The sequence below is a fragment of the Prosopis cineraria genome, unplaced genomic scaffold (assembly GCF_029017545.1).
Source record: "Prosopis cineraria cultivar Desert tree isolate PC_DT_omini unplaced genomic scaffold, ASM2901754v1 PC12, whole genome shotgun sequence".
NCBI lineage: Eukaryota > Viridiplantae > Streptophyta > Magnoliopsida > Fabales > Fabaceae > Prosopis > Prosopis cineraria.
In genome coordinates, this window is record NW_026555343.1 from 1 (window position 1) to 117421 (window position 117421).

The window sequence follows — 117421 nt, forward strand, 5'->3', positions numbered from 1 at the left end:
CCTCAACCCTAATCCGAGTAAACCCTAAACCCTCAACCCTAAACCCTCAACCCTCAGCCCGAACCCTAAACCCTAAACCCTAAACCCTAAACCCTCAACCCTAAACCCTAAACCCTAAACCCTAAACCCTAAACCCTAAAACCCTAAACCCTAAACCCTAAACCCTAAACCCTAAACCTAAACCCTAAAACCCTAAACCCTAAAAACCCTAAACCCTAAACCTAAACCCTAAACCCTAGACCCTAGACCCTAGACCCTAAACCCTAGACCCTAGACCCTAGACCCTAGACCCTAGACCCTAGACCCTAAACCCTAGACCCTAAACCCTAAACCTAAACCCTAAACCCTAAACCCTAAACCCTAAACCCCTAAACCCTAAACCCTAAAACCCTAAACCCTAAAACCCAAAACCCAAAACCCTAAACCCTAAACCCTAAACCCTAAACCCTAAACCCTAAACCCTAAACCTAAACCCTAAACCTAAACCCTAAAACCCTAAACCCTAAACCCTAAACCCCTAAACCCTAGACCCTAGACCCTAGACCCTAAACCCTAGACCCTAAAACCCTAGACCCTAGACCCTAGACCCTAGACCCTAACCCTCAACCCTCAACCCTCAACCCTCAACCCTAAACCCTAAACCCTCAACCCTAAACCCTGAACCCTCAACCCTGAACCCTGAACCCTGAACCCTGAACCCTGAACCCTCAACCCTCAACCCTAAACCCTAGACCCTAACCCTCAACCCTCAACCCTCAACCCTCAACCCTAAACCCTAAACCCTAAAACCCTCAACCCTCAACCCTAAACCCTCAACCCTCAACCCTCAACCCTCAACCCTCAACCCTCAACCCTAAACCCTCAACCCTCAACCCTCCATCAACCCTAAACCTCAACCCTAAACCCTCAACCCTAAACCCTCAACCCTAAACCCTAATCCGAGTAAACCCTAAACCCTAAACCCTAAACCCTCAACCCTAAACCCTCAACCCTCAGCCCCGAACCCTCAACCCTAAACCCCAAACCCTAAACCCTAAACCCTAAACCCCAAAAATCCTAAACCCTAAACCCTCAGCCCCGAACCCCAAACCCTAAACCCCAAACCCTAAACCCTCAACCATCAACCCTAAACCCTAAATCATAAGCCCTAAATCCTAAAACACTAAACTCTAAACCCTAAACCCTAAGTGTTTGGTGTTTTGGGTGTAAGGTTTTGAGATTGGGTTTAGGCATTAGGGTTTTAGCATTAGGATTTTAGGTTTGGGTTTTGGGCTTAGGATTTAGGGTTGGGGTTTTGGCATTAATATTTTGAGATTGAGGTTTTAGCATTAGGGTTTTAAAATTAGAGCTTTTAGTTTGGGGTTTTAGGCTTAGGGTTTAGAGCTTAGAGATTGGGGTTTTGGGATTAGGGTTTTGCAATTAGGTTTTTTGGGTTTAGGGTTTTGAGATTGGGATATTAGCATTGAGATTTTGAGACTGTAGTTTTGGGTTTGCAATTTTAGGCTTAGGGTTTGGGGTTTTGAGATTGAAGGTTTAGGATTGAAGTTTTGCAATTGGATTTTTAGGTTTAGGCTTTTGAGATTGAGGTTTTGGGTTTAGGTTTTGAGTCTCTCAATAAATAATAAGATAGTCTCTTGACAAATAATAGAACAAAGGCTAACCTTCAATTATTGAAAGGTAGCCATATCGCATACATTTACTTACTCCCCTCCTTAGGTGAATTTCTGTCAATATGATTCTACAATAATTCATGCTTACACATATAGCATGTTATAAATCACATTAAGGTGCTTAATAGGCACTAGCATGCAATAAGCTAAAATCACAAGCATCATCTCACATTTCACAATCATCATCTCATCAGATTTAAACATTTGCCATCACATTAAGCTTATTTTCAACTACATATATCTCAATTATCTCATATAAGCACACAAGCATACGCATTGCTTCCCCTTGCATTCACGTTACATTTATACATTTCACATTAGTCTAGCATTACATGGAATTGATAATTCTTGCTAAACTACAACATATATAAATATTTCACCATCACAATCATAATCAAGCCAAATCATCATTTTTCTAAAAATTTATGTTATCACAACCCTTATACAATTTAATTTCACATGTTCAAAACACATACATTTAATTCACAATTAATTAACAAATAAATGCATAAACTTATATTTCTCCCAATTATCTCAAACCTTTAAAAAGTTAAAGGTTTGTGCCTCAAACAAAATTGCTTCCAAGGCTAGTTCTCAAGCTGAATTGTGCATGGAATGATTTATTTACAATTAATCATACCCATAACCATTAATATCACTATTGACACAAATTTAACTCACTAACCCAACACTTTAAATACCTGAAGCCTCTATCTCTTGTATTCAAGCTTATCAATTCGGTTTATTGGCCCTCTTTAGTTCACTTTAACTCTATTAAACACTTTGCTCACCATTTAATGAAAATACAACCCTTTAGTCAACATTTCATCAACCCAAATTCCTATCCTTTTGCATTTCAACCATAACCATTGAGTTTGTTAACCCCTAATGGCTACATCTAAAATTAACCCATAATGAAGTCAACTCCCTCATTAATGACACTTTTAGGGCATAAATTCATTCATTTCAGAGAGCCTACTCTCATAGATGCTCAAAATCATCAAAATGTGTAACACACCAAATTTTTTTTTTTAATAATTTAACTCAACCATAATTGGGTTACAGCCACCCAACACATTTTTATATCAATAATTTCAATATAAAATATTTTATAATTGGCTTCAACTCACACACTATAACATTTCAGATAAATTTTTACCTCCCACATGCCATTAGGCTAAATCACATTTGTCCATCCTTATACTCCCAACAAGTAAAATAAGCAATTTATTAAATTTTCAACACAAGCCAGTTATTTGGCCTTATAATCATGCCATTTTAACTAATCCAAAGTAAATCAAATATTAAAATTACAGTCATCCAAATTATACCAAAAATAGAAATAGTTTGAAAGGCATGATTACATTTATATATTCATATAATTGACAATAAACAAAAAGCCCTAATATTGACAATATAACACATTATAAATCATAAATTAAATACCCAAAAGAGACAGTGGATCTATACCACTAAGCCTCTGGGACTCCTCCACGTGTCACTCGTGGCTCTTCTCCTAAAAATTGTTAACCACATAATGAGACTCAAAAGTTCCAGTAACCAAAGCCAATTTATGATAGTGTATGCAAACAGTTAAGTGTGTGCTTACTAAGTGAGAGTTAAAAATAATATAATTCCAACAAATATAAGAAATATTACAATATACACAAACAACCATCCTTATATCCCTCTATTAACCTCGAGCCGTAGCCCTCACTCGGTGCTAAATTACCCGGCCAAAGGTAAATTAGCCCGAGCCCTTACAAGCCACCTATTGAGCTCCAATAGGGGTGTACCACGTGGCACATAAATACAACAACAATGGCAAGTCTCCCAACACCTCCCACAATAATCAAACAAATTCATAATAATATTGCACAATATACAATATAAAAAAATTCATAATTTTCTCAATAATCACCCAATTAACATGAAGTAACACTAATCATAAATTAAAAGCATGGTTACCTCGTGGCTTTTTCAATAAATTATTCCTTAAAATTTCTCTCTCACCACAATCTTCACCAGTAATACAATCTACAAATAACATATTATTTATAAATAGTGGTTTCAATTTTTTTGAAACTAATAAAATAATTTTAATAATAGAATTAAAAATATAACATAATTTTTAATCTTGATCTTAATACAAATCTAGAGTCAATACTATTAAGTAAAATTTTTAACTCCTCTTTTAATTATCAATAAACATTAATAATCTAAAAATCAACTTCTAAACTAATTTTTATTATCAAAATTTTCTTTTTATTTCATAAATTCGTACCTAAAATACTCAAAAATTAAAAATTAAGTCTCTAGCGTAGAATCATAATCCTATAGCCATAATAATTCATTTCTCATCCCAAATAATCATCTAAACCTCAATAAATCAACATATATTTTCAGATCTAATCTAGAATTTGATCCATAAGCCACAAATTCAAAGATTACTAATAAATTTATACTCTAGAATATTTATTTATTATACTACTAACAACCTCAAAAACCATATTTATTCAACATAAATTCATCCATCTTCCAGATCTTAAATTTTCTACCACTATAAAATCAGAAACCAAAGAAGAAGGATGACTAAGAAAAAATTTTAGAACACTTACTTAGTCTTAAAAAGCTTAAAATCACACCCTAAATATCCTATTAAAAACTCTTACCTTAAAAACTCAGATCTCCCGCACCGGTGAAACTAGACGCTCTTTCAGTCTCAGCTCACGCACACGAAGAATGAAGAAAGGAAAGGAAACGGGTGAGTTTTTATAAAAATTCAGTGGGTCCCACACATTTTTTTTATTCTTTTCTCTCTCTTGTTTCTTTCTTTCTTTTTTTTTTTATTATTATTATATGTAATGATGGAACGCGTAAACGCCGAAAGCAAAACTCGTTTTCTTCTTCTTCTTCCTTTTTTTTAAATACCCTTTCTTTTTTTTATTATAATAATAATTTAATAATATTTTTTTATTATTTTTTTTAATTAATTTTAATTTTTTTTAAATTAAATTTTTTTTAAATTTTAATTTAGAATTATATCCTAAATTAGATTTAATAATCATCTCCTACTAATTTGCTTACCTCTAAATATTTTTTTTAAATTTCTATTTATCAAAAATTAACTATTAAAAATTTAAATTGGGATGTTACAAACTTAAATTTAGTTAACTCAAACTACTCTCATAAACTCTATTTAAGTTAATAGATTCCAACTCATAGCCCTATAAATTTGAAAATCCATCTCCCACTACAAAACTCTAATTTAAAAACTCTTAAAAGAGAAGGAGAAAGGAAGAGAGGAGCTTAGATAGCTTATCTTTAGTGTTTACAAATTCCAAAAAATACTCCCAACACCTTGAATCCTGAAGTCCTCACAGAGCACAAAATGTGCTCTTCATTTTCTTCCTCTTCTATTTTTTAAACTATCTTGCGCTCTTTCTTATTTAAAATACAAACCATACGTCGTGGCACACACACATGTACTACGGCGGATGGCATAGAAGGGAAATTCTCTTCTTTCAAGTGATGCATAACAGTGCGAGCAACACATGGTGCGTAGCACAACAATTGATATTCAAAGTTTTCTTTCTCTTTTAAGGCCTAACTTTGCTCTGGAGCCAATCTTAAAGTTGCAACTACAATCCAATATGCTCATTAGCTCTTTCTATCCATCATCTAACCCAATTTTACCAAATCACTCTCAATTAATTTATTTAAATTGGGGAGTTAAACTTCAAGATATTACATACGGTGACTATGTATGGTGATAAATTTGACCGGTAATCCTTCATTGGGATGCTCAGTAAAGTGTTGAAGTGATCTACCCCCAAAGTATAATTTTGTTTTGGCTTGAATCTTCTCAAAAAATTTGTAGCATGTATTGTTATGCTCGATAGGCAGACCGTAAGTTGACGAGATCACGAGAGGTGAAAGGAATATTAATAATAAAAATGTGCCATGTATTAAATATTTTATAAAGATGTAAGTAAACAAAAGTTTTTTAATAATAAAACAAACCAAAAACTAAAAACTTGTGAGGGGGAAAAACGGCATCCAGAAGTAATTAATTATTAAAGTTAACCCAAAGCGAAAGCAAGGCTCGGCGAAGCAGGGAGAGAACCAGAGAGGAAGATGAAGAGCGCTTCTGGGGCGGGTACTGGTGGTCTGGGTGGAGTTCCTTCATATGCCTTCCCTTCGAAAAGACGATGGAAAGGACTGGTAATTGGGGTACTGGGTCTGGTTATCCTTTCCATGCTTGTTCCTCTCGTGTTTTTGCTTGGCCTGCACAACGGCTTTCAGTCTGCTGGTACTCTGCCGATGAACTCTCTTTAGTTGCTTTTGCTAGCTTTTGAAATCTTCTAGATCTGTTTTCTCGTTATTGTTCATTAATGTCTCTGGGTTTCTTCCTGTAGTTCTACCTAACCAGAGAATGCTTTCTTTTGATTTGCAATGCTCTTCTATATTGCGGGTAATCTTTTCCCGACGTTTCAATTGATATGAAATCATAATTAAGAAATCGTGGATATGATCTCTGATCTGCATCGGACTTAACTTCCTGCCAAACTTTAGTCGGAAAAACAAAAGGAAAAATACGTCGAAGCAATGTGCGTTTGTTTCCTTCTATGTACCAATATCATACGTTGTTAGGAAGGCAGTATAACTCAGATCGACTTGTATATTTCTGTTCCTGTTGCCTAAATAAAGTTTCATTGCTCTGAAATTCCATCCCATGCCTCCCAAAGAAAAAAAAAAAAAAAGATGCGATGTTAGGGTCAATGAGGCCGCCTTATTTTTGTTAAATTTTCCCCACTCTCAAGATTTAATTTCCACTGTGCAGGATATATATATGAACGACAAAGTTCTCCTTCAGTAAGCATTCAAACATATCTCTGAATCTGTTTAAACTTTCCGTTCCGCGTGCCTATCTGTTAATACCGCTGATGTCCCCCCGGGTCTTCTTTTCTACATTTGTTTATTTTCTTATTTATTTATTTATCAGAATCGTGATGGACTTGGAGGATATGATAGATCCAGTATCAAGAACATGCCGAATCAGTCTGAGGTATTCTTTTTCTTTTTTTAATACACACACACACACACAGAGGTTCTTTATTTTTTCCAGAAAACTTCTGCTGCATGTACCACTATATATTATAGCGGGTCTTAGATAATCCAATGCTTAAACTTTAAGGTTGTTAAAAAATTTTAGCAAATAGTTTAATTAGTATGCACTATTATATTTCTCAAAGTGAAGAATAATGGGGCTTAAAATTCAATCTTTTGATTGTACTTCCTGTGAAGTATAAAATTAATGCATTGCTGGTGCATGAGCCTGAAGAATAATGGTGTTCAAAGATCAATCTTTTTATCACACTTGCTGTGAAGTATAAAATTAATGCAGTGCAGGTGCATGAGCCTGACGGGATGCAAATTAATACTCCTAAGCCAGTATGTTATCTCCCAATAGCCTCAAATCAAGGTTTTTTTTCCCCCTTTTGCAGGGAGAACGGTCAACCCATGTTGAAGAGCTGATGAAAAAGTTTGAATCAACAATTCCAAAGGTTCTCTGCATAATTCTCTGATGTTTAGTTCTTTTATTTCTATTTGATGAATTAAATATATAGGTAATACTTGTACAGTGTTATTGATGAGCAGTCAACCCATCTCTGCTTGAGTAAAGTAATACATTGATATTAACCACTTGTCCTACCTCCAGTGGATCCTTGTAAGCGTCTTCTGTTTAGATTTCCTTTATTAATTAATGAAATATTCGAAGAAAGACATTGATAATATTAAAAAGGGCTCTTTGATCCCTATATAGGTTGATTTAAAAAGCAATTTTCTCTCAGCGACAGCAAGGACAAGATTTTATATAAGAAATTGGCCTTTGCTCTTGCCATAACCTCAGAACTTGATAAAAAAAGACATTGATTCAGGTGCTAAGGAAACACTAAAGATTTCCGATGCACACAAAATATTTTATAGTGTGGATGTAACGACTTATCAGGTGATGTTATAATAAATGAGATTTTATTCCAAGTTAGATTCAGCACATGACACAATTACCAAGAGACTAAGCATTGTCTTTTGGCCAACAGAGACAAAGAATTGTCAATCCTGCAAACTTGTAACGTATCAGTACCATTGTTCAAATAGAGGACCTGGCATAAGAGGAAACTTTTGGCTTTTTGAGGAACTCTTCAAGAAGGACATTTTGTTGCTAGGACAATTGGAAAGAAAATATAGAAGGAATTATCTTAGAATACTTAATGAATCATAGCTTTGCAACTTATGTATATTAGAACAAAATAAATAAAATTCAATCCAAAGCAAGAAGATTGTTGGCATCTGTTATAATTAATGGGTGATTATTTGTTTATTGATGGAAAATATAATGGTATTATTCTTCCCAAATATCTAGTGTGAATTGAGATGTAGCATCATAAGTGTTCATCAACCTACATGTTTCTTCCTCACTTTCTATTTCTCTCTTCCATTTATGTAATTAGCTGCTAGCAAGGAACAAAACCTTGCTCTTTGCCCGCATTGAAGGGTATTGTGATTTAATTTCCGGTGATGCAATCACAGCACTTGTCAATCTTTATAGTACCAAACAATTATGGGAAGGCAATTGAGCTAGCTTAGTCAAAGTGTGATTACATGTTTCTTCCTCACTTTCTGTTTCTCTCTTCCATTTACCTATAGACATGGTAGGCTTCTCTAAAATTTTGGTTGTTGCTATAGTGATGAATGAGGTTGTGAATGCATGGACAGACAAGAAGGCCATAGTATAGTTTTTAAACTGGACTTTGAAAAAGCATGTGTCAGTGTGAGTTGTAGCTTTCTAGATAAGGTTCTTGCTAGAATAGATTTTAGCGATAGATAGTGAAGATGGATTTCAGGTTGTCTTTTTGAGTCCCTTTCCTTGTGATTATGGATGTTAAATGTGAATGTTGGTTTTGAGGTCAGAGAGGGCTTAGGAAAATAGATCTGTGTTCCACCTTTTCATTTATTTTTATGAAGGTTTTGAATCAAATGCTTGGGCTAGGGCTATAGATTGGGTTTTGATCAAAGATCTTGTAGCTTCTTCAGCAGAAATCATGGTTTCCGTTGTAATTTGATGATAGAGATCCTATAAGAATATGAAACAAAGAACAAAGATTCTATATTTTTAAAATCTTTTACATTATTTTAAGCCTATAGATTATCCAAGAGTAATGTGGCAGAGGTAATGTAGATAGCCAAAATCTTTCTTATTATATTATTTTTAGAGGTGCTGCTTATTATAGGAAAGATAGGATTTTAAGAATGGAGGATAAGACATACTCCTAATCTTCTATTTCAAGCATATGTGGTAACTTTAGCCAACAACTTGTCCCCATTTTTTCTTCCCCTCGTTATCCCATTCTATTTGGTCAACTTCTAGATCTCTCACACTATCTTTTTTTGTTTTTGCGTTGTATTTTAGCGCTTGGCCTATGATTGCATGGTTGAGAATATTGTGCTCGTCTATTTGGGATAGCTGATGTTGGTAATCCAAGTTAGACACCACCTAACCTTGTATTTTTCCAAGCTAAAGCAATTGTGAGTGGGTTATCTATCAGATTATTGCTGAAGACAGCAAGTGTAAGCATGACCTATGTAATTACAAGCTAGAGATTTGCTTAAAGGGCTAACAGTCACACGTCACCTTAAACACAAGTAGCAAAAGTGTTGCAAGACTGTAGAGGTTGGTTGGGCTGCAACTATGAGTGAATGGATTGTGATCAAACGAAGTGCAACGTTGAGTTTGTGACAACAATTCTTAGTCTGTTGCTAGGAACAGAGGCAAAAATGGTTGTCTTAGACATCACAAATACCAAGAGGTGCAAAACAAGTTGAGCGGATAGATTCTTTAGCATTGACAACAAGCATAGCCACATAGGGTCCTAGTTTGGCACACAAGGCATAAAAAAATTTTGCAATGCTATAGGCCATTCAAGATCATTTGATTGAGGATTTGAGGTTGAGGTAGATGATTGGTGTGATGTACCTTTTCCTTCCACATTTTGTTGCTGATTGGCTACTATTGCAAGTTCGGAATTTGTATGCTGCATTGCTGGGTTGATTTGATTAGATCTAGTTTGTTCCCCTAGTTGTCCCATATCACTTGTACCACAATCATGATGGTTATGTGGAGGGTCAAGCTGAGTTTGGGATTGGTCTAGTGGATCATCAAGTTCAGCCAAGGCCTGGAAATATGAAGGTTGGATTTAGGTGAGTTGAACATTAATGGGTTAATGGCCATTCATTATGCATATCCTCTCTCTCCCCTTGAATGGGCATTTTGGAGTAAAAAGGTTGGGGTTCATCAAAAGTGACATCTTTGGAGTAGAAATACTTGTGAGTAGGAGGATGGTAACACTTATACCTTTTTTGAAAGGAAGAGTAGCCTAGGAACACACATTTAAGGGCATGAGCAACAAGCTTAGAGGAATGTGAGTGGTTAACATAGGCAACCCATCCAAATGCCTTTAAAGGAAGAGGATTGAAGAGGTTGCTAGAAGGAAAGTGGTCAAGTAAAGTCTGAATGGGAGTTTTGAAGTTGAGAATTTTTTAAGGAGAACGATTTATAAGGTAAACCCCGTAGTAGAATAAGGCTTGTTATTGTTGTTGTAATGATTTATAACGTAAACTGAAGTGAGGATAGCATCACCCCAAAAAGTCTTTGGTGTAGTAGAACCTATTAATAGGGCACGGGTGACATCAATAATATCATGATTCTTTCATTCAAAGACACCGTTTTGTTGGGTTGTATAAGGGCATGAGCTTTGGTGATGGATACCATGTAAGGAGAGATATTTAATGAATGAGAGGTTGAAATATTCTTTTGCATTGTTTGTGTGCAAAGTTTTAATTTTGATATTGAAATGTGTTTCAATCAAGGTTATGTCATATGATCAGTGGCTCCCGAGTCCACAATCCACATATCAGAAGAATGTCGAATAGTGGAACAAGCAACAAAAATTTTACCTAATTTTGTGGCCGCTAATCCAGTAGCAGTACTCATTTTTTGGTGGTTTGTTAGGGTCAAACTGACTTAAAAGACTATGGAGTTGATCTACTTGATCCTTCAATTGAGAATAGTCAAGAGAAGAAGGTTCCTCACCTTGTGCTACATAACCTCTACTTTCTTGACCATCCTTATGACCCTTGTTTTTGTCATTTTGAAGGTGCCCATGAATTTTTCAGCACTTATCGTGAATATGACTAGGTTTATTAAAATGATCACAAAATGGCCTATCACCTTTCTTTAAATGATTATCACCCATAGCCACTGTAGCAAATGATTCACCAATAATAAGAGCAAAATAACCATCAAAGACTCACTTACGACTCTCCTCCCACTTAATGGCGAAAAGAACTTCTCGGATAGTAGGGAGTTGAGAAAGACTTAGGCTAAGAAGAAACTTATATACTCGCTCAGTCACAACTAAATGGAGATAATATTGAGCATCTATAGAGCAAGACCATATGTGGACTTCATACAAATCAACCTGTTACAAGAGTTGAGTAAGGTTATTGTAGCAGGCTATAATAGTCATAGTTAAAGGCAAAGGAGTAGAGTTCTTGAGCAGCCTCCCAAATCTCAAGAGTTGTTTTGTAAAGCATAAAATTCTTTCCAGTTTCCAGAGTCATGGAGTTAATTAACCATGACATAACCTGATTATTTTCAGCCCTCCATGTTCGGCATTTTGCATCAGTCGTTGTAGGTTGAGTACCTCAGCCATCGATGTAGTCCTCTCACGACCATGAATGAACATTCAAAAGGATTAGGACCATTAAGTTTGTGGCTTGTGATGAGATTGGAAAGATCCCTTGAGTGGTGTGACGAACCTGAACCTTGAGGATGAGTAGAGGAGTTTGATGGATCAGCTTAATGTGTAACACGGAGTCATGTGTCTTTATCTCTACAGTGATGGCTTGGTATCTTGCAAATCATAGGAGAGAGTCAACCATGGTGAGTCAAAATGTGGAGGGAGAGTGCTATTAGAGGTCGTCCACTCACATGCACAAGAGGAAGTGCACAGCGTCCAAGAAACAAAGCTACAGCTTTGATACCATATTATGGCAGAGGAAAATAATGCTTTACTTCAATTTTATTTCATTAGGTGAAGGATACATACATAGGCAGCGGCAAGGTTATAAGGAATCACGATAAAACCTAATCATATCAATATAAATCCTAAACAATTGAAACTAATGATGACAAAATTATTTTGATTAAATGAAATAAACTAGAGTACGGGCTAGGCCCAAGCCAGCCTAATCACATTAACTTCCATTAATGATAAAGCACAATGGGTTATGCAATCCATATAGCCGACCTTATCCATTGTTGTTGTTATTGTTGTACTCTATTTTAGACTTAGGCATCCCATATTACCTATATCCATGTCAATTGGCCTCCATTAAAGAGTTGATGTCTTGAGGGTTGCAATTTTTGACAATTCACTTGGTGATAATTTACTCAACTTCCTTGTTGGTCAAAACTTTTTGGTCAGTTAGAACCCTTCTAGACCCTTTTTGAAACTGTTGAGCATATGTACTAATACCAACTGAAAGGTACTCAAGTGGGAAGGGAAACCTTTTCCCATATGTTAACTATTGAAGTAAAAGAACCAACCCATTTAAATACCTCATAAACCATCCCATTATACTTAATGTGAGACTTAGGCATTTCATACAACCTAGGTCCCCATAGAACCTTTGCCTTGGAGTTTAAACTATTATATGAAAGGAAAAGAAATTTAACCCATCTGTTATCACATGCTACCAAAAGAATAAAACAAAAACCCAAGATCTATCTGCTAGCTTTTGGATGAGGATAGTCTACTGCCTTTACCATCAGTTGCAGTGTGCAATTTGCTGCATGCTCTTTAGTTGCCATTTTTTTTTTTCTTGGTGACAATCCTTCCAAGGCAGTAAGTTTAAGGATTTTTATGGGATTATATAAGCCACCTCTCTAAACTGCCATATCTCAAGGCTGGATGCATGGATGTTACTATGACTGCCTTCCTCTATTTTCAGATGTCTTCTAATGAAATATAGACTTCAGAGATTTAGTTATGAACTACACTTGGGTATAGTTTATTTGGGAAATCATACACTCTGTCATGTTATTATTGGAATAGTGTATTCTTGTCATTTTTTTATTGGAAAACCTGATAGCAAAGACATAACGAGCTGCATGTAAGTTATTTCTTTTTGTTATTTATTCTTGATCAATATGTTGCCATTAGGTGATAGATGTTGTCATAAAAATATGATATTGTTTGCATATAATACTCTTATTATGTTCTATGATATGATAAAAGTGTAATAAGTGTATACTTTTTAATAACAACATGATAATTGTATAGTTTATTTGTGAAATCATATGCTTTGTCTTGTTATTATTAGAATAGCATATAATTACCACATTTTGGTTGGAGAATCTGATATGTAAGGAGCTGCATATAAGTTGTTTCTTGTTATTTTCCTTGACCAGTATTGTCTTCAGGTGATAGAGAATGTCATAAAAATATAATTTTGCATGCATATAATTATCATAGATGCAAATTAGAAAATTTGTCTCTTTCTTCTCTAATTATATTTTGTTGGAATGCGACATCTTGGGCCTATTAGGTTAAGCCCAAACATGTTAGGGTTTAAGAATAATTAGGGTTGAAGAAGCACAAGTCTGCTGTCTTGTAAATATCTCTTTGATTTTACCTTGATTTTAGGGATTAATCGAAAGAGCTATGTGGTTAAACCTAGCAAAATACCCTAGTTGTAAATAGAATAATTATCTTTTGCCCAAATTCTTCATGGTATCAGAGCATTTGGCTCTTGACTTCCTGGGCAAATGCAATTCGATAGTGTGAGAGTTCACACTGTGGATGAATCTTCATCTTCCAAGATATTGCACACAGAAGGTGCATCAGTTTCAAAACAGCAAGCCATGACAAGTAGTGATGGCTTCCCACATGTTATGGTCACTCACAAATTGACCGAAAACAACTACCTACTATGGTCCCGCAATATTCTGATGTTCATCCGAGGGAAAGGAAAGGAAAGGAAAGGAAAAGTACCTGACTGGAGAAGCAAAAGAACCAGAATCAGGCAATCCTACCTACTGCACGTGGATATCAAAAAAATAATATGGTAAAGTGTTAGCTTGTGAACTCCATGAATATGGAAGTTAGCAGCAACTACATGCTTGCCTCAACAGCACAGGAGATATGGGACTCATTGAAACGCACGTATGCTGTCAAGGAGAACCCAGCAGCAGTGTTTCAACTGAAACAGGCCCTGAAAGACCTAAGGCAAGGAGATAAATCATCACTCAATTTTATAGCGCCCTTATACGAATCTGGCAGCAAATAGATCTCTATGAAGTCTATCAATGGACCAGTCATGCTGATGCAACACTCTACCGTCAGATTGTAGAACAGGAACACACATATGAATTTCTCTTGGGGTTGAATGACAAATATGAAGATGTAAGGGGGAGGATCATGGGGTAGAAACCTTTACCTTCCCTTGAAGATACTGTCAACAACATAAAATTTGAGGAAAGTCGAAAAAAATTAGTGCAAGGTATAAACCTTAATTATTCCTCTACTCCTAGTACTAATATGATAGCCAAGGGTAAACGCTCTTTACTTTGGTGTGATCACTGCAACAAGAGTGGTCACACTAAGGATAAATGCTAGAAACTTCATGGGAAACCGCCCAACCTCCATAAGCAGAAAGGCAGAGGTGAAGCTCAAGGACTATATGCTAGTCCTACATCTGAAAAACAGCCATTAATTCAAGAGGAAATCACAATACTCAAGAGACTTTTAGAAAAGCATGAAGTTCCTCCTTAATCCAATAAGAATTCTAACCCATCCGTTACTCTGGCACAAGCAGGTATGTCTCTCATAGCTGCACTTAGCACCCATACAACATCCAAGAACATTTGGATAGTCGACTCTGGTGCCACTCATCACATTACTGGTTTTAAGGAATTATTCAATGAGTTTAAAACTGAATCTGCATATCCTCATATCAAAGTTGCTAATGGGATGTATGCTAAGGTTGAAGGGGCTGGAACTGTGATAATTTCACAGGATATTAAACTAGAAAATGTATTATATGTGCCTGAAATTGAATGCAATTTGGTTTCAGTGAAACAAATTTCTAAGGAACTCGGTTGTAGTGCTACATTCTTTGACACTCATTGTATTTTTCATGATTTGACTTCAGAAAGGATGATTGGCAATGCTAAAGAATGGGATGGTCTCTACTACTTGAGAGGAAGGGGAGAGAGAAATAAAGTAACAAATGTTGTTGCCTGCTCTACTTCATCAGATAATGAGTTGATGTTGTGGCATTATAGGTTAGGCCACCCAAGTCTCAATTATATGAAATTGTTATTTCTAGATTTTTTTAATAAAATAAATCCCTCCTCTTTCCACTGTGATTTTTGCTACTTTGCCAAACAAGTCCGAAACTAGTATTTACCTCATCCTTATAAACCATCCTAACCTTTTGCTTTGATACATAGTGACATTTGGGGACCTTCTAGAATTTCAACTGCAAATAATGCTAGATGGTTTATCACTTTAATTGATGATCACACTCACCTAACTTGGGTATTTTTGATGAAAAACAAATCTGAAGCACTTGATATTTTTCAACGCTTTCATGTTTTTGTACAAAATCAATTTAAATCTTCAATTCAAATATTGAGAAGTGATAATGGCCGTGAGTACACTAGTACAGCCTTTCTAAAATACTTGTTTGAAAAAGGGATTCATCATCAAAGCTCTTGTGTTAACACTCCACAATAAAATGGCATAGCTGAAAGGAAAAACAAACACCTTTTAGAAGTTTCAAGGGCTTTAATGCTTACCAATAATGTTCCAAAAATGTTTTGGGGTGAAGCTGTTTTAACTGCAACATATTTAATAACTAGAATGCCCTCAAGAATTTTAAAATTTCAAACCCCTGTACAAAGTTTTCAAGAAGTTTTTCAAAACACTCACCTATTGCTAAACATATCTCAGAATTTTTGGCTGCACCATTTTTGTGTATGATGAGCATGAAGGAAAATTGGACCCAAGAGCTATCAAATGCGTTTTTTTGGGGTATGCAGCCTCTCAACAAGGTTATAAGTGTTATTCACCTTCCACTTGTAAATTTTATATCACTATGAATGCTCGGTTTTGTGAAGATCAACCATTTTTTTCAAAAATTACCCATTCAGGGGGAGAGTGAGACCAATAATGAATAGTTAATTTGTTTTCAAAATAGAAATTCTGATAAACCTGCCTCTGGCAGTCCCAGTACTGAATCTAGCAGGTCCGAAATGCCAGCTAAACCCCCTCTTGAGTCTGCACCTCCTCTTCCTACAATATCAAATGACCCTTAATCACCTCAAATTGTACCCTCTGAACCTAATATCACCTCATCTGAACCTAGTATAGAGGAAGATATTCTGGAAAATTTTGGCAATACAGAAAAAGAAAATCTAGACAATTCTGGTACTAACAAGAGAAGGGTGGAACAATCTAGTATGCAGGAGAAAGAACCTTACATCAGGTGAAATAAGGGCACTATATTGGAGGACCAATCACAATCTAGGCGAAACAAGGGCACTAAACATAATGTGAGTGAAAGTAGTGACCAAACTATTCCTATGCAAGTCCAAGAATCTAAACCGGAGGCAAGTTTTGAGGACTTATGTTGGCCAATTGCCTTAAGGAAAGGCAAACGAACATGCACCCAACATCCTATTTGTAAGTACGTTTCTTATAAGAAACTCTTTCGTCCTACAAAATCCTTTGTGGTTAACGTGACCAATGAGAAAATGCTAGAAACCTTTGAGGAAGCAAAAGAAGATCCTAAATAGACAGCAGCAATACAAGAGGAGTTGCAGGCATTAAAAAGAATCAAACCTGGAGTGTCACCAATCTACCTAAAGGGAAAACTAGTTCACCATCAAATACAACCCTAATAGGACTATCAACAAGTACAAAGCAAGACTTGTGGCTAAAGGATACACCCAAACTCGAGGCATAGATTACCAAGAGACATTTGCTCCAGCTGCCATGTTCAACACCATTAAGGTTCTTTTATCACTAGCTGCAAACCTTGATTGGCCGTTACTACAACTAGATGTGAAAAATGAATTCTTAAATGGTGACTTAGAGGTGAAAGTTTACATGAAATTACCACCTAGGCTAAAGTGAAGTGGAAGACCTAGACAGGGTTGTAAATTGCAAAAATCTTTGTATGGCTTAAAACAATCCCCTCAAGCTTGGTTTGGACGTTTTACACGAGCAGTCAAACAGTATGATTATACCCAGTGTCAATTGGATCATACTTTGTTTGTGAAACATAACTGTGATAAAGTTGCTATCCTAATTGTGTACGTAGATGATACTGTATTGACAAGAAACGACTTAGAAGAGATTGAAAAATTCAAGGCAAATATAGCCAAGGAATTTGAAGTTAAAGACCTTAGAAACCTAAGATACTTCTTGGGTCTTAAAGTAGCAAGATCAGAAAAGGGGATCAGCATCTCACAAAGGAAATATACACTTGATTTATTGATGGAAATAGGGTTGTTAGGGTCAAAACCTATGGGTATACAAAAAGAACTTGAGAAGAAAGAAAGGAAAAGAAGGATCATCTGTAGACAAAGGGAGGCACCAAAGACTAGTGGGAAAACTCATCTATTTATCCCACACGAGGCCAGACATCAGTTTTGCAGTTGGTGTGGTCAGTCAATTCTCAAATGACCCACGTAAAGAGCACATGGAAGCAGCTTTCAGGATTCTAAGATACTTAAAGAAGACTCCTGGAAAAGCACTGTTCTTTAACAAAGGAAACAAGAAGAATGGAGAAGTCTGCACTGATGCAGATTGGGGTGGCTCTGTAGTTAATAGACGCTCTACTACTGGATGTTGTACCTTGGTTTGGGGCAATCTTGTGACTTGGAGGAGCAAGAAGCAACTAATGGTCTCAAGAAGCTCAGCAAAATCAGAGTACACATCTCTAGCTCTGGGCATATGTTAAGGAATGTGGATCATAAGACTCCTAATGGAGCTACACATTGAAATAAAGGGACCTTACAAGGTATGGTGTGATAACATGTCAGCAATAAACATTGCACATAATCCAATACATCACAATAGAACCAAACATGTGGAGATCGACCGCCATTTTATAACTAAGAAAGTTGAAACAAAAGTGATTGACTTGACCTCTATACCTTCAAAAGATCAGATTGCCGACATCATGACCAAGCCACTTGCGAGAGAACATTTTGAAGAACTAAGTGACAAGTTAGGAATGATTAATATGTATTCGCCAACTTAAAGGGGAGTGTTGGAATGTGGCATCTTGGGCCTATTAGGTTAAGCCCAAACATGTTAGGGTTTTTAAGAATAATTAGGCTTGAAGAAGCACAAGTGTACCATCTTAGACTCTTATTTCTTTCCTTTTATATCTTATTAATTAGATAAGATTCTAATTGATCTTGTAAATATCTCTTTGATTTTACCTTGATTCTAGGGATTAACCAAAAGAGCTGTGTGGTTAAACCTAGATAAATACCCTAGTTGTAAATAGAATAATTATCTTTTGCCCAAATTCTTCATATTTCTTCTTTTAATTAAAAATAAAAATAATTGAAGATCATTGACCATTATGGTTTATTTATGTGGTGTTTTCGACCATATGACTTAATCAAGGTTTTTATGTTACTTCATTGAGTGTCTCTTCTATAATGAGGATCTCCTAGGATTTGTTTGTTATTTCTTGTTCTAGTGTATATTAAGCTTATAAGATTTATGTACATAAGGAGGTTTTTGTTTAGAAGTTTCTATAGAGTGAACTGATTAATGAATTTCATATATCCATCCTCATATATTCTCTTTTTTGTTGTCTTGTTTGTGAAAGCTCCTTTGGATCTTAGATCAGCAAGTCCCTTTTCTTCTTTTCTGGGAGAGGGTTACATGCCAGTTGTGTTATGCAACGTATGAGGAAAGATACAAATGACGAGGAGGATAAAAATCTTTTCATATGGGTGGTTTAGGGGAGTCTCTGTTTCTGACATACAGATACTGAAGGGATTGGATTAGCTTTGTGACATTTTTTTGGTTTGCTTGGTCTTCACTTTTTCTCTCATTTTGGACGATATCGTATATTCTTTTCTAGTGGTAAATCTTCTCTGCTCTAATAATTTTTCTTCTTTTATGGAAGAGTCCATTACACAATGCTTTAGAAGTTATCTGCAAGCTTCTTATTCCAGGCTTCCTGAAGTTATTCGCAATATTTTTATTATTTTAATTGCATGCCAGAATGCTTTAGAGGATTATGCTGGAATATCTAAGAATGAAACGGTCAAAAGTGGTGCCAGCAATGATCAAGAAAAAGGTGATCCTATTGATTCAACTTGGTGGTTTTAACCCTTTAATGTCACACGATGTCTTCTTGCTTCTCATTTCCTTTTTCTGCTTCTAAACAATTCAGGTTTCAAGTGGCCACTTAATGGTTCTCTGCAATTGGTTCCTACATCAAATGTACTAATTTATTTACTGTCATTTGCTACGTACTTTACATGCTATTTTATTTATTATTTCATCTTGTTGCATGAGTTGATATAAATTCTGCAGCAGAAATCTAGAGTTGGTCACCTAGATGCAGTCATCCGCCAAAGAAGCTCTACTGATGAAAATGGAAAGTCATGTGAGCTCACATTTGGGAGTTACTGCTTATGGCGCCAAGAACATAGAGAAGATATGAATGATGTTATCATTAAAAAATTGAAAGACCAATTATTTGTGGCTAGAGCTTACTATCCTAGCATTGCAAAGCTTCCAACACAAGATAAATTGTCTCATGAATTGAAACAGAACATTCAAGAGCTGGAGCGGGTCCTTAGTGAATCTACTACTGATGCTGATCTCCCCCCACAGTAAGCTATGATAACCTTACATGAGCTTTCTTCTTTCCTTTAGGTAAACTAGCAAGGTAGCATCCTGCTAGATCAATGTTTTCAGAATCACTTATAACATATGTCTGATCTCCCCCTAGATAATGCTCAATCATGCCTCAAATAAGATTGCCTCTAATAAGAGAATATTGTGAGTAATAAAAAAAGGGAGAATCACATCCAAGGACCACTCAAGCAAACTATTTCCATACAAGAACTAACAATAAGTCTTATTCGAGAAAAAAATAGTCACGTTCCCATTCTAACAATAATCTATTTCGCATTGGTCTTTATCTATGAATAATTTTCTTAAGTAGTCCTTGGATGTGATTCTCTCAAAATATATAAATATATATATCCATATATGTATATGTATATCACATGACTAACAACACTCCCTCAAGTTAGAGAGTCTATGTTTATCATTCCAAGCTTGCTACTCAAATCTTCAAACTTCGCTATAGGTAATGCTTAAGTGAGAATGTTTGCCACATGATGTTGAGTTGAAATATGAGGAAGACATATAATACTAGCATCTTCGTTTTTCCTTGATCTAGTTTGATGAATAGGATTTTTCACAACGTTAATACTGACAATATTCTTGAAAGAGGCCTTATATATTGTAACATGCAACTATAAGCTCCTTGAGTAGTCATTTGAACCATGGTATTTCGCATATGTTGTGAGATAGTGCTCAATATTTTGTCTTTGCAGTTCCAGCTACTACAAACTGTTTCTTATTCCATGTGATTAGATAGCCCCAAACACAGGTATCCTATGGTAGATCTTCTGTCTAAAATAGATCTAGCGAAATCTGTATTTCTGTAAATTTCTGCTCCTTTGTCACTTCCTTTCTTCAAATAGATGCCTTTATTGGTGTCATCTTTAAGTATCTCAAGATTTTATAGACAATTTCCATGTGTTTTTTTAGTTGGCTTGTTCATATATTGAAAAACCATGCTGAAAGGAAAACCGATGCTGTGTCATGTATATGAGAGATAGATCAACTTCTCAACCAATTTTCAGTGCCTTTCTATGTCAACAGGATTGCTTGCTTCCTTGAATCTCACTTTGTAGGCAGTCTCCATAGGCGTTTCAGCTAGCTGGCACCCTAGAATGCTCATTTCCTTCAAATGATTTATAGCGATTGACCCAAGTCCTATTGTGGTGATTTTGCTATCCTCTGCTTGCCTCAAACACCTATCTTAAAGCAACTGAAGTGACTACAAGTCACTTTGTTTTTTCTAATCATCATAGTTCCTTGGATAATTGTTGGCTAATCAGTTACTTGTAAAAACATAGTCTTGTATATTCATTTCCCCAAAGTTTTTTCTATCTCTAGGCTAATTGTGTCATTTCCATTGTTCTTACCTTAAACATGAAACCAATTTTGTCATCATTGCCTTTCAAGATTGGTCATTCCTGCCTTTATTTCCTTCCTTTATCTTGTTTGTTTTTTCTTGTTTGAAATGCTATAATGTTGTAAGAAATTTCACGTGGCAATCACAAATATATTTCCAGGATTGAGAAGAAGTTACAGAAGATAGAAGTCACAATAGCCAGAGCCAAATCATTCCCTGTAGATTGCAATAATGTTGACAAGAAATTGAGACAGATATTTGATTTAACTGAGGATGAAGCTGATTTCCATATGAAACAGAGTGCATTCCTTTATAAACTTACTGTTCAGACCATGCCAAAGAGTCTCCACTGCCTGTCGCTGAAACTAACCGTAGAATATTTCAAAACTACTCATGATAAGGAGGCTGATGCAGAAAAGTTTGTGGATACTTTGTTGCACCACTATGTTATTTTTTCTAAGAATGTTCTTGCAGCTTCGGTAGTAATCAACTCCACTGTTACACATGCAAAAGTATGTTATGACTATTCTTATGGGCCAGGGAGTTGTAGAGGTTAAATTTATGCAGTTGTAATAATTTCGTTTTGTTGTTGCCATGCAATATTTCAGGAAAGTTGGAATCAGGTTTTTCATGTGTTGACAGACGGACAAAATTACTATGCTATGAAGCTGTGGTTCTTGAGGAACAAATATAAGGAAGCTGCTGTACAAGTTTTAAATGTTGAGAATCTTAACCTAGACAACCCCAGAAAGGAAACTTCAGAGCATCTATCCTTGCCTGAGGAGTTCCGTGTTTCAATTCAGACTGATATTTCATCTACAAGTCAAACTAGAACAGAATACATTTCCATTTTTTCTCGTTCACACTATTTGCTTCCTGACATATTTAGCAAGTTGAAGAAAATAGTGGTTCTGGATGATGATGTTGTTGTCCAGAAAGACTTGTCAGCCCTGTGGACCCTAAGCATGGGGGGAAAAGTTAATGGTGCAGTGCAATTTTGTTCAGTAAAGCTGGGTCAGCTGAAAAGTTATCTTGGTGAAAAAGGTTTTAATCAAAATTCCTGTGCCTGGATGTCTGGGTTGAATGTAATTGACCTGGGCAGGTGGAGAGAGCTTGGTCTTACTCAAACCTACAAAAGGGTGATGAAAGAGGTGAGTGCTGTGTAGCTCAGTCCATCAGAAGCCATGCAACACTTTCTTAAAATATTATGGTCCCTCTCCTCCCCATGGATTTATTTCTCCCTCTTTTTCCTTTTATCTGATGAAATTGTTTGAAAGGGACAGAAGCTTGTTGCAGTGAGATGATCATTTTATGCTTGTTCAACAATAATATTGCCAAAAAAATTCTGTTAAATTAATTAGTAATTGGTATGGTGTTTCCTTTATTTATAAGCCAATGCATCTCGGCAGCCATTATTTTAACTCACCAGCCACGTTTATGTGTCGAATATTTTGAGCCATTTCTATTTTCTGACTCTTTACATTACGATGTAGTTGAGCTTGCAAGAAGGATCCTTAGAAGCTATTGTATGGCGTGCAAGCTTGCTCACCTTTGAGGCTAAAATATATCCACTTGATGATTCATGGGTTCTGTCAGGACTGGGTCATGACTACATGTTTGATACTCAGGCCATCAAGAGAGCTGCGGTGCTGCACTACAATGGTAATATGAAACCTTGGCTTGATATGGGAATTCCAAAGTATAGGAGTTACTGGAAGAAGTTTCTTAACATTGAAGATCAGTTCTTGAGTGAATGCAACGTATATTCTTAGTAATATGCTCCTTGTATGAGGTTGGAAATTCTGGAATTTTAGGGACGAGCTCTGAACAAGCAACAAGGGGATGCCTGTGTTCTGGGTGCTCAGAATTTTATGAGCTTAATGCACCGGTACTAAAATTTATCAGTCAATAAGGAACCTGGAAACTTAATTGCGTTTCTGGCAAAACACAAAGAAGTCTGAGTACCCTTGCAGTCTTAAGATAGCCTGAAAGGCGTTAGTCCAATCCAATCCACTATGCAAGTGGACACCATGAAGCAAGGCAGTGATCTGGGAAAATAAGTCGGAATATAAAGGTGGTGCAATTGGTTGTCTGTTCCAAGGAATTTTATTGTTTTACAGGATGTAAATGTTTCCCGTCTGAAAGATGTACATTTTTCCAATCTGAGAAGAGTAGAATTATGCATCCTAGTGCCTAGAGTAATAATCTATATGTCACAGTAGTAATTTTCATTAAAACTGTTCTTATTTGACAATAGAATGCTTCAATGTAGGACAAGTTTAATAGAAGCTCAAGTTTTCTGCAGTTTGTTTCCTTGTGTGAGCAAATTGCTTTCAAATCAAGGGCGGAAGTAGCCACGGCCAGCGGAAACTTTGTCATTTGCTTCTGGTCCTAGACACTGTCAGTGCCATTGAGCGTTATATCGTTGAACACTTGAAAGTTGAAACAAATCCCTGACACGTGTAATTTTTCTTTTAAAGAAAAACATAAAGGAAAACCAAGTTCCTGATTAATGTGGATCATGGCTCGGCTACTGCGCATGAGGAGGGTTTTTTTTTTTTTTTCTTTAGGAGGAAAAGTGTTTTGGATTAAAAAAAAAAAAAAGGAAGTGACATAATTAAAATACTGCCAGTTAAGATTACAGTAAGATGAGTTATAGTCTAATTGACCCGTGCGCAAATGATATAGTGCATTAGAAGTTGAGTCCTTCTATAACATTTACAAGTCAAAATCATTTATACCAAACAAAAAAAGTCAAATTTATAAATTTATAACCTATATGTTGTGTTTCGACCCAAGTTCTCCTTATGACCTTTTAGTAATAAGTTCAATAGACTTATTAGTAATTAATTTGCTTGCTTAGATGCATACATATTTTTCCCGGTTTTATTTTTATACACTTATGAAAAGAAACGTTATAGTTAAATATAACTATAGTTTTATGGTAAAAAAATATAAGTGTAACTTGTTTCTTATAAATAGAAACATTATAGTTAAACTATATTGTAGACTCATACGATGCACATTGTTTAAAAGAAATAAACAAGAGAAAAATGAAAGTTAAATTTTATTAATTATTTTAAAAAAGGACAACTAAAAATAACTCTATTTTTAATTTCTTTAGGAACTTCTTTTAATTATATTTTTTTCATTCCTAGTACAATATAAGAAGTTTTTTTTAGTTATTAGAATATAAAAATATCAACAATAATTTATTTTATTTTCACACAACTTATTTAAAAAATGTAAGGTATTTTTAATTAAATCTTGTCTTCCAATAAAATAGTCAATCCAAACTAATACTATATTTTTATATTTACCTTTATTACTCTAATCTTATTTATAATGTACTTCCAACATATTTTAATAATTTATTAACTTTATTCCTATTCAATATACATAATCTAACAATATATTTTCTATCTACAATATTCAAAAAAAGTTAAATTTTGAAATTTACGATGAAAAATTTAACAAGGTGATATATAAATATGATAAAAATTTTCTCTCTCTCTCCCCCCTATAAGTAGCACTAAAAAAAGTATATAATAGGGTGCTTTATTTTAAAATAAATATAAAGTACTTTATTTATTATGAATACTTTTTTAAAAAAAGGCACATTAATTATACTTTAAAGCACTAAAATTTTTTACATTTTTTAACATCTAATTCTTTAAAAAATATCCTATATTTTTAAAAAGAGGGGTACAATTTCAATTTTAAAATATAATTTTGAGTTTAATTTATGTCATTAAAAATAATTTTATAAAACAATTTAATTTATAAAAAATTGAAAAAATTTTGCATCGGACTACAGTGCCAATCCGACGCAAATTATGAAGGAAGTTTGCGATCAGAAACATTAGTTAAATATAACTACAATTTCATGGTAACAAATATAATTATAACTGATTTTCTTTATAAGTTGGTACCCTAGGTCTCTTCAATGACTCATTTCCTTAAAGATAGAGAAAATATAGAGAGGGAGAATTTTAATGAATGACTCTTTATGATACATAAATACTAAAATGCATATCAAATATGATACGTATTCGGTACATTGATATTTTTATTTTTAAAAATATAAAATACAATTCATTTTCAATACGTGCATATATTTATAAAAAGTCATAGAAAACATTAAAGATATAATTTTTACTTTATAAGATATCCAAACTAGCATTATCAAACAAAAAATAATTATTAATTATATTTTTATTTGTTTTATATCAAATTATCTATCACTTCATCTTACTAATAGGGCTAGTATTAATATCTTCTCCTCTTCAACTATTACATGACAAAAGGACAGCTTATACTTGCAACTTGTTTAAGGTTTATAACATCATATATTATAAGATTACGTTTCGATATTTTTATAATTAAAGAAAATGTTATCTTTATTCTTTTATTACATCCCAAACTTATTTTTTAAGGAAGATCTAATATTTAACTTTTAAAGTATTTCAAAAAAGATATAAATAATTAAAAATTTTAATATTGCAATATTTAATAAAATTTAATTTCTTAAAAAAAATTGAAGTAACAACTTATAATCTAGAAATTATCACACACACACATATATATATATATCAAAAATTAAAATTTTTTAAATTGAAAAATAATATTTGGATACTTAAGAAGTATTGGTGCATATTCATATCGTATACGATATCAGTATAAATATGAAAAGCAATTTAAAATTTTGATACTTCATATTGACTCTTGTAGAGATTTAATTTGCAAGATTAAAGATCTGAATTGAAATATATTTTGATAGGAAATGATTAAAATACCTTTTATTTTTTTGACAAATTAAATTAAGATTTTGACAAGTACGTTTCTTTTTTTAATAAGTCTGATAAGATTAAATATATGAAATATATTGTTAACAAGCTCTCCAAATAAATTCATATGCATTCACTATTGAAATGCAAGTTTTGCTAGAATATTAATGAATACATTGTATATTATAACAAGTCAACAAAATTAAATATTGTAAAAAAATATTATTAACAAGTTTTGTTAATGAATTAATAAATATATATTTGTGAAATGATAAGTTAAGGTTTTAATAACTTCACTTCATATTTTTAAAAATAATAGCATTTTAATCATTTACTATCAAATCATTTTTTCAGTCCAGTCAGTTAATCCTACAGTATATTTTTAGATTCTATTATTCTTCATTTGAAATTAAAACCCTACAAGATCCGTTATTGAAATGTTCCCCGTATGAACCGGTTTGGGCTTCCTAGAACAACAGACATGGCAGCATGTCCACATGCACGCAATGGAGGCCTAGCCAATATGTAAGTTGTAGCTGGACTGGACTAAAAGCTGAAACGGCCATCGCGGCCGAACTACCTGGGAGGCTGGGACATAGCGACAGCGAAAAACTAGTCTCAATTTCCCGCAGGTTTCCGCGCATTCCGACTGGTGATTACTGACTAGTTCTTTCTCGGCCATAAAAAATTTTCTAGTCTACTTGATTCTTCCAACCATTCGGCTTGTTAGTGCTTCCTTCTATTGAGGTTGACATCAAATTCTTAGAGAATGATATCTTTTGTGGTTCTTTTTTCTTTTTCACCTCACGTTTTCTTAATTGCTCGAATCAGTTAAGTTTTCAGGCAAAATCAGTTTGCTTTGACTGATGATTTATTTAGGGTCATAGGCAGATGATATTATTTATGTGGTTTCAGTAATTTCCAAGTCGGGTTTTTGAAACATTTATGTTTCCAATGCTGGTGATTGCCGTGTTATTTGTAGATTTGCCATGCAAGCGGAGGTTTTCGATACATAATGGGCTCTAGTATACTTCATGTGAAGCTATAGTAAGGCTCGACCAAGTAATGGGATAATCTTCATCAACAAGATCGCATGTGGTCCTTTCTTCTCTTTTTCATCCCGTTATACTGTTTCCTTATCTCAAGCAAATTCGCCTGGTCTTGTTGCTTAAAATTCCATGACTAACGTTCTTAGAGTCTAGCCTTGTCAGAGGGGGGAAGGGAGATGCTAGCGTTGTATGACCGGGGGTAGAAGTGGGGGAGAGAGGGTGATATACTCGCTGAGGGAAGTTGATGACAGGCATGATGGGCTTATTGGCGACGACATGGAAGAATTCTCTGAGAAGGAAGCTTCAACTAAAACCGATGGTTCTTCATACTGTAAAAGAAGGACAAAGGAGCCACATTTTAATGTCTCCACCTCTTGTGTCTCTGGACCTACCTGACATCTGGACTCCAAATTCATCACGTTTTAGTGTTTCATCAGTACACAAAAGCTGTAAGTAACTCTTCCCTTTTATCAAGGGTTTCCTCATTTTGACAATGCTTTTATTGTTTCAGTGAGATTCCTTTGATTGTTCGATTCTATAATATTTTATGATAAGATTTTATCTCTTACAATAAGGTTAATTGTTCCTTTTCATCTTTTACTTGATTGAGCAAAGGCTGGTATTTTGCAGTTGTTTGTAGGCTATATCAGCCAATATCATCTATCAACTGTGGAAGATAATATATGAGGTGGCCACCAACTCTGATGCTAATTGATAGGCATCCAAATGAGGTGGGGAAATCTTTCCCAAAAGTTAGATATTGATGAGGGTGAGATAAACTACTGAAGTGCACCATAGAGCAACCCATGCTATTCAATGTGGGATTTGGAATACCATACTGTTTTAGCTTCCACCAGAGATATTAATCAGATTTAGAGTTGTGGCATTGTAATTTGTTACAAATTACAAAACCACATAATACTCACAAGCAGGGAGAAAGTTGTCTTTGGAGATTGAATTTTACTCTGTTCATACTTTGTTAGATGGGTCCTTAGGAGTATTGGTGGGTTTACAAACAATTATACCAATATCCTTAGGCAAGTTAAGAGCATATCTTCTTTGGGACCTAGAAATTCGTTTGCCAGGCTAGACTACTTCAATCTCGAGGAAATATTTTAGAGTACAGAAGTCTTTAATCTCAAATTCCTTGCTCAAGACTTTATTAAGATTGATGATCTCTTCATCAGTATTTCCTATCACTATCATATCATCCATCCATATGTTTAGAACTGTAGTCTTACCACTAGTAGCTATAATAAAAAAGATGTGTAATTTGTTTGGTCTTGTGTGAGCCTAGGCTTTTTAATTGCCTTGTGAATCTTTCAAATCAAGCTTTGTCTTCTAACCCAGTTCAATAACAGCAATAAAAATGAAGCCCTAAAAGAATTCTTCTCGCTGTGCACAATTATCATTAAGATGCTTTGAAAAGTGTAGAAACTTAACAGCTTAATTGTTAGAATACAACACAAATTCTTAAGAAAGGAGGATGCTCAAAGGACCTCACAATAGTATAAAACTTCCTATCACAAGTGGAACAATGCTGTTTAGCTTCCTTGAGCTACTCATCAAAGAAAGCTATAGAGTTACCCTTGTAACTCAAGACCTCCAGTTTTGCTCTGTTATGATGCGAATTGTTTTAAAGTGGGATGAAAGGGGGTGGTGGAAGAATGTTTAGACTTCAATGTTGCTCAGATTTGATTAAAAAGCAATCTTCAAAAAAGTTCAGTCCTGGAATTGAAGTGAACACTGAGGTAATAGTTTATCAATTTAGAGTTTATACTTGAGAGTTTGAAACTGAAAAAGGAAACCAGCATGGATACCTCGGAAAGTTATGCCTTTCTGTTAAACTTCACAGACAAGTCTGATAAATGGTACTCAATATTTTAGCAGGGTGTGCTGAAGCCCCACACCCCCCCCCCACCAAAAAAAAAAAAAAAGGAAAGGAAAGAAAAACCTTATCCAACTCGTCTCTCTAGATTGTGGATATGCTATGACAGTAGAACATTGTCTTCCTGGTTTTCATTTCTCATAACATGCATTCCAAATGTGCTTTTTCCATGTCTTTGTTTCTTAAATCACTACACTGACAAGGATGTTGGTCGCAGTTAATGAGCAGACAGCTAGATTGTTGGATGGAAAAATGGTTTCTATGGAAATCAGATCGAGCATAGCTGGTGAGGTAAGGCGGATGAAGAAGTGCACTGGGAATGTTCCCGGGTTAGCTGTGATTATGGTGGGCCAGAGATGGGATTCTCAGATTTATGTTCGCAACAAGATAAAAGCATGTGAAGAAGTTGGAATCAAGTCCTCTGTAACTGAACTACCGACTGACTGTACAGAAGCTGAAGTTCAGAATGCTTTGTTGAGATTTAACAAGGATCAATCAGTTCATGGTATTCTTGTGCAACTTCCTCTACCCCAAGTAATTTTCTGAATCTGTGACATAATTGGATAATACATAGACATTACTATGTGCTTATTAAAGGGGGGGGGGGGGCGCTACAATGAATTGATGAGTGATAAATATGAATATGACGGTATAATTAGGGATATGCATAATGTCTAGAGCTGATGCATACGACTGGCAGCAGAGGATATATTATGGAAATTAGACAATATTAAGTTACATAAACTACTTTTGAATTATCTTAATGTTAGTTTGGGATATTTTTTTCATTGTGATTTTATAAGAATAAATTTTATGAAATGAGTTCCAACTCGATAAAAATTTGCTCATTTTAAAATTTGTTCAGGTGGGCAGGTTTGGATTCAAGTATATTAGTGAAGGGGATGAGGCTTGACTTGTTAGGTTTTAGGTCCGGGAATGAGGGAAGTATTTTTTTTTTCAAAGTTTTGGGTTTGAGTACTATAATTCCCTACTCATAAAAGTCATACCCCACCCATGATGATCCCTTCAAGCAATAGTTGAAACTTGAAAGAAAGGGAATGCTTACATTTGTGTAACCATTACAAATGGATTAAATGCACAATTGATGTTTTTTTTGGTTTAATTACTTTGTTTGGTGTGGATTTTATTCCTTTTCTTTTCTTTTTAGCCTCAATAGTTCCCATTTCAAGGGTAGTCCTTACACTTGAAAAGTTGATAAGGACCTTACTGCAATGATTCACCACAAATCTGTTAAACAGATTAAATGACTTGGTATGATTAACCTTCAAGTTGATGACTGATAGGGCTTTTGTGACTCTCAAGCCAAGATTCTTCATAGATTTACATGTGCATTGACTCTCTAGGGTCTGGTCAACACCTATTTGTTGTTGTTGCCATAGACTCATGGCCTATTTGGATAATCCTCAAAAGCACATTCAAACTACATCTGTAATGTGCTTTTGCCAAATCTAACAAATAATTGGATCCCCCCAAATGTGCTTATGCCAAATGTAAACTGAAAACCAAACACACACCTAGCTACTTTGTTGACAAGCCTATAATAGATGGTCACATCAGTGATTCAACTAGCACTTTTGGAAACTGTAAGTACTCAATAATGGAATCTTAATGTCCCATTTGGGATCATTGAACTTGGATTTAGGAAATAGAAGTGGAAGCAGAAGCCAGCATTGGTTCTGTAGGGAAGTGAGTTCCATCAAAAAGCACAGGAGTTGATTCCTTTTTAGCTACAATGGAACTGGTCTGACTTCCATGGAAGTCACTTCATATGACTATTTTACCCTCAACCATTCAGTGTCCAGCGATCACCCTCAGCATCTCTTGTAGCAACGATGATGATGGTTTGCATAGTGCTCAACCTCTAGCATAGGTAGCAATGCTCCCCAAGCAATGGCGTATGATTTGTTCTTATGATTTTTGGTAGTCTCTTACTTACTGGGTCTGAAAACTGTTTCTCCATTTCAAACAGGGATGATGGAACCCATTTGCTTTTCAGTTCTGCTTTTCAGTTTTGGATTTGATGGTTCCAACTAGACATTGCTTTCTGTGTTCACACGATTGAATCTCTGTTTCATTTTGTTCTTTGATTTTGCAATTTCTGGTCTGTGATCTTTGTTTTCGGTAGGTGTTGGAATAAACTCCCTGTTTTACTTGCTGCATCTCGCTGCTTTGTTGTTTTGTAAGGGGACGACTTGTATCACGTTCTTGTATTTGCTGCGTATTTCTATAAGTGGGCGGTGTAACAGATTCAGTTATGCTAAATGAGATATACAGATTCCCCTTTCTCTATTTTTCTTTATCTTCTCCGCCTTCCATTCTTTCTCTATTCTCTGTATTCTGGTATTCTGAGCTTCTGATCCTATCCGTTTTTGTGAGTTTTGATTCTTCACATGATTTCTAGGGTTTGTGGTGGTCTCCTCTGGTTTTTGAACAATGATTCTTTGATTTATAAATGATTTTTGACCCAAAAAAAAAAATCTAAATGGTTCAATTGTCCTGGTTTCTGTGAATGCCAAGCACTTGTTCGGGGTTTGACGAGATTACTGGGGCAAAGAGTCAATGAGGATGAACAGATGGCATCCCTCTATTTTTTCAACAGATTGGGCTTCCACACACGATTTTTTTTAATAAAAACAATAATTGTTTCAGGGTTTTATTTTATTGAGATTGATTGTTTTTGGGTTTGATCATGTTGTGCTTGATTGCGTTTTCCTATTTGATTGCTTTTTTTTGTGACAGTTGCCATGACTTCTGGTGTTGGTGGACGTTGGTTTTGATGTCTGGGTTAGGGCTGTTATTTTTTCTTGGATAAGGGTATATTAGTCTTTGCATATTATAAATGCAAATAATAAAAGTAATACTAAGTCTTCATATGCATAATGAACATATTTTTAAGCCATAGCAATGAGCTAAGTAAACCTCTTTCCTTGATTTAAAAAAAAAAAAAAGAAAAAACATAGGCCCCATTTGGCATGTTGGAAGAGTGTTTTGATTGAATTGGAATGGAATTAGGTTTTAAAAGTATGTTCGGTATAAAAATAAAATCTTATATAATTTTAGTAAGTATATAAATTTAAAATAGGAAAAGACCAGAGTGCCCTCTTTCCAAAATAAAAAAAAGACCTCCTCTGTCCCTTTTATCATCCCTCTCCTTTCCAATCACTGACATCTTCGTCTGTTGCACAAAACCAGTGATAGCCATTACCCATCCTTCCACTGTCGCCCAAAACTAGCAGCAACCATTAAAATTCAACTTCCCTCTAATGTTTCACAAAGCGACTTCAAAGATTGATGCTTTAAACTTCATATTTAAACAATATTTGAAAATTTAAACTTCATATGTTAACAAATATTTTATTCAAAAATCGAGTGGAGGAGATCAATGCTTAATACTAAAGAAGTGTTGGCTGGAGAAGACTGAAGGTGGACATTGGAGAAGCTCGTCGTCGTTGTTTATCACTAGTGAGTAAATCATCGTCTAGCTCTTGATTCCATGGCAACCTATGACAAATAGAATAGAAGAGGAAGAAGACAAAGGAAAGGAGCTGCAGAGAAATCAAAACGTCTCGCACCAACGAAATGGCCTGTCCATCGCACAAAAGAGGTGGAGTTGATGGTGGGCAACGAAGGTGGAGGCAGTGATTTCAGATCATGACTGTGGTTGCGGAGTTTGACGACAATGGATAATGACAGTGCTTCCATCCTTTACTGTTGCCAACGACAAAGTGATGAAGTTGGGGATCAAGTGAAGTTCGACTACAGTGGATTGAAGAGTTAAAGGGTAAAAGAGAGACAAGGTTGAACTCTAGGTAGTCTAGCCCAATTCCATAGGGGGAAGGGCGGAACCCAATTCTAGCGTTTTTCCTAGAATCAGGATTCTTGGGATCCTAATTAATGTGTGCCAAACATCACTCTATCTAGATTCCTCCACCAATTCCTTTTACATTATCAAGATTCTACACTACCAAACAGGGCCTTAGAGTATGGTTTGTTTTGATTCAATGAGAAGTGTACTAGTCATAACTACTTGAAAAAAAAAATCCCATTAATCTAGTATTTAACCAATGGAATGTTGGCGATCATTAATTCTCAATATTTACTGTAGTTGATGTTTTGTGATTGACTTGTAAAAATTTGGAGCAGCATCTAGATGAAAGCAAAGTTTTGGATGTTCTATGCCTAGAAAAGGACGTGGATGGCTTTCATCCTCTTAATATGGGGAATCTCGCCATAATAGGAAGGGAACCACTATTTATTCCATGTACTCCAAAGGGCTGCGTTGAGTTATTGATTAGATCTGGAGTGGAGATCATTGGAAAGAAAGCTGTTGTGATTGGAAGAAGTAACATTGTCGGTCTACCTACATCCTTGTTACTGCAGGTAAATGTGAAACAGAGAGATGTAGATGAAGTAATGGTTTTTCCAATTATGTTGTTTTTCTGTGCATTTAGGAGGTATGATACTATTTTTATTGTGGCAGAGACACCATGCAACGGTCACTGTTATACATGCATTTACAGAAAAACCTGAACAGGTCACGTCAGAAGCTGATATTGTAGTTTCGGCTGCTGGAGTACCCAATATGGTCCGTGGCAACTGGATAAAGCCTGGTGCAATAGTCATTGACGTTGGTACAAGTCCAGTTGAGGTGACCACTTTAGCTTCTGTAAATCATAATAAAATTTGCTTTTCATCTCCAGCTTTGAATTTTTTTTTCTTTTGGGTAATAAGCTTTGAAATGCTTTTTACTCTCGGTATTTCTTCACATTTCATCGGTACTAATTTCTTTATTCCTTCAATATTTCTTCATATGTTTTAATAGGGTTTAGATATTATAATGATGGTCATAATATTTGAAACATTTACAAGTTATCATATTTTTTGTGCATGACCCAAAAAAAAAAAGAAAAAAAGAAAAAGATCTAATTTGTGTGTATATATTTAAAACATTGGCAGGACTCGAGCTGCGAGGATGGTTACCGTCTTATAGGAGATGTATGCTACGAAGAAGCCGTAAATGTGGCATCTGTCATTACTCCTGTTCCGGGTGGAGTTGGGCCTATGACCGTTGCCATGCTACTGTCTAACACTCTAGATTCTGCAAAACGCATGCTTGATTTTAATTGAAATATGAAATCGCTGTGCTGTAATGGTCATAGGTATATTGATTACTGATTTTTATCCCGTGTTAATCAATAAGCCAATTAAAGTAGTCATTTTTCAATATATAATGATTACTGATTTTGAGTACTTGTACTTAATTGATAAATAAATGGGATAATCACTCTAAAGTTTCATGAAAGTATTCCTTAAAGTTTTATGAAATTATCAAATAGCTGTCAGGTCTTTAGGGATTTGGTGGTGATTAAGTTTAAAAATATGATTATTGATTTGCCCTTTATTTGAAATATATGAAAATTATTATGTTTTTCACTAAACTTGTGAAAGCTCAAACCCACAATGGATGAATCTCTGTTCCTCTCTCTTGTTACTCTTGAAGTTTGTTGCCAACCACCTTTTTTTAAAATGGCATTGCCTTCGTCTTGTATGTCTTGGTTCGTTAGTCAATAGCTTGATAGTGATAGTGACTCATTTTGCTTTCTCATTTCAACCACTATGTTTCCATGCGTGGCACAATCTATTGTGCTTGAGAATTCCATTTGGCTTTTAAGTTTGAGGATTCAACCAGTTTCAACCACTAAAGGTAATTTTTTATTACCTAAACCATATCTTTGATCAACCCATTCCTTGGTTTTTGAATGGAGTAACACAATTCGTCAATCTTAAATCATGGTTTTTGATCAACTTTAGATTTGAGTATTGTCAATATTTGCTTAAATATCAATTTTTTCAAGCTTAAATCATGGTTTTTCTCATCAAGATATTCGTGCATTGACTACATGTTATCGCTTTTGCCTAAAAATCTATAATTTATACAAATTGGTTACTTAAGTTGATTAGTCTCTTGATTCTGTAATTTTAAATTTTTACTAATTTTTTCATTGATGACAACGGTTTACTCCATTGACAATGATCATATACTTCATTGATTAGTGAATCATCATGAGTTATAAGTACCATATATTTACTATAACTGTATACTCCATTGACTAGTGAAACAAAGTGAAATTACATTGACAAGTGTAGGTTATTACAGTAACAACAACTGTATAGGATAGTGACTACTAAATACTATATACTCCAATGACTAGTGAATTAGTGTAATTTACAAGTACCATATACTTTGTTGACTAGTGAACCAGTGTGATTTACAAGCATTGTTCCCTTATATGGATCATTTAAATGACATCCATCTATATAAAATACGGCTCAACAATCTCTTAGAAAATTGGATATAGAGCATCCATAAGTCATGAATAACCTCTTAAATCTATTATTTGTGGCATTCCATTTTGATATTGTCATCAGATTAGTTTTCATTAATCGATCACAAATCTAAGAGGTTATGCTATAAGAATCTTATGCACAACCATGAATTCCCTACAATGCTTTTTCTCTTCCCTTATAAGCTTGATTGTAGCTCAATCGCACACCACACTCTTTATACAAGTCTCTTGTGTAATGTCTATGTTGACATTATCACAATTCACCACTAACAATCACCATATTAATAATTAAAAAGAATTAAGCATTCATAAGCCTTAAATCAATTAAAAGGGTTTAAAGAAAATAAGATAAAATATGTGTAAAATCATTGAGATCCCGTAAATTTTTAAAAGGTATTTGAGCTCAAACATAATCTTTCAAAAATCATAATGGAAGCGTAAGAATTAAATAAGGCACCAAACACAGGATAAAAGAGCTGAAAACAAGTATATGTTATTACAGTAAGAACAACCATATAGGATAGTGACTATTAAGTACCATATACTCCATTGACAATAATTAGATGCCAAAATAGTCCCAAGCATACATGTTTTTTTTTCACCTTCTCACTCTTTCATGTAATCCATATTATTATTGTACCTTATTTTGTGGTGCAAGATTACCTGTATAGAAAGAAGGTAGAATACTTTAGGTGGCTACTAAATTATCATAATAACATGAAGGAGCAAGAAGCCATGTCCTTGTTACCAGGGTCTTAAGAAAGCAAGAAGAAGAACTAGAAGGGTTAGTTGAGTCATAGACTGACTGTAGGATAGTACTTGATTGATGATTATGTACTTCTTTATAGTTGGTCCATTTTGTATAGTTAACTTAGTAAATACTATTATGAATGTTGATTCCAAGTTTGTAAATATGACTAATAGTTTGTCATTAATATGGTTAAGTATATGGAGTAATATGGTGATATTGCAATAGTTCCCTTTAAAAATGAACAGGTTACTTTGGTCAAAAAAAATGAACAGGTTACAAGAATTTATTGACAACTTGCGAATGGCCATTGAATATAGAGCAACAACAACTGACAAGTGAGGCATTGGCAACTGACAAGTGTGAATATATTAGATGCAATAGTTCCTTTAAAAAATGAACAGGTTATAAGAATCTATTAATAACTTGCCAATGGCCATTGACTACAAAGTAACAGCTATAAAGTCTGACTGCAAGTTGTAATAGCTCCCTTATCTAATCAGAAATCACTAACAAATTCAAGATAATTAAGAGATTAACCCTAAGGAAGATTGTCAAGTTTGTAATTTAAAAAAATTAGGATCCCAAGTTTGCATAGTTTGAAATAAGTCAAAGTCATTCATTTAACTTTTAATCAAAGTCAAATAATATTTTATGGTGCCTATGCCATATTGCACTTTTTTACAGCAAACTTTGCTGTCATTTAATAGCAGATTCCAAGCAACTTCCAGCATAACTCATTTTTTCATTTGACTTTCAAATGAGATGATCTAGTTGTCTACAAAAAGCTCTTTTTATAAACTAGTTAATGGCACAGGTTTTACTTTCAAATTAAGTGACACCAGAAAGTTGGATACCTAAACATATTTTCACAACTTTTCACAATTTTCATAACCAAAGGGTGCCCAAAAACCCATACATGTGCCAATTGTCATTCCTAACATCAAGATCATACTTATTGGACCTAAGATTACCTGTTCAATACACCACACACATATAAATCACTATGTCAAAGTTTTACCCCTTAACCCCTTAATACCAAAAAATAGAAGGGGGGATTTTTTAGCATTGTATTTAAAATCAACATTCACAATCATTTTCAAATGAATATCCTTCTACTTGCATTAGTATTTTGACCCTATTAATACTTCAACAATTTACATACAACACTCTGGGCCCAAAAAACATCCCAATGTCATTAATAACCATATAGTGCAAGTTTATGCAAAACATATTCTAATTGACAATATTTAATCTATTACAGAAACTAAATGAATTAAGGAGGCATTATAATAGGAATGCTTGGATTCTTAAGCCTTTGGAGCCTTTTTCCTTTCTGTACTAAAGCTAGAGCCTATAAAATATTGAAAAAGATGGATGAATCTAGCTAATCAAGTAACCAAGGTATACCTAGCCTATATAGTTATATATCAATTGAATAAACACACAAAGTGAGTTAATTACTCCAAAACATATAATGGCATGCGATACAAGTTATAATTTTACAATTCATTTCACTTCCACATGTATCTCCTTAGGTCACAGAGTGCATTGCCACATGACATACAAACATGTGACAATGACCTAACTTATTATTAGGACTTGTCACAAACTTATGGATTTTAGCTAAACTTGATAAACTATGGGATGAGGCTATACCTTCGTGCATCGAAAGGTAGTCATAAATACCATATGGATTTTATCTACTTCTTTTCCTAAGCGAACTCGCACTAACTAATCATGCAATGTACAATGCTCGCTCATTTCACAATTTCATTTATTCAATATTAACGCATTGGGCTTATGATAATATGCTACCCAAGTAAGCATCCATATTATTTTCACAAATTTTCTTCACTTTACTAAATCATCCATTTCTTCATCAACACATAGCATCATATAACATAACATCACACTTCTCATCCCAAAATATGTTTATATTCATAGTTTTGAAAACCATTTTGACTTCAATTCCAAATTTCAAGTCAAAAATAAAACATTATGCACATACGCAATTCAACCAATCATCAAGGTTCATGACATGCTCTCATGTTCACAATTAAATTATACCTGATAATATACACATTGTCACAATTAACATTCAATTAACAAACAACTATTTAAAATAGAGTTCCCTCAGTTACCTTAAACTTCTGAGAGATTAAAGGTTTAGCCCTCAACAACTTGCTTCTAAACTTACTTTTCAAGCCCAAAGTAGTGCTCGAACAATTGATCCACAATTAATCAAGTCTAAACTCAATTACTAATACCAAAAACACATTTTCACTTTGGGCTTAACCATTGGATATATTAACTCTCATTAGCTCCTAATAGCTTTATTAAACTCTCACATTGTCTTTTATGGCTCGCTAACCAACTCTATCTACCATAATAAATGACATTGACGGCCATTAATGCACCCATAACTACTAAAATGTGTAAACTCATTGATAATAGGTTTAAATACCTCAAACAACTCTTATTAACTCCATTTAAATTAATGAGTTCATACTCATATTCTATATAGATTGAAAATCATCTTCCATTATCAAACCCTAAGCAAAAACTTCAAGAAAATGGAAGAAAAAGAGAGATTAGGACTTAGGAAACTTACCTTAAGTGTTTACTAGCTTTAAAATGCCCTAAATACCTTCCAAACGTGAATCCTAGCAGTTCTTCTTGCTTGCTCTTCATTTTCTCCCTTTTCTCTTTTCTAATTTTCAGTTTGTTCATGAGTTACTTATCAAAAAATTTGTTCACGAATTACTTATCAAAAAAATTTATTTGAGAGGTCCTCTTGTCCCTTTATCATATGTGCAATGTGATGGACGTGTTACATGTCATGTCATATGGCACAGAGACAATTTCTTCATGTTTTCTCCTTGATTTGATGCTTGGATGGCCCAACTTCATTTCGGACTTATAATTAGGGCTAAAATCACAATCAAATACACTTATTAGACCTCCCTAGCTATACATCACATTAAATTACTCAATTATCATAATTAAACTTGATTACTTCTTTAGTAATCCAAGGATTAAAATTTTGGGATGCTACTATGACTATTGACAAGTAAGGCATTGGCCATTAACAAATGCAAATATACTAGATGCAATAGTGTCCTTTAAAAATGAACATGTTACAAGATTCTATTGACAATTTGTTGAAGGCCATTGACTATAGGGAAATGAATATTGACAAGTAGGGCACTAGCCATTAACAACTACAAATATATTATGTATAATAATTCCCTTTAAAAATGAATAAGCTACAATAATTTATTGACAACTTGTCATAGGCCATTGACGATAAGAAAATGGATATTGACAAGTAAGGCATTGGCCATTAACAAGTAACAAAAGTTATTAGTATGCGAATTTCTTTCTAAAGTGCACAAGTTAATTGATGTTGATATTGACAATAAATTAGCTCGCATTTACAACATGTGAATTGGTAATGATAATGTTTCATAGAAAAAAAATGAGTGAATGGACATTTACAAAAAAAAATCCAGATGCATTTACAAATAAATTCTAGATGCATAAAAAAATACACTTGTCTCCAACATTCATTAGCATAGATTATAGGATTTTTACAAGTCTTGGAGATATGACAAGCCTTATGAAATCTTTTGCAATGATAAGCCTTTTTGTTTTGAAATTGAGATTCCCTTCTTTAACTCTTTTGCCTCCCTAAAGGCCTTTTAGTCATTGGTGTCTCTTAGAAAGTTTTGGTTAACAAATTTGTCACTGTCAGTGCTCTTGGATGTGGATAGTCATGTGTGGCTATTGAATATGCTATAATTTTCCATGGACATCCCTCAACTTTGTAGTGCAAAATGGTCTTGTCTTTATTGTTCTTCATAAACTTGTATGAAAACTTGTGAGAAATGTTGTACTTGTATAATGCTTGTTTAAAGTCCCCACCACTAGCAAAAGTTTCTTACAATTGAATCCTTCAATTTCATAAAATTCATTTCAAGTATTGGTGTGGACACTATTTCAAGTTTTCCTTACAAACAAATCCTTTCTATAATTGATGATATCATTCTTGTTAACAATTCATATGTTGTACCTTCCTTTATTGTTCTTGTTCTTACACTCCCTCCCACATATTGTATACTTCCTTGGTCATTATCTAGAAAATGTCTCTTTATATGAAAAAATCATAATATATGTTTTTCATAAGAAATTTCCATTTTATAGGTTAACTTGCACCACACACAAGCATAATGACAACATAGGCATAAACTATTGACAACACGTAGTGTTATTTTATAATAGAGATAAATATTGCACTAGATTTTTAGGCATCATCTAAAAAATGTCCCCTTATATGAAAAAAAATGTAATATATGTTTCCTAAAAGACTACTGTTCATCTTATAAGTCAACTTGTACCACACATAGTGTATTGGCAACTACCTATACTATAATAACAATACAGGCATAAATTATTTACAAAACAATGTTATTCAACACAGATATTTTTCAACTCATACATCTTGTGCTAGAATCTTCCATACATATTAGCTATACAAAATAGACATGTACAGTTATGCAAAAATTGACCAAAATCATATAGGTTGGATTGCCTTAAACCAATGAACACCCAAGACATGTATACCCACAAAGAGAGAAATAGACAAGCAAAACCCTATTATTTTACCCTCAAATAATAATAATCCAATTGAAATTATTAATAGAGAACACATCCAGCATAAGAAGTTAGTTACCTCGTTTACCAGTCATTGATCAAAATGGTGGTGCTCTTTTTTTTCTCCTCGATGAAATCTTACATACAGTCATAGACACCCAGCTCACTTAGATGATTGAAACAATGGCAATCATGAGGTAATGAGAATTACCCTACCTTGATCACCAATCATGAATATGTAGCAATCATGAAATTGATAAACAATCATAGATCATTTTGTTAAAAATAAAAATGTCAGATAAGTTTTTAGAAATTAAATAATTATTATTATATTTTATAGTATTTAACTGTCATTTGAATATTTTGAAGATATTTTGTTATTACTCTTTCGTCCTTTTACTTTAATAATAATTGATCTTTACAAAAAAGAAAAACAACCATAATATGCAAATGTAGGAAACTACAGCCATAGAACTTAATTAAATTAAGTATTAGGAGTTATTTTTGTCCCCAAACTTTTCACGAAGGGTTTGTGGGTGTCTTGATGTAATGTTTTATAAATTTAAACTAAGGGTTTAGAATAACCTAGGAATTAATTAGGGTTTATTATGGGGTTAAGATTTAAGGTTTAAAAATTGAAATTTAGAGTAGAAATTATGTTTCTAGTCAAGTTTTCTTGCAGATGAAATACAACATGGTGTTTTTGCTTGAACATGGAATTGTGACTATGGTATTATGTGCTTTAGTTGTGAATCTGATTGCCAAAGTTTCCCATTTTCCTTAACTTTGATTAATTGATTTTCATGTGTGTGATTTAGACTACCTTGATAATTGAGTGGTTATTCTAATCCTTCATTTAACATTTTACAGGTACTAGTTTTGAGCAAGAAAAAGGGAAAGGACTTGAGATTTAGAAATTTTGTTTCTTACTGTATGCCTCTTATATTTTGATTAAGGGTTAACAGTCATTTTTATTCCTAAACTGTACACAAAAGATCATGAATACCCCTAAACTCAACTATAGGTCAATTATGTCCCTTAACTTTGAAGATTCCCTTCATCATCACCCTAACATTAAAAATACTTAACACCTGTTAGTCATTAGTGGGTCCAATTAATTTTTTAATATTTTTTATCAAGTTAAGGGTCATTTTTGTCCCTCAATTCAAATATTTTATAATAAAAATATTAAAAAAATATAATATGAGGCTCACTAATGGTCAACTAACAGTGAGAAAATAGTAGGGTGATAAGGCAAGGAATCTTTAAAGTTAAGGGACAGAATTAACATATAATTGAGTTTAAGGGTATTTGTTATCTTTTATATACAATTCAGGAAAAAGAATAACCTTTAGCCCTTTTGTTAAATATGTGTATTACATTTGATATTGCCATTTAGGGTCATATTCTGAATATACTTGCACCACTTGCATGTTTATCCTGGTTGGTTGTATTTTGGGCCCTAGGTAATGTGTTCAATGGAATAGTTTATATATAGAGCTAAAATACTAGTGCAAGTATGTAAATGATTATTTTGGGATATAATATTGAAAAACGTCCCTATGCTATTTTTATGAAATCATGGGTTGAGGGATGCAATTGAGATATATGTTGTATTTGATTGTTATGGTGTGTTTCCACCACAACCAAAGATATATATATAGGCACAGTTTACTTTTGTCAATAGCCATAATTTGCAATCGTGGAGGAGTCCCTTTTCAACAATTGTCAAAAAATGTGGCTATATCATTTGTGGCTAGAAACGTGGGTGCAGCCATGATTTGGACAAAAAATTCTAGCCATAGTTTTTTTTTTTAAAGATTCCCCATGATTTAAGAAAAATTGTGGCAAATTACCGTCGCTATTGTAGTTTTTTTTGCACAAGTTGTTGTAAATCTCTTGAATGTGGTTTAGGTGTTAAGTTGAGCTTTTAACACTTGGATTGAGTTTTGGATACCTTTGTTGTGAAAATGTGACTAGTTTGGATTTCAGTGTCTAACTTCTTACTATGAAAAAGTTTGGAAATGAAATTAATATAATTAGCTAGTTCTCTAAATAAACTTTCTGTGGACACCTAAATCAATTAATTGGACATTGGATGGAGGTTTGAGACATGCTAAAAGCTTGACCCCTCAATTGTATTTGACAACAAATTGCTGTCAGCAATTCTATGCAAGCGCACTGTGGCATATAGTACATAAAATAGTTAGATGTGACACATCATTCCTTAGCCGTAACTAACTGTTCATTTGGTGGGTGTTTGATATTTTTGACTCAAATGCTTTCAAGTTTAATTAGTATCTCATGCTTTCATATGATTTATACCTCTGATATAAACTTTTTTTTTGCTTAAACATAGTGTAATCAATTTACAAAACTCTGGATTCCATCTTTATTACTATTATGTATTAAATTGGGTTGTAATTGATTGAGTTTAATTCACTTAGTTTTAAATTGTTCTACTATGGTAGAATTTATTCCACCATAGTAGTTTGTATTAAAAATCATAAATTGTTTGGTTTCTAATAATTTAATTCCATAGTAGACTTTTGTAATAAGTCTTTTTCTTTCTACTTGTATGCCACATCAGTAAAAAGCATAGGACTCATTGAGCATAAAACAGAAATTGGAAGGCACATTAATTGTGGGATAATGAAGTAGGTGATCTTAAACATTCAGGAACAAAGATAACTCAAAATCGAGCTCAAAACATCCACAGACTTTCTAGAAAAAGTTTGAGGACAAAAATAATCCTTAAGGCTTAATTTAAATTAAATTGATTATTGTATGGGAAGAAAGATAGGATGAAGAATCTGAAATGAGAAAATGTAGATGACAAGTAAAGATGTCATAAGAAAAGTAATGCCAAATCAATTTTTACTAAAGATTTATATACTTCAACATAGATAAAAGAACACTGAATTTGAAAACCTTAGCTGTGAAGATATCATGATGATATTAATATTTTTATAAGATACTTGTTTATCAATATCTATGGAAGGCGGATAGTTTAAGCACATGCGGGGATGTACCAAGGTCTAAGAAATATTATGCATGTGAAGTGAAGTCGTCCTCATAGTTCATGCCCAAGAAAAATAAAAGCAACCCATATTTTCTTGAGCTTTCTTTCTGTTTGAAATCTCCACATCACTTTATGGACAATGAGTTATATATATATATATATACATACTTATTCTTCTTTTTTTTGAAAAAAACTTGGGCCCATGCCCCACACCTAGTATACAACAGAAATAGAAGCGAATCCACCTCATACTAAAATATAACAGTCCATCAAAAATCGAGACTTTTCAGCTTGTACCCACCAAACCAAGAGTTGGCCTATTTTTTCATCTCTATTTTAGTGGCAAGGTTAACTTATATCTAAATCTACATATATATATATATATATATATAGATTCCTAATCTTTTTTTTTCAAAAAAAAACCATTTTTTTTAATAATCTATAGAACAAGTTTGATATAGGTGGATTTAATTACAAATGAAATGAATGTGCTTTTTAGTAATGGAGTTCTGCAAGTTTTATATCCAGCGTAATGGACGCGAATCCTTTCCTCATTTGTTCTCTCTTTATCTTCTCTTCACCTCATCCATACCCTGAATTTAAAATTTAACTCACTGTTTTCAGCAGTTTTTCTTGGCAAATTTCAACATTCACATTTGTCTTTGTGTAATTTATATAGTGCGGTTGTGAAAAGTTTAAAATTCGTCATCTTTAACTTCATTTTAATTTCGACCAAAAAAAAAACTTCATTTTAATTAATCAACGCCCTTACAGGGTCTGCCATTTTCCCTTGTCTCTAGGAGAAAGGAGTCGTCACTCAAGCCGCCCGGACGACCCCAGCCAGGATAAGATGCAATCTAATGGTCGGCATCACTTGAACATTATAAAATAATGGACCAATTAATAATAAAATAATATTAAGATTGTTATTATTATGATGACTTATTAAATGAAAATATTCGACTGCCATAATGGTGATAAAAACATGTAAACAGAATGTAAGTTGAAATGATGGAAAGAAATATCTTGAGAGGAATGTGGGAGGGCCGTCCTCCCCCTGCACCGCAAAACGTTCCAGAGCCACACAAATGTTTTTTTAAAAATTAATCAGTTCATCATGCATGATGATGCTAATTAATTAAAAATCATGTTGAAAGATGACTTTGAAGTTTCAAGTGCCATAGGGTACGGTTAATTGGCTAATGTGCGTATGTTAGTTGCCAAGTGCTAAGTATAAGTAATTTAATTAATTAATTAAATACATTATCATAAACATACATGCTAGGCGTAGAAAACCAGTCAGCATAAGTTGTCCGGATGTGAATTTAGCGCAATTTAATCGGGTCAACGGGTCGGATGACGCATCATGCAATGGGGGCGCACTCGTGGTCCAATCAAGAGCTGATGTTTGGTGGAGCTGAGCTTTCAGTTAATAGTGGTCAACTTAACCCGTTAACCCAAACAATAGAGGTCCTCGTTTAGTTAGTAGTTATAAATAGAATGAAAATAATTAAAAAAATTAAAATAAAAATAAACTAAGTCACTCTTTTTTTATAGAAAGCATGATAAATTTTTTAATATATATTATAGATATAAAAATTATCATTCCCTTAAAAAATTTTATAAATTATTATTTTCAACTTTATAAACTAATTACCCTTTTCATTTATAAACAATGCATTCATCTATCTCTTTTAATTATTTGATTTTTACTTTTATTTTTTAATTTATTCTATTCTAATTCTTTTTAATAACCAAATGGGGCTTGTGATTTTTTTTAAAAAAATATTTATTTATTTTTCATGTACTTGTAACTGGCTCATGTTTACATTGTCATCCGTAGCCAACTTGAAGCATTATATTAGAAGAGTTGAGTAGGGGGATTTTCTAACGCCTTCGAAAAGTTGATAGAATAGATCGGGAAATTATTTTGGTAATTAATTATCTCTCTCTCTCTCTCTCTCTCTCTCTAGATCTACAATAGAAAGGCTGGAAATCCTGAGTTTGGCAATGACAAAGGTCCACCCAAACGCGGCTGCCGCCGCTTCCACCTCTTCCAATCATGAAAAGACATCCTCCATAGATGACGAGGTTCCGGTGGCGCTCACAGTTTGGAAGAAGTCTCTTCTACTCAACTGCAACGGATTCACGGTGTTCGACTGCCAAGGCAATCTCGTTTTTAGGGTCGATAACTACTCCGCCCAAAGTAAGGACGAGATCCTCCTCATGGATGCTGCAGGAACTCCGCTCCTCACCATCCGCCGCAAGGTATCATATTATATTCCTATACCTCTGTCAGTCTCTCTGCCTTCATTTATTCTTTATCATCAGTTATCACCACTTTAGCGACATCGATTACGAATGGAGGAGCGCGTCGTTGACCACCATCCTTTTCTCTTTTGAAGTTGATTTTCATGCCTATTATAAACTACTCGTACATGCAGAGGCTGGGTTTGGCAGACAAATGGCTAGTGTTCGAAGGAGAGAGCGGAGTGAAACCTCGATACTCGGCAAAGAAGCAGGTGAATCTGCTGAACGCAAAGTTCCTGGCCCGGGTGATGAGCTTGTCGTCGTCGAGCAAGTACGACATAGAGGGATCATACACGCAACGTTGCTGCGGGGTGTACGACGAGAAACGGAGGAGGGTGGTGGAGATAAAGAAGAAGGAAGCTGCGGTGGGAGGAGTGGCTTTTGGGGCTGACGTCTTCCGTCTCATCGTTCACCCCAATACGGACTCCACCCTCGCCATGGCTTTCGTCATCCTTCTTGATCAAATGTTCGGCTCTTCCTCTTCTTAACACGCACTTGATGGATAATAACTATATATGTTCCAACACCACCAGCTTCCCATCAATATTAAAATTTTCCCGCTTTGTTTACTTTCCCTTTTTTTTATATATATTTATATATTAAAGATCCACTCCCCACGCAGCACGAAGGCCAATATCCATCCGTCCTTCACCGGTTCGCCCTACTTCTTCGTTTTATATAAGGAGTGGCCGTCGTTGTCTTCCCATTATATATTTTTCCCTTCAAATATTTCATCTCCTCCAGTGCCAAGTATATGCATAAATGTCCGAGCTTGGTCCTTTTTTCCTTTCATTTAAAATTCCAAGCTCCGGCAAACACCCTATATGCACATACATTGCGTGTGGGTGCTGTGTGTATTCTTCTCAAGAAGAACAACACCAGAATCAATAAAGAAAACATGAATACTGCTTTTCTCCTGTCATTTTTAAAATTTCAATTGTGTTACAACTTCTGACTTTTTTGTCGTCCGTTGGAATATATTTCAATTTAGACACAGACATTTTCTTTCTGAAATCCATCCAAGTGTATATACTTTTTCTTTGGACTATCTAATATCTGATATGGATCTCTGTCCCTAATTTTGTTTCTAATATGATACATCTAATAAGAATTTTAAGGGAAATGAGAAACAAGTTATACCAAAAAAAATATCATTTCTTATTCATCTCAGACCGATTTATTTAAAATTAGAGAGAGATTTTTTATCTTCAATTTTATCTCATTTTTTATAATAAAAAATAATATAGATATATAGGAATAAAATATTGTCGCCTCAATTCAAAAGCGATGCTTGTTTGTAAATTGATGTGAAGGAGGATGCAACACTCCAAATGATCGGATTAATCCTCTAAATTTGATATTAGTGAATTTACGTGAAGTTTTCTTTTTTAAGAAAGAGGAAAAAGGTTTTATATTTTATAAAATAAAATAAAAATACTAAATGAAGAAAACTTCACCCAAATTCATCAATTTCAACTTCAGGGGAATTTGAATACCCAAAGACCCAAAGCAAATTTTCTTAGTTGAGATGCATGAATAATTCATGTGAAGTTTTTCCTCTTTTTATATTTTCTCTCATTTTATTATTTTTTAAATATAAAATCTTCTTTCTTTTAAAATTAATAATTTTCATAAATTTTGTTGATTTCCAATTCAAAAGATCAATCCTTTCAGACCTACGTGAATATATATATATATATATATATATACACACACGAATCTCACATTTTGTTAACATAATGAAACGTACACTTCGAAATATTTATTGTTTTTACCAATTCAAATTACAAGCAAGAAGATTTAGATGTTATTTGGTTTTGTTCTATTTTTTCTTTTTGAAAATTATTTTGTAAATTAATTTTAAAAAAATTTCAAAACGAAATAAAATTTTTTGGTTAAATTAATTTGAAAACAATTTTAGATTTTAAAAAAGGGCCAATAGTGGTTGGTTGCCAATGATTAATTGTAATGATTTATAATAATGGTTGGTCATATATGAAGCTAATTTACAATGTGTCTGCGGTGGTTTTGCACAGGCATACCAGTGCAGCATGTACTCTAATGGTGCAAAAAATACCTGACTTGTTAAATTAAACAATGAGTTCTCAAGGTATTTTATTATAATTTATTTAAAAGTAAAGAAGTAAAAGAAATAGAGATGGAGAGAAATGGAAGACTTGCATAGCAAGAGTAGTCATGATTTTGACAATGATAAAGGAAAAATTATTAAAAAAAATATAAAATGAAAGGCTAAAGAAAAGCACCAAATCACTGTTACTACTGCGAGCCAACTCTTTTTAACCAAAATTTCAAGTAGTGGTTTTGCTTGAGAAGTTGACTCATTTTTAATGAAGGGTTTAGGGTTTAATCCCAAAAGCATGGAGTTCACATCTAGCTCATTAGCATTAGAGAGTTGGGTGCTCTTAGGGAGATAACCCATAGGCTCTTCCTTCATAAATGGCTCCAAAAACTTATTGGCCTCTAGTTCTTTGTTTTTAACTTGTTCTAAAGGCCCAAAGTTGGACTCTAGTTCATTGCCTTTGTAAAGATAATCCTTAAAGCTATCAGAAGAGTACTCCTCGAGATCTTCAGATAAGACTAATTCCAAAGGCCTAAAGTTAGCCTCTAGCTCCTCATCCTCAAAGCTCATCCTCAAAGCTATAAAAGGAGTGTCCCTAAGCTCTTTGAACATGCTTGGTTCAAAAGGCCAAGAGTCGACCTCTGGCTCATCATCCTCATAGAGCTCATCCACAAAGCTGTTAAAAGAATGCTCGTAAGCTCTTTAGATAGGCTTGGTTCTAAACGTCATGAGTTGGCCTCAAGCTCATCGTCCTCATCCTTAGAACTATTAGAAGAGTACCCCCCCCAAGCTCTTCAGATAGGACTGGCTCTAACATTTAAAAGTTGGGTTTTGGCTCATTATCCTTGTAGAGTTTTTCCTCAAAGCTATTGGAAGAGTGCCCCCTAAACTCTTTAAATACGCTCTTAATGAACTTAAGGTATTTATCTAAAAACGTGATCTATCACCTTAATAAAAGGATCTTGGACCTTTAATTGAAACTCTATGTTACTTCATGTAATGTCTATCTTGACATTATTAAAACACACCACACAACACTACCATGGCAACTAGGATTAAGTAAATTCTTATATCAAATCATCACAATAGAAAAGGGTTAAATTTCAAAAGGTAATAAAACTTGGGATCTTGAGAAAACCCTTTTTCAAAAGTGTTTGAGCTCAAATAAGAGTTTCAAATATTAAAAAAAATTACAAAAGCATGATAAAGTTCATACGTCAAAAGAGGAAAAATTGGACAAGGTCCAACATACTTCATCCACTATGGCACATATGTCATCCACCATGATAGATGGCACAAAGGAGAAATTCCCCTCACTATGACTTGCACTAAAGCACCCTTACTATTATGACAACACTCTAGGACCAACTTCCAAAATGCGCCATTTTGTCATTCAATATCCCATTCAAGTGATTCAAGTGTCCTATGTAGCTCATTAAGACACCCAACTATTAGCATTTGTTTCACAACAAATTACTTTACCATTTAAAAATTTGATGCCCAAGTGTTAAAAGTTTACTTTTTCATTTCAAAACATGCCAAATGTAATGTCTGCTTTGACATTACCAGAACAACACTTACACACTGTTGTAATAATTAGGATTAAATAATATCTTATAAAGAAGTTACTACAACTCAAGGGTTTAAAAGATAATTAGTTTTAAAGCAATGGGGTCCTAAGAAAATCCTTTTTAAAATAGTGTTTAAGCTCTAACCAAGGTTAAAAATCAAATTAAAACTAATACGAAAGCATGGAATCGAATCACTTCAAAACAGGTTGAAATAAGCCTTTTGCAGCAGTTTAAGCCACGCCCGCCGTGGTGGATGGCACAAAGGGATGAGTCCCTTGAAGCCCATTTGTGCCGCGACGTACATCTACTGTCAAGACAGCAGATTACTATTATGACAGCCCTCTGAACTTTCGGCCCATACTATTTCACCATCCGATGTCTGATTTGAACGGTTCAAGTGTCTACACAAAACTCTTTAAACCCTCTAGCCAATGACACTAGTTTTACACTCAAATAACTATCTTTTTAAAAGATAGATACCTGAATCTAAAATGGTTCGTTTTCACCTCAAAACATACACAAAGGTGTCCAACTCACAATACCAAATGCCATTAGCCCCAGAGATACTTTGACCACCTTAAATAGACCACACACAACATGAAAATTCATTCCTATTACACAAACAAGCAATTACACTCAAAATGACCACCAAACCCCTATTTGATAATAACACAAAGGGGTGGATTGTATTTAGCACACACATCAAGTTGGTCAATTTAGACACATAATTCATTTCAAATTCATCACTTGTAATTGTAATTTGGCCCAACACACACAAATAATCTATCACATTAACCTTGAACTAAGATCTACACACTTATAACAAATCCATACGAGTGATATCCAAAATAATGTCATGTTCTTAAGTTGGCATTATATATTGATAATATTCATTATAATATTCAAAAAGAAGAAAAGGAAAGAGCTATACAACTATGCTCTTCACTCTTCAAACGCTCCTTCTTTTCCCTTGCCCCTATTGAAGCCTTCACTTATAAAATATAACCACGGGATGAGATAAACATCTCAGTAATTAATATAATTCATTAAATACTTATTACCACAAATAACCATGATAAAGTATCAAAACTATAGTAATATTAAATATATCATATTTACAGATAAGTGCATCTTTTCACAACAATTCTACACAATTTCACACTAGCATGATCATCTAACCATCGAACCTTCAATGCTCCCCGATATGAAATCATAAGCTCTCCTGGATCAACTACTTGTTATCTTGAGCATACCTTCAGTGGTAGAAACACCTGGCCAAAGGTAATCTAACCCACCTGCAAACTATGATTTTTCCCTCTTCACACACTTGTGATAGAGGCGTCGTTGACTCCTAATCGCACCTTAACAGGTACTAGAGAGTTGCCAGACTACCCGGATGTCCTATGATAACAATTTCATATAATATTGCATTAGATGTCCCATGGTGCCAACTCTACCATATGAATTTTTCACTCACATATCTCCACACACACATATCCCCACATATCTCAAGTGAACTCTTACCCCCTATAATTATGTTTTTTCATACTTATCACTGCTTGTCCATATTTCCACTACATTTACTTTTATATCATATATATACATATCCATTGAAATCAATAACTTCTCAAAATTCATTTCACAAACCAGTGTTCATGTTAAAATCATTTTTCAATATCAAATCATACATAAAATCTTTAAACAACAAATTCATCAATTTACATTTACTTCTACATAGTTATAATAGTTAATAAACACAATAAACTATATGGTTATCTCAACCCCTTTGTCACACAAAAAGAGTTACAATGGCTCCATGTTAGCTCCACACATTCTATATGCATAATATGGCTCAAGCAATGCTCAATCAATACAGTCAAGTGATAATCATCAATTATCACTATGGTTAACCCTGAATTTACTAGGTTCTAAGTGCTTATAACACCTAAATTCCTTACCCAACAACACCAACCATTCTCAAACATTCTAACTATCTTCTTAAACATCCCAACACACCAAAATCACTAACCAATATCGCACATTAACTCAAAATCTTTAAATAATATCTAAGGTTCATTCAAACCCTTACCAAAAATTTTCAATCACCATAAAACTCATAAACTTAGGATTGGAGATTTAATTTAACTCTCCAAGACCTTAAATAAATCAATGAGTTTAGTCTAAACCTAAGGAAATCAAAATCAAGGCCTCCATTATCCTAAATGTCCAGATTTTGGCATAATGAGGGAGAAGAAAGAATGTGCAACTTACTCAATAGTGATTCAAGCTCCAAATGCTTCCAAAATAGCCTAAGAACCATGCCCTAGTAGACTAGGAGCTCCTCTCCATCGCTCTTTCATTTTTCCTTCTTTCTCTCTTCTGTTTCTGATCTATTTTCATGAATTGATAAGTGCTAATTTTATGCATGCACCGTGGCACATTGACACGCCCGTCGCAGCGCATGCATAGAAAGTCCCACAAAATTTTAAACTCCCTTCCGTGTCATGGCTGCTCAAACATTGACCTAGCCCCCTACTAAGGCTATACAAGAATTCAAAAACTATATTAATCTCCCACAAATCCTCACTTAATCAATAGTTTATCTAAATTGATTAATTTATCCTTAGAAATGCTAAATTTTACAAATTGGGAAACTTAGAATGTTACACCAAAGGGTGTCCAAAAACCCAAATCAATTACCAATAGACAAGGAACCACTTAAACTAACTCCTACATACCACAAAGTATCTAATAAAGCAGTTATATTCAAATACACATATATTAAATGCCGTTTGACTATTAAAACCCTAAATTAACATTCATCTAAGGGGTAAATGCATAATTCACCATAATAAATTATAGCCAACCACAACCATACAATTAACGTGATAATGATACTTACATTGATATTTCAGCCTTTTACAATAATTTTCGATCACAATTACAATATCTTAGGCCAAAATACATAAAAACATCATAATTTCATGCAAGTTATCACAAAAACAATGCATGTCCTAAGTTAGCATAATATATATATATATATATATATATAGTTAGTTACATAAATACCAAAAGAATAGAGCTATACAATCACTAGCTCCCTTAATTTCTAGTAGTATCCTTCTTTCCTTTACCCTTGTCAAAGTCTTCACTTATAACATATAACCATGGGGGTAAGAATAATGTCTCAGTAACCAACTAATCTAATCTATCTACAAATATGCTAAAATAATGCATGAGCATGTGAAGTGGCTAAACAAAGCAAGTTATTCAGTTACCATTATCAAATGATACATATATACATCCAAAGTAAATGCATCATTAATGCACATCCTTATATCCTCTTTATTTCTTGCAATTGAATTTGTGAGCTAATAACTCAATAAGACCAAGTCTATGTGACTATACTGACTCAAGCTCACCAATCATATGACTATAGATTCTCCATCTCTTGAATATTAGGGGTGTTATATGTCCAACTTGTAACATCTAAAAAAAATTTCACATGATTTATTAATCTAATGAAGGGTAATTATGAAAATTTAAATATAATTAGATTTGAGAATAGTTAGAGATGGCTACTGGGTTTGGCATTATTTTTTGGATTGGGTTTGGAAGTAAATTGGGTCACCCTTGCTCAAATTGTAGAGAGAAATTAGATTTTTAGCCATTATGCATTATGCTGTCGCATAATTTTAATGCCGCGGCATAATTTCCTAAACTAATTTTTTTAAAATGCAAAATTAGTTTGAAAAATAGAGAGTGAGCCTGAAACAGAGAGGGAGCAACCAAGAGAGTATTTTCTCTATCAAGGCATCAACTCTTAGCCATTTCGGAGGTGTTTGAAGCTTGGTTTCACCCAGGTATGCCTATTTTATCTCTTCTTCTTCCCTCTACACATTTTAGAAGTAAGGTTTAAGGTTGGGAGATAATAATTTTCAAATTTAAGGCTATGGGTTCGAACCTATTAGTCTACATAGAACTAATGGGAGTTGTTTAAGTATTTTACATATAGTTTAAAAGTTTTTACAAGGTTGTGAGCTTGGGTCATTCATTTTGGATAAACCTTAGACCTTCAAAGTGTGATTTTGGATTGTTGGGTGTGATATTAGTGATTGTTTAAGTTAATGAAAGCTGGATGGAGTTAATAGGAGCTAATAAACCTAATGGTTATGCTTGAGTACAAGATATTAGAATTTTGGATAATTAAAGCGTTGATTAATGGAGGTTGGAAAAGTTTTAATGATGATTTTAATGATGATTGATATAATTAATTGTAAATCAATCATCTTATGTACCATTCAAGCTTTAGTATAGCTTGTGAAGAATTTTTATTGAGGGGTATACCTTTAACCTCTCAAAAGTTTAAGATAATTGGAAGAAACCTAGTTTATACAGTTAAATATTAATTAATTATGTGTTGAAATGGTTGATTTAAAACATGTTTAATATTTTTAAACTTATGATACAAATTTGGCATGATTGGTAATGTATTATTATTATAAATTATATGTATGTTTATATACATACTAATAATGATGATGTTATAGTTTTATAAAATGTTAATATTAGTTAGTTAAAACGGTTTAGTTAGCGGTGCTGTGAAATTAGCCGTTAGGTAAGTGAGTGAGCCTATCTATATTAAGGCATTTGTATTGTAGTTTCTTTTCTCAGCAGTGACTAAATAAGATTTCCTTTGTTCCTCAATTTCTCTCGACCTCTCCTTAATCTCTCATTTCTCTTTGACTCTACCTATCTTTCTATTCTTCTCTCATCTTTTCCCTCATTTCTTCCTAATGCCTACAAGCTCAAATTATTCCTACACAATAGTGGTATCAGAGCTGACGCTCCTCGGCCTCTTTCTCCCCCCCTTCTCTCTCCCCGATTTGCATGATATATGGTCAAGACTCGAAGACACATCAAACAAGATGAGCATCAGATAGAAGATTGCTTGGTCAAGATTGAAGAAAATAATGGCAAGATTGAGGCTTTGACTGACCTGGTTGATAGGCTCTCCCAGCAACTCCAATTACTGGTTAGGGATCGAGAAGCTGAATGAGAGGGTAATCCTTAAAACGGACAGAACCTTGACCGGCACCATGACCCTGATGATCGTAGATGCTGAGAAGGGAATGACAGAAGAGAATATAGGAGACCCACTCAGTTTACGAAGATGAAGTTTCCCAGGTTTACGAGAGAGGATGCGCTCGGCTGGCTCTTAAAGTGTGAAAGGTATTTTGAGCTAGATGAAACGCCAGAAGAATCCAAGATCAAGATTGTAAGTATGCATCTTAACCCACGAGCCTTCCAGTGGCATCAAGTGTACGAGAAGACGTGAGAAGGAATGCGGCCTACCTGGGAAGAATATACTGAGGAAATAAAGGACCATTTCAGATCGGTTCATGAGACCCCGATGAGCGACCTCGCTCCCCTAAAGCAATGTGGAACGCTGGCCGATTACAATGACGAGTTCGATATGATAGCGTGCAAACTTCGATTACCCAAAGAATATCTGGTAGACATCTATCTATCGGGTCTTTGGGAGGACTATGAAGGACCAGTTCACCTATTTAAGCCGCACACTCTAAGGAAAGCTCGAAAATTAGCCAGAATTTAAGAAGTGATGATGGCGAGGCAGACTAAAAAGAAGACGCAAGGCAGGAATGGAGGATACGTGGCTCAGTCACCTTCAGCCACACCATCCTCAAGCCAGAACACGTGACTGTTAATAAAAATGTGTTAACAAGGAATGGGACCCAACTGAAGGAAAAGATGCCCTCTTTATCAGTTAAAAATGTTTCTTTTAGTCAAAAAGGCAGCAGACCCACTACGAAGATCCTCTCGGCTGAAGAGGAAGCTGAAATAGAATCAAAAACTTGTGCTTTTATTGCCATGAAAAATTCTCCCATGACCACAAATGCCCTCAGAGATAAAAATTGCAGTTATATTTTATTGAAGTGCAAGACAAGTCTAAGGAAGATGCTCAACAGGAAGAGGCCAGTGAGATAGAAGAAGATGAGGACCAGTCTTTTATTTCTCTTCATGCCATTGATGGAGTGGATACTGTGTCCCCCATGAGGCTCACAGGCTATTGTGGGAAGAGACAGCTCCAGATTTTAATTGATAGTGGCAGCACTCATGATTTTTTAGATCTTAATATAGCCTAGAAGCTGGGTTGGCAACCTGATAGAGCTCATGAGACATGGGTGGAAATGGTAAGGGGAAGAAGGCTTAGAGTACATGGCATTTAGGAAGGATTTAAATGGAAAATACAGGGCTTAAAATTTTCTTTTGATTTTAGAGTTCTTGATTTGCATACTTATGATTTGATACTTGGGCTTAAATGGCTCAAAAGTATTAAGAATGCTTTCTGGGATTATAAGTCTCTAACTATGTTCCTTTTGCTTGAAGGGAAACTGTGTAAGCTTCAAGCTATCCCTCCCAATACCTTACGTGTGGTGCAACCAAAGAGGCTAGAAAGTGAAGATTTCAATACTGGTCAGGTATTTTTGTTACAATTAATACCAAAAGGGCAGGAAAGGGTGGAAATTTTCTCTATCCAGTGCTGTTCAGAAATTCCAGAAGTAATCTCTTCCACCTTACAAGAGTTTTCTGATCTCTTTGAAGTGCCTAAAGGGTTACCACCTTTTAGGAAGGGGCATGATCATTCTATTATTCTTCAAGAGGGTACTAATCCTATAAACTTAAAACCTTACAGATATCCCGCAGCTCAAAAAGATGTTATTGAGGGTTTAGTGGGAGAGTTATTACAAGGGGGTAATACAAGAAAGCTTAAGTCTATTTTCTGCTCCTATAGTTTTAGTTAAGAAAAAAGATAGAACTTGAAGAATGTGTATAGTCTATAGAGAATTAAATAAGAAAATAGTAAAAAATCAATATCCTATTCCTTTGGTAGAGGTCCTTTTTGATGAATTGAATACTGTAAAATATTTCACTAAGCTAGATCTTAGAGCTGGTTATCACCAAATTAGAATGGTGCCTCAAGATGTCAGGAAAACTGCTTTCAAAATGCATAGTGGGCACTATGAGTGGCTGGTTATGCCATTTGGCCTAACTAATGCCCCAGCCACATTTCAAGGAGCCATGAATAGCATATTTCATCCTTATTTGAGAAGGTTTGTGCTAGTATTTTTTGATGATATATTAATTTATAGTGCTAACTTGGATGACCATATGCAACATCTCAAGGAAGTATTTTCCATTTTGAGGAAACATCGATATTATGTCAAGATGAGCAAGTGTTCTTTTGCAGCCAATGAGGTAGAATATTTGGGTCATCTAATTAGTAAAGGGACAGTTAAAATAGATCCAAAGAAGATTCAAGCAGTTGCTGAATGGCCTGAACCTAAGACCATGAAACAACTAAGGGCATTTCTAGGATTGGCAGGTTACTACAGAAGGTTTATCAAGGGTTATGGAGCTTTAGCCAAGCCACTAACTTGCCTTCTTAAGAAGGATGGGTTCAGATGGTCAGAAGTGGCCTCCAAAGCATTTAATAATCTCCAAGAGGTATTAACATCAGCACCTGTCCTTTCTCTTCCTGATTTTACTAAAGAATTTGTGGTGGAGATAGATGCATGTAGTTTTAGTGTGGGGGCAGTACTAATGCAGTAGGGGCAGCCAATTGCCTACTTTAGCAAAGGTTTAACTGAAAAACACCAGCACCTTTCTATATATGAAAAGGAATTAATGGCGGTGGTCCTTGCTATCCTTCATTGGCATCAATACCTTGAGAGGAAATGGTTTGTGATCAGGTATGACCAACAAAGTCTGAAATATCTACTAAGACAGAAGCTAAAGACCTCATTTCAGATGTTTTAGGTTGCAAAACTCGTTGGGTTTGACTACAAAATACAATATAAGAAGGGGAATAATAATTCAGCAGCTGATGCTCTCTCAAGAATACCCAAACAGCAATTGATGCAGATGGTTTTAGATACGTTGTCTCCTGAATTGCTGGACAAAATCAAGGGAAGTTGGGGAAGTGATGCTGTGGTTTCAGAGATACAAAAGAAAGCTCAAGAAAATAGTAGTACATGGGGACATTTTTCTTAGGATGGAGAATTGTCGAGAAGGAAAGGAAAGCTAGTAATTGGGAATGAGCCTAATCTGAAACAACAAATTTTGGAGTGGTTACATTCTAGTTCCCAAGGAGGGCATTCAGGAATTCAAGCCACTTATCATAGGATTAAAGCATTATTTTGGTAGAAAAAATTGATTAATGATGTGACAGATTTTATCAAGCATTGTGATACATGTGGTCATTGTAAATATGAAGCCATTGCTCCACCAGGGCTGTTGCAACCTCTTTCGATTCCAAGTCGAGTTTGGGAGAGTATTACAATGGATTTTATAGAAGGACTTCCTAAATCTCATGGTATGGATACAATTTAGGTATTAATTGATAGAATGAGTAAGTATGCCCATTTTATACCTCTTACTCATCCTTATGCCGCTTCTTCTTTAGCACAACTCTTTATGGATAATGTGTATAAATTGCATGGTACACCCGTTAAAATTATTAGTGATCGTGACCCTATATTTGTGAGTGGATTTTGGAAGGAATTTCTGCAGGTTTTGGGAATTAAGCAGTAACTTTCAACTGCATATCACCCTCAAACAGATGGGCAATCTGAAGTCCTAAATAGGTGCTTAGAAACCTATCTTAGATGTATGTGTTGGGAACAACCAAGGGATTCGAGCAAGTGGTTGTCACAAGCTGAATGGTGGTATAATACCACATTCCATACAGCCACAAAAGCAACTCCTCATGAGCTTTTATATGGTCAAAAAGCCCCTATTCATTGTCCTTATTTACCTAATGGTTCTGTTTTGGATGTTTTAGACAGGACTTTTTCAGCTAGAGAAGCTATGTTAGCTGTTTTGAAGCATCATCTTCATCAAGCAGCCAATCTAATGAAACAAAAGGCTGATTCTCATAGGACTGATTGAGAGTTTGCAGTTGGTCAATGGGTTTTCCTTAAGTTACAGCCCTATAGACAAATTTCTGCTGCTCCAAGGAGTAATCAAAAGCTAGCTCCTAGATATTTTGGTCCCTACAAGGTCATTGCCAGAATAGGTGCTGTTGCCTACAAATTAGAGCTACCAGCTGAATCAAGAATACATCTAACTTTCCATATTTCTCTATTCAAGCTTTGTCCTGACCCTAAAGTAAAGCAAAGGCATCCCCCTCTTGATTAGCCAGAGCTACCTCCAGCCTTAAAACCTGAAAATATTCTACAAAAACGAGTTGGAAGAAAGAAGGGATAAATTATTACTGAAGTTCTGATTAAATGGAAGCAATTACCTAATGAGGAAGCATCTTGGATGCCTCTACATCAATTGCAACAAAAATTTCCTCAGTTTGTTATTAATGATCCTTGAGGGCAAGGATCTTTTGAGGGGGGTATTGTTATAGTTTTATAAAATGTTAATATTAGTTAGTTAAAACGGTTTAGTTAGCGATGCTGTGAAATTAGCCATTAGGTAAGTGAGTGAGCCTATATATATTAAGGCATTTGTATTGTAGTTTCTTTTCTCAGCAGTGACTAAATAAGATTTCCTTTATTCCTCAATTTCTCTCGACCTCTCCTTAATCTCTCATTTCTCTCTGACTCTACCTATCTTTCTGTTCTTCTCTCATCTTTTCCCTCATTTCTTCCTAGTTCCTACAAGCTCAAATTATTCCTACACAACAGATGATAAATAAGAAAATGTGATTATGTACTAGTTAATGTGTGAAGTGTAAGTATGGATATGTGGATTCATGATATGCATGGTTGATTAAAATGCATATACATATGTGATATATGTGCATAACATGATCATTGGTGAGAGTTTGCTTAGGGAGATGAGTAATTAATTAAACTCACATGGTATTGGCAGTAACAGTTGGAATCAAGAGCTTGCCCTTGACACTGACTGTTGTAATTGAGAGGCAACTCTTGTCTCTTGGTTGATTTGAGACTGTCCTACTTATTCTATAAGGAACTCGAACTTAACTAATCTCCACCGGTTTATAAGGAGGTTAGATTAAGGGTACAACACCCTATGATTTTTTGTATTGAGAGAAACTGAATTATACAAGTAAATGAGTTGACCCTGGTCTGGTAGCCCCTCACAAATGGAAGACTAGGTTAGTCTATGAAGGATGTAGTCACCGAATAGCCACCGGTTTCATGTCTGAGGTAATAGGAGGGTATAAGGTTGGCATATGATTATACATTTAGTCTTGACTATATGGTAGTTAGTATTATGATTCGGTGTGGTTTAGAGATGTATAGTTGGTATTATTATAACCCCAAATTGTGGGTTAATGATATATATATATATATATATGATTATGTGTTTGAAGTCTAATCACATAGTTGTTATAAATGTGGCCGAGGCTATACATTGTCATACATGCTTTATGTGTGTTTTTATTGCTAATTGCATCCATTTTTTATTGATATGCAACTCTATAGATTGGATGAAACTTGGTTACTGAGTGGTTGTACTCATCCCTTAATTCTTAGTATTTTCAGGGCCTAGCTCATCAGATTAAGATTGGAGAAAGCGTGCCAAGGCATATGATTTTAGAATAATCTTTTGTATGCCTCTTTATGTTATTTTATGTGTATTAAGATTGTTAACTTGCCGATTAAGATTCACGTGAATATTTTTGTACTACTTGCATTGTTAGTGTATCACACTTGTGTATTTTATGTCTTAAGTTAGTAAGTTTTAGTTGTAAACCCTCATATAGGTCAAAATACTTGTATAAGTAAGAATATCTGTATTTTAACTCATTTGAAATGAAAATGATTGTCTTGTGCATGAAATTCCTCCCCCTTATGTTTTATGTGTTATGAGGTTGAGTAGGGAATTTATGATATATGTGTTTTTAGTTGAGTAAGATGTATTGCATGAGTCCTATATAGTTTATTGAGTGTAGTCTAGAGGTGACTGTGAGCTTATGGCACTTGGTTGTGATTTTGGACGTCCTAGTTATGTTTTGAAAGCATAAATGGATAAGTTTGCATTTTGATATCTAATTTTTTATTCAAAAATTATTTGAATGTGAAACCAGTGCTAATAACTAAAGCTTAGAGAAAGCTTTTTATAGACACCAAAATTAACTCAATCGAACATCGGACGAAGAATTGAAACGCGTTGGAAGTTTGGTCAAAAATCTGCCATGACAGTTCTTTTCTTTTTTTTTTGCTGTCATAGGCTTTTGCATTTTATGCCACAGAATAAAATTTTATGTTACAGCATAATTGTGCTAGAATTATTTTTTTGCTCTTTCAACCCTAATTTGATATTATCTTACGTTATATGATGTCCATGCTTTCGTAGAAATGTTTTGCTCTAATTTTAGTTTATGAAGTGATTTTTAGCATGTTAAATTTTAAAAACTTGAGATTCCATTATGTAAATTTGACAAACTTAGTAATTCCTTTAGGTTATTTTCGTGATTACCTTAAATTTTAGAGTTAATTGTGAATTAATAAAGAAAACCCTACACAATCTATCTCACAGATAGCACTAAGACTTCCAAACAAACAAAATTGAGCACTATAGCCTCTAAGGTGTCAATGTATACTATATGAATTTCCAAACAATACCACCACTCTAAGGTGAACTCCCACCTTCTCATAACAATCACGCACATGCCATTCAATCTAACATAGCCACATTTACATATTGTTTAATTCCATATCATATATTAACATAACAATTCATAACAACTTCTTAAGTATATTTACACACATGACTTTAGAATAAAAACAATCTTTCATACATACATACATACATACATATATATTCACATTCCACTTCACATAAATTTCAAATCACAATAAAAATTTAAATTAATATAATGTTAATTTTAAAATGTGAGAGAGAGAGAGTGTGTGTGTGCGCGCGCGCGCGCGCACATGCGTGCTTGCATGATAGCAATCCTATAATCATCCAAACACACAAGTAAATTATTAGATTATTTAGTTACTTTAACACTTTAATCACAAAAAAGGATTATTGTGGCAAAAGCAACTCTTTTAGACACCACTGACTCAACAAGGCCTGATCAATAATTAATCTATAAAATTAAATACAAATCATCAATTTACAACTCTAATAATCGCTCCTTTTAACCTAATTTGGGTACCTATAGTACCTAAATTTTTTATTTGGCATAAATAAAACTCTCAATACATTCCATTAATCCTATTTAACACTCATAAATTTAGATAACGTTAAATTTCTACCCACATTGCTCCCAATATTCAAATTAAAGCTTAGGGTTCATCTAAACCTTAATTCAAAATTCCAAATCACTTTAAAATCATCAAACTTAGGTTCCATGGACCTAAAGAACACAATGGGTTCAATTCTAACCTAAGAGAGGATGAAATCAACACCCAACAATACTTAAATTGCTTGAAATTTTGGTTAGCGAGGAAGAAGAGTGGATAGGAAGCTTACCCAAGTGTTAAACTAGTGTAAATTGCCTCTGAAGTGGCCAAAAGATAAAGCCTTAGCAAATCAATGCTCTATCTCTATCGCCCTCCTCATTTTTTTTTCTTCTCCCTTTGTTTCTGACACTCAAACACGTTAAATAAAACCAAACTTTTGCACATTCTCTGTGGCACATGACTTGTCTACCACGACAAATGGCATAATGAAGCCTAAATTAATTTTGAGCTTCACTTCATGCCTAATCCACTTGAACACCAATCTAACCTATTTTCAAAGTTGTCTAAAGTTCCAATTAACTCATTAGTAGTCCAGAAACACTATTAGTCAAATAAATGTTCAATTTTATCAATTTACCCTTATTTATACTTTAAATTCTAAGTTTAAAATTTGAGGATGTTACACTTTGTGAAGTTCATGATGCCTATTTAAGGTTCCAATATGTGCTAGGAAGTTGGCTTGACCTTAAAGCACTGCTCATCATACTTATTCCTAGATCATAATGTAGTTGACTTGTGTACTATATCTCCAACATCACATTTCAAACCTTGTGATCTAATATAATTTTTATCATTATTTTTTGATTTAAGGGTGTGATTCCATGCTGGTTCCACAAGCATGCGATTTCATTTTGGTTGGATCCATAACTTTTCTAGAGCATGAATCTCTAGCTCTTTGTAGTTTGGGAAATCACATTTTAGCCCAAACACCATGATTAATTGTAATGTACATTAAAAATAAATAAAATAAAAACAACTTTAAGATGTTTTAATTTTTATTTTTTTAAAAAAAAATAAGAACAGTTTTGAAAAACTTAAATCCAAAACATTTATTCGAACAAATTAATTTTTTTATTTTAAAAACATATTTTGGAAACATAAATCAAACAAGCCTTTAATTCCTTAATTCCTTTTGTTTCAGGGTTAATTAGAATAAATTTATGAAAATACCATATTTGTAGGGATGAGAATAAGAATGGAGTTTTTTTTTTAGGAAAATAATAATAAAATTTTTTTAAATTATATAAATGATTAAAGTTTAATTTTATCATTGTCCTTAGTTTTTTAGGAGTGTTAGGTACCCTATATTAATAATTGAGACAATTTTCTCCCTTAAACTATTATTTAGGAGTTCCTCCTCTGTTAATCCGACATTTATTCTCCCGTTTTGTGCTAATGTGTCATGATGTGGGACCATTATTGTCTGACTTGGCATTCAATCCTTAAACTTTAACCCTCTTTGACCTTGTGACATGGCAAAATTGAAGGAATCGTGCTCTGCTTTGTTCTTCTTCTCGCCTATGCTCTTCTTCCCAAAAAGCAAAATCACGATTGCTAGAAAGAAGTTGCACTGTGAATCGGCATCAGAAAACTAGTCGCTCCAAGAACCATGACCACTTTGTTTATTGTTCGATTGCATTCTCTTCCTTTTTCTCTTATCCACAAAGCCTTCAAATCCTCTTTAGATCCAGAGCTCTAAAATTTAGTGGACATGGAGGAATTTCCATTGGATAAGTCCTCGAGACTATAATTTTTTTCCAGAATTTACTCAACTACCAAAACTAGCTTTGAAAAAAGATGCGGGAATAGGACCCAGAAAACACTAATGACACGCAGCAAATTCAATTTTCCAAAAAAAAAAAATCATGGAAGCAAAACTATGAGGATTTAGGGTTCTAAATAATATTTTTTGCCAGAAAATAATAGAGTGAAGCAGAAAATAATAGAGACAATTGGGTCAAATTTCAGTCATCTCGATTCCTGCCTTGTCTATTTTTGGTGGCCTCTGATGTTGCTTTCCACATGGCCTGCGCCTTCTTCTTTCTTTTGAGGTGAAGAGAATAGTTGGCCAAACCCAAAAATGGAACCCGATTTCAAAGAACCGATCTGCTAACAAACTGAAATGTTTACAAGGGCAATGGAATGGTCGAATGGATATAAATCATTTATCAAGAGTCGAACGGTTGCTATAGTGCTTCTCCGTGTTTAAACTCTCAACCTCTCCGATACTAATCTCGCCCAAATCCGATAGTGCTGCTGGAACTAGAAGGAGAAGGAGAATGAAGAAGACGAGGGAAAAATAAATAAGGGATGCCAAATTAGAGACAAAGAGAGTCAGAGCTTAGTGCTTACAGATTAGATGCCAAGTCAGAAAATAATAGGCCCCACATCATGACACATTAGCACAAACAACAAGAATAAACGGAGGATTAATGGAAGGAAAATTTTATTCCTTTAAAAAATAATTCAAGTAGAAAATCATCCCACTCACTAGTACATGATGTTCAGCAGTTTTAAAAATTAAATATAAGTAAAATTAGACCTTAATCCTTATAAATGATAATTTAATTTCTTAAAATATGTCATAATTTTACTGAAGTTCTTAGAGAGTTTTCTATTATTAATAAATTTATATAAATAACCTAATTACCCTTGTAGCAATATTAAAAATTTAACATGTAAAATTGTAATTTATAATTGTATTATTACAAATATAAAAAGTAAAATAATTATTTAAACAAAATGTGCGATCATTACTTATTATTTTCAACACTTATAGCAATATTAGAAATTTGACATACGCAATTATAATTTGCTGTTACATTATTACAAATATAAAGAAAAAAATTATAATTATTTAAATAAAACTTATGATCATTACTTATTATTTCCAATACTTATAGCAATATCATAAATTTGACATGCAAAATTATAATTTATTATTACATTATTATGAATATAAAATAAAAAATTATGATTATTTAAATAAAACTTGTAATCATTTTATTTTTAACAAGAGCAATTTAATAAAATTATGACATTTCAAAAAATGAAATTATCATTTATATAATTTAAAAATATTTCATTGTCATTGTTTTAAGTAAAAGTCAATATATTAACATATAAAATACGAGTACGAAATAAGCTAAAGTGTACTTATAATTTTATAAATGTTAAAAAGTTTTAAGATATTAGTTACAAATAGATGGATTGCCAATTGTGAAAACTGCGTCAATTTTAAAATCTGGGGTGTAAATCTCAGCTGTAAAAATTGAAAAATCAATTGGCTAACTTCGAAAGCATGGAACTGAATTGTTAGTCATTTTCATGGAAAAGTTCTACCATTTACAATTATGGTTTCCCTTTTTTAGAAGTAAATGTTTAGGATTTACAAATTATCTGCACCCGGTAGTTTTCTGCCGTTTTGTCAATTGACCAGTAACATTTTCTTTGTTGTTGTAGATCTCAAGTAGTACTGCAAAGGGATAAAAAGCACCATCTGAAAAAAAAAAAAAAAAAAAAAAAAAACCACCATCCAAGCACCTGGTGGAAAAACATAGAAGAGCTTATCAATTACAGTAAAAAAAAATAATAATAAAAAATCAATGACTAGGATTTAGGCTATATATTGATTATTTAAAATACTCAATGACTATTTCACCAAAAAATAAAATACTCAATGATAAGGCACCTATCTATCCATCCCAATACTCTTCGTATAAGGGGGAACTATAGATAAATCATTTCACCCAGCAAAGGTATAAGCAAGATTCCATAACCAAAAGGCCTAAGAAGTCCAGATAAATCATTTCAATAGAGAAGTTGCTTGATAATGGACGAGCACTTATCGTTAACACAAGCAAATTTAGACTTGCCCTCAAAAACTTCTGTAAATTTGTTATGCTATTAAGGTATTGCCCATAATCTGTTATTGAAAATCCTCCTTAGGTTGAACTATGAGTACGGCATCTTAGGTTCGTAGTCAATTACATTGATGAGTTCAGCAAGAGGTCCCATAGCTGCGGGGCCCCCTCTCTGCAAGAGATGAAAGGCGATTTCATATTCACGCCATCTGGTTAATCCGTGTGCCAAACTCCTCAATGTGTCGGCATTCACTCCCTCAATCCATGCTGGAGCAACTGTCACCATTAACCCCATTAAACAGGAGACATATGTTCTCCACGTCGCTGGATTGCAACTAACTGAGATCTTGCCCTCCATTACTTGAGCCAAGAACTCCAAATGGACTCCAACATTACGTGTCCTTCTAGACAATGCTCCTGATTGTGACTTCGCCCCAACACCCCATATGATTGACCCAGACAGTATCAGCAGATATGCCATGGCATAACCCTCTAGTATATGGGACACGCCTTTTTTCTCATTATCATACTTCACATCACTCCTCGTCAGAAGCCATGTAGGAATAGTTTCCCTATACAGTTCTTGCACCAGTTGTATGCCTCCTACCACGCATAAGAGACTCGCACCCAGAGTTGCCACCTCTTTTGCTCTCTGAGTGGCTAGGGATAGTGATGCTTCACTTGACTTCAATCGGTCAGGACTTGCCAATTCATGAGAATACTCGGCCACAAGACCCACGATTACATTTTTCAGATATTGCACATCAAGTATATTTCGACAAGATCGAAGATAAAGGAATCCGGGGGCTATAGAAGGGCAGATACCAGTAGGTGTGTTAATGTTGCCCAGCAGGCCATTCACACTAGATTCTGCAGTCAACTTGGAAGCTGCAACACATTTTGTTCCGAGGAATGAGGAGAAGCAACTTCTTAGCAGCTGGGTTACACAGTCTTTATTGTGTCTGAACACAGAACGGGAACATGACACAACAATGAAGTTGTGCCAGCGGCGAACCTTTTGGGCCCACAAAGAACCAATTATAGGCATGCTAGGCCAAGGGCAATTTGATGCACAATTTTCCAAAGCAGCCCCAGCAACAGCATGGATGTACTCTTGGCTTTTTTCAAGTTTAAAAGTAATAGTTAAACTGACAAGAGCTGCCATAGGTAGCGGAAGCATTACTGGTGAAATTCCTAGGAAGCAACAAAAACAAAAATAATGCATATCTAATATTATATATCAGTGGGTGATTCAATTTTGTTAGTCACCAGAGCACACTAAGAAACTAAATAAAATGCCAAAAAATGACACAATAATGACAGTGAATTAATCCCCTCGTTCACATTAGCGTGCGCACAATAAATATGCATTTGATCTCGCAAACACTATATCCAGAATGTAGAGGATATAAACCAGACACTGCAAATTCAATCAATATGTATAAATGATGTTCCCGTTTGAACAGAATTTCATTTTAAGTCCCAATGAGTTAAAGTATAAACAGTTGGCATTTAATTAAAACGTAATCAAGAAGGGGAAAATTAGATGGACGAAATGTTTTTTCCAGGTCTCAAATTAGAATATTGATGAAACACAAAATTGTATTTACATAACGAACGAATAGATAAAGAAAACAAGGACACTAAATTATTGTCCTCGCATTTATGAGGCAACATAAAGGTTTATTGTGGATATACATATCTCTATGGGAGATCACCTTGCTGGCTCTCCTAAACTCCTAATGCATAGAGGATTGGAATAAGCATTATCCAAACAAATTTTATCCTCATCCAAAGTCCTAACCATATCTAGTTCATTTTATACATCAAAACTTGTCATCACACTTCAAGACATTTCTCCTTTTGACATCGGTGAGAGTTTCCAATGAACAGACCCTCTGTGCGGTGGTTTTGGCATCAAAATTATCCAGTTATGGGATTATTAAAGTGTAAACAGGATATTGGATAATTGAGATCAAGTGGTGCAAGCATAAGATTGAACATAAGCATAATCAGAGTCTCGGCCGCTCGGGTAGTAATGATTATAAGGAAGGAGTTTTACAATGTTTTCTTTTCAAATTTCCTAACAAGTAATAACAGCCATTGTTATTGGCCTAAGAAGGAGAAAGAAAGGAGTATGAGGCATCACATTAGCAATCTAGGTGGGTAGCAACACCTCATCAGGGATTTTTAGAAAGAGGTTGGTTCTTTCTTTGTTTCTCTTCTTTTTTTTTTTTTTTCGGGTGCTTCTCTTTAATTTTGACATACAGTTTCACTTATTCTGACTTCTAACTTATTTATGTTTGGGACAAAGAAAAAATGAAGGCCTGGTGAAGAATATATTTTTTTGAAGTCCCAAACTAGAAAGAAAGATATCAAAATGTCCAACAATAAAATTCGAATTTCAAATGATGCAGATATGTTTAGGGCTTTAAATAAGGCAAGATTTGTTAGAATCATACTTATTCTAGTCCTACATGGATTAGGAGTTTAAGAGAAATGATGAGTTCCCTATACATAGACCCCTTATTTAATGTTTTGGGATCAAGTGATTTGGACGTCACAACCAATCATAAGATTAGACATGGACGTAATTAGAGTCTTAATTAGTTTAGGTAGCTGCAATTAGAGTATTTGATTTAGACTTGGATTGAGTGTTCATCTCAAAGACAAGCACATGATGTTTTTTTTTTTTCCCCAACTTAAAACTTCATTAAAAAAAATTGCCAGTCAAAAGATTATCTTTATTCTATAATATACTTTTTTTTTTGATAAATTTCTATAATATACTTCTATTATAATAAAAAAATTATTAAATTTTAATAAAATCTGGGCAATCCATTTTTTCATGAACGGTCCAGATTTTAAGAAGACCATCCCAAGCACACCTTTATTCAATTTGCAAGGATAGAATTCTATAATTTTCCATTCAAAGTTGCCTGGAGGAAGCGTTTTACAACTTTTATTTTAACTTCAGAAAACCCTGAAAAAGAAAGGTGTTCATGTTGCATATATCAAAACTATACAAGATACGTATAAAGGGGTAACAACTAATGTAAAAACATCTAACAGTGATATATGACCTTCCTATACGGATCAGTCTACATCAAGAATTATCTTTGAGCCATTATTTGTTTGACCAAGTTTTAGATGTTTTGACCAAGAATATATAAGAGGATATTCCCAAATACATATTTTTTGCTGATGATATAGTCCCTATTACAAAATCAAAAGAAGAGTTTAACTCTAAATTTGAGTCATAGAGAACACTAGAGTCACAGGGTTTCTATATGAACAGGAGTAAAATAGAATATATGCACTACAAATTTGATAAGAGACCAGCTAATAGTGATTTAGGGGTTAAAATGGAAAATCAAATCATACCACAAGTGGCATAGTTTAAATTTTTGGAAGCAATTATACAAAATGATGGTGAAATTAATAGGAATATTACACATAGAATACATGGATGGTTCAAATGGAGAAAAAGGTATATGAATTATTTGTGACTAAAAAATACCTAATAAGTTGGAAAGTTTCATTTAACTGCTATAAGACAAATTATATTATATGGCAGTGAATGTTGAGCATTGAAATGACAATAAGAATAGAAAGTCACAGCAAAGATGAGAATATTGCGATGAATGAGTGGGCATACAAGATAAGATAGAAGTCATAATGATCATATACCAGGAAGAGTTAGCACGACATCTATTAGGGAGAAAATATTAGGAAATCATTGAAAATAATTTGAACACGTATAAAAAAGACCATTGGAAGCACCGACCAAGATGGTGGAACAAATAGTCTTGAATCTCGTGTAGAGGGGTAGAGAAAGACCAAAGAGAACATCCAATTAAGTTATTGAACAAAACCTTGTGGTTAACAATATATCCAAAGATTTAGTTGTTAAATAAAGCACAATAATATTGTGTAAGTAGTTAATGAGCCAAGAAACTCTTGTGTATTCATCATAGATATGTACGAGGATATATACAATTGAGAGTGATCAGATCTCCGAGAATGATGGAGATCGAATCAGAGGAGGAGAAAAAAGGGAATAAATCTCGTAAAATACTCCTTATCTTAACTACGCGGTATCCCTCTTAATAATAACAAATATTTTCATTAAATATAATAAATACTAGGTTTAACCACACTCCCCCTCAAGTTGGATCATAGAAGTTAATCATGTCCAACTTGCTTATACAACTATCAAATGTTGTTCTTTGTAATCCTTTGGTGAGCACATTAGCAGCTTGGAGTCTTGTTGGCAGATAAAGGAGACAAACAACTCCTTCTTCAACTTTTTCCCTTATGAAATGTCTGTCAATCTCTGCATGTTTGGATCTCTCATGCTAAACTAGATTCAGAGCCATACTTATTGCAGCTTTATTATCACAATAAAGCTTCAATGAAGGATCAATTTTGACATGTATCTCATCAATTTTGACATGTATCTCATCCATAACTCGCGTTACCCATAGTATCTCTGAGATGCCTTGAGCTAGAGCCCTCAATTCTGATTCTACACTACTTCTTGAGACCCTCTTTGCTTCTAACTCTTCCAGGAGACTAAAATTCCCCATACAAAGGAACAATAACCTGATATCAACCTCTCATCCTTATACGTTTCTCCCCAATCTGCATCTGTATATTTCTATAGATCTTAGGTTTTGTTTCTTAAACAACAACCCTTTACCAGGTGTGCCCTTCAAGGGCCTCAAGATTCTATATGCGGCTTCCATATGCCTCTCTCTGGGGTCACACATATACTGGCTTGCAATGCTCACTGCAAAAGCTATTTCTAGTCGAGTGTGAGAGAGATAAATTAGTTTACCAACTAATCTTTGGTATCTTTCTTTGTCTACTGGCTCATTCTTTTCTTCTTCTTCTTCCTCACAACCATCTTCCTTTGATTCGACTCCATTTGCCCTATTTTCTGGATCTTCCTTCAGTTTCTTTCCCTTTTTCTTAACAACAATGGGTGTGTCTACAGGCCTACACCCCAATATACCAGTCTCTGCAAGTAAATCAATAATATATTTTCCTTGGGACACATAAATCCCTTGTTGTGATCTTGCAATCTCTATACCTAGAAAATACTTCAAGTTGCCCAAGTCCTTCACTTCAAATTCCTTTCCTAGAGCCCTCTTTATTCTATCCACTTCCTTCTTATGATCACTTGTGACAATTATATCATCAACATACACAATGAGGATACATCTTTTTCCACTTTCCCTCTTCACAAACATAGTGTGATCAGCCAACCCCTGCTTATACCCTTCAGCTCTCAACTATTGACAATCTGTCAAACCAAGGTCAAGGTGATTGCTTTAACCCATACAAGGATTTTTTCAGTTTGCACACTTGATTGGTTCTCCCTGCCTCAAAACCTGGAGGTAAAGTCATGAAAACTTCTTCCTTTAGGTCACCATTTAAGAAGGTGTTCTTTATGTCTAGTTGATGTAGGGGCCAGTCCAAGTTTGCAGCTACAGAAATCAAAATTCTGATAGTATTAAGCTTGGCCACAATGCAAAGGCTCCTTTGTAATCCAAGCCATATGTTTGAGTAAACCCCCTTGCCACCAATCTTGCTTTTAATCTGTCTAATTTCCCATCAGCATCATACTTAGGGGTAAATACCCACTTATAGCTCACAATTTTCTTTCCTTTTGGCAAATCTACTATCTCCCATGTGTCATTCTTTTCCAAGGCATTTACTTCCTCTATTACAGCCTTCTTCCATTAAAGTATACTTAGTGCTTCATGCACATCATTAGGAATCTTTACCTTGTCAAGGTCAGTTACAAATGCACGAAATTGTGAGGATAATGTATGGTAACTCACAAACCTCTGAATAGGATGCTTTGTGCAGGTCCTGGGTTGCTTTATGAGGGCTATAGGTAGGTCTAACTCATCCACTTCCTTCATTTCGATCACCCCTCCTGCCTTAGGTTCTTGAGGAAAAACAGCACTTTCTACATTCTCCACTTCAAGAACCTCTTATTTCAAATTCTAGTTGTGTGTCAATTATAATAGTCTCCCTTTTTTTCCATTTCTTCCTCGAGTAGGTTATTGGTGTCTTTTCCAGTGTACTACCAGCATCTTTATTATATTGCGAAAGTCTTTTCACTTCAGTTTCTAGCCTAGGAGACCAAGAATTCTCCGGTATAGGTAACAAAGGATCTAAGCTCAAGAACAAAGGACACAAAGGATCTTGGATTAAGTATTTCTCACTTCTCTCACTTTCCAAAGGCTGAAAGTCACTCCCTCTCTCCCCCTAAATTGAAGCATTTGGATAAAAAGGTTCATTTTCAGCTAAGGTAACATCCCGGTTGATGTAAAGTTGTTTGGCATGAGGGTCAAAACATTTATACCCTTTTTGTGTGGAAGAATAACCAAGGAAGAGACATTTTACAGCTTTGGGTTCCAATTTGTGGCCTTGTGGGAGTGATGAGAATGAACATAGGCGGTGCAACCAAAGATTGAGGGAAAGATTAGTGGTAAGGTGAGCGACAAGGTGAGATTCTTGTAATTTTTCAAGTGGTGAAATATAAGAGAGAACACGACTTGGCATGCGGTTGATTAAGTATGTAGCTGTGAGAATTGCATCACCCCAAAAGTATTTAGGAACATTGTAGGTAAAGAGTAAAGCACATGCAACTTCTAATAGGTTTTTGTTTTTTCTTTCCGCAATGCCATTTTGTCGAGGAGTATTAAGACAAGTGCTTTTATGAATAATTCCATGTTCTATTAGAAACATGTGCATGGTTTTATTAAAGTATTCAGTTCCATTATCGGTATGAAGCACTTGAATTGTGGTCTCAAACTGGTTTTTTATCATTGTATAAAACTCAGAGAACACAAAGGGGACAAAGGTTTTATCTTGTAATAAGTAAACCTAACACATTCTAGTGTGACCATCAATAAATGTGATGAACCACTTTGTATAAGTTTGGTTAGTGACACGAGTAGGACCCCACAAATCACTATGAATAACAGAAAAAGGACGAGTAGATTTGTACTCAATAGGTTTGAAAACAGATCTGTGATGTTTAGCAAGCTCACAATCAGTACAATGAAATGGAGAGTTTTTATTGACTTAAGTTCAGGAAACAATCGACATAAATATTGAAAATTTGGGTGACCTAGTCCCCTATGCCATAACATAAGATCCTTAACGTCTTTATTTTCAGAAGTAGATGCGACATTGCATTGAATTCGAGACCAAAGACTACTCACGGTTAATTCATCAAGGTAGTAAAGACCATTATGCACCTTAGCACTCCCAATCATCTTCCTCGATTAGAGGTCCTAAAAAATACAATGATTGGAACAAAATGAGCCTAACAATTTTCCTATTTAGTTAATTTACTAATAGACAACAAATTACAGGCCAAATGTGGTACATGTAAAACATGTTCTAATTTCATAGCTTCAGAAATAACAACACTTCATGTTCCTACTATTGACGAAGATGACCCATTTGCTGTACTCACTATTTCATTTCCAGCACTAGGGACATAGGTACTACATAGCTTAGAATCTAAAGTCATATGATCAATTGTCCCCATATCAACAATCCATTTAAAGTTACTAGTAGAGGTAAGTAAGGCACAATTACCTTTATGAGCCACAGACGCAGTATGATTTGGTTTCTAATTTTCCTCATTCTTCTAAAGCATATTGAGCATCTCGAGTAACTTACCGAGTTGTTCCTTATCAATCTCAGGTGCTGATGAGGTTGAATCCATTTTATCTAGTGGCACATCATGAGAAACTTGGTATCCTCATGATTTTCCTTTTCTTGGCTTCCAATCAGCTGGTTTGCCATGGATATCCCAACAAGTGTCATGGGTATGCCCACTCTTCTTGCAATGTTCACAAGTAACTTTCCCTTTCTGATTCTTCTGATTTGCATCACTGCTCTTGCTTATAAGGGCAGCAGAATCTAGAGTAAGGACTAGAGTAGGAGTAATGCCAGGAACCATTACCTTGCATCTCGAAGCCTCAGAACGTACCTCAAAGAAAACTTCCCTTGTTGAGGGGAGTAGTGCACGACTCAAGACTCGTCCCCGTACATCATCTGGGGACTGATTTAATCCAACCAGAAACTGAAATACATGTTCACTTTCAACTTTCTCCTTTTACTGAATTGCATCACTGCTGCTAGACCACTCCATATCTGTCATTAAGTCTAGTTCCTGCCATATAGCATTCAGTTCTAACTAGAAGGCAGTAACATCACGATCTCCCTATTACAGCGTCCATGCCTTCATTTTGAGCTCATATATTTGAGCTAAATCCTTTTCATCAGAGTATGAATCTTGTATAGCCTTCCAAATTTCATGGGCTAAGGGGAGAAACATAAGACTTTGTTGAATTTCTGAAATCATGGCATTTATTAACCATGATGATACCAATGAGTTTTCGGTGTGCCATTGCTGGAACTCTTGCGCCTTGCAGTCTTCTAGGATCTTCAATGAACCATCAAGATAGCCCATTTTTCCTCGGCTTGCGATCGCGAGTTTCATAACTTGTGCCCACATACGATAATTTGCACCGTTTAGTTTCACTGATATAACGTGTATCGATGATCCTTCATGGCTGGTAGTTGACCCGAAGGGACCACCCACCCTGCTCAGATCAATCTTTGAGGACCTATCACTGTTCGACATGGGAGAACTGTGGACTGGGTTCAACTCGTGCTCGGTACTCTATTTTAGAGTTCTCGACATTAGAAAGCACTAGGAAGTCGTGGTGCTCTGATACCATGTAGTGAATGAGCTGAGAAACTCTTGCGTATTCATCATAGGTATGTACAAGGATATATGCAGGAGAGAAAGTGATCAAATCTCCGAGAATGATGGAGATCGAATCAGAGGAGGAGAAAAAAGGGAATAAATCTCGTAAAATACTCCTTATCTTAACTACCCGGTATCCCTCTTAATAATAACAAATATTTACATTAAATATAATAAATACTAGGTTTAACCACAGTAAGGTTTCTTCTTGTCGATTGTATGTGGGAAGAACTTCATGATTTTTCTGTTAATCTTTCTGCTAAAAATTGCAAATGTTATGAAGATGAGAAAGAAACATGGATGTGGGTTTATTGTATGGATTGATCCATGTTAAATAGTGCATATTTGTCTCCCTTCTTCTCACGTGGGCTTGCACGTTTAAGATCCTAACACATCTACATGCATCCGTGCATATGCATTTGTTGTTATTTTGTGTAGGCAAGTCAATATATGCTCAGTTTCGATCAGCATCAAAAGTCAAAACTAAAAAGGACAAAGAGGAAAAGCACAGCAGAATGGTGAACCAGCAAACTACCAGATGAACAGTTTGGAACATCAACACCAACAGCAGCCAATATAGCTTTTATCTCTGACTCAACTGATTGAAGAGTTGCCGCTGGACTAGGCCAATCTATTCCATTCATTGGAACTAGTTTCCACACACCACGAGTGACTTCTGAAGAAAAGTAACCAATTATGGCGGCAAGAGAAGCTGGCAGAAAGTCAACAAGGTCTCTCAGACCTGCAAATGAAATTGTTCATAAGGGCTTCATTGATGAAAAGGTAATAACAGAAACATATGCACTTTTCATCCATACTGCTGTCTAGCTCCAGCAATCAAACCTTCAGGTTATTAATGCATTATATACATGATTGGAAAAAAAATTATGTTCCCAAATTACCCAAATTCAATGTCACCGATGGAAATTTACCTCATTTTTCGAGTACAATTGAAACAGATAATTTAAGGGAGTTCACAAAATTTCCGCACATCAACTATGACTAACCATGCAAATTTATGTTTCCTTTGATATGCAAAATATTAGGTACAGAAAAGAAAAGACAATGAAGATGTCAGTAAAATAAAGACTGTGACTTTATAAGAAAAAGCAATACAAAGCTCCAGGCACTATTGAGTGATCATAACAAAAGGATAATAAACATTGAATATTTTTTTCCTGTGCGTACTTGAAAAGGAAATCCCCTTTTGATACCAAATACTCCCTTGATGTCCAGAGTTGATTATAAAAATTATCAGAACAGAGATCATCAAAGGCAATTGACACGAGAAGTACAGGATCAAATTGATGGAATCAGAAAATCTTGATTCACATGTAAGTATAGATAGCACTTCATTGACCTGTTGTCAAATCCCGTGATGACAGTTGCCCATGAACACAAGCAGTCAAAATTGCTTCTAGGACAAAGGGAAGAGCTTCCAGCACTTCCCATGCAGAAAGCATTGGTCTTTGATAACCATCTTCACCAGCACTTGTGAAGGGACTACATGCATTACTGCTTGTTGATGAAGAGTTACTAGACAAGGCTCCACCTTTAGTCATTTTCCAGTAAATCATACTTAGGATCTTATCAGCAACTTGATGAACAGAATTTCCGGTAGAAAGACCAGATATCGCTGAAGCAACACAAGATTTGTATTGGCAATACCAAGCCTGTAATTTTGGACATGAATCAATGTAAACTGGTGTAAGGAAAGCAGATTCAGAGCTATCTTTACGGCCTTCCAGTTCATCTTGGAAAGACATGACACGGTTGTTGTGCAACGACAGAAGATACTCCAGAGTAAGCTCACCACCAAGTGCTCCTCCTCCTGTGATGCAGTGGTCAAGAGGGGGTCTATAGAATTTCCACAGACGAATAAGGAAAAGGAATGCTAAAGAAAAAGCCATATATATTGAGGGCTCATCTGCTGTGCTATTCAATGTTGGTTTGAGTGACCCAAATGCCTCACAAAGTGGCATTAAAGAAGCAGCAACTGTGGGAACCTGTACAAAGAATTTTTGTATCCTTAAAACATTTGGCCTTCAAATGTAACTAGAAAAAGAAAATATATTAAGCTTATAAAAATATAGTAAATCAACAACAGGGAAACTATCAAAGGTGGCTTTAAGAGCCCATATGCATTCACAATAGTCATTAAAACAAAATCATATCAAATTTGCTCCCAAGTAAACCCAAAAATTTCTGTCCTGATTAATTCATGACAGCACGAATTCAAAAGGTTAATAAGCCACATAGACCAACTAAAGGGGGAAAAAGTGATTCACTTACTAGACCATGGAAAGAAATTATATGAACTGTATCAACAGAGGAAACTCCAAGGAGAATAGCAGTAAGGACAGAAATATTATCAACCAAATGGCCCCAAGATCCAGAATGACTAGGAGGTACAAGAAAAAGAAGAAGCTTGACCACATAGTGCACCACATGTTCCTGCCAAGGAAACACTTGTGTCTTTAAAAACAATAAAGGGTTACAAGATGGATTAAATTCAATAATGCAATATCAATACTCAAATATTCTTTCATTAATCCAGAAGCAAAGTATACAGCCAAAGTATCCAGAACATTTCCAAATCGCAAAAGAGCTAGTGGAAGTTTAAACAGATAATGTTTGGCCAGTAATGTCAGATGAAGCCCTGAAATTGTTCATTTAAAAAAACTGTATGCGTCTCTTTTGTTCATATAATGTACAAAAGCAGTGCCTGCTTGTTCATTTTCTTCATCCAAAACTAAATATATGCCTTTAATTACCACAGCTGAAAAGGAGGAGATAAATGGCATTTTAACTTGGTGATCCTAATAGAACTTGGCTAATAAAACAGTGAAATATGATAAAGATTCATTGTAAACCTCTATTACTGTGGGAAAATAAGGAGGAATACATTCATCAATCACTCAAATCTGTCTCACACACTCACAGAACAAGAACTCACTCAAGAAATAACATAAACACGCTCCTTTCCTTTTGGAACTCCTTCTAGGTTCTCACCAGAGCCCACATGTCAAGCCATGGGAACCAAGTAGATGCCTTGCCCTCTAAACTAACCACAGCTGCATCTAACTTCTCTTGCTCTGTTATACCATAAACGGTAAAGTACCCCTCGAACTTGAAAATCCACCCAAGTGGGTCCTTACCATCGAACAAGGGCAGCCCCGGTCTCCTATATTGGTGTCATTTTATCCAATGCCTTCACCTCCTACTACCCCAGTGTTTCTGGCTTCATGGTCCCCTATTTCCACCCATGGAATCTCTAGTTCTCGTCTATTCTGCATTCATATCCTACCTCCTCCCTGTTCTTATTAGAGGCCTCAAGAGCTGCCCTAATCTGGCCTAGTTCATCAAGGATGCATTCCACAGATGTTTCCACCTCGGTGATCTCACCTTGTTTCCTCTGCACCTCCTCCATCATGAGCTCCAACTGATCAAACCTATTTTCCATTCAAGTGTTAATCATTCCCCCCAAAACAGTCTGCTTTGATACCAAGTGATAGAACTTGGCTAATAACACAGTGAAATATGACAGATTCATTGTAAACCTCTATTACTGTGGGAAAATGTGGAGGAATGCGATCACCTATCACACTCAAATTTGTCTCACACACTCACAGAATAAGAACTCACTCAAGAAATGACATAAACGCACTCTTTTCCTGGCATGCAAGAGACCAGGACCTCTCACCAAAATGAAATTCTGCCTGCCTTCATAGCCCCCCTCCCCAAAAAAAAAAGAAAGAAAAAAAACTCTCCTACCCACCACCACTACCTAACAAGTCAGAAAACCTATTACCTTGTATTGCTTCCCCATTTCGCCCTTCGCTTGCTTGGGCTACGGTGTGATTGAAGTCCATTATTGGTATATAAAAGACGGAAGAAGGATTTAAGTCAAAATACAGCAATGAAGTTAGTTAATACAGGAGTTATTCATGCTGAATAACTACTTCTTACGTGCTATCAGTATTTTAATATTGCAATTTATGTTTCTTATCTTAAGAATGCTGAGTTGTCAAGTTTAAGGATGTCAGTTTGTGTGTGCTATCAAGTTACGGTTGTAACTACCGCTTAATAGTGCTATTTAATTGTAAGTTAATTGAGGAATGGATATGAATGATTTCTGACTCTTTATTTGGAGATTCTCCCTCTTGGCTTTATCCAATTTGAACGAGATCCTTGTCCAGATTTAGATAAAGATTAACTTCCCTGTTTTGTTATTAAAACTTAACATTTTGGTATCCGAGCTTGGTTTTGCCCAAGAGGGTGAGTACTAGAAACAATTCTATTGATCCTACTGCCCCTCCAGCAACCTCTAATATATTAGAATCTATAGTCCAGTAACTAAATCAACTTTCTTCTTGTTTGAATGTGGTGGATGAGATTTCTACGGAAATAGTAGTAGTAAAATTACAATAGCAACATATCTTAGATGATACTGAGCAATCTTCTCAAAACATAGGCAAACAACCCGAGAACTCATACTCTGCAATAGATGAAGAAGACGAGAGAAACATACCTTGGTGTCTTCGAAACCCTACAAGGAGACCACATACCAAAGTTGATTTTCCAAAGTTTGATGGAGGCGAACCTAGAGGCTGGATACTTAAAGCAGAAAAGTATTTCAGATACTACCAAACTCCCGAGGATGTGAAGGTTGGTGTTACCGCCATGTACTTAGAAGGCGATGCATTAGATCTTTTCGCATGGGCAACTTCTAAACGCTCAATAATTTATTGGGAAGATCTCGTGCGCACTCTTCAGGAGAATTTCGGTCCTGCAGAATTTCAGAACCCTGATGAATTCTTGTGTGGAATTAAGCAATCTAGAACATTACAAGAGTATCGGTTGGAATTTGCAAAGAAATCTATTAGAGTAAAAAATTGACCAGAACATTGTTTGTTAGGGGTTTTTCTTAATAGGCTTAAAGAAGAATTACAGGCTGATGTCAAAATTCAATAGCCCAAATCTGTTTTCAAGGCCTTGAGTTTAGCCTTAGAATATGAGTCCAAATTACAATATGCAAAAATTCCCAAGACTTATAGAACTTCCCAAGGCAGTCACACGCACGCAACAACCACTTGGCCTTCAAAAGACACTCCCATGACAGGTACAATAGCCGCGCAATCTTCAGCCAAGTCCTCCACTTTTTCACAGTGCGCAAACACGAACTTGGATGCAAAAAAGCAGTTGAGACGAGATAAGGGACTCTGTTTCCGTTGCGGTGATAAATTTATTCCAGGCCATCGCTGCAAAAATGCTAATTTGACTCTTATGGAGACCACTGAAGAACCTGATGTAGAAACAAAGAGGTTTGAAAAACTGAACTTAGATGGTGAACAAGAAGTGCGTGCAGAGATATCGCTTCATGCTACTTTAGGACACCCTACGAGTACTACCATGAAGATGGAAGACATAAATCATCATAAAATGCTTATTTTGATTGATAGTGGTTCCACCCACAACTTTATCTCTTCTACATTGGTGCAAAATCTGCAGATTTCTACTAAACCGGTTCCTTCTTTTGGAGTTCAAATTGGCAACGGGCATATAATTTATTGCAATAATATATGTCCTCAAGTCACCTTACGAGTTCAATCATTGGAATTATTGAAGAATTTTCTCCCTTCTCTTTAGGGGGTGTTGATCTAGTATTGGGAATCAAGTGGTTATCCTCTTTGAATATGATTCAAGCAAATTGGCAACGGATGTTCATGTTTTTCTGGGTCAATGGCAAAAGGTACAAGCTCTAACGAGTCCGCACTAGCAACCAAGCAGAAGCAAGTTTGCGTTCGATGTCTCAACAACCTATTATAGACCCAGATACCTTCCAACAATCATTACACAACCTTCTTGATGAGTATGTTTCTATTTTGATACTCCTTTGACTCTTCCTCTTTTCTGGCACAAGTTCCATTCTATTAATTTGCAACCTCAAGCTACACCGCCAAATATTCATCCATATAGATGCCCACATCACCAAAAGGATGAAATTGAACACTAGGTGACAAATTTATTAGCCAAGGGTTTTATACAACCCAGTAAAAGCCAGTTTACAAGCCCTGTGTTATTAGTCAAGAAGAAAGATGATTCTTGGAGATTCTGCATTGACTACCGAGAATTAAATAAACTAACTATTCCTGACAAATACCCCATTCCCAATATTGATGAACTCATTGATGAGTTACATGGGGCTACTTTCTTCTCAAAGATTGATTTGCATTCCGAACAACATCAAATCAGAGTTAAACCTGAAGACATTCACCAAACCACTTTCCAGACTCATTCGGGACATTATGAATTTGCAGTCATGCCTTTGGTCTCACTAATGCTCCAATTACCTTTCAATCTGCTATGAATGATCTTTTTTGACCGTATCTAAGGCATTTTATTCTTGTCTTCTTTGATGATATGCTAGTCTATAGTCCTACAATGGCTGACCATTTGGTACACCTTCATACAGTCCTCTCAAGACTACAACAGGATGCTTATTTTGCTCATGGGAAGAAATGATCTTTTTGGTCTGCCTCAAATAGATTTTTTAGGGCATGTCATCACATCTGGAGAGGTTGCTATGGATCCTTCCAAGATACAAGCTGTGTTGGAATGGCCTAATCCGACTAATGTTACTAAATTGCGGGGATTTCTTGGTCTTATAGGATATTATAGAAGATGTGTGCATCATTATAGCCAACTTGCTCGTTCGTTACATGCCCTCACCAAATAGGGTGCTTTTCATTTGTCTTCTTTGGCAAAGCAATCTTTTCAAAAACTCAAACATGCATTAATTAATGCACCTATTCTCCATTTACCAAACTTCAACATGCCCTCCATCGTAGAATGTGATGCTTCAACTTAAGGCATTGGTGCCATTCTTATCCAGGATACTCATCCCATTGCCTACTTCAGTAAAGGGTTTACATTTTCTAATCATGTCAAATCCGCTTATGACAGAGAATTATTAGCTCTAGTATTAGCTCTGCAAAAGTGGCGTCATTATCTCCTTAGTCGCCATTTTGACATTTATACTGACCATTACAGTCTTCAATATCTAATGGATCAACGACTTTCAACTCCAAATCAACAGCAGCTTATAATGAAGTTGTTACCCTTTGATCTTACCATCAAACATAAGAGTGGCTGTAATAATAGTGGTGCTGATGCTCTCACGCCGACCTCAACATGCTGATTACATGGCTCTTGCTATTCCACATAGTACAAATTTTGATGACATAGAAGCATGGATTGATCAAGATCCTTCCACTCAACACATTAAGAATTCCATTCTTCAAGATCCTACTGCTGTTAAACATTATGCTTTGGTTAATGGGAAGTTGTTTTATGATGGGTGTTTAGTCATTCCTGATCATCCTACTCTTAAATCCAAGTTGATGGCAGATGCTCATTCATCTCTTATAAGGGGGCATGGAGGATACCTTTATACTCTCAAACAATTACAAACTCATTTCTTTTGGCCTCATATGAAGCAAGATGTCAAGTTGCATGTTCAAGATTGCCATGAGTGCTGACTTTCAAAATATTAGACTTTGTATCTAGCAGGATTACTTCAGCCTATTCCTCCTCCACATCATATTTGGGAAGATATTTCCATGAACTTTATTGCCGAATTACCTAAGTCATGTGGAATAGATACCATATTTGTTGTGGTTGACCATTTTAGCAAATACATTCATCTTATTAGCCTCTCTCATCCTTTAGTCATGAAGTAGTCCAACTTCATGGTGTTCCCACTTCCATCATTTCAGATCGAGATCCAGTCTTCCTAAGTACTTTTTGGCAAGAACTCTTCCGTCTTAGTCATACTCAACTCCGAATGAGTACAGCTTATCACCCACAAAGTGATGGACAAACAGAGGTGGTCAATCGTTGTGTCAAAAATTATTTACATTGTTTTTCACATGAACAGCCGAAATTATGGAGTAAATATCTTCCTTAGGCCGAGTACTCTTTCAATACCAACTTTCATACTGCTACAGGCTTCACTCCATTCGAGATTGTCTATGGTCGTTCCCCTCCACTTGTTCTCCCTTAGGTGTCTGGCAAAACCAAAGTCACTAATTTAGAAACTCAACTTTTGGAACAAGACGCCATGTTGCAAATTATTCGAGATAACCTCCTCAAAGCTTAATCCAGAATGAAAGCTCAAGTTGATGCTCACAAACGTGATATTTGCTTCAAGGAAGGGGATTTGGTTTGTCTAAGAATCCAGCCTTATCACCAATTCAGTTCAGCAAAAAGAAAGTATGAGAAGCTGTCTCCTTACTTCTTTGGCCCATACCAAATTGTTCGTAAGGTGGGACCTGTTGCTTATGAGTTGCTCCTACCTCCTGATGCCAAAATTCATCCAATTTTTCATGTCTCAATGCTGCACCCTGCTCATGGCACTCCTTCTCCTTCCACACCACCTCCTCTACCACTTTCAGACACTTGGGAGCTTCAGTTACAACCTCATAGTGTCCTTTCTCATCACTGGATTTCATCAGGCAGCTCCAACATCCTTGAAATACTTGTTTCTTGGCTTGGCCGTCCTCAAGATGAATCAACTTGGGAGGAATATGACCTGATTCAGGACCAATTTCTTGATTTCAGCCTTGAGGACAAGGCTGTTTTTAAAGGGGGGGATACTGATAGAAGTCCATTATTGGTATATAAAAGACGGAAGAAGGATTTAAGTCAAAATACAGCAATGAAGTTAGTTAATACAGGAGTTATTCATGCTGAATAATTTCTTCTTATGTGCTGTCAGTATTTTAATATTGCAGTTTATGTTTCTTATCTTAAGAATGCTGAGTTGTCAAGTTTTAGGATGTCAGTTTGTGTGTGCTGTCAAGTTACAGTTGTAACTGCCACTTGATAGTGCTATTTAATTGTAAGTTAATTGAGGAATGGATATGAATGATTTCTGACTCTTTATTTGGAGATTCTCCCTTTTGGCTTTATCTAATTTGAACAAGATCCTTATCCAGATTTAGATAAAGATTAACTTCCCTGTTTTGTTATTAAGACTTAACACAGCGTCTTGGGTCATCTTCATTAGGCCTCCTTACTCCATTTTCCTTCATAAACCTTTCCCCACTTTTTATTAGCATGCTCATCAGATCCAAATCCACTTCGTACATGACGTTCCAACTTTTGAGCATGTTAAATAATCTCCTAGATTATTATTGCAGAATATGCTACTAATTGTAAATATTTAAACTCATCAGAATCAGATCTTAGAGGAATTGTAGGAGGATTTAGAGGAATTCACCGTTAATGTAGTGTATGCTATGTCTCCCTGAAAAGCATATAAAATGTCATAAGTTATTCATGGAATTATTATGATGTCAGTGATAATGTACTTATTTTAATGGAGCCTCCTCATGTGTTTGATAAGGATAAAAAGGTACAGAATTATCTACTGTTTTAAGTATAACATCTTTCTATTTATAAGACTTTTAGAGATTATAGAAAAGGCATATGAAGGACTCATTCAAAGGTAAGTATAAAATTAACATTTGAAAATGATGCAAGCAAAATCAAGTTTGGCAGACCCTAATCAACATGATACTAGAGATGAGAAAATTTGCACAACCAAGCAAATGAATTGAACATGTTATAATCATAGGAGTACATTATAGAAGAATTATAACTAGGTCCCACACAAGAAAATTAATTATTGCAAGGTTCATTAACAACTAAACTAAACTGCATTGATAGTTGTTAATGCAGTTTAGTTCAGTTGTTAATGAACCTTGCAGTAATTAATTTTCTTGTGTGGGACTTCAATGTAATTCTCCCTACATTATACTACAACATCTCCACACAGACATATCACCTGAATACACCATCCACAACTAAGGGACGCACTGCAAAGGATCTTTGCAGCTGCAGGCCTTTCCATCTCTGATCCATTTAATGCAATATAGAACAACTTCTCTATCTCTGCCAGACTAGGAAAGAAGAAAAAATGAGAATCAATCATCAGTCAATTTTGTGATACCAGAACTTAAATAAATGTCACATAGCGAACCTTGAGGCAGGGGTCACCATAAGGGAGTTTATTAGGGGATCATTTAATGGTGTTCCTTCTAAAAATGCTAACCATGGAGATTTTTCAACAGGTGCTGCGCCAGGCAATGACACAGAAGAAGTAGACACATAACCAGGCCAAAAGTACACTGATGTGTCCAATAATTTTCTTGCAATGCAAGCTTCAACAATGAGGTGCCTCAAGTTGCCACCTGAAAGATGCTAATTAGTCCAAAACTGTTTCAGATTTTGGACCAAAAAGACAAGAAGCAACTACATCCACTCCCATGAATGTGGAGACATTAATTATAATTTGTCATAACTAGTACAGATAGAAGTAAATATATCATGTTTCCAAAGTAACCTGCTTTTGAATAATTACAAGAACGGATGTCAGTGCCAGAACCATCTTCTCCATTCATAGAATTGTATATGAAGCAAGCCGCTTTCACAGCTGCATGATTAGCTGCACCAACAACTAATTCAGGAGGACATAGAAGGCTAGAAAAGTGGCCGAGGATCTGAACAGATAAAATCAGCCCATGTTTCCTAGAGTCAACACTCTTCCTCTCCATTTCGGGTCTGAATTCAGATTCCCTTGATACTTGAACAGAAGATGAATTATGTTCAGCTTCATCATTTAAAACATTTGCGATTGCCAAGGGAACAATAGACAAAAGTACAGAAATACGTGCCTCAAGATGTGGAATAGGGCCTTCAGGAGGATCACGTTCCTGCAATAACCATGAAGAGGAAAATATTCATTTTATACATTTTATACATTTTTACAACTAAACTTAATACTAAGAAGAATCAATCTCAACTCTCTGCACAAGCCGAAGGGCTGAAAGCCAGAGTGCTAGAAAAGTTTCCTGCCAGCTAGCCTGGTTAAATGTATGAAGTGTCTTGATTCCTTCTGCAAATAGGATATGAATATTAAAAGGACGGAATTCTTAGAATAGGAAGAAAAAATATTTAAAAGAAAAGGCATCATCTTCCCAAAAATATATAGTAAAAATAAACTATAACAGGAAGTGTACAAAAATAAATTAACAGAAAACAGTCTGCAGGGATTTACCTGTGAGTACATCAATAGCTGATTTTGTGGGAAGTTGTTTAGAATCCATAGCATTCTCCATATATATATCAAAAGGAACCCAACAAGAAGACTGACAAGATGAGTAGCTGCATCTTAACAATGAATTAAATGATCCAACATCAACAAGAATCCCAACCAGTTGATGCTTATTAAGGTGGAATTCAGAATCAGAAACTCTACGAATGTTGGCAAATACTTTTGTCAGGACTGGATTTGCTAATTTTAATTCTGAGCATGGCAATTCAGGGGATTCAAGATATTGGATCCTTTGGAGGAGGCAATTGAAATGTCCGGGCCTGTCATAAATGAAGAATTGTGAAAGAAAAAAGATTGGTTAATTTCCTAGCTATATTTCATTACAAAGGCAAATAAACGGCTACAAGATATTTGCCAACATGAATGGTTAGACAACAAAAATCATCATAACTAGGAACTATTGAATATGCACAGGCAAGATCTTCATAACAAATACCATTAGACCAAATATCTCAAAGATGAAATAATTTATGCACCACAAAGTCCATTAAAAATTGTTTAAAAATTTAATTAAACCCAACCTCAAGCATTTATTTAGCAATTCAAGACAACATTAGCTCACTCCTCCTTTTGTTCTTTGTTGGTGATCAAGGTCAACAAGTCTCCAGACACATGCCTACGTTTGACAACCTAATGAACAAAACAACCCAACAAATAACTTACATTGCTGAGAAATAGTTACCATAGTTACCAACTCATCATTCAATTACAACTACAAAATAACATAAAAATCAGTGGAACACAGTATATCTCTGAATCTAAAGATATCACATCAAATAACACTAAGGCTATAAGCTCCAACCTCCATCACTTCTTCATTTTGTTTTCTTTTCATTCAATGGAAGCAAACAAGAAATTTAAATTTGCAAGTGCAATCCTTAGCCTCAAGAATAAGCTTCGATTCCATTAAGTAATACTTCTATTATCTCTTCTACCCAGGTTGTGATTCAACATTCAATGGTATTATTTACATATGAATATAAGAATAACAACAACAACAAACATTATCCTATTAGGTACAGTCAGCTACATAGATTGCACGATGTCATTATACTCTATCATCAACTAAGCTTTTAGAAATAATTTTTAACAAAGAGGTCTCATTCAACAACTTCCATAAGTATTCTCTTTAGTCTTCCTCTACCCCTCTTTACAGAGCTCAAGATTATCAATGAAATTTTCAACGAAACTCGAATCATTTTTGTATCACCTACTTCTCATGCAGGTACAAAATATAACTTATCACTAGAAATGTCATACTTAGAATCTTGCATATTTATCTTATCCTCTACCTCCCTCCGAAAGTTTATTCCTCTTGCACCTCAATGGATCAAGCTAAAAGCTGATTTTGGCTTCAAGGCTTCTCAGAGAGTAGATATGTACGAAGCAAGATGATGGAGGATGAAAATAAAATAGGAAAAATATAGTGTATCGTCTATAAGTCAAGGATTATAGATAAACACAAATATAAGACTTAAAATTAGATTAATGTTATTATAATAGCTTATTAGGCTTTTAAGCAATTAGTAGTTAGTTAGGATTTTCTTATTATCCCACAATTTCATTTTCAATTTCAATTTTTTATCATTATCTTGTATTTAAATGAACCATTGGGGCAGTATAAGTGTATAAAGCCCATAGCAATAGGGGCTAGCTCACTTTACTCATTCATTTCCTTTGCTTTGGTCCTACATCAAATGGCTTTCAGGGAGATAAATAGTTTATAAAAACATTAAACTGAACTATCAAGACAAAAACTTAAAGAACCAAATATAAAGATTAGAAAGGAGATACATGTTCAAGAGGACAGACTGTAGAAGAATTGTTGCTTTTCTGTTTTCTGTTAGTCTTTCCAAGACCTCTAGTGCCATCAAGGAATTTATTTTCCATATCTGTTCATGATATTCATTTCTTTGGACACTGTGAGTCACTTTGGGATCAATGTCCACATACAGATTGCTTTTGGTATACAAGCATGGTTTGTCACAGGGCTTCATTTGTATTCCCCAGTCGCCCAATGTGCTATCAATCAAAGCAATGATGATGCTGTAAAAAAACAGCACAAATACATGTCCAAGCTCCAGAGGATGAATATTGTATGTTTGAGAAAGTTGAAAGGCAGTGTCAACAGAATTTATTATCCTGCAAACCAGAAATGCTCTTTTTAGAATATTATGTCATTGATTAAATATGTGTTTAGACTTTAGACAGTATCATCCCACAAAACTAAGCGTGCCCATTTGCCATGTGGTGAACAAAATATAATATTTAAGTCTTAAACCTGTACAAACTGCTTTAACTAAATGTCTGACAAATCATGAGCCAAGTGTGCATAATTATTGAAAGTTTTTTTTTTTTTTTTGACTAAAATATTTGAGTCTTAAGACCTATACAAACTGCTTTATTTATCTATATATAATCCTTATTCATATATGTGGATTCTATCAAACAGAAAAGTACAAGTGAAAGCAACTAAACCACTATGTTAAATATGTAAAGACTGAGTTTTTACAAATTTTATATTCACTAAGCAAGAAATTTCAAGGCAAATCAACAAAGTTAGCAGCTGCAGTCTCAAATGGATATTTGACTTGTCTATAAGGATATGTAAAATCTATCAACAAGAAGACTTATCCCACTAAATGAGATCAACTACATGGATCATATCATGCTATTATGTTCTATCAACAACCAACTCTTTGGATAGATCATACCTCTCTTGATTGGAGTTAAGACCATCTGATCAACCTTCCCCACTAGCGCCTCCATTGATTTTCTTTGTACACATCCAAACAACCTTAAATGGTTTTCTACCATCATTTTTTCAATAGATGCCACTCTAAATCTTTCTTGTATGTGACCATTACAAATATTATTTTTTTCCTTATATGACCACACTTAGATTCTTTATATTAACTATGCTTAAAAATAGTTTACTTCACCAAAATAGCTTAAACCATTTGGATAAACACATCCCTAATTTTATATTTTCCTAATATATTTTCTAATTTCTAAATGTGGGACTTCTTTATCACTAATATTCCCTCTACTCCTTTTTCATCTCGCTTTTATTTTTATTTTCTTCTTCTTCTTCTCAATTGGGATTGTACTTTTTATCATCATCTTCTTCTCTCTTTTCTTTTTAGTCTCTTGTTTTTTCTTCATCTTCCATTCTTTCTTTCTTTTCACGATTTCTTTCTTTATAGGGAAGTCCTTTGATTCACCTTTCAATATTCTTACACTAGTTGTTGCTCCCTCATACACATCTTGTATAATTTTAATCTATGCAACATGAACCCCATTCTTTTCCAAGGCTTTCCAAAACACTTCTCTTGATACTGGTCATAAGCTTTTTCCAAGTCAATGAAAACCATATGTAGGTCTCTTCTTTTGCTTTGTTATCTTTCCATTAACCCCTTAGTAGATAGATTGCTTATGTAGATACAAATTATTGTATGCTTAATCACTTTTTCCCACAATTTCATCATATGGGTCATAAGTTTTATCCTTCTATCATTTGCACAATCTTGAATATCTCCTTTATCCTTATATAAAGCAACTAAAGTACTTCTCCTCCATTCATTGGGCATTTTCTTGGACCTTAAAATCCCATTAAATAGCTTAGTTAGCCAAAGTTCATCCTCTTCCCCTAAACACTTACATACTTCAATAGGGATACCATCATCTACAGGGACCCTTATTAGTGTCACTTCCCTAGTTTTCACAAGGCACTTACATTATAAAAAATAAATAAGAAGTGTCATAATTATGTGCTTCTATCTCACGAGGTAAATATGCATCATCTCAAAGCGAACCCCACTTAAGCAATAGTGTAAAAGAGATGACATTTACTTTAATTTGCAAGAATCAGCCACATTTGGATCAAATGAAAATGCATACTGGCGGAGAAGTTCAAGAAAGAGCCTATAGGCCTCAGGTTGACGATGTCGATGAGGAATTATCCTGAAATAAGATGTCAGATTAATAAAGGAAGCAATCTCGCAGAAGCATCAGAAATGAATAACTTAACAAAATGTAGACTACCAAAGACACACAGAGAGGAGAAGGGGAGACGGAAACAGGAATCTAAAATATTGACCAAAAATTTGCAATACCAGATACACACATAAACTGAATAACATGATAATAAACCAAGCAACAGGAAATAAAAGCAGGGATTTTATGTATAATACATGTGAGGATAACAGATACATATCAGCTAAATGTCGTGACAAAAAAGAATGCAACACCTGAAGCTTGAATAGCAGGCTTTCAAGTCAAGCCTGGCTAATATGTTTTACAAGTTGTAACTTCCAATTCAGTACTGCTGCAGCACTGCTTGCGCATCATGACCAGAAACGTTGAGAGATATACATTTAATGTGCTTATGCTATTACAAGAGACGAGGTAAGAGAAAGCAAAACTGTAATGCAGGAATTCAGGAGATTTAAGCTGAACCCCCACAAGCAAACCTCGCTTACACAATGAAAATCAAACAATGTAAAATAGATATTAAAAAAAAATAGAAACGGGAGAACCTAGAAGAAAGAAGTGAGAGGACTTGAAGCGGGAAGAGGAGACGGGAGGAAAGGGCTTGGTGAAGGAACTTCCACAAAGAGGGGTGGTTGTAATCGAAGCAGAGATGAGAGACCAACAGCTCCGCCAACTCAGGGCTTGGCAACCGCACATTCAAAGAGCTAAGACATTCGATCAATTCCATTACCCCATACAAAGGAGGTTCTTTTCGTTGCAGGAACAACTTCACCCTTTCGAAAACTTTTTCCTTCACTTCATTCCACTCAAATTCGCAATCCGACCCCATTATATTCTACTCAGGGCTCACTATCAACCTGTAAAATGCAACATTTGAGCTCATCATTCTCACTCATTAGTAGGGCCAACTATCCGCAGGCACACAAAAAAAAAAAAAAAAAAAATTAATCGGGACTGGTGGTTGGCGCTTGCACTAGAATAATGCGCTCGCCCATCCGACAACCCTCATGGTGGTAGGTGACACCGACACCGTGGCGGGCGACATGCTCCTATATTAAAATTTATAATTTATAATTGAAATTTTCAATATTAAAAAATATAAAATATTTTTAATTAAATATCAGCATTTAATAAATAAAATAGTAACTAATTTTTAAATTAATATTATTTTTTATATTTGTCTTACTTCATAAAATATTTTACTTTAAAATAAATATAAAATAATTTATTTATTTTAAACATTTTTAAAAAACATAAATATAAAGAAGAATGTTAAATCATGTATTTTAATAATTACAAAATTAAGAAAATAAATGTTTGTTATGTGTACAGATATATAAAAAATATGGATAAAAATAAAATCTCAAGAACATGAAAAATTAAGAAAAAATGAAGATTTATATAATAAGTTATTTAATTCTTTTAAATTCAATGAAAAAACTTTAAGAGCTTAATCAAATGTTGTTATTTTTTAAATGAATGTATAATTTTCAACTCATAAATCTTATTTGTGCACCTCATGACTCATTTTAGTATATTTAAACTTGCATTTTGAAACACTAAAAATGTTTTATGTTTTTTAACAACCAAATCCTCAAAAATACCTTATATTTTTCAAGAGAGATAGTAAAATTGTTCTACATATCCTTAATTCCTTATAATTTTCTACTCCTTATACTATAAAAAAATTATATCTACCAATTAAAATTAATTTGTAAATAGAATCCTACTTGTCTTCACATATAAGTTAAATAATGGAAGATGATCAAAGATTGATATGTTAAACAATGGAAGTGACCACCTAAGACTTATGAGAATTAAACCAAAACAATATGCAAGAGAATATGCTTCTAAAAATTATGTTAAATTCATATTCAAATTTAGCTTTCTCACCTGAGACAACTCCAATATGCAATATGAAGTATTGTTGTCTTGAAATACTAGGGACAATATTATTTTAATTTCTAAAGGATGGCAACAAAAGTCTAAAGTAAAATTTAATTGAATTATCTTACTTTATCACACATTTAATAATTTTGATTTTGAAGATAATAAAATAATACTACTAAGATGGATCAAATGTAAAGACTAACTATTATTAATTTTGAGAGTAGAGAATTTGAACTACATGAAATTAAAATCTAAATATTCAAGATAACAAAATTTTAAATCGTAAATTAAGTTCCTCTTAATATGTTACTTGAACGTGACCCACCAATCTAATATTACCTCCTCTTCTATAATTTGATATGTGAGGAAATATTATCTCATCTTCTATAACTTGTTATGTTTTTTTTTCCTTTTGGATTTTCAGTAAACATGGATTTCCTTTCCAATATACAGTTTGGAGATTTTTACTTATAGGGGTCTAGATGACAATTATTGTCTCTACTCTTTGGCAAGGAGTTAAGAAAGCACAAATTATACCAACTTCACTATACATGTCTGGCATAAAATACATATATACAATAAAGCAAAAAATAGTTGAGAAGTGGGGGAATTATTATGCCTGAAATTCATATGTTAGGTTCAGAGTTAAATTATAATTAAGAATTAAAATTAATTTTACAAACCAGATTGAGATGTGGGGAGGTTATTTTGCTTGAAATTTTTTAAAATTTTTAAAATTGAATTTTAAAGTTGTGAATTTGTTGAGAAGTTATGTCAATGGATAAATCATGGAATGGGAGAGAATGCTTAGGAATAAGGAATTGTCCATTCTGGTAACTTTCTTGTTATAAATTTAAAAACTAAATCAATATATCTAAATTATAAATAACCTATTCACATGTTACATTTTAATTATGATTATGAATTAACATTAATGTCATGAATAAATTCGGGGTGATGAAAGTATGATATTTGAAACTTTTTAAGATTTTTAAAGTTAAAATTTAAAATTGTGAATTAGTTGAGAAATAAGAAGTTATGGTGGAGACTTTATATTATGCAAGAGGATATTCCTGGATAAGGAAAAAACAGTGTTTTGCCCATTTTAGAGATGATATTATTTTTTAAAAAAATTAGAAATTAATAGTAATGTGGTAGTCTAATATCGTAATATTTTAATTTTTTGAAATTATAAAACAGTTCTTGCTATTTTGGGTGAAATATACACGATTTATTCAACTCCACATTTAGGAAGAGAAATAATTAATTAACAATTATTTGAGGGTTCAATTAAAATAAATAAATTACAATAATTTCGTTTGAAATTTATAGAAATTATGATGACTTGCCGATATATTTTTCTTTATAATTTATAGCTTTAGAATATATTCACTCCATAATAATAAATTATTTTTAATTATCTTATCAAAAAGATTACATTAATAAAAATTTTAAAGTCACTTGGTTTTTCATATTTCCTCTTAATAAATGTCATAAATTCAATAAACATATTCCTTCTTTCTCTGATCAGTAGTCTTCCGATCTGCATTATCCCAAAATATAGGTCCAAGTACAGATTATTAGATGTAATTAAAGCATATTTCCCAAAATACTCCTTAGGTAATATATCCTACTCTTCAAAGTTTAAAATATTTAAACGTTGTAGCATTTAATTGAGGGAAGTAATGAAAAGAAAAATCAAATTTACGTCACATTGATTTCAATATTTACTTGTTATGTTTTATAACAAGGAATGAAGGACGCATAATACTATCGCATTTTTTTTCTTCTCATTACAAATTGATAGTAGGAGAAAGATCATGCCATGAAAACATTTTAAACTTCATATCTATTCACAAAACTTACAAGCGTTGCAAGAACATGGAAAGTTGACAGGAGGATAAGCATGACACTAATGAAGGCAAGGAAAATCTTTGTAAGTCTCCAGCTTATGCAGACCAGCTGACGAGTGATCACCCCAAAAGAATACAGAATCAGCCATAAATTTCATCAAAAGTAACCGTCAAGGCATTAATACTGCATAGTAAATACCTAGAAAAAACACCACCATCTTCTGCTTCTATCCTCCCCATGGTTGGGTGAGGCAGAAACATGAACCTGATGCTGATTTTGGCCCTGTAAGTTGTGGCAGTCCAGCTGTCTACTACCTTCAATTAAAGGGTTGCCTAACCATAAGACAATAACAATACCCACAAGACTAACAATTGGAGCAGCAGCAAGGAAAAACCATCTTCCTCTACCGCCACTTGCTACAGAAGGATTATCTAAAGGAACCATGTTCACGAGCTCGCTTTGCTGCAATCCACCTTGTTCAGTACCATCCTCTTCATTAGCTTCAGCTCCATCAAAAGAATTACCACTCATCACATCTAGCTGCTGCACTTCATGGATCTCATTTCTAATGTTGATATTGCACTTTCCATCCTCATAATCCTTATCATCTGTTGGGAGCTCATAACGACAAAGGGGGCATGAATTTCGTGCACTCAACCATGGCAAAATGCAGCAAGCATGAAAAAGGTGAGAGCAGGGAAGTTGATTTACTTCAGTGCCTGTGGCCAAAGCATCCTTGCAAATGGCACATGCAAGTTCATCATACTTCTCATGTTCTTTGCTTATAACAATACGGGGCAGACTACGTACAAAAGACACTGCTGCAGGAGGTGCTCCTCGTCTTGAGTTGTCATTCCCAGCAAGGTGCTCAAGTAGATCTTCAAATTGTCTAGCATCAAGATAATCCCCAAAAGTTGTACCAAAAGGAGGTGAACGTGCCTCCTCCAAGTAATTGGAGCTGTGATCAGTGTAAGTTTGCCCTCTATCCCTAACTCTGCTGCTTAATACTTCCTCAGACTCAGGAAAATGAAACTGTGGGTCCCAATTAATGGGGCCACTTGTCTCACTTGGGCTTGAGGTAAAAAATATTTGAAGGCGGGCAGTGGCTTCAGCTTCCTCAGCCCCAGCAACTTCCCATTCTCTTTCCTCCTCCTCCTCCTCCTCCTCCTCCTCCTCCTCCTCCATATCATCAGAATTCCAATGGCTAAGGGCAGCATGCATTGGATCTATATCAGTGTCACTGTCAAACTCATCTCCCTCATCTTGTAAATTTAAGATTCCTGTACCTACAAGACTATATCTATCCATAGACACTTCAGAGTCACCTCCATAAGCACTGAAAGAGAAGGAATCAACCTCGCCATTGGGGACTCTGTAGCGCCTAACACTTGCATTTGATTCATTCTCACCATAAAGAGAACTCCAATTATCAAAGCCATCACTATCGGTATCAGATAAAACCCGCCTCCATCTTAGAGACTCACTAGGGGTAGTATGGGTACTGGCACGCTGCAATAACCAAAAGGGGGTATCACCATCAACAAGCAAATCATCCTCCTCAGACGCAAAGGATTGATTTTGTCTCACAGAATTAGCCATGCTGGGGAGCTGATATGACAAACCATTCTCAATTGATTCAGAACTGCTGTACCTGGATCCTCCCCTATGCAATGTTTGACGGTTTTGGTAATGGGTCCCAAAATCTTCAAGTAATAAAAATTTACAATCACCACATACACCAATGGGTGCAAGATCATTCGTTATCTCAATATCACGTGATAGGACCCTTTGGCAGAGAGCACATAATGCAGTCTGGGAAGGATGGTCAAATAGCAGGGCAGTGTCCTCAAAAACCTGAGAATTAGACTGATTTAATGCAGATGAAGTGCCCTCAGAATCTGCAGACATCTAAAACCAAACCAAGCAATCGATGATTGAAGATAGTAACACATGGTCAACAGGATATAATTGTAGGGAGAAAATGAGATTGGGTTAACGGCAGGGCATTGAAATTTAGCCTCAATGAGTCGTAATCCTTAGTACCGTGATCAATCTATAGTTTTACACATGAAGTCACACAATATAACTATTTAATAGAAGAACGGGAGTTAAATTCACAGAGATGCAATTAGATGTTTAGATGTTTAGATTCAAGATCAAATGTCATGACAAGCACGGGAGAATGGGCTTTTGCACGTTCAGTACTCAGCTCCTTCTGATTTGTCATTTGTCTCTAATTACATGCATGCATAACAAGACATTCTCGATACCAAATTGATTGCAGGAAAGAAAAATAACAGAAATACAAATGATGCAGAAGCTCACTAGAGTTTTATAATTGAGGAGCTTTATATTAGAAAGGTAAGACAAAACAAACAACAACAACAACAAGCCTTACCCCGGGGGGGGGGGGGTAAGATAAAACAGAATATACGAAAAATACGAGGGGATTGAATGCACCAAGGTAGAGTACAATAATTTGAAAAAGTAAAGTGTGTTGATCTAATTGCATGGAATATCATACAAACATTAACCAAAACAACCTTTAAGGAACCCAATGATAAAAAAAATTACCCAGACCATGGAGTGTTTTCATCAAGGGTTAGATAGCAGTATGGTTAAAAGGAAAAAACATGATAATCGGAACAATGATACGCAAAGCACAAATGTTTCTCAAGAATCAGAGCACAAAAGTCAGGTCTTCAGTTCAATTGAAGTTTTTGACCAATTAAGAAATTTGTAATCTTGAGATCGTTACCTTAGGAAGACGGTGAAGGCGACCAGCAGAATAAGTAGCTCGCAAAAATGACAAGAGTCAGCAGGTTTGGATCTTGAAAGATTTGACAACCACGCAGAAGTTGAATCCAGAAAGTGCAACGAAACTAGGGTCAAATTTGGGGCACTAAGACTTAACAGAGAACTCGTTAAGTGAGATGAGTTCCCCTTTTTAGATTCGGTGAAATATTAGATGACGAAAACTGAGAATGCTGAGGAGGAGGGACGTGCCCTACCAGACCCTCATCCCAGGACTTGGTCTCGTCAAGCCCACGCTGCACACCCCAGAGCAGACTCGCTATTCATGAATCATGATGTTCTGCCAAAGTTTCAGCTTTCCTTCCTTGTTCCTTCACCGTCATATCCAAATATACAAAAATTAGATTAATATTTTCCATCTGCCCCAACACGGAGGTAACAAAGTGACAATTATACCAGAAACACAATAAAACATATATATAGTTTACCCAAAAGAAAAATAATCCTTGTGTGTTTGTTCAGAAAAGTTATTTGTTTTTTATCAAAAGAAAAATGTTATTTATTTTAGGATTGTGGTGTTTTTCCTTTCCAGCTGTTTTTTTATTGGTCCTCGCATTATTGAAATACATCTACAAAAATTTGAAATACATCTTTTTATTATCAAATACCAACGCACGCGAGCTGATATGGAAGGGATCTGAATTCATTTGGGGCATGACTCAGCTTGAATTTAAATTAGTCAAAGCTGTGATTTTAGATATTGAGTGGTTTGCTAAAAAAGAAATACATTTTATTAATGTTTCTTTGCTATATCAATTATTCTCCATCAATCTATCAGAAATTCTGATATATTTTGTTCGTTCACAATTCACATTCTTCCTTTATGTTCACTCACTCATCTTTTAATATGTTCTATTATGCAGTTATGCCTTCAGTACATGTCACTGAATTTTTCATTGCCGGTTGTTTATGTAAGGTTTTAAATGAGGCGTTACTTTTGTTTCGTATTAAACATCAGTTTCTTTGTTTGGCCAAAAAAGAGAGACGGGTCATACCGCAAATGCATGCAGTTGGAGTTTTTCAAAAGGACGCTAATGCAATAACTAATGTAAGATATTATTGACTAAATTGTGCTATTTTATGTGATTAAGAGGTGCTTATTATGCTAAATGGTTAGTTTTAGAAGGATAAAAATAGTTTTATTCTTCTTCAAGTATTAATCCCTAAATTTCTGAAGTTCATGTAACAAGACGAGATTTTAGTATTTAAATGCAATCTGATTCTTGGTTCTTACTTGCTAACTTCAATGTTTGAGGTATCTAAAATTTGATCGAGAAGGATGTAAAGGAACTAATACAGAGAGAAATAATAAAAAATCATCAACAATTGCTTTAAGTCCCGTTTAGTTGAGGGGAGGGGAGGGGCTCCTCTTCCCTCCCCTCATTTGGTTAGGAAGAGGGGAGGGGAAATTTTTAAAATTTTCCCTCCCCTCCCCTCCAAAGCCTCCCCTCCAAATTGGGGGGGAGCTCCCCTCCCCTCCCTTTCCCCTCCTCCCCCTCCCCTTCCCTTCCCTCCTCTTCCCTCACCTCTCCTCCCCTTCCCTCCTCTCGAACCAAACAGACTTTTAAGGGTATGTTATAGGTTCAAAAGATGTTTTTTTTTTGCTGACCTTTTATTGTTGCTGTCTTTTTATATTGGATTGATCGTGCTAGGATATATTATTTAAGAAAATTTATTTTATTTAGATTTGTCATCTATTAAATGAGGCCAGTATTCGACAAGCCCACACTGCACACCCACTCGCCATTCATGAATCATGATGTTCTACCAAAGTTTCAGCTTTGTATTTATTAGATATCTTTAAGATGTCTATTAGTTATTATTTAATTCATCTATATGTTGTTAGCCCTTTATATTATAATTAATAATAATATAAAATGTTTTTTCCAGTCCCATTTATTTCTGAGAAAATTAGCGTAGTGGCTATAAAGTATATAGGCTCCAAAAATTCTGGACAGAGTTTATAAAAATTTGAAGTGTGGCCATTTTCAAATTTAGTTACAATGTGATATTTCTTATTTGCCCAACAAAAACTTCTCTCAGCAAATATCTAAAATTTTTGAAGCAATATATCCATAAGATAGAAAAAAAAAAGATCTCACATAACTCATCCATGATTCAAAATTCCATATTATATGCACCTAACAATTTCAAATTTTTTTAGATAACAATAACGCTTTGTAAAAAAAATTAAAATTCCACATTATTGAAAATTGATGTTTATTATTTGGTTGAAATTGACTTGACTTCTCGTTTTTGGTTTATGATAGTATATTATTGATATACTATTGTATATCACTGATAAATTATGTCAATGATAACTTACAAATATTGTTTAATCTTGTAGATATGGAAATGCTTAACCTTGTTATTTTTTGTGATGGAAAATGGGATTTGAACAACCATTATATGGATGGTTCATAATTTACAGATAGGAAAAATTTGTCTATCGTCGAGTTTATATAATCGTTACGTGGATGGTAGATCAAACTCAAAAATGGAAGAAAGTATATAACAGATATGGCTTACATATTAACGATATATAATAATACATCACCAATAGAAAGCACCTCAGTTGTATTCGACACACAAAAAATAAGAAAGCTCTCTATTCTCTTATTCTCTCAGTATAATTTTCTCTCTTCTCTCCTCCTCTCAATCTCTATTTTCATAACATGTTATCAACATAACAGCTCTACTCTAGGTATCGCTAGATGAGTACCCTTATAATTATTAGATTAGAGATTAATGCTCATGCCAATGACCACCTTTAATAAAGATAGAGGCACAGTTAGTTGAATATTGGGCAAATCTTTATCATTGATATACTCTTGTTATTTATGTTGTTATTGACTTTATTTTTTGTTCAATTATTTTTTCCCTCCCTTAATCAATCAAATAATTACATATTGTGTTTCACATCTAGAAGTATGAAGCACAATTTAGTTTTAAAATAATAGATCTATAAGTTATCCACATATAATATAAAGTGGATTATGAAGTTATCTGCATTTAATATACAATGAATCTTGCAGTTATTCACATAGAAAATATTAGATGGATCTAGAATATTATCACATATAGTATAAAGTTGATCCGGAAGATTACCACACAGAATATAAAGTAAATCCTGAAATTATTTTCCTATTATTATGGATACTGATTTTATCCAAATAAAATATAAAGTGGATCTTGAATATATCTACAGGATTTAAATGTGGATTTTAGATATTTACATTCGATTATTTATTTATCCTATGTGCATTCAATTTTTTATTTTTTATTTATTATTTATATATATAATTTGTTTAGCTATCTATAGATATGATTTTTAGAAAAATGGACATCCATAACACAAAATGGATCATAAAGTGATCCATATAAAATCCTGAAGTTATTCACATAAAAGATGATGTGGATCTTGAAGATATCCATAAAAATTTAAAGTAGACCTTAAAGCTATTCATAAATATAAAGTAGATCATGCATATCATGAAATTATTTATATTTAAAAATATATATATATATATATATATATATATAGTTTTTATTTTCTCTTATTTGGTTCTTTTTAATACTCTTGCAATAAAATTATTAATAGCCATATTATTTTGATTATGGCTTGAAACCATATCACTTTAAATTTTTACTATTTTATAAATGATCAACTTATGGTTATGATAAATTATATGACTAGAAGTCGTATTTAATTTTATTATTATATAGTTAAAAGCCATATTTAATTTTATTATCTTATGATTAAAAGTTGTATTTAACTTTATTATTGAATGGCCAGAAGCCATTTATAATTTTATTATTAGATTGCGATAAGTAATATGTGATTTTATGATTAAATAGCTAGAAGTCATGTTTGATTTATTTGTCATTATATGACCAAAAGTAATAGTCAATTTTGTTATTATATGACCAAAAGTCATTTCAATTTTTATTATGATTGTTATGTGAAAGGATAACCTTGTGATCCTAACTAATTATATAAAATTTGTGGAATTGGTATATTGATTATTAATTTAATTGTTTTAACTATCACAACCCTAAAAGCTAATAATTCAAAAGAAATTGTTGGGTTTAAAAGATTATTTTTTTTATAATCCTAAAGATTATAGTCAATAGAGTTTATATTATGAAAAATATGGCATGTAGCCATATAGGCACATCATCTATCATTTATTTATTGAACCGGACAAAAATGTCAAAGAATGATTATGCTGGTTTAAAGAAATATATTCACAAAGTGTTACAATCAAATATTCAATTATTATTGTGTTTACATATTGACGCAAGTGTTGATCTATAAATACTCATAAGAATGAGTAAGTTATTTTCCCCCTTCTATGCATATGCATATTTCAAATTTTAATACATATTTGATATTAAAATTATTTTTCTCATGGTATACGAAGATATATTTGATAACCCTCGTACATATTCAAGATATCATATATATGATGTATTTTTATTAATGATAAAGTTCCCAACTAAATTATCCATACATGTGTTAATAGTTGCAATTGAGATATATATCATATTTAGGATTGAAATAAAAGCACTCATTAGAGGCATGCAAGTCATACAATAAGTAGAGCAATGAAAATCATAAATATATAAAAATGATTATATATAGATAATTCTTATATATTACTTTGTTGAGTGAGCTCTTTTAAGAAAATTTCTAAATCATTTTAAGAGTTCTTGAAAATTAATTTTGGAGGAATTTTTGATGAAAATAATCTTAAAAAAGACTTTCTAGATACATGTACATATATTTTTTCAAAGTCTTAATAGTCAACTTATTTACTCTTAATTAAAATGGTAATATATAATAATCTTTATATTCAATGATGGTGAAATTTAGATGTGATTAGGTAATTATGATCAATATATAAGGAATAAAATATTTAAGATCGTCTTAATTATTGAAAATATCAATACTACAATGTTGATTGATTGAAAATGCTAAAAGAAATAGCAAGAGTTTCAGGGTATTTATAAAAAATTATGAACTTAGAACTACTTGTGTTTTGTTTCCTAAAAAACTTAATAGAAAATGCATTTACATAATATGTAAACAGGAGAATTACTAATCCTTTATTTTAAATGTTATTGTTTATGTATATCGGGTTGTACAAAATTGATAGTGTTTTTCAAAAAAATTTCATACTTATGAAGTAAAATTCATTTGTGATATGAAATTTACATGAGTTTCAAATAAGTTACTAAAGATTTTTATGATATTGGATGTCATATTAAGATTGTAACTAGAAGTTTACAATTTTAAAGTTTACTATTACTTTAGTTTTGTATACTAGAAGTATACTGATATTATTTGGCATGATCGGTTAGATCATCTAGGATCAATATTGATGCAAAAATTATTGAGAATTCACGATGACATCCATGGAAGAACTAGAAGATTCTTTCTAAATAGCTAACACATTACATGCTTCAAGAATTCTCACGTGCTACTTAAGGAAAATTATGATACTATCACTAGCAATAATTAGGATTGGATCCTTGATATTTATGAAATATATTGAGTGGAAATGGGCTTATTTAGATACTATGTGAACCATGAAAATATTTAATGAGATTGGTAGATACATCTACAAAATGTTTACACATGTGTATCAATTCACAACTAGAAGTTTGTGAAAGAGAAAGAACTATTATGTGCACAATTGCTAATATAGTGATCAAGATGAATCACTTAAAAATGCTAGTGGTTTCATATCTTAGGCTCTTAATGATTATGAGATGAAGAAAAGCTTACTCATTAGAATGGTCTATCAAAGATTATTTAAGCCTCCAATAAGATGATTAGACCAAAATTTGTGACAATAAGATTTTCCATTTAAATATGCAAGTTTGCAATTACAATACTTAAAAGCATCAAGCCAATAAAGTATTATGAATACCCCAACTATAATTTGACCTTCTGTCAAAAGCCAAAGATTAAGACTTTGTGATGAAAGCTCCATTACTATGTATGAAATATACTTTCAAAAGAAAGTTGGGAATAAAGCCAAAGTCTTTATGGTTCAGTGGAATTTAATTAAGTTGTGATGTGTGGCACAATTCATGGATTCAATTTGCGCTACAAATGTTCATCTTGTGAACACATAATAAGGTTGAGAATAATTGTTGGTTGAGATTCTTCTTTATGTTGTTTGTTTCTAAATGAAACAGTATGATGTTTTTATAAGAAACAAATGGATTTAGAAGGTTTATAGTGCATGGTTTGTAATCCCAAAAAGAGTGAGAAATGATGAAAAACTGGAAATGAAAAATACATGAATGCATTATTGATATGTTGTATAGATCCTCTTATATGAATCAAAAGTTCTTATAACGTTGCATTCATGAAATAAAATAGTTACCAGATATGTAAATATTGATAGAAAGAAAAAATTTTAAATTCATGCTCCAGCTAATAATGCTCCAAAGATATAAATAAAAATAAATCACGCCTAAAGTGTGGAAGGTTAATCAGTTGTAAAGAAAGAAAATATAATAGAAAGAAAAAGGAGCAGATGAGTAAGATGATCATATTAAAGAGGCTAACATTCTAGAAGAAGTTAAGACAAAACTAACTTTAAGTCCTTAAAAGAGGATCAAGTACCTGATAATAATAAAGAGCTATTGAGAAGTTATGTTAATATGAGAACCAATAGAACCGAGAAGATGAGAGTTGTCAATTACATTTTCAATGATAATGAAATATCATTATCAAATGAGGATCTTGATAAAAAAAGGACACAATACAAGTAGAATTACATTCACTTGTTTATGATATGAAAGTTATAAACTTATAGTTCAAGCACTAGAAGTATGAGATTACATATGAGCGCTTATGTAAAAAGAAAAATATGAAATGCCACATGCAAAACTTGACTTTCAATATAAGAATATCTTACAAGGATTCAAATATGTATTAATATATTGTGTGGTAGATGAAAAGATTTTTGATATGTTATTAGTCTAGCAATATAGAAATCTAATATACGTCTATTAAATGGTAGCTTACTTGTATGGCTCTCTATACAGTGACATTTACCTGAAAATCTTAGAAGGACTGAAGATAATAGAAGCTTATAAAGTTTTTTAAGAGACTTTCTTATTCATTATATTTGTTCGTTTGATTATATACATATTGATTTGCATCAAATTTGATTTGATTGAGCATTATTGAATATCCTGAAGAGTTTATATGAAAACTTGATTGTTAGAGAAATATGTTAAAATATTGGGTAATTAAATGAGAATCAAGATCATTTTTCTTTAAAAGGATGGTGAAATATGGTCCTGAAGCACCATATATGAATGCTTTCATATCACAATTTATGATATTGCCTTGATTTGTAATGAAGTTATGTATTTGATATGATATGCTTGAGGAATTATTATATATAGTTGATTTACTAAACTTATTTAGGATCAACATTAATTGATTGTGTATGTGTTATACATGTATATCAAAATTATTTTTCTACTCTCACAAGATATATCACAAGTGAAGAATGTGTTCATATTCAGAAGATATGTTTAAAGAGCAAACTTAAAGGCATTGGCAACAATAATATTCAAGAAATTAACACACAAGTTAGGATACAATAACTTAAGAAGACTCAAGAACAAGGGGTGATATTGTTATCAAAGGAAGTAAAGGTTATGCTGTACTCTTTTTTACTTAACCAAGATTTTATCCCATTGGGTTTTCTTGATAAGGTTTTTAATAAGGCAGCTTTAATAAATATGACGATATTGTGTAGTCTTTTTCTTGACTAAGTTTTTGTCTTATTGAGTTTTTCTTAATAAAGTTTTAACAAGGCACAACATCTGGACATTCAAGGGGGAGTGTTATGAATATTAGGATATTATGTGGATGTCCATAATCTCAAAGTCTCCAATATCTTTCGATTGCTATAATATGTTTTAGTTATTATTATCTTATATATTTTATTCACTTTAATTGATATATTTGTGTTTATAAATAGAAGGCATATCAATTGTATTTGACACACTGAAAATAAAAAAGCTCTCTGTTCTCTTATTCTCTCAGCATAGTTTCCTCTCTTCTCTCCTCCTCTCAATTTCTATTTTCATAACAAGTTCTTTGTTGTAATTTTTAAGGGTCTTTTCTTTTATTTTTTTAGTCAACTAATGATCAAAATTAACTTTTATTAAAGATTAGGGCTAGATTGCACCATTTACAAAGTTGATAGGAAATAATATATAAAAAATGAGTTTAGTGTCCTAGATGCTCCTAAACATGTAGTTTAGAAGCCCATTTGCTTTTTCTACTATCGAAAATATAATCATAAATCTATTCAGTATTGATTATTTTGTCTTTTGGTCAATTTTAAAATTTTATTTATGATATGTGGATTTGAATTCTTATTAAAGAGGTTTTCATGGGGACACCATTTAGTAAGCCATTTTCGTGGTGTGATCTAACGCACTAATTCTCCAAAACACATTAAAACAAATTTATTTCCTTTTGCATTAAAGAACTAATCCTCCATGATTATCTAGGATTATATTAATTAGTATAATCCAAATTTCTTAATGCTATGTTTGGATACATATGGATTTAGATTTAAATTTAGATTTGAGCCCAATTCATTGTTTGAGTAATTAAAAATGAATGGATTTGAGTTTAACCTAAATTCAAATCCAAGTTATATATCTTTCTAATTTGAAATCATTTCTAAACCTTTATTATTTTAAATTCTAACTCAATCTCTTTTGTAATTTAACTCAAATCCACAAAGGCTTAATTGGCCTGCTAATGGTAATTGGACTGAGCCGTCAAAATTGACAAAAACAAGCTGCCACCATTGATCAAATCGGACAGTCGACTTCCACCAGGTTCGATCTCTATGGAAATCGGTCATCTGGTCCCGGTGGAAGGCAGCTGTCTGGTCCCAATTATCATCGTTAGTCTTGTCCTAGTAGAAGTCAATCATCCGATCCCCGTCATCATGTCAGTTTGGCCCCAGTGGTAGTTAGCCATCCTGTTTCATTTGTTGTTGTTGCTATAATCCCAGTCGGCTTTAACTTTTTGATCCCATGGAACTTAGCCATTTAGACTGTTGACTTTAACCAGTCGTCCAAGTTTTTTTTAAAACTCAAATATAGAATCTAAAATTTAAAATTTTACTTTGAATCCAAACGAAAGATTTTAATTTGATAATTTAAAATTTTTTATATCATCCAAATAAAGAATTTAAAATCTATGCATTTTAAATGTGAGATTCAAATATAAGATTTTAAATTTAAATTTTCAAATTAAATCCACCCATTCAAACGCAACCTAAGATTATTCTCCAAATTATATTAGTGCGATCTAAATCCCCACTCATATAAATTTGCAAAAATTTTAAGGTCGAGCTTAGGAAAATTAAATCTTTTCACTCAACCCAAAAAATAATATGGCCTACAAAACATATATTAAATATTAATTAATCTCATAAAACTTAGTTCATTTGTAATCAAAGACTATATATGTATATATGAGTGTATTGTTATAGATATTTTCTTAAAAAATAAGAAAATTCATATTGTTATGTGTGTATTATTTTTAATATGTAACTTAAAATAATCTTGAAGATGTATTTCAATATTGATTTTTAAAATTTTAAGACCTACATTTCAAAAAAAAAAATAGGACAATACAAGTTTTACTCAAGTTGGGACGGGGACATCCCAACACTAAAAGGGAGAACTTGCTCTTGATTAATGATAATGTATAAACTTTAGTACCTTATATGATATTAAATTAAAATATATGGATGGCATGAACGGTGAAGTACACAAGACATGGTCAATTTAGTGATAAAAATTCCTATTGACTTGTGAGACAAGTTAACAGAAATTATATGCATTGCAAACAAATTAAAAATGTCTAAAGTATTTTCACAGTGTTTTCAAATTTAACCATGATTATTTTTTAATGGGATTTTCTATCTTGTCTTGATCTTAAATAATAGGCATAGGATATAAGATAGAAGTTTCATCCTGATCCTTTTTCATGACTGAATACAGCAACAACAATAACAACAACAATAATAAATAATGAATAAAGGTAAAAACAATAAGCCTAAACAAAAACAATTCATCATCAATCTATTTAGTGCATATGATGCTTAAGAAAAGGAAAAGATCATGACTTTTGACAAAATGGCCAAATTATTTCCTTCATCCTCATTTTTTAACTCATCCAGTATTTCATATAATCTTATTTTTCATATTAGACATAGTCATAAGAGAGGCATAATAGTAATTTAAGAGGAACTCAACCATGAAAACTAAAAACAACAAAAGGCCAAAGTTTGAATTTTCCCATTTTTTTATATTTTTTCATTGTAAAGGAAATTTGATAATTCCTTAAACTATAACCATGAAGAGGATTTCATCACATCATTTGTGAAAAAAATAAAAATTTCACCATTACAAAATGGCACAAAAGTATTACATGATCAACAAAACAAGAACATCATTGTGAGGCTAAAACAAATGTGTTCATACTCATGGCTTTTAGGTTCATAAAATGAATATCTCGGTTCAACAATATCACTTTCTCTTGTAACATAGAGCAAAGTAAAAGGATTTCATAAAATCAATTTTGCATTCTCAATCAAAGCAAGACCACTGCTTTAAGAATGCTGAACTAAGACATGATTTCAACAAGCAGTATCCACAACATATCCTTACAAATTTCTCATATAGCAACATAATGTGTGGCAAGAAGCATTTTTACATATGATTAAATTATGAAGGGAAAAATTTGTTTTCGAAAAAAGAAGCTAGACCACCAAGCACATATGAACTTAAAAATTTCCAACTCCATTTGTTTTTCCCCCTTGCTAACCTAGAAGACAACCCCTAAATTCAAGCTCTTAAGAATGGATGGCAATAGAGGAATAAAGGGGATACAGAATAATAAGGAAAATATAATCTTAATGTGCTTGACAATGTTTCAATATTCTTTCTTTTCTCTTTAAGCTTCCTTTCTGCCTTCCCTTGCCTTAGCCTTCCAATCCTCTCTTACTCTCTCAAATCACTCCCTTTCTTTGAGTCATCTTCTGCTTTCTCTTTTCTTTGACGCCGACCCCCTATTCTGTTTCTCTTATCTTCTTATTTATAAAAGAAGAATCTAAATCTTACCTCAAATCCTGGCCAAAATTGCCTCTCTTTTAAGGTTAGTTGCAGACTTTATTGCATGTTTGCTCCATCACAAGGTGTCGACTTCCCTCTCTAGTGGTTCCCTCTTCTATGTTAGGCTCTACATTTTTTTTCTTCCATGGCAAAGCTCCACATTCCATCAATGAAAGTGGTGCAGAATATCCCTTTCTTGCTATTAACATAGATATCGAGAGATAGATAGATCGTTTGCATATATGGCTTGCCTCTCCCCCTATGCTCGTTGCATCTAAGGTGTCTAAAGGACCATTAGAGTTGCCAGCATTTCAACCCTCCCTTTCTCTAATTTAAGTGTATTTGTAATTTTCATATGATATCTTTTCATCTATCCCCCTTTATTATTGTCATTGTCGTCGTCGTCGTCATTTTAGATCTAAAAAGAATAAATAAAAAATATCTTAAAAACTTAAGAATAATATCTATTCTAAAAGATATTTTTTTTAAAATAAAGGATATGAGAATCAGAAAAGATATTGAGTAAATAAAAAATATGCTTTTAAATTAATTAATTAGAACATTCACCCAATTTGGTAGCATTATTTTCTCCTTTTGCCATTTGACTTTTCCATTGACCCTTTAAAGGAAAATCAACCAAGTTAACTATATTTATTATTAACTTTTTTAGAAATTTTTAATCACTAAGATTAACTTAACTTATTGCAATGCTCAAAATAAGACTCTTTTTTAGGTTTTATGTAATTCTTATTATTTTTGTTTTCATTTAAAGTTTCCAAACAAAATATGGTATTCACAGTGCTCTTATCCTTTTCTCACTTTAGACTACTGGATGCCTCTGATTTATAACTTCATAGGTATTTTTGCTCCTTATTTAGTCCATGTCAGCAAACATTAGCAAGTAGCATGCACAATAGCATTTAACATCTAAAACTAATGGATGTTAGGGCAAATTAATAGTTTGATTACTTTTACATCAATTTTGATAATATTGTGAGTATTTTTGCTATTTTTCTCACTTTAGACTATTGGGAGCTCTTGGCCGACCATTTAGCATTTTTTGCTCCATTGCCCCAACAATAACCAAAATGCCTATATTATAAGATGCAACAACCATTCATTATAAGGTAAAGACTATTGACATATGAGGTTTGCTAGTGACATTTATGAATTTATTAGGTGTAATAATTTGTTTTTCATTGACAGATGCCTCAATAGTCACTTGTAAATAGCCTTTGTCTTGGAAGAAATGGAAGTTGCCAAGTTATTAACATGACATCTTATAATATGGACATTTTGGTTATTGTCATTTTAATTTTATTCATCTCTAAGTTTTTAAGGATCAGCTATTTAGAGATTTTATGGGATCTTTAAGTGTTTGGAATGGTTGATGGAGACTTTATAATAATTTTTCAAAAAAGAAAATAAAAAAATACATCCACTAACACAGACAGACATAGAGAGGTGGCAACGTGATCGTAGCTCTACAGAGGTCTAATGTTATTAGTTTAGTAAAAGGGAAAGGTTTGAATGGCTTCTAAACTTGCATTTCCAGACAACCCCTTCTTTTCCCCCTGGCAGGATTAAAAGTGTAAAAAGATCAAATGGAAGCTATGTTGTTCTAGAGTCAAAGAAGAAAAATCAGGGCAAACAATTTCCCCATTGATTCATGGTCTTTAACAAGACTTGTAGAAATTTTTCCTGTTTCTTTCACCACTTGGTCTTATTGATTGATTCATCTTTCTCTTAACATTTTGCTAACAATAACAATGTCTAACCTTTAAAACAAATTTTCTTGCCACCACATCATTATAAGATCATTTTCAAAGTAACTCCTGTATCTTCATAACTTATTCTTTCCTTTGATGCTAGAATTTATGGCTCTTGACCATTAAAAATAGGGGGCATATTAAACCCATTCAAGGTATTAATGTTAATGCCTAATTTGGCTCTTTCATATCTCTCAAATGTAGTAAGCATCACATTTCCAAGTTGTAATAAGACTTCATTAACGTTAATGATTATACTCAACATTCCCCTCAATTTTATAAAGCCTTGAGATCATTATCTTCCCCACAGCTAGAAAATGGAGGTTTCATCTTTGCATCAATGGCTAGGTAGGTTTAGTTTTAGTGTATGACATTCTCCAATTTATGCCATTTTATGGGATAAATTGTGGTGTCTGTTGCTATATGGTAGAAAATTACAAAGAACAACAATGAAAGAGGGATAGAGGAAAAGCCTAAGAATATCTATAATGGAAGATTGGCAGACCTATGGGTCATCTGATGACTCGATGGTTCGCTCTAAAGGCAAAAGAGGAAATACCAAATGCACTGACAAAATAGCTTGTCACTTGGAGAACGATCTGGGACTATCATCTCAAACTTAGGGTAGAAAGAAGAGGAAACTGTGGCTAGTTAAAGAATTGACTATATTTCCAACCAAGCAAGTTTTTTTCTTTTTACCTTCTTTTTGGATGAATAAGAAGCCAATGGATTGTCTTTGCATTTTGCCCTATTTTAGATTCTTTTTTTCTAACATTTGAATGGGTGGGTCTATTGTAAGATGGCAGTTTGGACAAGTAAATAAAGGATCCAACATTAGCTAGTATTTGTGTTTCTTGAGATATCCAACTACTTTACAACTTAACAATTTTGATGCATAGGTTAATTTGAATTAATTATTCTTTAGAATATACTTTGTCCTTGAACCTAAAGAAGTGTCCTAGTTCTTCATGAGTATGATCAGGAACCTTTGTATCTTGAGCTGTTTGGTTTGTTCATGCTATTATTATCTTTACTCATGATAGGTTCACTACCTATTCTAATTATTTGTACTAGGAGAAACAATGTGATGAAGATATTCATAGGAAAAATGGTGAGGACTTTTCCTTCTCTAAAAATTTATTCTTTTAACCTACTCATTTTGCCACTAGATCAAGCTATGATATTTAATCTGTCTCATATGTACCCTATATTTGAGGTGCCTATAGAAATGGAGAAATTTATACCAACATTCCTTGGCCTCAAAATTGCAATTGTAACTATAAATGGTTGTCAAATTAACTTCTAAAGCATTTACTATTTATATTAGGTCAACCATCGAAGTTAACATCTGCAATCTTCATTCCTAAGAAACGCGTACTTAAACTTATCCTCAACATTCTATAGAGGTGTATTTCAAAATCTAATTGTCTACTCTATTTTATAGATAATGATGCAAACTTAGTACTTAATGATACTTTATATTATGGAAAAGATACACTTATGAAATATTTGCTAAGCTAGTGGATCCAAAAGAGTATGGGATCATAATTATCATAATATTTTTTTATATAATTTGTTTCCCTTCCTGCTTTTTTGATGGCTTGTAGCATTCATGGAGGTTTAAACCTAAGATCTTTAGCATGCTATCAAGACTACTAACTGCTATACCGAACCTCATGGGTTTTACTTTCTATTTACTTGGTCAGTTGAATTTATGCCAGGTTGAAGATTATTATGAAATCATAGAAGAGCCTATGGATTTTAGGACCATGAGGGCTAAACTACATGAAGAGATGTACAAGAGTCTAGAACAATTTGAGGTTTCTTGCTTCAAGTTTTATTCTTGATGCTTATATAATTTTTCCACATTCTTAATACATTTAATAACAAGTGTGGATTGCATGAATTGTTGCAATCACCCAGTTCATTAATGCTCTCTTGTTTGTTATTTAACACATGGCTTTTGAACCATTACACAGCATGACGTCTTTTTAATATTCAATAATACAATGCATTTTAATTCTTCTAGGATGATATATTTCAAGCATGTATGGCATATGATTTCGGTGAATTTATCGTGTCAAATCTCGTGTTATGATAAAGGGAATTGTTTATCAACTCCTTCATTTCATAGGCTTGGACTATAAATGATCAAGCTAAGAAGGTTTTCAATGTTTTAAAAGTCAATCCTAAGAATTTTAAAAGGGAATTCTCAAGGACAATATAGAGACATGGTAGGAGAAACCAAAATGATTTCATAGATTTAGCGAATGAAAAACTAAGTGAATCATCCATTAGTATGTCCTCAAAATACATTGCAGGTTCTTCTAATGCTACACCATATAGGAAAAGCTTTAAGTCAAATCATGCGCAGTCTGACACTGCTAAACATGTTAATGCCAAAGTTCTTGAGAATTTAATGGGTAAGAAGGAATAACTAGAATGATATTTTATATTTTATTATGTTTCCTCTAGTATTTATATTGAAATCCACTTTTCCAGTTGATCATTATGTGGCGGCCAAATAGCTCAAAATATTTTATGAATTTTTTATTACATTGATGAATATTTTTCAGGTCCTAAGAAAAAGCGGGAGATATAAATCTTTTAAAGTTGATAGGCAATGTATGTATAGATCTTACATATCCTCTAGTAAGGACAAATCAATTTTTCAAACAATTTATGGTAAAGTGAAACTCATGGAGCAAATGAGTCTCTCTTCCTATCATATACATTAATTCAATAGTAGTATAACATAAACTTGTTGTAATTATTTTTTTCCTTTTCTCTTTTCCCTTTTATAGGTTAATCAGCAAGATATTGGATATAAAGAAAGCTTGATGTTGTTTGTTAAAGATTTAAGACAAGTAGTCAAAAATATAGTGAAGAGAAAATTATATGGATGTGAAATTCATACATGATCTACTTTGATTTATTTGAGACCTAATACATCAAAGACATACATTGACCTTGATGGGATAAGATAGGACACTGATATTATTAATTTAGAGATTGCTGGTAAAGATAAAGAAATTTATGTCAATGATGATATTCATCATGATCAAGTAGAAAGGACATTAAATGCTGGCTAAGGGAAAGTTCCTATTCCCTTAAAAGATAACATTCAGGGAAGTCAAAGTATACCCATTGGTTGCAACAAGAGTTATTAGTTTGATTCAAACTATTTAAGAGCTTCTATTGATAAATTAGATTGTTTAGCTGATAGGCCCAAAGGAATAGGAAACAAGTTTACAACAATATTATTAGACAAATCCAAGTCAAATACCCAAAAACAGTTGTCAGAATCATCAACTATAGAGCATTCTCAAACAACATCAAAATTGAGCTTTAAAAACAAATGTGAATTTCAATCACCATCTTGGCCACCACAAAGTATAGATTTTTCAAATTCAAGTTTCATGCAAGATAAATTCCAAATGCAAAATATAAGGATGAAGCATGTAAAGAGTGATCGGGAATATGTAGCATGTGTTGGAAATTATGCCCTAGGGCCAATCATTGTATTATGCATATTGTTATTTAATGAATTTCTCTTTTGTCATCATATCAATTGCATGTTCACTGTGACAACTGTATCCTTGGATGAACTATAATAATTGTCCTAAATATCTTTAGTCGGTCATCTATGAGGGATCATAGATGAAATGAGACCAGTATGACTTTGATTAATTATAGAGATATAAATCAAAATCATAGGCATTTGAAAGAGTATAAGGTGATGGATCAGCCCGCTACAAAAAAGTTGCATGGTACAAGTCATAAGTTTATATTATATGTAATTATATCACTGAGCCCTTTGACCTGAAATCATCATGAATTCCTACATGATGACCACCGAACTTTGACTTAGTCAAAAGTTACCTTTGACCATGTGATCATGAAGGCTATGATTGAGTTTAGTAATATTCATGTAAAGGAATATGAGTGATCAAGATAGAATTTGTCCCTCACATTAAGTGAGAGATATTACTGGTGTGAACACTGTATTTTGTCCGGACATTTTTTAATTTAATAAAAATAATAATAAATAACTAAAAAATATATAAAAATATAAAAATGAAATTTAATCCTTTTTAGGATTATACTTTCAAAAAAATAATTAATAGGGTTTAATTTTATTTTAATCTAGATAATCTTTTTTTAGTCAGGACCTTATTTCTTTTATACAAAAATAAAATTAAATCCTTTTTAGGATTATATTTTCAAAAAAATAATTAATAAGGTTTAATTTTGTTTTAACCTAGATAATCTTTTATTAGTTAGGATCTTATTTCTTTTAGTTCATTAAAAAAACCAAAAAAATATAAAAATATAAAAATAAAATTTAATCCTTTTTTAGGATTATATTTTAAACAAAATTCAATAATTTAACAAAATAAAAAAAAGTTAAATCTTGAAAAATCTCTCTCAAATTATCTCAATCATTCAAAAGATATTGGGAGTCAACTTTTAAAAGTTAACTTTTCTTTTCTTAAATTTTATTTTTCATTTTAAATGTGTGTGTGTGTGAATCTAAATTAAAAAAAATTAGAAGAAAAAAATATAGGTTGGATTTCATTACAGCCTTAAAAGCTTTCCGAAAATACAAGCAAAAACGTAGAAAGCAAATGCAGAAAAAAAAGAAACAGAGCCAGACACACGCAAACACAGCCATGCAAACGCACATCACAACTGAGTCAAAAGAAAAGGCACAGAGGAGAGACGGATATAGGGAACAAACTCGCGTGCGATTGAGAGGAGTAGAGCAGATGCACACACAGCCACTTTCAGCAAGAGCAGATAGAAGAGGCGTGCACGGCAGAGAGGAGAAGTTAAAGGTAGGGTTAGAGTTGAAACTCGAGGGCTACCATTATTATAACAGGCAAACTCAAAAGTTGCATGAGGGAGAAGCAAAAACAGAGCATTGAGACGATAAAAATTAAGAAGAAAAAAATAGATAAAAACAGATGAGAAAAACTGGAGAGGAGAGGCACAGAAAAAGGGAGAAGAAAAACAGAGTCACAAGACTTTCGGCCAAATGGGGAAACTTAGAAGAAGGAGAGAAAAATCGAGGAAGGGAAACTGGACAAGAAACAGAGCACCAAGAAAGAGGAAGAGAAGGGAGAGACCAAGAGAAGAAAAAACCAAAAAAAGAGAGTAAAAAATCGAGAGGGAGAGACCGAGGATGGATGGGAGATGGAGAGAAAAACAGAGTACTGAGGAAGGAGAGAGCACTGATCCGAAACTGAAAAAAAGAGAGAGCCAGGGATGAGAGAGAGACGAGACGGTGAAAAGACTAGCGAAGGAGAAGCAGAACACACAGACATAGCATGCACGCAAGAGGAAAGAAAAACAAGGACTGAGAGAAAAAAACTAAGGGAGAGTAAGCGAGAACAAAATTGAAAAAAAAAGAGAGAGAGAGAGCCAGAGACAAGAGAGAGAAGGAGATGGTGAGAGACCAAGAGAAGAAAAACTAGAAAAAGAAGAGTAGAAAATCGAGAGGGAGAGACCGAGGACAGAGACAGAGGGACGAGAAAACTGAAAGAAAAACATGGACTGAGAGAAAGAGAAAATCGAGAAGAGATAGAGAGATGGAATCTTTTTTCTAAAAAAAGATAGGAGGAGGAAGAGACCGAGAGAGAAGAGTTTTTTCTAGAAAAAAGAGATTAGGAGAGGAAGGAACTGAGGCCGAGATCAGGGACTTCAATTTTAGAGTTAATTGTGATTTAGTAAAGTAAACCGTACAAAATCAAGGAGATAGAGATAAATCTATTATTATATTATGTTGTCATTGTTAACATCATAATTTGTAGTAAGCAAGGCGGTATTTGTGGCAACTTGAGTAGCAAGAATGGCATACCAAAAAAATAAGGACTCTTAAGATCTTTGACCTTCTAAGAGGGTCTTCATCACCCTTCTGCCTTTCATGATCCCACCCCTCTCAAAACTTATTGTTCCTTCTCCCTTTCTTCCTCTTATCTCACCATTCAAGCCATCTAAGCCTCCGTTACCCACTGACCTTTTCCTAATTTTGCTTTTCCCTTAGACTATCTCCCATTCAAGCTTCTTCTCTTACTTCCAATCATTTTCCTCAAAAAGTTTTTACTTGAGTCTCATATTTGATATTGACAAAACCGCAAGGGTTGGGCTCATATGGGGATGATTAACAAGGTTAAATCAGGGTTTTGGGGTAGTGCTAGGTTAGAAAGCCAAATCTATTTTGGAGGATGATATGATATAACTAAGACTTAATTCATTAGATGGTCTATAGGTCATTCATGCTTTAACAGTTGAAACAATTGTATCAATCTATCGACAACTTCACAAAAATAGAGTATCCTATAATTAGGAAAGGCTTGGGTACCATCATCTCATATCCCTCAATAATCTAGGTAGCACCCTTGAGAAAGCTTTTAAGGTATATGTAAGGCATATTCTTCTTTCGCATGAAGTATAGAATTGGAACTACCTTATCTGGCGTTTCTTGTCTTTCCAGTAGGAAAGTTGAACGATTGAGCAGAGTAAGATAGCAGACCTGATGATTCCAATAAAGGTAAAAGGAAGTGATAGTGAGATATCTTTTTTACCGAAAGGGAAAATATCATTAATAGCTAAAACATTAGTCAAGCCATAAGTAAAAGCAACAGAGGCGTACAAGAGAAACAAAAACAAGGATTACAAAATAGCTAATAAATGAAGCTTTATGGGAGCAAGGAATTTTGCAAAGCAACAATCAGCCCATACAGAGACTCCAACCAATCTTCATGAAACACAACTTAAGATATCTCGTGATGTAAGGTGGCAATCAATTATTAGGAAATTGGCTTTGTGGCAATCAATTATTAGGAAATTGGCTTTGAAATCCCATGTAATCAAAAAAGTTGAAAACATTGATCCCTTTTACTTGATAAATAAGCTTTAAAGTTTAAATAACATCCAGGTCCTTACATATTACAAACTATTTAACAATTAATCAATGGTAATTATGTACGCACACTTAGGCCCTTTATTAGTTAATTCTTGTATATTGGGTCATAAGTTGTAATGCAACAGTAGCCAAAGCAAAATTACTTCTATGCGAACTAAAAATAGTGAAAGAAAATTTGGCATTCATTAAAGTAAGGTGTGCTCAGCTAGAAGAAGAAAATAAATTATTGAGGGACAAGGAAGGTCAGATAAGGGATAGAATTGTGCAGATGATGATTTAGTAAACCTTACTCTCCTTGCTTGCATTATGTTCAAGATTGGAGGAAAGAGGTCAATAAAAATAGTGAGACAAATTAGGCTAATCTATGTTTTTGTGATATGTTTGTTGATATGATTAGATATTGATTTAACTATACAAACTACTGGTAGAGAAGGCTCGTTTGGCAAACGAGAATGAAACATATTCAAGAGAGAATAGATTCCTGAAGGAAACAGTGGAATATCATCAACTAACGATGCAGGATGTGGTGTATCTAGATGACGAAATGGAAGAAGTTGATGAATTTTATCCAATAGATGGTGATGGAATCACTACAATGTTCTCTTGCTTTCTTCCTTACCCGCTGAACTTTGTCCATCACTAAGTCCTTCTTAATTGTCACACACTAATCTACCTTAGCATAACAAGACTGCTGTCTCGTCAGTTTCTTAACACGATAATGATCCTGTAAATTAATCTCTCTAAATTTATATACTCATATGTATATAGTCTAAATGTGTCCAAATGCTTTTGCTTTTGTTTAACAACATTTTGTTTTCTTGACTAGGGTCATTATAGTTCAATGAATAATCAAATTATAAAAAGGTTCAAGGTTTGTCATTGCTTATAGGTGAGCATGTTATCGACCTTTAGATCTAGGACTAGCTAGTTATTTTTGCTCACCAAATGCATATATCCTTTCCAGCTTCATTTTACATAGTTGTATAATCAAACTTTACATGATGAAATGTGGTTTAGCTAGATTTTGTTTCATATAGGCCAAGTTCTATTACTTTGAAATTTAAACTATTTGGTTGCATTTTCTCTAGTGTTATTATACTCATGCCACCACTGAATCTCATCTGCCATGAACAATGGCTACAGACAAGAAAGGAGTCTGAAGATTATTCTATATAGAATATATAGTGACCTCATGAATTAAGTAATGGATGGAAAGCTACATACAATTGTTGGTAACAGGAATTTTGCTAGAGTAAAAGATGCAAAAGGGCTAAGAGTAGGATAAGGCTGGGAGGGAAGTTCAGAGGAAGATAGACGAGCATAGAAAAACACATTCTTATGGTGTGATACATTCAAGTTCT

At 34.0% G+C, this 117421-nt stretch overlaps 5 protein-coding genes across 11 annotated transcripts; 3 read left to right on the top strand and 2 right to left on the bottom strand.

Annotated features, from left to right (window-relative positions):
* The first annotated feature begins 5749 nt into the window (after window positions 1-5749).
* Window positions 5750-23351, top strand: LOC129288986 (probable galacturonosyltransferase 7). Of its 2 annotated transcripts, none has more exons than XM_054925816.1 (10): window positions 5750-5982; window positions 6514-6545; window positions 6676-6738; window positions 7178-7237; window positions 19052-19127; window positions 19224-19273; window positions 19367-19668; window positions 21208-21559; window positions 21656-22198; window positions 22541-23351. In XM_054925816.1, exons 1-10 carry the CDS (start codon window positions 5808-5810, stop codon window positions 22817-22819), a joined length of 1932 nt encoding a protein of 643 aa, XP_054781791.1. In that variant the 5' UTR covers window positions 5750-5807; the 3' UTR covers window positions 22820-23351. The 2 variants fall into 2 exon arrangements, with proteins under 2 accessions (XP_054781791.1, XP_054781792.1); XM_054925817.1 differs by having other exon boundaries at window positions 5751-5982; window positions 19370-19668.
* A 3007-nt stretch (window positions 23352-26358) lies between these two features.
* Window positions 26359-34035, top strand: LOC129288252 (bifunctional protein FolD 1, mitochondrial). 2 transcript variants are annotated; one of them, XM_054924759.1, is made up of 6 exons: window positions 26359-26581; window positions 26817-27332; window positions 28989-29305; window positions 32936-33172; window positions 33327-33440; window positions 33749-34035. In XM_054924759.1, the coding sequence occupies exons 2-6, from the start codon at window positions 27128-27130 to the stop codon at window positions 33917-33919; spliced, it is 1044 nt and encodes a 347-aa protein (XP_054780734.1). In that variant the 5' UTR covers window positions 26359-26581; window positions 26817-27127; the 3' UTR covers window positions 33920-34035. The 2 variants fall into 2 exon arrangements, with proteins under 2 accessions (XP_054780734.1, XP_054780733.1); XM_054924758.1 differs by having other exon boundaries at window positions 26363-26581; window positions 33273-33440.
* An 11409-nt stretch (window positions 34036-45444) lies between these two features.
* On the top strand, window positions 45445-46444 carry LOC129289397 (protein LURP-one-related 8). The gene is made up of 2 exons (XM_054926153.1): window positions 45445-45833; window positions 46010-46444. Exons 1-2 carry the CDS (start codon window positions 45576-45578, stop codon window positions 46361-46363), a joined length of 612 nt encoding a protein of 203 aa, XP_054782128.1. The 5' UTR covers window positions 45445-45575; the 3' UTR covers window positions 46364-46444.
* An 18638-nt stretch (window positions 46445-65082) lies between these two features.
* LOC129288190 (mediator of RNA polymerase II transcription subunit 33A-like) lies at window positions 65083-90597 on the bottom strand. 4 transcript variants are annotated; one of them, XM_054924653.1, is made up of 14 exons: window positions 90173-90203; window positions 89885-89969; window positions 89487-89597; window positions 87429-87776; window positions 85578-85894; window positions 85324-85415; window positions 84864-85233; window positions 84501-84711; window positions 84306-84420; window positions 76748-76909; window positions 75816-76461; window positions 74991-75197; window positions 65777-66843; window positions 65083-65329 (listed from the first exon to the last, which is right to left on the bottom strand). In XM_054924653.1, exons 4-14 carry the CDS (start codon window positions 87629-87631, stop codon window positions 65252-65254), a joined length of 3468 nt encoding a protein of 1155 aa, XP_054780628.1. In that variant the 5' UTR covers window positions 87632-87776; window positions 89487-89597; window positions 89885-89969; window positions 90173-90203; the 3' UTR covers window positions 65083-65251. The 4 variants fall into 4 exon arrangements, with proteins under 4 accessions (XP_054780628.1, XP_054780626.1, XP_054780625.1 ...); XM_054924651.1 differs by lacking the exon at window positions 89885-89969 and having other exon boundaries at window positions 84882-85233; window positions 90173-90597; XM_054924650.1 differs by lacking the exon at window positions 89885-89969 and having other exon boundaries at window positions 90173-90597.
* A 2741-nt stretch (window positions 90598-93338) lies between these two features.
* On the bottom strand, window positions 93339-96515 carry LOC129287404 (uncharacterized). 2 transcript variants are annotated; one of them, XM_054923548.1, is made up of 2 exons: window positions 96130-96515; window positions 93339-95279 (listed from the first exon to the last, which is right to left on the bottom strand). In XM_054923548.1, the coding sequence occupies exon 2, from the start codon at window positions 95277-95279 to the stop codon at window positions 93570-93572; it is 1710 nt and encodes a 569-aa protein (XP_054779523.1). In that variant the 5' UTR covers window positions 96130-96515; the 3' UTR covers window positions 93339-93569. The 2 variants fall into 2 exon arrangements, with proteins under 2 accessions (XP_054779523.1, XP_054779524.1); XM_054923549.1 differs by having other exon boundaries at window positions 93339-95225; window positions 96130-96513.
* Window positions 96516-117421: the final 20906 nt, after the last annotated feature.

What these genes read in the sequence shown, in the direction of transcription:
- LOC129289397 (XM_054926153.1), top strand. Translation starts at nt 45,576, where the DNA reads ATGACAAAGGTCCACCCAAACGCGGCTGCCGCCGCTTCCACCTCTTCC. An exon ending in TCCTCACCATCCGCCGCAAG is followed by an intron (nt 45,834 to 46,009) that starts GTATCATATTAT and finishes TCGTACATGCAG; the next exon opens with AGGCTGGGTTTGGCAGACAA.
- LOC129287404 (XM_054923548.1), bottom strand. Translation starts at nt 95,279, where the DNA reads ATGTCTGCAGATTCTGAGGGCACTTCATCTGCATTAAATCAGTCTAAT.
- LOC129288252 (XM_054924758.1), top strand. Translation starts at nt 27,128, where the DNA reads ATGACAGGCATGATGGGCTTATTGGCGACGACATGGAAGAATTCTCTG. An exon ending in TGCAACTTCCTCTACCCCAA is followed by an intron (nt 29,306 to 32,935) that starts GTAATTTTCTGA and finishes AATTTGGAGCAG; the next exon opens with CATCTAGATGAAAGCAAAGT. An exon ending in TTGGTACAAGTCCAGTTGAG is followed by an intron (nt 33,441 to 33,748) that starts GTGACCACTTTA and finishes AAACATTGGCAG; the next exon opens with GACTCGAGCTGCGAGGATGG.
- LOC129288986 (XM_054925816.1), top strand. Translation starts at nt 5,808, where the DNA reads ATGAAGAGCGCTTCTGGGGCGGGTACTGGTGGTCTGGGTGGAGTTCCT. An exon ending in AACGACAAAGTTCTCCTTCA is followed by an intron (nt 6,546 to 6,675) that starts GTAAGCATTCAA and finishes TTTATTTATCAG; the next exon opens with AATCGTGATGGACTTGGAGG. An exon ending in TTGAATCAACAATTCCAAAG is followed by an intron (nt 7,238 to 19,051) that starts GTTCTCTGCATA and finishes ATTGCATGCCAG; the next exon opens with AATGCTTTAGAGGATTATGC.
- LOC129288190 (XM_054924650.1), bottom strand. Translation starts at nt 90,456, where the DNA reads ATGGGGTCGGATTGCGAATTTGAGTGGAATGAAGTGAAGGAAAAAGTT. An exon ending in CCCTTCGGCTTGTGCAGAGA is followed by an intron (nt 85,234 to 85,323) that starts GTTGAGATTGAT and finishes TGGTTATTGCAG; the next exon opens with GAACGTGATCCTCCTGAAGG. An exon ending in TTGTAATTATTCAAAAGCAG is followed by an intron (nt 84,712 to 84,863) that starts GTTACTTTGGAA and finishes AGCATCTTTCAG; the next exon opens with GTGGCAACTTGAGGCACCTC.